The sequence below is a fragment of the Cricetulus griseus genome, chromosome 2, assembly GCF_003668045.3.
Source record: "Cricetulus griseus strain 17A/GY chromosome 2, alternate assembly CriGri-PICRH-1.0, whole genome shotgun sequence".
NCBI lineage: Eukaryota > Metazoa > Chordata > Mammalia > Rodentia > Cricetidae > Cricetulus > Cricetulus griseus.
Genome location: NC_048595.1, coordinates 403,125,688 through 403,269,866, shown reverse-complemented (window position 1 = coordinate 403,269,866; position 144,179 = coordinate 403,125,688). Strand labels below are relative to the sequence as shown.

At 42.1% G+C, this 144,179-nt stretch overlaps 2 protein-coding genes across 4 annotated transcripts; one reads left to right on the top strand and one right to left on the bottom strand.

Moving 5' to 3' along the window:
* Window positions 1–18,043: 18,043 nt before the first annotated feature.
* Window positions 18,044–39,317, top strand: Nemp2 (nuclear envelope integral membrane protein 2). The gene is made up of 9 exons (XM_027396851.2): window positions 18,044–18,183; window positions 25,669–25,784; window positions 28,022–28,253; window positions 28,355–28,427; window positions 29,439–29,532; window positions 30,257–30,371; window positions 32,139–32,364; window positions 36,186–36,362; window positions 36,824–39,317. Exons 1-9 carry the CDS (start codon window positions 18,090–18,092, stop codon window positions 36,960–36,962), a joined length of 1,266 nt encoding a protein of 421 aa, XP_027252652.1. The 5' UTR covers window positions 18,044–18,089; the 3' UTR covers window positions 36,963–39,317.
* A 2,658-nt stretch (window positions 39,318–41,975) lies between these two features.
* On the bottom strand, window positions 41,976–108,009 carry Mfsd6 (major facilitator superfamily domain containing 6). 3 transcript variants are annotated; one of them, XM_027396849.2, is made up of 8 exons: window positions 107,872–108,002; window positions 102,265–102,332; window positions 86,845–88,433; window positions 58,716–58,813; window positions 48,385–48,546; window positions 47,679–47,777; window positions 46,203–46,483; window positions 41,976–44,157 (listed from the first exon to the last, which is right to left on the bottom strand). In XM_027396849.2, exons 3-8 carry the CDS (start codon window positions 88,380–88,382, stop codon window positions 43,954–43,956), a joined length of 2,382 nt encoding a protein of 793 aa, XP_027252650.1. In that variant the 5' UTR covers window positions 88,383–88,433; window positions 102,265–102,332; window positions 107,872–108,002; the 3' UTR covers window positions 41,976–43,953. The 3 variants fall into 3 exon arrangements, with proteins under 3 accessions (XP_027252650.1, XP_027252649.1, XP_027252651.1); XM_027396848.2 differs by lacking the exon at window positions 102,265–102,332 and having other exon boundaries at window positions 107,872–108,009; XM_027396850.2 differs by lacking the exons at window positions 102,265–102,332; window positions 107,872–108,002 and adding an exon at window positions 107,557–107,709.
* Between the last annotated feature and the right edge of the window lie 36,170 nt (window positions 108,010–144,179).

Here is a 144,179-nt window from a genome sequence, read left to right as displayed (position 1 = left end):
CACAGATTTCTTGTCTTTCCATCTCCTTTACCTTTAAAATCAATCTTCTAGTGACTGTTTTCTATGTATTGAGGACATGAAGTTAATGGCAAAGTGGAACAGTGGTGCAATGCACAGTAAAGTTGAACAATGGTCCTCTTATTTAAAACAAAACCAAGTGGGCTGGGGAGGTGGCTCAGTTAGTAAAGGATTCTGAGTTAGGATGTGAAATACAGGGACTGTAATGAATGCCTGTAACCCTAGCATTGGAGAGCTAGAGATGGGCAGACCCTGGATGCTCTGTGAGCAGCCAGCCTGGTTGAACAAGCTCCAGGTTCAGCAAGAAACCATTTCTCACAGAAGTGGAGCACAGTTGAGGAAAGCCATCTGAGGTTGACCTTGGGCCTCCATAAACATGTGCACACATGCATACACATATATGCACACACCAACACTAACAAATAATACACTGCACACATAACACAGTACACATACCAAGAAATAGAAAATGAAAATAAAATAGAAACATTGTTATGTTGGATCCCCGGAAAGCTCAGGACTCCGGGGTCTCAGGCCAGGACCTCAGTCACTCCAATCACCAGGCAGATTCGAAAGCTTGATGCAAACTGCATGAGGCTTTATTGTTGTTTAACAAGCTAACCCCATGTTAGCTCGGGTCTTTCACCCGCCCGCCATGGCAGATGGCTAGCAAAGACAGCTTGAACCAGCTGCATAGAGATCTTGTAGGGCAGCATAAGGGGAGTGTCTAGGGGTATGCACAGGCTCAGGATTGGTGTGCCTCCAGGCTTGGAGGGCTTGCCCTGTGTTGATTGGCCAACTGGTTGTTATGGCCCATAGGCCCTCCCAGGGTGATTGCTATGCTCTGCATGTTATTGCTGTACACTTGTCCGTAAAGCACACCTAGAGCCATAAAGCATAGCGCCACCAGCTAACTTCTGATTGGTTCCTTGCCACGAGGCAGGCATCTGACTTCTTAGTGACTAGGACAAGGTCATGGCAAGCACATGTTACTGTCATGGCTGCCGAAATGGGGAGCTGGTCCCTTCAGTTAGACTCTAAGATGTTTCAGGAATCGCTAAAATACAAAATTTACCTGTCCATGGGGCAACAAAGGGGCTCAATCTAATGTATTATAATGATAGTGTACTGCTAATAGCAACACTTGTTTTGGTAGTTTGATAGGAAAGGCCCCCATCAACTCATAGATTTAAATGTGTGGTCATTAGGGAGTAGCACTACTTAATTGGGATTAGGAGGTGTGGCCTTCTTGAAGTAGGTGTGGTCTTAGAGGAAGTGTGTCACTGAGGGTTAGCTTTAGTGTTTCAAAAGCTCAAGCCAGGCCCAGTGTCTCTTCCTGCTGCCTGCCAATCCAGATGTAGAACTCTCAGCTACCTCTCCAGCACTATGTTTGCCTGCATGGCACCATGATCCCTGCTCTGATGACAGGGGACTAAACCTCCGAACTGTAAGCCAGCCCCAGATAAATGTTTTCCTCTACAAGAGTTGATGTGGCCATGGTGTCTCTTCACAGCAATAGAACATTAACTAACACACTTGTATTTTGTCACTTACTTTGTATACTGTGTCACTGTATTTGATTTTAAAAACGTAGACCTATTTGGTGTCAGTGGCTGACTATAATCTCTACATTCATATGTTGAAATCCTGATCTCCCTCCCCCTTCCCCAATGTGGCTGTAAACAGACACAGCCTTCCCAGAGGTGAGCATAAGTGAGGCTGATAGGGGCCTCATCCACCATGGCAGTTCCTTGAAGAAGAGGCTAGTGTACAGATTTGCACAGAAGAAGATGACTGGCTGCTGTAAGAAAGCAGGCTGAGCAAGCCTGGGAGAGCAAGCCAGTGAGCAGCTTGGCCTCCACGGCCTCTGCTTCAGCTCCTGAACTGTTCTAGGTTCCTGCACCAAGTTCCTGCCCTGGCTTCTCTTAGTGATAGCCTGAGACTTGTAAAATGAAACAATCGCTTTTCTCCTTCCTCTTTTGCTTATGGTGTGTTATCATAGCACTGAAAACCCTCAGACAACATTTAATCTATATGTTCAATTTTTAAGAAGGAGGCATCAATCCGGGCATTCGTGGCACATGCCTTTAATTCCAGCACTTGGGAGGCAGAGGCAGGTGGATCTCTGTGAGTTTGAGGCCAGCCTGGTCTCCAGAGCAAGTGCCAGGATAGGCTCCAAAGCTACACAGAGAAACCCTGTCTCGAAAAACAAAACAAAAAAAGAAGAAGAAGGAGGAGGAGGAGGAGGAGGAGGAGGAGGAGGAGGAGGAGGAGGCATCAATGGTTAGAGAAAATACTGTATTTTCTTTGATTTGGAATTACTATCAGTATACTATTAGACTATTAGAGTATATTTTCAAAGAAATAAAATCAGTCACGAGTAGAAACAAAATGTCTGGTGGTTTGAATGAGAATACTCCCCATAAGTTTGTATGTTTCAATACTTTAAAAGGCGTGGCCTTGGAGGTGTGTCTCTGGAGATAGACTTTGAAATTTCAAAAGACTCATGTTATTCCATCCTGCCTGCAAGATGTGAGCTCTTAGCTGCTGCTCCAACTGTCTGCTGCCATGCCTAGCTCTACCATAATAGACTATAACCCTTTGAAATGTTAAGCACAACTAAACAATTTCATCTGTTGTCTTAGTCATGGTGCTTTATCGTCGCAGCAACCCCTCAGTAACTAATAAAAGAATGAGTTAAGATTGTACTCAACACAATAAAAACAGGGTGGTGGTAAGATGTTCAGAGCACTTGCGGTTCTCAGGGAACCTCTGAGAAGCCGGGAGCACAAACAGCTTCCTAAGGAACTGAGGAGCGTGATCTGGTGGTGGCTGCCGACACCTGAGCTGACCTCTGCCTGCTGCCCTCAGCCCCCTACTGTAGTTTCTGCTAGTGCTGCCAGCAGAAACCACCCTTTTTCTTTTCTTTTTTTTCTTTTTTTTTTCTTTTGGTTTTTCGAGACAGGGTTTCTCTGTGCAGCTTTGGAGCCTATCCTGGCACTGCCTCTGCCTCTGCTGGGATTAAAGGCGTGCGCCACCAACGGCCGGCGCAGAAACCACTCTTACGTAAAGACTGATAGTCCACAATTGACTGAGCTGCCTCCTCATCTTGCCCTGTCCATGTGGGTCTGTAAGAACAAGTGGCTTTCTGCTTGGTGTCCTGAGCCATCACCCATCTTTGACAGACTAGTGCGGAACTGCAGAGCCAAGTTCTAAGTCTTATAAAACACTGCAGGCTTCCTGTGTGCTGGCTCCCTCCGTGGAAACAGCAGACTTTGTCTTCTTAGACCTGCCATCTTCCTCTTCTCCCACCTCTAGGGACACACCTGAAGGTTGATGTCCCCTCCCCCACTATTGCTCTTTAAGCCACCCTTCTTCCTTTTGTAACTAACTCCCAGTTTCTTGTAACTTCCCCTCACTGAATTTTCTCTTACTGGGCCTTCCTTTCTGCAGCGTTCCCTCCCCAGGAAGTTCCCCCTTGTGACTTCTGTGTCAGTCTCTCCTGTCCTGCTCCGCTTCTCGGTTTCTGTTGTGGGCTTTTCTGTCTCTGCCTCCTCTCAGATGCAGACGTCTTTGAGTGTTTCTCCCGGGTTTCTGATTGCCCCCTCTGCACTCGGCCCCTATGCTCTTGGCTTCAGTTAGCAAGCAGACACTCAACAGTTCCACATCTTCTCTCTTGGACCTTCTTGAACTCCGGCCCTCCTGTGCTGTCACTATTAGTTCCCTAACAGTCTGCAAAGCATCTTCCAAACTGAGTCTGTTTCCACACTTACTTTTGTCTCCTCCTTCTATCAGTGATACAGTAGTCACTAACTCAAGTCAGAAACCCAAATCCCCCTCATGGGATACTTGTAGACAATTTCCAGTGGATTTTAGTCTTACCCTACTGCCACTGCCCTGCTTGGAATGCTAGTTGGTCGGACTTATCTGCACTTCAAATGGTTTTACACCCTTTCTACTGTCTTCCCTCCATATTGCCCCAATAGGAGTGTGCAAGCAGTTTAACGGACTGCATTAACTTTTCCAGATAAAATTAATTAGAATGGAAAAATATAAGGTGTTCTGCCTAGTTTTGTGTCAATTTGACACAAGCTAGAGTCATTTGGGAAGAGATAGTCTCATTTGAGAAAATACCTCTACCAGACTGGCCTGTGGGCAAACGTGAGGGACATTTCTTGATTGATGATTAATGGGGGAGGGCCCAGTTCATTGTCTTCGGTGCCATCCCTGGACTAGAAGTCCTGGGTGCTATAAGTAAACAGGTTGAGCAAGCCTTGGAGAGCAAGCAAGTAAACAGCACTCCTCCATGGTTTCCACCAGTTCCTGCCTTCAGGTTCCTGCCCTGTTTAAGTTCCTGACATGAATTTTTTGATGATGAACTGTGATATGGAAATGTGAGTGAAATAAACCCTCCCCTCCCCCCAAGTTTCTTATGGTTATGGTGTTTTGTCATAGCAATAGAAACCCTGACCAAGATATAAGGGTAAGTAAAGTTTTATCATATTTTCATTATATAATATATATATACATATATATATATATGTATATTCCCATGAATAAATGTATCACAAGCAGGCACATGCAGAGGCCAGAGACTGATGTTGGCATGTCTTTCCTCTATCTATTCTTCACCTTATTTTTTGAGACAAATTCTCTCACCAAAACTGAAGCTTGCCATTTCAGCTAGACTGGGTAGCCAGCAAATTCCCAGGATCTGCCTGTCTCCATAGTCACCTGAACTCTTGAGTTACAGGTGTGCACCACCACACCTGGCTTTGCATGGATGCTGGTGACCCAAACTCAGGTCCCCACTCTTGCATGTCAAATCCTAAAGACAATCATCTTTGTAGCCCAGTTTATGTGAATTTTGAGGCAAAATATTAGAATGCATTAGAAGTCTCTGTGGAGATAACATCAAGGTCCGAGTGTCTGTTTCTCGGAGCCTTCTCGGGGAAACAGAACCCCGCTCACTGGAAAATCTCTGGCCCTGTGTTCTCCATCCCAACACAAAGGAAAGGATACATGTCCTATAACTCACTGGTGCAGTGATGTGCCCCAGAGCTGCTCAATATTTATGGTGATACTTGGTTTCCCAGCATCCACACAAGCTGTAAAGTACACATCAGTGAGTGAAAGCCACTGTGCAGTCATGAAACTGGAATCCTGTCAGCCCCTAAGTAGAAAAGGGCAGAGACGCAAGGAAGCTTGATAGAGTGACAGAAGGGTACAAAATAAGCCCCAAATAGCAATCTTTTTAAAATCAAAGCAAGTGGGTTGTGCCTAACTCATAGTTTGTGGGTGCAAGGGATCTGTTGTGAAGACTGAAGGGATTTAAACAGTCTAGACACAATGAGACCATCTTAGCAACTGGCTCCCAGAGTTCCCTTCTAGAAGAATGCCAGGTGAAGAGAAGTGGTCAACGATACGGTAAATGAACCACACAACAATAGGTAAACACCACTAGATGAAGCCCAGATTTGAATAAGAGAGGTAGCTAGAGATACACCTCAGGGGTAGATCATAGAATCAGGACATCTCATAAAGGAAGCAGGGAATAAAAGAGACTAGGTGGCTAGTCTCTGACCCTCTGCACATTTCCAAGTAGAAGCCGGAAGAACCATTTTCACATAACAATGAGAAAAGTTAGAGCTGAGAGCAGACTTCTTACAAATGTTTCTGCTGTGGGGTGGTGTGGTCTGTTGTTTTCTGAGATAGAGATGGAACCTTTGGCTTCAGTGTGTTCCTTCTGGGCAACTGCTCTCTCTAAGCTACATTCCCCCACTTCTGGGTTTGGGGTACTTTTTTGGTTGTTTGTTGTTTTGAGACAGGGTTGCTCTGTGTAGCCTAGGCAGGCTCTGAACCTGCAATCTTTCTGCTTCTTGAGAACTGACTTTTCAGGCGTGGACCAGCACATACAACAAAGTTATTGCTAAGGAAAAATAAAGTGGCCAATAACCCATCGTATACCAGGAAGCCAAGTCCACAGAACAAATCAAAACTGTAATTTTCTATTTCAAAATAAGCTCAAGTGCAATACAAAAAGGATTTACACTGTGGTAACATTAATATAAAATTTAAAAACTCGGTAATAAAGAACTAGGAGATAATTAAAAGCAAAAGAGAAATCATTTCAGAAATGAATCTAAACTTGAAGAAAGGGGACAACAAACAAAATGAAACAGATGTTGGTTTAAGAGAAATATAGGATCTAAAGAGGTCAGTTTTAATTTTTTAAAAATTTAATGGGGAAAAATGAAATAAATAAGAGTGAACCATAGTTAACTAATGTGACCAATGAAGACAGGCAGAAGGGACAACACAGACAGACAGCAAATATATATATATATATGGAAAAATAAATATGAATCCATGTGTTAGAAAAGCACAGCATGTAGCTGAGAGTATTGACCCAGAACAGCAAACACCAACATTTCATTCCGGAGCCAGACATGGTGACACACCTATAAATCCTGTTGCCTATAAATCCTAGCACTCAGGATTCTGAGGCAGGAGGATTGTATGGTTAAAGCAGAAGACCGGATTGACAGTAAACGAGCAAGCTTTACAGAAAAAGAAAAGATTCTGTTGGGAATCAATACAAATTCAGCAAGTGATTTAGAAGGGTTAGAAAAGTAGGTTATCATTAGATTCGACAAGATTTTAGAAGAAAATGGAAGAATACAGCTGAGAGACACAAGGGCTAAAAAAATGTGAGCCAACATCACAGAACAATAGTTATCAATATTCAAAAGAGCAGAGAGTATTGTTCTTATTAGGTCTTCATGAAGAATTGGTTACAGGATGAGTTTCAGGTATTTAAGATGCTCAGAAAGACCTCAATATAATGACTGGTATATACAGTAAAGAAAAAGTTTACCCAAAGTATCAATAGTAATCATAGTCAAAAGTGAACATGATGGGTGACATTGTTACAGGAGCATCCCCGACCCAAGACAGCAATGTCCATGGGTCCATAAAGGGCATTTGCGTGTTGTTACTCTGGTCCTTTTGTATGAATAATATACCATAAAGTAAAGGAATCATTATGAGATATTCCATCAACTATGATTTGAGTGTTTGTGTTTCCACCAAATTTGTATGTTAACATAGTAACCTATCACAAAATGTCAGAAAGGAGCTTCTTTGTGTGGGTGATTACAGCTTGAGGGTAGAATATTTAAGAACAGGACTAATGCCCTCATCAGAGAAGCCCAAGGGGTCTTGCTCATTCCTCAGCCACATGAGGACACAGAAGAATCCTCTGTGAACAAACAGAGGAACCCTTGACATATGCCGAATCTATTGGCACACCCTTCTTGGACTTGTCTTCAGAACTGTGAACAACAAATTTCAATTTACTCTAATCATTAGATTATGTTATTATCCTAATCCAAACTGATTAAAATACTGATCTACGGTGTCCTGTTTAAGGAGGAATTTTCATATAGAGGCAAAGAGATTCAGGTTTTAAAAGCACACACACACACACACACACACACACACACACACACACACACACACACACACACGCACACACACACACACACACACCACACACACACACCATACACAGTCCTGAATTTTAATTAGAAATATGAGTCTATCACCTATAAAATTTTATCTACATCCACTAGGCAACAGGTAGAGTCTCAGGAAAGTAACCAATCTAGCAGGGCTAAGAATTAGCATGTGGACTGTGGGCTTGGAACTGTATGAATATTTCTTACTACAGAAAGCAGTAAGCTTGAAACACCTGATATCAAAGAATCTAGCAAAAATTACTAGGCCATGCCAAAAGGGACTAGAAACCAACTCAAAAATAGCCCTATGGCCCAAAGATAGGGTGTTTGAGCTTTAAGAAACAGCTGTTATTGAGACCTTATAAAATGAGCCATAGTTGTGATTTTAAGAAACAAAGAATTATTCAGTTTCTGTGGAGAAATGTTATTACCTGAAAAATCAGCATATATAGGAAAAGCAACATTTGGCCTTTGGATTGTATCACTAGGCAGTCAAGTGGCAGAAGAAGAGCTGTCTCTTTATAGAATGTTTTCAGCCCACAAGTGGAAAAGAGACTGGGATTTTAATATCACAATTTTGCAACCCCCAGTAAATTAATGGATCAGATCACAGAAAGAAGGTTGGCCTGGTGCAGTTGTCTCCTGATCAAAGAACAAACTTTGAGGGTTCATCTTGATTGTCAACTTGATGGGACTTAGAATTATTAGGGTCCACAAGTTGTCCCTCAAAAGACCACCAGTCACATATGCAATCATCAAGGGTGTTTATTTGTGATACCAGCATATTCTGGGGGTTTCACCTGTACAAAATGGTCATGACCCTGAGTAGATCATGCAGGCACCTTTTAAACACAGCCAAGGGGCGTTTTAGGGACAGGACAGTTAGGTTATCCTATCTATGATTGGCTAAGCAAGAAGTTACATTAGTACATTTCTGATTGGCTAGGGCTAACATGGGCTGGTTAGGGCTACAATTCTTCCATCTTTGGGCATATTTGGACAATTCCCAGAATCTGTCCCTATTTGGTCATTGCCTGGTGACACTGCAGGAGGCTGGCTCAAGTTTAGTACATGCAGTCACCCTTGTCCCTCCTGTCAGGGGTATTGTTGATTGTTTGTTATTTGTTTGTGACTTCCTTAGAAACTGCTTGTATAGTTTTAGGAAACTAGAACTGAAGCCTAGCTTTTTAACCAGGTTATTAGGGGCCTGTCATGGCGTTTGCTTGGCTATCTCAAGAATCACCAAGAGAATGAATATCAGGGCAACTGAAGTGGGAAGACATATCCACCCCAAATCTAGGTAGTACCATTCCCTGATCTGGGATCCCAGACTGAATAAAGTGAAGAAAGTGAATTGAACACCAGCATTCACCTCGTTCTGCTTCCTGGTTGTGGATGTCATGTGATCAGCAGCCTCCTGCCACCACATCTCCCCCACCATGTTGGACTGTCTCCTGAAAACTATGAGCCAAAATAAGATTTTTTTCTTTAAGTTGTTTTGCCTAATACTTCACCTGTAGTTTCAAAAGATGTAAACCCTTGTCTGACGGTGAGTTCAACCTCCAGTTAGCAGGAGGACACTGCATGTGTAGCCTGCCCCAGGAAGATGGGATTCAATTACCAGGAAAATGCATATCTGGTGGCTGCAGACCTTCAAACTATAAAAGAAAATGAAATGGTGGGAGGGTGGATATAGAGTGTGAAATGATTATAAGCCATACAAGTGTTTAATGCACAAAATGTAGTGTTTATGGATGGGCTGGGGTCAACTAACTCTAAAGAAATGCATAGAGGTGATGCCTAATTTCATCAGGAGGCCATTGTGCATGACTGTGGAGTAAGGAAAGGCTTGCCATTCAGCTCGAGGCATTTGTGGGGCTTCCGGAGGAGCTGGAATTCTCTCATGTGTAGAAAGTAGAAAGTAGTGGAAATGGGTGTGTAGCTCACTTGCAGAGCACTTGTCTACCCTCCACAGAGACCTTGGTTCCATACCATGAGCCACTCACAAACACACAAGATCCAACCAACCAGCAATCAGACAGACAGACACCAGTACTGGGAAGGCCCGTGAAGGAGGGTCTTAATTTTCCCATTAGCCTGGGTAATAGTCAAGCCACCCTGCCTCAAAACAAATCAGACAATTCCTTGACCTCTTATAACCTTCTGTAATAGTTGCTGAGAAAAAAATAGAGTCTTAAATATTTATATAGCTTATTAGGCAAATTATCTTTAGTGTGTGTGTGGGGGGGGGGCAGGGAGAAGGAGTGCCACCAGAATCTACCATCAAGCTGCGTGAGCATGTGTTTCCAGGACACACCTGCCCTGTGGTTAGGAGGGACAGATTCTAACATGCAAAATGCCTGTTTCCTTGATCCTTCCTCTGTCTCTCCAGTGTCTTAAGGGCTTATCGTCAATACCATGTCAAGTGGCAAGTGACCTAGTTAGATGAATTCACTCACATTAGACAATCCAAATAAGTCACTATCCCTTCTGCCCTGAGTCTCCCTCCATTTTTCCTGCCTTTTCTTTTCTTTCTTTTTTGTCTCCACAAATTCTATTTTCACTTACTTTCCTCTTTATAACTTACCATCCTTGGCCTGTTTTTTCTTCTCTTCATTGTGAGAATATAAAATATCCACTACCTGCCAAATGAGATGATCAAAAATAAAGGTGTTATGCTGATGTAGGAAAGCAGAGCAATTGAAGGAAAATAACTGATCTAGAGGCAACTCTTAATTTTGATTCAGTTTGTTAATTTGAAAATAGAGAATGCATCTGTTAAAGAAGGGTACAACTCACCTGTGAGCACCAGAAAATTTCAGATGACTTTTTCTCACATTTATGCAAGGTTTTGGGAGCTAGCAAAAAAAAAAAAAATCAGCATAGTGACCTCCCCCTCTCTCCTACTATTCCAGCTTTTGTCTCATATAAAATTACTTGCCATCATGTTCCTAGTGACTGTCTCCATAATTGTTTGCAAGGATAAGGGCTGGTAACTTGCCAATTGGAGTAGCATAGGGAGATAGCCTGCTTAGATCAAGATGGAAGTTTCTTATTCAAGAGATAGACCAGGAGATATTCCATTTATCCCACATCTGGCCACAACTGTTTGATAGCCCAGTAGCGTTCCCCATGGAAGCCTTTTGCAATTATAAAGACAAAATCTTAAGTAAAAAGTCCAACAAACTCAGAGTGGTGGAGGACAAAACTGGAAAGAGACTGTCCTTAACGGAACTTAAAGTGAAAAAGTCACCTTGCCTTGGACTGAGCACATGTGGCAGAGTAATTTTCATTGTTTAAGATACTTTGGTGAAAAGTATTCTTGGTAGCTAGCAATATCCCCAGTAATAAGTACCCTCAGGATGGGGTAGACATGGCTGACAGGTCAGGGCCTGTAAGTCGCACCAGAGGACTGAAGACAATCAAAATGTATCAAATGATAGTAACTATTATTCTTTATGTAAATTTCACAGACTTCGATGAATGCTACACTTGTTTAATTTCAAGGATGTAAGCATCATGGGGCAATTACAAGTGTATTAGGGAGCTGAAGAGATGGTTCAGAGGTTAAGAGCACTGGATGCTCTTCCAGAGGTCCTGAGTTCAATTCCCAGCAACCACATGGCGGTTCACCACCTTCTATAATGAGATCAGATGCCCTCTTCTGGTGTGCAGGCATACATGCAGGTAGAACACTGTATACATAATAAATACCACAAGGACACTTGCCTAACTATGTTCATAGCAACTTGAATCATAAAAGCCAGAACCTGAAAACAACCTACATGTCCCTCAGTCGAGGAATGAATATAGAAAATGTGGTACATTTACTCAGCTGTTGAAAAACAACGATGTCATGAAATTTGAAGGCAAATGGATGGAACTAGAAAAAAATCATTCAGACCCAGAAAGACAAACATGGTATGTTCTCATTCATAAGTGGACATTAGCTGTAAAGTAAAGGATAACTAGACTACAATTCACAGACCCAGAGAGATTAGGTAATAAGGAGGGTCCAAAGGCCGATGCACAAAACTCCCTGGGAAGGGGAATAGAAGAGATTTCATGAGTGGACTGTGAGGGGGGATATGGGAACATGAGAAATCAGGCTGGGGGTGTATGGAAGGACAGAGTACTGAGAGAGACTACTGGAAAGAAGGAGCATTTCAGGGTCAGTGAGGGAATCTCCCAGGAACCTATAAGGATGACCCCAGCTAAGACTCCTAGCAATAGTAGATACATGTAGCTTAATTGGCCATCTCCTGTGACCAGGCAAGACTTCAAGTGGATGGAGTGGGAAACCAACCCACCCACATAACCTTCAACCTACAGTCTGTAAATGGAGTTCTTAACTGGTCTAAATAATAAAACCCGGAGTCAGATATTGAGGAAAATGCTGAGAGATCAGAAAGAGCAAGCCACAGCCACACCTTACCTCCTTATCGTCTCAGCAGACAAGAGAGTGAGTTCCTGTTTCTGTCCACTCATATCCTCTCTCTTCCCAGCCATCTGCTTCCTGTCTCTACAGACTTATAGAGCTCTATGGTTAGCTAGCTGCAAGCTCCATTCTTTGACCTTCAGACTTTATTTGTACAAGCAAGATATCACCATGACAGTCTGTCCTGCCCATGGGTGTGCTAGGGTAAGAGTGACCTAGATATTTGGTCTAGCCTAAAACCTATGACAGGAGAGTAAGCCCACCCCTGACACTACCCAGAGCACCAGGAACCACAGGTTGGATGATCACCCAGAGACCTAAGATAGAACCAAACATGACTGGAGGAAAAAAATGGCAATGAAATGATGCCTAACAATTTTCTTCTCTACTCATAGATTGGTGCCCGGCCCAATTGTCATCAGAGAGGCTTTATCCAGCAACTGATGGGAACAGCCAAACTTTAGGTGGAGCTTTGGTAATCCTGCAGAAGAAGGGGTAAAAAAGATTGTAGGAGCCAGAGAAGTCAAGGACACCACAAGAAATCCCACAGAATCAACTAACCTGGGCTCATAAGAGCTCACAGAGACTGATCCAACCATCAGGGAGCCTGTATGGGACTGACCTAGGCACTCAGCATGTATGTTACAGATGTGTAACTTGGTCCTCTTGTGGAACTTCCAACAGTGGGAACAGAGGCTATCTCTGACTCTTTTACTAGTTTTTGGGACCCCCTACTCCTCATACTGGGTTGCCCTTCCCCGTCTTAATACAAGACAAAATGCTTAGTCATACTACAGCTTGATATGCCATGTTTTGTTGATATCCAAGGGAGGCCTGCCCTTTTCCGAGCAGAAACAGAGAAGTGGATTGAGGGGTTAGAAACAAAGGGTGGGGAGGGACTTAGAGGAAAGGAGTGAGGGGAAACTTAGGCCAGGATGTAAAATAATTAATTAAAAAAGAACTGTACTAGGAAAATTATTTACTCTCTCTACTTCCCAGGAGTTCTTTTGAAACATGTTTAATCTAAAAATTATTACTTTGTTACTAGAACAGCTAGAATAGATGGACTGATTCCAGTTTTCCTTATTGAAGACTGGGAACATTCTTAAGTATAAATTTTTCCCAGGAGCTAACTAATGCTTTCTTTGACATTCCTCTTCTATGATCAACAACACTAAGACTAGAGAAATACAAGAGTAAAAATCTCTTTGTAACAACTCCGGGAACTAGCTCCATGCAGCATAAAAAGTGACAGCAATATTGCAAGTAGTGGTTGTTGATGTCAGAGCTTAAGAAAGGGGAAGGGGAGGGAAAAAAAGCACAGGGCATCAAAGGGACACAATCTGAACTTGAGCACTGATCCCTCCCAGTCTCCACCCACCCCTCTTTAAAAAGTTATTTCCAAATACACAGGAAAGGAAACAAAAATTTCTGGATAGATTGCAAGCACCGGCAATTTTCTAAAGTGAAGATTCAGTAACTGAAAGCCAGGACAGAAAACTCCAGGATTTCAATTAATTTGAAAGGTTTTTGAATTATACACAATGATTTTCTTTTCAATGGAATGTCTAAGAAAGGCAGTTAAGAGGGGAAATTAAAGAATATCTGCTGTTTCTAGCTGCCTTTAAAGGAAAACACTTTAGAAACATAATTCACATAAATCATTTGAATGGAAGTTACCCAGTGGGAATACACTAAATTGTAGAGAAGGACTGGTTAAAAAAAAAAAAAAAGTTTCCTAATGGGATGTTGGTTGCAAAGAAAACTAGCCAAGTCTCCTTTGAGGTTAAGCAAAGTCGAAGAGGATTGAGTGGTGCCCAGGTAAAATACAATCTAGGACCTGAATCCCAAGGAAAAAATGCATTATGTGTAGTGCAATCGTAAACTTACTGCCATTTACCCATCTCTTAGTCCAAAAAATGACTGGTGGACCATTTTCTGTTTCCTAATTCCTTAACTGTGTGGTGATCTATTGTTTATGATTTATTAAAGCCACTGGAGATCAAAAGAGCAAAGCAGCCATACAAGTTAGCCATAGAAGACAAGTAGCGGTGGTATCTCTAATCCCAGGACTCAAGATTAAGAGATAGACAGTTCTCTATTAGTTCAGGGCCACACTGACTACACAAAATTGATCCAGTCCTAAAAGAAACAGCTCACACAAAGGTGATCTCAGAACCTGGGCTCACAAGTCTTTAATCCCAGCACTAGAGAGGTGGAGATAGGAGGCTATGGCTGGGCGGAGAAAGGAGTAAAAGGAGGAAGAGACAGGAACTGAGAGCTTTTTCCTTTGAGTATTTATGGGGACAGGATTGCCATTTCAGCTTGGTAGAGATATACTGGCCTGGCTGCTTTCCTTCTCCCATCTTCAGCTTGGCTTTAGTAAATCATAAACAATATATCAGCACATAACTGTACTCACAAAATAGTAACCACTCAATCTTTCTAATTTGTTGCAGATTACCAAATTGTACTTTTCCCATAGACACCAGTTTCTGGTGATCAATCAGTAATCAGCAATCACTTTTGCCCCAGTAATTAAGGACTAGTTCCTCAGAACCTTAAATGTAGACTGCTAGGCAATGCCAGTGAGGAAGAGTTAGCACTCCCCCAAACCTTCAAATTGAGAGGCAATGCTTTGAATACCCCCCTCCCCTGGGGCTACATACATGCACATGGTTAGTAGTAAAGCATTTGCTTTGATCACACAAGGTAAGCCTGCATTTACCTATATACAGGAACTTTGATTAGTCATTATTTTTTACAAAGGGCTTTAGCAAGTTAGTGTAGAAGACATATTACCCACATCTTAATAAATCAGTCATTTAATCATACTGAAATGTCTACCTTTTAGTTTTGATATAACTTATTTGTTACTAAAATTATCAAACACTTAATTTCAAAGTATTTCTTAAGTGAAATATACTATGAAAAGCATCCAATGAGTCAATGCCTTTTGTTCTTTCGTTTTCTTTCGGAACCTTGGACATCCCCTCCCCCCCTTGATGTGTGGTTTCTAAACATTGGAGTTTTTTTTACAATAAATTATGGCATGTGACCTCGGCAACCTCACATCAGTAAACACACACAAAGGCCTGAGCCTTTCTTTGTGGAAGAACACAGTAGGACTTTTCCTGTTTTCCTCTAGTTTACTCAGCTAAACATTCATCAGAAGCCAGTTGAAGTCTTCCTAAACAATTTCTGACATGAGCTGAAATTTTCTTCTGATTCATGGTGATTGGTTATAACCCTAAGACTGTTCTGGAAAATCAATTAGTTATAAAGAGCAAGAACTCTAGAAATAAAAATGCAGAGGCTGGAAATTGTATTATCATCTTTTATATGCCCATGAGAAAGTCTAATAGAATTAAAGAACTTGGGTCTTTATTACACATTGCTCTTATCAATACTTACGCTGTGTCATGTTTAAGCAGCATACATCACACAATGTGTCTATCTAATGGTTTAGTCATGGTTGCTAACTTGTCCAAAAGCTCCCAATGTGGTTTGGAGATTAAAAGTTCCCTGCTGGGCTGTGTGTTGAAGACTTGACTCCTGATGCACCAGTGCCCAGAGGTGGAACTTTGGGGAAGGGGCCAATGGGCCTTTAACTTATTCATTTGATGAATTCATAATGGAAGGTGTTATTGGCTAGTGGATACTGTGGAAGGCAGGTCCTAGTTAGAGGAAGTGGATCACTAGACAAGGTTAAGCCTTGTCTACCTTGTCTCCAGTCCTTTCCTGTTGGTCTCTTTGGGCTTCTGGGCTGCCATGAGATTGTCACCAGCCTCTGCCACACATTCCCACCTCTATGGTATTCTGCCTCGTTTCTGGTGAAAAGCAGTGGAGCTAGCTGACCACAGATCTTTGAACTGTGATCCTTTTCCATTGTTCCTCTCAGGTACTTGTCACGGTGACAAAATGTCTAACACGGTTACTTATTGTCATGCATGATACTTGCAAGCCTTAAAGGTAGTTTATGATTTCGAATTACTTGGGGACTCAGTCATAATCACTGGCCATGAGAATCTGCTGGAGCTTATTATCATACCAACATTGTTATTACCAGAAGCATTCTGAGAAAGATGCCAATTTCATTTATGGAATTCGGGTCCTCTAAGGTGCTCTCTTTCATCGTAGCTTCCAGGGGGGCAGAAAGTCACAGGTAGAATCCAAACACACAAGCAGCTGCTTCTAAGAGGGTGCACACCATCCCTTCAAGGAAACCTCCTTTGTAGACATTCCAGGGCTGGTGATAACATCTAGTGACAATGGTCTTATATGTCTGCATCTTCAGAGTTTTCACCTTCTCCAATGGGCAGACCTTTTCTGTTTTCTAATGCAAGCTTGTTCTACACCACAAGACTTTGACCAGAAGATGCTGCCATGCCCAGGTTTTGATTTTATTTTGTTTTTTGGTTAAACAATATAGCTCAGCTCCTAGAAAAAGTTTTAAACTATTGACAGGAACAATTAGTTTGTTGATCCCATTTAGTTCTTTTGAGAAGAAAGAATTACACATGATGGTGCCAATAGACCTCAGTGTCTCCAAGTCTAACAGCACTGGAGAGTCTCTCTCTCCCTCCTTCCCCCCCCCTCTCACTCCTCCTCCTCCTCTCTCTTTCTCTCTCCCTTTCCCTCCCTCCCTCTCTCTCTCTTTCTGGTACATTACCATTATCAGCTCCAGGAAAGATTATTTTGGAAACAGTGTAGCATTTATAGAAGACTAGGAAATCTTTGGGTACCAAAACAGGTAGAGCTAATTAAGTCAGTTGTTGGGGTTTGTTGTTGTCATTTTGTTTTATTTTATTTTGGTTTTTCGAGACAGTTTTTCTCTATGAAACAGCTCTGGCTGTAGACCTGGCTGTTCTTGAACTCACAGAGATCCAGCTGCCTCTGCCTCCCAAGTTCTGTGATTAAAGACTTGGGACACCACTGCCCAGCTAAATTAGTTTTGCCTACTTCCTATTATCTAAAAAATAACTCTAAATCTTGGCATGTAGAAATAACAGCTTTTTATTCTACTTTTGCATGTGTGGTGAGGCAGGGAAGGGGATTGGGGGGAAGTTGAAACAAGGACTCATGTAGCCGTGCTAGCCTTGGCTTCCCTAAATTACTGAAGTTCACCGTGATTATGATGGGATCACAGTCCACCACCATGCCCTTCTGGTATATGAAATACCGTATATGGAATGCCATGCATGGAATACACTGAAAGGTTTCCAGAGACCAAAGAACGCTTGTTCTTTACACAGAACTAAGCTAATTGTCAATATTCTGCGGATCTCTCTCTAGGAGGGCACATTCCCCTGCAGCTGGCACTGGCTTTAGGCTTTCCCTTCTCTCAGTGTGGTATTCCTGGGGGGATTCAAGTTTCTTGGGGTTTCAGTAGGCTGACTCTTTGCCAGGCAGGTTATGTTTAGAACACTTTTTCTTTTTCACAATCTCAGTTCTTCAAGAAGTTTTACTTACTTTAAGCTTATGGGTATTTTACTTGTGTGCGTATTGGTGTACATTATGCCTGCAGAAGCCGGAAGAGGGCACTGGATTCCCTGAAACTGGAGTTGCAGACAGTGTGGGCTGCTGCCATGTGGGTGCTAGGAACTGAACGGGGATCCTCTGGAAGAGCAGTAAGTGCTCTTAACCATCTCTCCAGCCTCCAAACCTCTTAAAGAGACGCTATATTAATAGTGAGCTTTTATCATCCTTCGGTTTTTTTTTTTTTTTTTTTTTGGAAAGGTGCTGAGTTCATGAGCTTAGACATGGCCGTTATTTAAGCATCGAAAGTTCCAATTTGTTGTTGCCTTTTTCAGAAAAGGAAGAGAGAGGAGGAAGGCAGGAACGGAACGAAAGGGAACAGGGTTTTAGTTAAGTGGGGCTTGCTGGTATTATTTCCGAGAGGCGGCTCGTGAAGAGCTTGCCCTTCCTAAGTGGCTGTTCTGGTCCACGCAGAGCCAGGAAGCCTGGAGGCGGGTGAGCGCCCCCTGGAGGCCACGGGGCGGCTGCGCAACCGACCGCGGAAGGGCGGGACCACGGATGGCCACGCCCCCTCCATCTTGGCCTTCGATTTCCCGGCCGAGGGAGGTTGCGCCATTTCCGCTGCTCTGGCCGCGATGCTGCCGTGGTCCTGGTGGCTGGTTCTCTGGCTGCCGCCCCTGGCTACGCTGCCCGCGGTCGCGGTGCGCGAGGAGGAGGCGGCGATGTCAGGTAACCCCGGCTCCGGGCGGGAGGCCTCCCTTCTGGGCGTCAGGGTCACGCGTGGGCGCGGCCAGGCCCCGCCCCTGTCTGCGAGCATCCGGATGCTTCACATTTTGATTTGTTCAGGATCAAACCGCTGGGCCCGACACAGCTGGCCCCTTGTCACCAGTTTATGTCTGAAACTTTATTTTATCCGTCTCCACAAATCTCATGAAACTCAAAACTAGAGGAGGGTAAAAGCTTCATAATGAAACCGGAATTCTGTCCCAGATTGACTGCTGTGCCCCGGGTGGCTGATCATAGGCAAAACATTGCTGATGCCCCGCCTTGAACCCGGCGCCTAGGACGCAGCTAGGTTGGGGTGCTTAAGATGCTGACTTGGGAAGTTGTAGTTGCAAAACTCAGCAATTCTCCGTGAGCTTAATTTAACATTTATTTTTCAGCATCCCATAACATCCTTCGAAAGATTGCTTGTTTGCATTCTTCATTGCATTGGTCACCCATGAACTCCAGGGAGGCTGTCAAGGGTGGACTTTTAGTTGGATAATCTCCCCACACCAGCAAAGTCAGTAGGATGTCTATGGCTGAAAGAGAATGGATGCTAAGTAAGCAGCTACTAGCTTCAGACATAACTTGTGCCTCAGTTGTCCTTGTCCTTTTTATATAGACCAGGCTGGCCTTGAATGTCTTGCTGCCACCTCCCAAGTGAAGGGTTTACAAAGCTGTCACACCTGGATTACAGATTTGGTATCACCTAGTGGTAATGGTCACTCCAGATATTCTTTGAATGCATGTAGGAGGTGACCACTGTCCTGAAGTGTTCAATGATACTGTGAGAACCCCTTGCCTGGCTAGCCCTAAGAACTGCTGCTACTTTAAAAGCTGTGGTTTTACAAGGAACCCTGGGATGAGACAGCTAGACAATAAATGCCCTCACCCACAGGAAATGTGTTTTTTAAAAACACACCCTAAATGGCTGCCTGAAACCTCAGATAGTATTCAACCTTACATATACTTTTTCTCCTGTATATGCATACTTGTCATCAAGTTTAACTATAAGTCAGGTAGAGCAAGAGAAAGATAATTATTAAAAATGCAGTTATAATGGATGTTATGGAAAAGGTTATTTGAACTTACATTTTATTACTTTGAGAAGTTTCCCATCTAATATTTTCAGACCTTGGTAGAACACAGAAAACTGGAGCTTTGGCAAGTGAAACTGAGTGTGATGGAAGACTGTTGGTCCTTCCTACCATAAAGTAGTAGCTATCCAAAACACAGGAGGCTTGCCTTTGATTATGCCAAAGGCCTTTTCCAGCTCTGAGATCCTGCCTTGAGCACATACCCGCTGCCATGGCATGAAGAACTCTAAGGCCAGCCCTCTGTCACCCTCTTTGTAGAAAAGGCAGACACTTGTCACAGGAGTTGTCCGAGGAAGAGAAACGTCAAGCCAATAACTCTTAATTTGAAACCAATAGGTCAGGTCCATAGAAGCTGCTTCCCTTCAGCTGGGTTTCCAGAAATGGCTTCCCAGGTTTCCACTCAGATTCACAGCCTGAAATTCTTCTGTGGCAAGGGGAAAATGTCTCCTGAAGTTAGAATCAGACTGTGTGTTGGGATGTGCCAATTTCAGTTCTGTTCTCATGTCATTGGAGGAATAAAAAAGCAAGATTTATATTCGGGTTAAAAGCAACGTACTGGAATTAGTACAAGAGAGACGTTACTTATGTGGCTTACACCTTTGAAAAATGTGAATTTGCCAAAAATATCAAGAAGATCTTCACTCCATCTGGAGCCATTTGATTGCATTTGAGCTCCCACAAGGACAGTTTGTTGGCTTTTTGTATTTTTATTTTTCCTGCTTATCCCCATCCCAGAAGAGGCAAGTCTAGGTTTAATGAAGAGAATAGCACTGCGTTTAAGTGTCTGCTGTTCTGGTTTCATTAGAGGATCATTTTTTCCATGTGAAAACTATGGAAGACTAGGTTCCCAGGAGGAATGCTGATGAATTATTTTTTTGTATGGGAAATGGTTTAACATCTGCTAGCGCTTGAGAAGTTTTCATTCTTCATTTTTAGAAAAATCTATAAGTAGGTTTAAGTACTACCTGCTCCTGACGTTTTGACGGAATATTTTTGCCATATGTATGACTAAACTCTTTTAAGTTAAACATACTTAGACAGTTAGGAAACTAATAACAACAAAAAAGCATTGGAGGAGTCATTTGCTTTTGACTTAGTAACAAAGCAGGTGATGGATGTGAGTCTTTTTTGTGTGTTCAGTAATGCTCCCTTTCCCCCAGGGACTCGTTCTGAGCCCCTGAGTAGATAAATGAAATTCCAGAGCTCTGAGCATGAGTGCCACTCCTCCACCACTGAAGGAGTCACAATGACTAGTAATACAACAACACTAACAGCAGTTGCTTCAAACTTATGAATTGTTTATTTCTGGAAATTTTCATTTAATTCTTTTGCTTCATGGTTGACCCAAGTAGAAAGTGAAGCCACAGAAGCAGGGGGACCACTGCAGTCCCACACCACATTAGCTGAATATTACAAGCTTCGTGATATTTAAACCAAATGGAGACATTTGTCCCATCGGTTCACATAAACCCTATTGAGGCCTTTGATAATGTGATTAATTCCATCTGCATGTTCCTTAATCTGTTGAACACAGAGGGGAAATCCAGAGCAAGTTCTAACCAGGAAGTCCTTTATATAGCATACACTGAGGTCAAAACCAAGCTTCCTTGGCCTCCTCTGTCTGAGGAGGAGCAAGATATATATATATATATATATATATATATATATATATATATTATATATATATTCAGGTCAGCTGTCTCTGTGGGTTTCACCAGCCTGGTCTTGTCCACTTTGCTCATCACTCCTCCTTCTCTGCAACTGGATTCCAGTTCAGCCCAGTGTTTAGCTGTGGGTGTCTGCTTCTACTTCCATTAGCTGCTGGATGAAGGCTCTAGGATGGCATATAAAGTAGTCATCAATCTCATTACCAGGGGAAGGTGTTTTAAGGTAGCCTCTCCACTGTTGTTTAAATGGTTAGTTGGTGTCATCCTTGTAGATCTCTGAACATTTCCCTAGTGCCTGATTTCTCTTTAAACCTATAATGGCTCCCTCTCTGATGGTATCTCTTATTTTGCTCTCCTCTATTCTTCCCCCAACTCAACCTTCCTGCTCCCTCATGTCCTCCTCACTCCTCCTCTTCTCCCCTTCTCATTCTCCTAGTTCCCTCTCCCCTCCCTTCATGCTCCCAATTAGCTCAGGAGATTGTCCCTTTCTGCTTCTCTTAGCGTCCTCTTTGTTGCCTAACTTCCCTAGTGGTGTGGATTGTAGACTGGTAATCCTTTGCTCTATGTGTAAAATTCATATATGAGTGAGTACATACCATGTTTGTCTTTTTGTGACTGGATTATCTCACTCAGAATGGTTTCTTCTAGTTCCATCCATTTGCCTGTGAATTTCAATATTCCATTGTTTTTTTTTTCCCACTGAATAGTACTCCATTGTGTAAATGTACCACATTTTCTCTATTCATTCTTCAGTTGAGGGGCATCTAGGCTGCTTCCAGTTTCTGGCTTTTACAAATAATGCTGCTATGAACATCGTTGAACAGATGTCCTTGTTGTATGAATGTGCTTCTCTTGAGTATATGCCTAAGAGTGGAATTGCTGGATCATATGGTAGACTGATTCCCATTTTCCTGAGGAATCACCATAGTGATTTCCAAAGTGGCTGTACAAGTTTGCACTCCCACCAGCAGTGGAGGAGTGTTCCCCTTTCTTCACATCCTCTCCAGCATAAGTTATCATTGGTGTTTTTGATTTTAGCTATTCTGACTGGAGTAACAGTCAGCAAGACAAAACAGCAGCCCACAGAATGGGAAAAGATATTCACCAACCCCATATCTGACGGAGGGCTGATCTCCAAAATTTACAAAGAACTCAAGAAGCTAGCTTCCAAAACACCAACTAATCCAATTAAAAAGTGGGGTACAGAACTAAATAGAGAATTCTCAACAGAGGAATCTAAAATGTCTGAAAGACACATAAGAAATTGCTCAACATCCTTAGTCATCAGGGAAATGCAAATCAAAACAACTCTGAGATACCATCTTACTCCAGTAAGCAAGGTGGTCCTTAGCCAGAGGCTGTTAGGTGTGACCAACCTTGCCCTCTAGTTCAGGGTATACTGGTGACTTCTCACTTGCCTTCCTTGCTGCATGGGCCCAGGAATGGGTGGCATGGAGACTGAATACAGGAGTAATACTGCAAGGGAGGTTTTAGGAGGAGGGCTCAGTGCACCTCCTCTGGTCCTGGCCATTCTTCACAGAAATTGGTTCTGTTTTCACTGGCTAGGTAATGCTCGCTCCGGTAATCCTCTAATCCCTCAGATTGCAACACATGTGCAAATGACAAGTTCCTGAATGTTGCAGGATTCAGTAACTCCATAGAAAGAGTAAGACAAGAAGTATACGTGTAAGATGAAGACGGCAGTCAGTGAAAGTAAGTGAGCATAGTTGTCTGTGCATGCTTAGACATGACTCAGAGAAGGTGGCATGAGGGCAAACATACCAGCTATTGACAGGTAAGCCCTGCCAGGATCTAGGGGAAGAAAGTTGCAGTCCAAGGAGACCTGAGGCAGGAATAAGCTGGTAATTTGAGGAGGGTCGGTGGACTGATACAGGTGGAACCCTCAAGCAAGAGGTAGAGGAAGAGGAGGCCATTAGAGGTACTTGGGCCTTTGTGAAGGAGAGTAGATGTTAGCAGGAGTAGTTAGAGGATGTAATGGCTTGAGTGATGCTCTATTTATAAAAGATCTGTATGCTTTATTGGAAGAAAGGTTGTGGGGAATCATGGAGTTAATTCTGGGAGTAGGGAAACCAAGTAGAAGGCTGTTGGAGTAATCTTAAGCACAAAAGAATGTTGCTTGCATAATGGAAGTATCTGCTCCCACATCCATGCTATGGCACTATACTTGTACATATCATCTTGTTCTTAAGAGCTACAGGTATGCAGTAATTTAGAGAACAGTCTTCGGGCCCAATGGGAAACCTTCATGATGGGAGCCTTTGTTTATAAGCCCAGTCTCTGGAGATACTTCTGTAGACCTTGGACACAAAGTTTTCTGTGGGAGTAAATTCAGCCCTTAAATAATGGAACTCACTAAGAGAGGAGTTACAGGGATTGGTGGAGGCATCTCTAACCACTGCCCCCCATACCCTGCCCACGTAGCATGAAGCACACCTAGTGACGAAATGTCAGACTGTGAATGAACATTTGTGTAAAGTTCTGGGACACTAGGGCTGTGGACTCACAACTCCATGCCTTTCACGTTCTCTGCTTCTGGGTCGTGCTCTTTCCCAGTGATAAATGAATTCCTTATCAAGGTTTCAGTGTACAAATTTTTCAGTTCTAGATGCCCAATTTAGCTCTGGTTCCTGTTCAGAGACCCTGCAGGAGGTAGAGGGTGTGTGATGTGGGATGGCCAGCCTGAGACCTTCCATTCCATCCTCTGGCTCAATAGGTAGTGGGGCTTCCAAGGTGTGCTGTTGTATTCTCACAGATGCTCAAGCACATCCTAGTTTTAAATCACATTTTTTTGGACATCCTTCTTTTCTATAGCTAATTGTCAGCATTAGATGTCCTAAGGCTTCTCCTTTGGGCATGCTGCCCCTGAGCTGTGTGTATCTCAGTTGTATCCAAGAAGGCCTCCACCTTGGCTGTCTTATGTGTTCATAGCACTGGTTCTGCTCTTTTCATTGGGATCTTATGTATAGGCATACAGTACATTTTTAATTTTTGGTGTCCTGTCCTTGGCAGAGTCTCTCAAGTGTCCTTACTGCTTTGGAGCCTGCCTCTTGACCTAGATTCTTATATTTTCAGCTGAGGCTCTGTTGATGAATTCAAAAGTACATGCATTTTATCACTATGCTAAGAGGAAAAATGAAAGGATTCATCTGTCACAATAGAATATCCTGGGCTGTCACTTTGGTAAAGCTGTTTTAGGAGGTGGGACTGTGCCTGTCCTCACTTCAGCCTGTCACAAAGGATATTTCAGGCCAAGACAGGAACCTATTAAGCTTTTTCTACATTATTCTCCATGTGGCTTTGATGACCAACTAGTAGCTGCTGGTTACCTAGTCCTTACCCAGCTTTTGTATAACAGTTTGTTCTAACTTCTTTTCAGGTTTGTCTACAGATTTCCTTAGCTGTACTTGAGTAGGGCAAAGGGCTCATTTCTCCGGGTAACCACAAGTACTCCCTGCTCCTGTTTCCTTTTCCTGAGAGGCATTTCCTGTTCGACACAGTGTCTTGGACTCCAAAGACCTTACTTGGTTCAAATTTAAGCACAGCAGTGGTCCCAGAAGAAAAGGAACTGTTTCTAACTCTTCTGTAGCATTTATCACATGAAATCTACAGTAGAAGGCCTGCCCCCTCTCTCAGATTGCTTTGCTAAATGCTGCATTAATGTTCTGTGTGTGCTCACACTCATACTTATCATCTATATTCAGCTCCAGCCAAAGATCTTCTGGGCTATAGAACTGTCTATCTTCTTTTAGAACCAGTGAAAACTGACCCTATGTCTTTCTGTCCAGAATTGAGCTCATCTTCTGTTCTTCTCATACATCTACCTCTGCATCAGCGCTTCCGAGCTGAGAAAATGCTCACCATCTCTCCATCCACTAGAAACCTTCACATCGTCATCTCCTTCATCCACTGACTCTGCAAAGTGTGTTGGTTTCTCTCCCAAGAGCTCTGAAATCTGTTCTTGCACCCTCCTCAATTCATACCCTAAGTAATTGGGTCCTCTCCTCCCTATGGGGCCTGGAGGTGATAGATGCCTCATCCTGTTGTGGGCACCTCTGTCTGATAATTGGTGACTATCCTGCCCAGACCTAAGTAGACAGTTGAGTTGAAACCTTTTTTAATGTCATCTGTTTCCTGTATGTCTTTGATACTTACCTGGAGTTCTTTTGTGCTTTGTTTTCAGGGTGAAATGTAGATTTCTTATGTTTACCTCCAGCTGAGGTGTTCAGATGGCTCCTTGCATCTGCTGACTCCATCCTTGCTTGCTTCTCCCAGAGCTGACCCACCATGACTTCGCTCATTTGATAATGCTCACATTTGTCATCTCTCTGTCCTGATACTGTTTTATTGCTTGCCACTTATTCTTGAGTCTTCTGCTCACATTTCTTTTCTAAGAAGCTTCTCCAAAACTCTCGCCATCTACTCTAGGACCAAAGACATGCTATTCTGTGTGTGTGTGCAATGCTCACATATGACCTAAGAGTGTTGATTCTGGATGTGACACTTTCAGACAGACACTTGCTAGACTGAGAAAAGTGAAGGCCTCTAATCACCACGTAGAAGAATTTTTGGTCATAGAATACTACAAACTATGACAGTCTCCCTTTGAACATATTAAATTAATTAAATACTTAGGAAACCCATTCATTTTATTTTTTATCTTTCAGTTCCCAGATGTAAGTCTCTGAAGGAAACAGACTTAATTAAAACGACGGTGTCAGACTGTTACTGCTACAATCAAAATTGGCAAATAGAGTGGACATATATGTGGTCGACTGTGCAGGTTAGGGCCTACTTTTATATCACGTCTTAAGAGTGTGGAATTAAAATGCATCCCCTTGGGGTTTAAACATTTATTTTGTATGACACACAGGTGATGTAAAAGGATGAGAGATAGCTTAAGGGGCATATGGGGGCTCAAGGAGGTGTTATGTGGGAGAGGACATTAACTCCTTTTACATCTATGCAGGCTTTCCCCCGACCATTTCTAATAAATACGACATCAAGTCAGTGGTTCTCAACCTGTGGGTCACAACCCTATGTGGGGTGGGTCAAACAACCCTTTCACAAGACCATTAGAAAGCACTGATATTTATATTATGATTAATAACAATAGCAAAATTACAGTTATAAAGTAGCAACAAAACAATTTTATGGTTGGGGGTCACCACAACACGAGGAACTGTATCAAAGGATCACAGCATTAGGACAGTTGAGAACCCCTGCTCTAAGTGAACACAAAGAGGCAGTAATAATAAAAAGTGATGAGAGCACACATTGAGAATGTGACATTTCAGAGGGGCTTGGGTCAAGAGAATTGCCTGTGGGTTGACTGGGGAAGGAGTGCTGTAGGCTGAGGGATAGTCTGCCCTTGTCCCAGGACATGGTGGCGACTTGTACCCTTTCTGGGAGAAGAAGATGTTTGAGGCTCATGTGCTTTCTTGTGCCACTGTGCCCAGAATCTTGTACATTTTTCCAGCGAGCTTTTGGGACAGGAAAGCTGCGGTAATCCATACCGCACACCCTCTTCATTCATTCTGCTCTTTTCACCAAATGACTGACTTCACAACTCCAACACCTCCTCCCCGTCTTCATTCTCGGCTGATGATTCTTCTACTTCATTAAAAATGGGGAGAAATCCTCTGTGGGACAGGAGTTGGAAAGATTGTAAGAGCCAGAGAGGGTGAAAAATGTCAAGGAAACAAGGCCTTCTAGACATGACAGGACTGATGCTCATATGAACTCACGGAGACTCTGGCAGCATGCACAGGGCCTGTACAGGTCTAAGCCAGATGGGGTTCCGACATCGAGAGGGGAAGTAGACGCATGCCCCCATATCCACCTGAGAAGCTAGCTGCAATTGACAACTGCGTAAAGAAAAGTTAATTTTCTCCACTGGGGTTTCACTGGGTATACAAACCACACATAAGGGCAGGCCCCATGTCCAGCAGTAGAAGGGCAACACCAAATGAATTCAATGATTTTTTTATGGGGTTTTAAAAAAATTATTATTCTTATAGGTCTTTTACTTATGTATCCTGTTTTCCAATTATGGGTTTTTATGGCATTTGTGTCTGTGAATATGTGTCTCTAGATGGGTTTCTTGTGCATTTTTATTATTTATTCATTTATTTTTAGATGACTGCTTATTTTCTAATCAGAGGGAAAAAGGGTGTGGATTTGGGTGGGTGGGTGGGTGAGGAGGATCTGGGAGAAGTTGTGGGGAGGGGAAGCCATGATGACAGTGTGTTGGATGAGAAAAAAATTATTTTCAGTTTTAAAAAAATGTAAAGATTGAGGTCTTGATGGGAAAGAAAAAGAAAAATGGCCATAATCAGAAACGATTGTACGCTAGCTTTTTTCTCACTGTCCACCCACCTGTGCGCACCCGCCAGCACATGCTCTCTCCCCTCCCTGCCTGTGGGGACAAAATGTCAGCCATGGAGGAGATGTGTATGTTTGAGCCCTTGACGGGTACACTGGGTCATACCCCCATCCTTGCCTGCTCACGTCATCCCCAAAGCACTTCCCTCTCCACTGCATGATTCTCACAAAGAGGTGACAGTAGTACTTTTCCATTTGGAAAACGTCACAGTTCTGTAGACTCCATTTTTTGCTCTAACTCTTTTTATTTCTCTACTTCTCACTGTAATACAATCCTTTTTAAAGTTGATGCCTGCAGCCTACAGTTCTCCCATTCTCTAAACACTTCAGTCAGTTCGACCTTCACACCAAGGTCCCTAGCACCTCCATGCTGCTAACTTCAGTGTGACCTCAAACTTGTGACCTATTGTCTCCAAGTCCCAAGTGGTGGGACTACAGCCACATATGCACTGTCACACCTGGTAAAACATTCACTCCCCAAGGCATCTGTAAGCTAAATGCAAGTGTATGATGGTCTAGCTGCTCAGGACCAGAACCCTAGCCTGTGCATCAGAGCCGTCTTCCCTCAGCGATTCCTGAGTTCTCACCCTCTGTTAGAGCTATGGGGAAGGTTGTGATTCTGTTCTTGTTTTGTAGGTGACAGTTACCAGTCGAGGCCTGCTCAGATTTGTCTATATCACAGGAAATCATAATTGCCAGCATCCAGAAGGCATTCTGTCATTCATCAGATGTGTTATTCATAACTTTTGGGCACCAGAGGAGTCTAACAAAATGACCATGCTCATCACTCCATACGGAGAAACCGTATGCTTCTCTGTGAAGCCCATCGGGAGGGTGTTTACCTACACAGTAAGCATGGATCGAAACAGTAAGTCTGTTGTCATCATAGTTGACTGGACTTTCATTAAGTTGACAACTTTATATGCTGACACAAAACATCTTTGGTGTTTGTATCTTTTTATTTTCCAGTTGTGGATTTCAAACTCCTCCTTGTGTTTATGGCAGGCATTTTCCTCTTCATTTATGCAAAGACTTTGAGCCAGTAAGTGTCCATTTTTGTAACTGTAGTGTTCTGATTCAAAGGCATATACATTGTTTCTGAATCTGTGTTGAATATTTGCACACCACTGCACATTTTTGTTTGTGGTTCTTCTGGGTTTACAGATGATGAGCTGAAGGCAGCATATAATCATCTGCTTGCATGGCAGATACGTACATGGTGCAAAGTACATCATGTTAGTACTTCTCTTCTTATTTTGTCAATTATAGAACTCACATCCATTATCACTGGACTTGTTCTTAGGAGTGCCAAGTTTATGCTCAGTTTTTTTGATGCCAGGTGCTTGCTGTCTTACTGCATTAGATTTGTCTCCTGGATTGGTGGGTCTGACTTTGGATATTAGATGTGACAAATACTTGCTTCTTGGATGCATGTGGTACCCTGATGTTTTGTTTCTTGTAACTTAGCTTATAAAAACCACTCTCTTGTCAATATTTACTTATTAACCTGCCCAGCCTGATTTGTACCAGTATTTCTCCCCCATTCTTACTATTGCTCACTTTTGAGCTCTTCTTTAGGGTGTGGTCAGGTGGTCAGGTAGTATTGTCTGCCAGCTTTTCTGACTGGATGATGGGTCTGTAGCAGGAAAAGGAAAGCCTAGATGCTGATGAGCCAGGCTGATGTCCTGAATCCTCTAGCAGCTGACTCACTTGGAAAAGTGTTTTAACTTCTTGATATATCAGTTTTGCCCTCTGTAAGATTTAGCTGTGGGTATCTGGAAATTCTCAGGCAAGTGCTTGCTATGTGACAGGTGCATATATTGTTGGATCACATTCTGAATATAGAAGATAACTCACACATTTAGCAGCAGTCTATTTACTGAAACTCTCAGATTGCAATTTCAATGTTAGCTATAAGAAATGTGGCTAGTTTTTCTTTCTTAATATTCCTTACTGGCAGCTATTGCCACATTGAACATTATGATATTTTTTCAGTTTTTATTACTGAAAATGCTGCTTGGTGTTGATGTGGCCTTTTTCTCTGTCTTGACAGAAGTCCTGCTTTCTATTACTCTTCGGGTACCGTGTTAGGTGTTCTAATGACACCAGTCTTTGTCCTTCTGATGGCTAAGAGATACATTCCAAAGGTAGGTATCTTATATGCAAGTGAGTAAAAAATGGGAACCAAGCTTTTAGAGATATTAAAAAGTTAATCAAAATTAATTCATATTGTGACACTTCCTAATTCAACTGTGCCCCACTGCTGTACACATTGACCTTAGAATGTGTCTGTTTCTGGACTTTGTGTTTATTAGTAATATGTAAGATTATACTGTTTGGTGATGTTTTTGGTGCCCTTTTTGAAATGTATCTTGGGAGAGTGATCCTGAGTCTTTGGGGCTTTATATAATGGTGGTACTTCATCTGGCTTCTTTGTTCTCCTTGTTTCTCCTCTATGCCTTCAATAAAATAATGTCCCAAAGAAATAAGTATTGATTCATGATTATAATTTTTGTGTTAACTGTGGTTAAAGCTCTAAATACCAGCATTGTCTTGATATAATTTTTACTTTTTAGTAATGCTCTTCAACTTTAATGTACATGTTAGCCAACTGAGAGGCTTGTTAAAATGTAGATTGTAGTCTAGCAGTGGGACCTAAATCTACATGCCAGTAAGCTCCTATGTGAAATGACTCTCCTCTGATGACCATGCCTTGAACAGTGAGACTCAGAGAGTAGTAGATAAGTACTTAACTTTGACTTGACCTAGACATTTCTAGAACAAAGAATCTGTTTGTTTGCTTCTATTTTTATGAGAGTGAATGAGCCAATATACATATATATTGTGTCATTTATTTTCTTCCGCACACAGTATAGCACGTTTGGGGCGCTAATGATTGGTTGTTGGTTTGCTTCAGTTTATGTTGTGTGCCAGTTGATGGAAGATCTGAAGTGGCTGTGGTATGGAAACAGAATATATGTATTAGGTAGGTAAATACACAAAAGAACCGTCTATCATTGGTCAGGTTGAAAAGTGCAAGCAGAGGACTTCTGACATGTTTTTCTCTCCATATAAATCTTCATTTGATTTAAGGAGAGGTGCAATTAAAAATAATATTTTATTTCATTCCCATAGTTAGTGTTTTAGTTCATTTAGATCCCATTCTAAACTACTTTCCTTTCTAATCATCCTTAGTTTTTTTGTACAAATCCTCAAAAGAGTAAAAATACTTCAGAAATGTGGCCAAACTCTAGCCACATCCAAGCTAAGCTGTAAATGCCTTTAAAGGTGGCTTTCCCTTCACCTCTCAGTTCTCTTTCTTTAGGGATCCCGTATAAAAGGTGGGAAGGATAACTAATGGAAACTTGACTTTTCAGAAACCAAGAAGAATGTTACCACTTCATCCCCTTGTTCTGTGTTACAAGATTCTTTGATTTTGTTGGGAAATAATGGGAACTGGAACCTCATTGGCATCAGATTTCACACATAAGGACAATGTTGCTAAAACAAAAACAATTCATCTTAAACACTTTGTTTTTAGCCTACTTTCCTATTATATTAATATAGTTGTGATTTACCTGTAATATGGAATACCCCTCGAAGTTCTTTACTCTTTGTCTCCAAAAAACAAGAGCATTTTATATATAACCAAATAACTATTAATTACTGTTGTTAGTGCTAGGGATGGTACCCAGGATGGCATGTAAATTCGGCATCTGTTCTGCCACTGAGTTATATCCTTAACCTCACTCGTAAATATTAAAGATTAATAATTGCATAGAATCACCTATTTCCTGGGTCATATTATGATTTCCAGTTACCCTTGCTACCTGGCTGAATAACCTGGATGCCATGCTGAGCCTCTGAGGCATTGGGTAGACCCGATAACTCTTGGTCCATTATGGTTCCTTTGGTCACAGAGGTGTGCTGGAGAAGCCGAGTGAGGCAGCCTGTGCCTGTTTTGTGGCATCATTTAACATTTCTCTTCTGCATCTACTGCAAATAAGAAATTGAACCTCAAGGGTTGCTTAGAAACAGATTAAGCATGTGGTGGGAATCATTAGAAGTGATGTAGCTTCCCATCTAATGGCACTGGAACCTTCAGTGTCACACCATTGGTAACGATGTATTGCGTGTGACTAGCAGAGAGTGGCTACCTGCTCCTCTATAAAATAACATTCACCTTTAGTGACTAGAAGATAAAAATTAAAAGTAGGGTTTATAGCAGTGTGCGAAATCCACTGGCTTACTTTTGACCAAAGCAACCATGAACCATTTGTCCACCCAGGTTATTGGACTTAAAAAGACTTGACTATGCAATATTGTAATTATCAGTATATATCTTAAATTATTACATGTCAGCCTATTGGGCTGGAAGGACCACTCAGTGGTTTAGAGTACTTGCTGCTCTTCTAGGCCTCGAGTTTATTTCCAGCACATAGATTGGTTAGATTACAGCTGCCCATAGTCCAGTTCCAGGGCATTGGCGTCTTCTTCTGGCCCTTGTGGGTACCAAGCACATGTAAACATACAGACAGATAATTTTAATACACCTTGAAAAGGCAGCCTGTGCACTTCAGTACAAGGGCGTTTTTTTCAACCTTCATTAGGAAAAGGAAATATTTCTTGTTTTCTTCATTTTTTAAATTGAGGTTTTCTAATAGATGTTATTTTTCAATCAAGGCTCTGCCAGATATTCCACATAGGTTCTCAATTTCAGGTTTAAATTATTGCCCTTCTTCTGTATCTCCAGGCTACATCTTGGTTGTTGGGCTTTGTAGCTTTGCCGCCTGTTACAGGCATGGGCCTCTCGCTGACGAGTGGAGCAGAGGCCTTCTGATGTGGACACTGCGGTTCCTCTCCCTGGTCCTGGTCTACACCGGTGTGGCCGTGCCTCTGTTTGCCTATGCTGTCATGGTCCTCCTCCTGTTTTCCTGGAGCCTGCGCTATCCACTGAGAGCATTCAGCTATCTGAGGTGGTGGGTATCTTTTCTATGACATTTTGAGCTCTGGTTTTATTTATTGGTTTAAGAGATACTTTGGTTACATCTTACAAGTAATCATGTTTAGTTTGGAAGCTTCACTCTCAAATAACAGGAGGAAAAAGAGCTCTAAGCTTTACTCCCATCTCCATTGAATTCAAACACCAATTACTAAGTAGTTAGAGCTCACTAAAACCAGTGGCAAAATTGCTTGGGCTCCGAGTTGCCTAAATTTCTACCTTTATCATACATTTCTTTTCATTAGAACCAAGATTGCTATGGTGATATTAATTGTGCTCATGAGATAAGAATTGGGAGAAAATGTATCATAAATTATTAGTAGGAGTTATTCAAATCATTTTATTAAGGGCTGGCTTTGTTTTAGGTTTTAAATTAAGGCTTAGGCTTTGTGAAGATACAAAAGGAAAAATGAGGTAACTTCTGCTGACACAATATGTTCCTTAGTATATAGATCTGTGTCAGGAGCACAGATGGAGATGGCACTGAGATGTGGGCATACATTTATATATCTTCTGCCTTTCAAAAGAGGTGTGTGTGTGTGTGTGTGTGTGTGTGTGTGTGTGTGTGTGTGTGGTGTTTGGTATGTGGTGTGTATGTGTGTCTGTGTGTGTTATGGTGTGTGCTATGTGTGTGTGGTGTGTGGTGAATTTGGTGTGTGTGTCTGTATATGGTGTGTGTATAGTGTGTGTCAGTGTGTGGTATATGTAATGTGGTGTGTATGTGTGTGGTGTGGTGTGTATAGTGTGTGGTGTGGTGTGTGTGCTGTATGTGTGGTGTGTGTGTGTGTGTGTGTGTGTGTGTGTGTGTGTGTGTGTGTCAGGAGTGGTGTGTGTGTGTGTGTGTGTGTGTGTGCTATGTTTGTGGGTATCCAGAATGGCCAGAAGAGGGCATCAAGTCCTGTGTAACAGGCAGTTGCAAGCCACCCGATGTGTGTGCTGGTAACCATACTACAGTCCTCTGGAGGAGCAGTTGGCATTCTTAGCCACTGAGCTGCCCCTTCAGACCCCACACTTAAGTACCCTGTAAGTATGAAAATAATGCTTGCTCAGGGACTAAAGTGGTGTGAATCTATAAATGACTTCCTGGAAAGATATCATCGAGTTGACTCTTTAGTAATGACCCATAATGACCCTTGGACAAATGCTTTCCAGACAAAGACCCACATACTGCCATCATCAGGTACCAGTGCTGTCAGTACAGTGAATGAGGTGTGCTATGACCAGACAGGGGAGGTGTGGAATCTAGTCTGGTGCTGTATACAGGGGTGGTGGGTGGTGGGGTGGGGACAGTGGTCAGGGGCTAACCAGTATGTATTTCCATTAGTTCTCTCTGATGCCTGCCTACACAGAATACATAAATCCAAATGCTTTGGCCAGGACAGGAGTGAGGCAGTGGGAAATTCTGCACTGCACCCCCATCGAAAAGGCAGTAGTTAAAACCAGCAGGAGCTGATTGTCGCTATGTGTATACGTGGATCCTGCTTTCAATCTGATATTCCAGGAAAATTGCAAATGTAGACTGGAATTCAAATGTAATTCTTACGGTACAATTGGCAGTTAATCTAATGAAAAATAAAAAATACACCTGACAAATGAAAATTAAACTTGAGGCAATGAGCAATTGTTGGCTGGTGGGATAGACCCATCTGCTTTCTGGCATAGAGGGTTGGGAATCGGGGAGGCTCCTACAGTAGAAGACATTCTTCGACATTGCTGTGGTTCAGGCAGACACTGATAGAGACTTGTAGCAGAAGAGTCAGATTAAGGCTGGTAAAGGGAGTTAATAGATGTTTAGTAAATGGTAATGAGGAAGGAGACTCCATGGTGACGGGTAGTTTATGGACCTGGTGGCTACCTGTGTGGCAGTGTCATTGGAGTAAAAGCATCAGTGACAGTACAGGGTGCCCATGTAGAGGGAAGTGACAGGCTAAAAGATAGCAGCAGTACAAGTGGGAGACATTGAGACCAAGGGGCTTGGATCTTTGCCCTGATCTGGGATTATTAGAGACCCCTCCACCAGGAGGAGCCTGCAGGCCATCATCTTTGCCAGTCTGTGGCCCAAGGAACCCAAGGTAGAGTTCCTTTCTCCTTCCCTTAGCCACCCAGCTGTCTTGCCAGTAGCAAGTATGTCTCATTGATGAGGGATGTCCTTCTCTAAGCTGTGAATATGTGTTTCTTATTGGTTGATGCATAAAGCTGTTCAACCAATAGACAGGCAGGATTTAGCCAGGCAGCAAATGTAGACAGGGCTACCAGACTAGGAGAATTCTTGGAAGAGGAACACACAGAGTGATTATACAGGGAGACGCCATGTAGCTACTGGGAAGATAGGTTGCCTGGGCATTTCTGGTAAGCCAGGACTACGTGGAAATACATAGAATAATAGAAATGGGTTAATAATTTAGAGAGAACTAGCCAGTAAGAAGCCTGAGCCATAGGCCAAACAGTTTATAATTACTTTGTATGTTTATTTGGGACTGAACAGCAGCAGGACCAGGCCAGACAGAAACTTCTGTCTACACCTCATCATTTGCATAATGGCTCCATTATGGATCAGTGGGGCATTCTGTAACAATCCATATGTACTGTTATGCTGTCTGCTTTAAATTTTGCTAAAGTGTAGTTATATGAAAACATAGGGAATAAAGTAGGAACTTATAAGTTAAACAATAGACCAGACAAAGAATGTCTGGACATTTGCATCAGACTTTCTCATTTGCATAAAGCTGTTTACATATTACATATATGTTCCTGATTCTTTGGATTAGCTGATGAGCAATTTGCATAAATGTCCCATTTCATCTGTACAGTGACTAAGAGACAGTGATACTGCATTCCTTCCTTTCATGTGACACAGTGAGGTAGAGCTGAGAAAGGATTGGCCCATTCAGGCTGTGAGTGCACCCTTAAGCTGGGTTGTGCCGGGTATTCAGAGCCTGGTTCTTCTTGTAGGAAATCTGGCCAGGTATTCAGAAGAGGAGAAAGAAACAATGTCACTGGTTCTGCAGTCCAGTTCATCAACCCTTAGACAAACCTTAAGAGGGAAGAGATCTTTATGGTCTCAGCCCTCAAGAAAAAAAATGTGTGTTTTTAAGCCCTGGGAAATCTCTACTAAGTTATATCTGAAGTCACCTGCAAACATTTTTAAGACTTCCCCAATGTGGCACAACTGTTATCAGGAACATGTCCTTATTAGCCTTTTGAAGTCCTAAAGTACATATTGTTACGTTATTATGCTATTTATAACTTTTCTGATTGGAAAAGAAAATCTAGTCCCTGGCTTCTTAGTGTGTATGTAACCAAAGAACTAATAATGTAAGTTCTTTTCCATACAGGATCTTTATGGTGCTTCCTCTCCTTGTCGGGTTAGTCAGAGATTCCACCACTAGGTGGAAGTGATAGCCCACAGATCAGTTTCTTGTAGTAAGCTGTGCATGTCCCCGTTGGTCTCCATAAAAGGATATACTGAAAGCTTGTTTCTGTTTGTGACAAAGACAATCAGGAGAGTAAGGAAGCCAGAATTTTTGTCTAGTTGTGTGATTAGAACTCACTAAATATTTAAAATCAACATCTCAATCAGAAATAGATTCTTAAAGGCCTTAAGACGTTACTATGATGGTCAGGTAAGCAGGGAAACACAGTAAGCCAGTGCTGCCTGTTTTCTCTCCTCAGTCATAGGACAATGGAAAGCACAGGGTGATGTACAGGAGTTCATGGATATTATTGTTGATATTTAAGATACGTATTCTTGTATGCCATAAGGATTGGAGTCTGGCAACCAGATATCATGTGTTTTAGGAAAATGAGGTCTTGGTTCGCAACAGAACCTCTGGTGGTGAGGTTTCTCACAGACGATGAGTACAGGGAACAAGCTGAGGCTGCAACAGCCAGCGCTCTTGAGGAACTGCGCCGTGCCTGCTGCAGGCCCGACTTCCCCTCCTGGCTGGCTGTCTCCAGACTCCAGGCTCCTAAAAAGTAAGTCCTCCTCTGGCCACAGCTCATGTTCTGATTGATTTGAAAATCACACAGTATTTTTGAGCACACATTGCCGCTTAGAAGCAACCATTTCTCTTGATTACATCTATACCAAAGTTGTGGGAGAGCTGCTAAGGTGTGAGAAAATATGCAACTTGTATGGCATGTAGGTGGAGCCAGGCATTGACACTGAGACTTGAGCAATACGCCTCGCTCACAAGGTACAGGGAAGAGATGAGTAAGTGACTGGATGCCCCTGGCATGCTGGAGCTTCATAAACCTGCACGCATTTACACCTTCCCCTGCGTAGCTGCCTTCGGAAGACTGCATAAGCCAGGCTCTGTGCTGGGTGTAAATGCCTCCCTCAGCTGACACAGTCAGACTTAATTAAAAGGGATAATCATTGAGGCACACTTTCAGATAAACCTCTGTGACAACAGTAACTATTTAAAATTTCTTAGATTTGCAGACTTTGTTCTTGGAGAGAGCCACTTGTCACCTGAAGAAGTCAGCACACATGAAACACAGTATGGCCTTGGGGGTGCCTTCTTGGAAGAGCAGCTCTTTAGCCTTCATACTGACAGTCTACCAGCAAGTTGACTATCAAACAAGAGATCCGGGAGAAGGCAAAGATCCTATTCCAGTGGGCAGAACCATCGATGGACACTGGGAAAAGTATTCGCTGCAGAGCAAAAGAAGCCATATGATAAGGAAAAGCACACATGTTGAGAACTTACTCTTGGCAGCTCACTTACTGTGCAGTCAGTGTCATGGAGACTCTAAGAATCATTGCCACTTGTCCTGAATGAAGACCTCTGTTAGAACAGTGGCATCTGTTCATTAGGACCAGTAAGCAAGGTCAGATAATGTCCCTGCACCAGGCACTAACGTCTTGATGCCTTGAGGCTGGGTTAAAGGTTGCACTGCTCTCCCTCCATTTCTTATTATCAGTGTTTTCTTTTTTTTTCCTTTTCTTTTCTTTTTTTTTTTTTTCTTTTTCGAGACAGGGTTTCTCTGTGGCTTTGGAGGTTGTCCTGGAACTAGCTCTTGTAGACCAGGATGGTCTCGAACTCAGAGATCCGCCAGCCTCTGCCTCCCGAGTGCTGGGATTAAAGGCATATGCCACCACCACCTGGCTCTTACCAGTATTTTCTAAAGTGCAGTCCACATGATACTGGTCATGGCTGGTAAAGGGTTCTTCTCATGCCAGCCGTGATTGACTCAGAGTCACACATACTGCAGGTTTCTCAGAGTCACACATACTGCAGGTTTCTCAGTCTTCAGTGGTATGATGGCTTTGTGGGGCTTCTGAAAGGCTTTGAACCTATTGACCATAAACCATTTTTTTCAGGAGACTGATAGCTTCAGAACACGTTTAGAAAATGCTACTGATGTGTAATTTAGGTTTGAGAGGTGTGTCCTCAGTGGTCTTGGCAGCATTCCAGCCCTGTGCATCCTGAAACTCAGGTAGAAGATGCATTCTTCAGATGTAGGTTCAAGGCTGGCACCCTACAGCCCTGGTCTTACTGGGTTGGTGCCTCCTTTTTGTTTTGTTGTACTTGTTTTTTAAATAATCGCCAATTAGCTACAATAACGATGAAAGAGAAACATTTCTTGGGATTGTATTTAATGTTTTGACAAATTTTTATATGCAGATTAAAGCTACAATTACTATTTGTACTTTTTATATATTGAAATTGACATTTGTGACATTTTGAGTTTTATTTCTTTAAACTGCTTTTATATGTTTGTAATTATTTCTCACAAAATAGACTTTTGATACTTTATTTTGTAGAAAGCAAATGTTTCTTGATCCATGATAAACTCCAGCATGCAATGAGCCACTAACTGTGCTTTGACCTCAGGGAGAGGAGCAGAAACACAGGTCTAAGGGTTGAATATGGCTAATGTCTGTGAACATGTCACTGGCTTAATTCTCTGAAAATAAAATGCAGAGTTGTTTTGTTTATAAAAAAATGATTAAAAATGAGAAATCATCCTATATAAAGAAAGGCACTGTGAGGGAGGAATATACAGTAGTTGTCACTGTCATTCCTTGAGAACAATGCTGCGTGGAACTTTCTAGATTGATTCTCAAATGATCTCTCTTTGAGACAGTCTTTCAGTGTTTCTAGGTCTGATTTTGACAGACATATTTAATATTAGGAGTCTTGTTCCTTTCCTTAGAAGCTTCACTCATTTCAGTGTGTGCCTTTACATAGATCTTGATTTTTAAAAGTCAAAGAATGTGGTCTAGAGAGATGGCTCAGTACTGGGTTAAGGAGCACTTGCTGCCTTGCAGAGGACCAGCATTCATTCCCCACCAACCACCTGGCATGGTAGCTTGAAGTCATCTGTAATTCCAGTTCCAGGGGATCTGATACCTTCTGACTCTTCAGGCATCAGGCATTCATGTGTTGCACATACGTGCATGCAGCCAAAACACTCATGCAGAAAATAAGACCTTTAAATCTAAGAATAAAATTTATATACAAAACTGTCAAATGAGGTGCTTCTGTTCATCTTGGCAACTATTTTGCAGGCATAGACAAGAGCTCTACCATGATTTGGCTACAGCTTAACTTGGTTTTCACTTTCTGTAATTTTATTGGTGGTATACTGTAACATGTTAGGTGTATCAGTGCTTGTGCATAGCCATGTTCATTCACCCCTCACTAAGCAGCTTGTCTAGCATAGATTGTGTTTGTGTGCACCTGCTGGTCCACCAGGCAGCCCAGCCTTCCTGAGCCATTAGAGGCTGCACTGTGGGACTGACACAGGAGCAAGCACCTGCTGATCCACCAGCAGCAAGCTAGAGTAACCATAATGAAGACAGAGGCATTCTTTTGGAATGCTGTTTTTCATACTTATTTTCAGAAGGAATCATGGATCTGTCAGATTGTTACATGAAAACTGTGAGATGCTGAACAATTAAAGTATTTCTGGTGAAATGTGTGGTGGGATTGTATCATTGGCCTCTGATTCAGCATTTATTACAATACTAATTACAATTCTAATCCCATCAAGCAATGCACAGTTCTTCCCTCCTGACGATCCTCCATCCCAGTTCCCTTCTCCCTCCCTCCTCTTTCTGAAGGTCTTAAATAGTGTGATGACCACTCAGCCCATGGCTGTGTCCTTCAGAAGAAGGTGGCAACTGGTTTTGTGTTTCACACCTTCACAGGTGTGCACTTACACACCACAGACCCCCGTAGTGTGCCCTCACTAACAGTTATCACCTCACAAAGGCTTCCTGTCACAAGCAAGTTGGACTGTTTGACACCGAATGTGTGGAGGAGGAACATAGGTGGCCATGCTTAAAATCAGATCTTCAGTTAATTTTAAAACACATTTTACAAGCACACAAAAAAAAATTGCTTTGTGAATTTTTCGGGCAACAGTTAGGGCTGAATTATAGGAGAGTGTCCACATAACAGGAAAAATATTTGAATTTATGATTTTTTTTAATTTGGAAATATGAGATTAAAATTTCTGGAATAGCTGATGGATTATGGCAGTATATATGAATGTCTACATAGTTTAAGGTCCAGAGATGATGTTGAGAAATAACAGCCCAAATAGGATCTTACACTATCGTCTATTTGATGATTCCCGAGGTGAGATATGTAACCTTTTGGATTAGCCTTTCTGTCTGACTGAAGTTGGGATCCTGTGCATAGGTAAGTTGGATATCTCTGGATGACCCTGGAGCAAGCTGCCTTCCCAGACTCCCCACTGGGTGGCCCTGCACAGACAGGTGAGGTACCATTTTAGTCTCTCACACCCAGTGTTCATTCTCTAGAAGACCTGCCTCCTATTAGCCAATCTGCAGTCCATTTAGTGTTTCACATCTGGCACAACATAGAGACACAGAGACTGACATGATGACACATTCTGCCTCCAAAGGCATATTTACCTGAGTCTGTACTGTCAGGTCTCTCATTTAAACCTCGGTTTTACAGAGGTGGGCCCGAGGCCCCTAAATTGTTACTGACAAACTGGCATTTCAATCCAGACTTCTGGCCCCTGAGCCCACATTCTTAATCTGAGTCACCATGTTAAAACTGAGACTTGTGTTGTTCCATGATGGGGCAAGTGTGATCGCCGCCCAGACCAGATGGGAATTGGGAAGACGCTCACCAGCACTGGCTCACCCTTTCCCAGACAGCATCGAGTTACTCCCTTTTCTAAGACGCAGCTGCTCCTGCATAAACCGTGTAGCTTCTGATTTGAGAAGAGTTTCCTCCACCCCTCATCCTGTCCTCATAGACGTGCTACATGTTACTTTCCAGCCTCCCAATTGTTTTGGAGCCTCACATCAGGGAGTTTTTAGAACTTTGGGGAAACAGTACATGAGTGATCTAGAGTTTCAGTGTAGCCTGTGTCTTGTCTCAGTCCAGCAAAGGCCAAAGCATTTCTGGGTGGAAGTTACCATTTTCCTTTCCTGTAAGCGTCTCTCATAGCCACACCCTCATCTCCCTCATCTTCAGAGTAACTTGGATCCAAGTGCTTTTTTTTTTTTTTTTTTTTTTTTTTTTTGGTTTTTCGAGACAGGGTTTCTCTGTGTAGCTTTAGAGCCTATCCTGGCACTCACTCTGGAGACCAGGCTGGCCTGGAAATCACAGAGATCCGCCTGCCTCTGCCTCCCAAGTGCTGGGATTAAAGGCGTGTGCCACCAACGCCAGGCTCCAAGTGCTCTTGCAGAAGTTGGGGAAGTGGAGGCCCTGAAACTTCCCACAGATAATGTCTTCCCGTATGCTGTGTGCCATCTAGTATGGTAGTTTGCACCACAGGAAGAGGTTTAAAATTAGAAATCCAATTCTTCAGAGACTAGCCACATGTCAAATATAAGAGGGACAGGCAGCTCCTGACACTCACCTGGGATAGCAAAAGTAGAGTCTACAGTCTTTTCTGGAAGTTCTATTAGGCAAGGCTATTTTTGGGATGCTGAGATGAAAGTTTTAGGGAAGTCTAGAAATCCAGAATAGAAACAAAGAGGCATGGGTTTCAGAGAAGGTGGCCCCTCCCACGAGGACTGCAAGGTGGTCAGCAAAGCAGGGCTTCTGTTAGCAAGATTCAAGTTTGAATCCTGGCTCTGTGACCATGATCCCGTAACAGGCCGTTAGCTTCAGAATCTCATCTTTTGAATGAGGATGGTGCTGTGTCCACATAGGGACACATTTAAAGACAAATGATTATCCTAGCACACAGCAAGCATGAACCATGGATGAGCTTCCATTGCTTCAGGTTCTCCACTTAACTAATATGCTGGGAGGCCTATTGCTTCAGCAGTGGTCCCAGTAACAGCTGCAAATGCCCAGGTCCTGCTACCATAGCCAGGTAACCAGGAAAATAAACTGACACTGTCCCTGAGGCTAGCTTTTCAGGTGTGCTGCCCTTTGGAATGTATTATTATTCTGTTTAAGGCCTTAAAGAATAGTCTAGTAAATAGCAGTGAGCCAATTTGGGTCCACATGGAACTCTAGGGTAATACTGTTCCTGCAGGCTAGGGGAACAGGACATGTCATTATAGCAGTGATTACCAGCCTGGGCTTTGACACCCCTGAGTATTTCCAGGGATCTTCAGAGGGGTTATAAAATTCTCAAATCAAGTTTAATTCGAAGAACTTTAATATTGTAAGTGGTATATGGCACTTTAAGGACAGGAAGGAAAAGTCACAAAGTCTACAAACTCATGAAGGTGTCAGCTCAAAAGGCTGGAAATGACTGCATTGTTTGGATCAACGCTCACAGTAAACATTTTGTAACAAAGGCATGTTGAATTTGGTGTCATTCATCACAGAGCAGTGGATTTTCACTTGTTTGGTCACATGTTTTTCATTTAGGAAATATTTAAAAGTGGTATTTACTTTTTATTCCAACACGTCCACTGTGCATGTCCAAAACAGCAGGGCTTTTCAAAGGAATCGATCAGGACTGTAAACACAAGACACAAGGTTCTGGCTCCCTACAGTCAGTTACAAATCCACATGCTTACATTCATAGGTGGGGCTCAGCCTGGCTCCCACTTCACTTCTGTAACTACTCGAGCATAATAAATACATCTGAGTTGAAAGGTCACTTAAAATGAGTCATAGTGATTGACAGTACAGTACCACTCAAGTGCAAAATAACCTCTGCTTAACTGTTTCCATCACTTTTAAGCTGTGTTTTGTGGTGAAGCTAGACATCCAGGTGTAGATGTCTCCTCCCAGATGCAGGGGCAGGCAGAGCTGTCACAGGGAAGCTGTCACCAGTCACCACATTCCAGCTGATCCTGTCACTCAGGGTCAGTGAGCTCCCAGTTCTAACTGCTCTCTTGCTCACCCTCAATGTCTACCCACAATATGACTGCCCTGCGTTCAGCCACAGCAGCATTCCCCTTCCAGGGGTCTCCCAGACAGCCTCGGCTTTCCTTCCAGGAGCAAGTTCTATGTGAGATCACCCAGACTCCTGTGTCTGTGGTGGTAAAAGGTACAGTTATAGCCCAAAGCTAAAGGTTCCAGTGTGTGACTATGGTTTAGGGAAGAAGAACATACTAAGATTTGTTTATTAAGTCATTAGGCAATCTTTCTTGTTCCCAAAATTCCCATTTCTGGCTTCCTATTTACTACCTCACAAAACAGACATAATATGTCATTTTTAAACACTGTGTCCCTCCCCAGGCACTTTAATCTTATCCTGCTCTTTGCAAATAGCACTTTTACCTTAAGGAATGCTTAGGAACCCAGTGAGTTGTTTTATTCCAAGTCACCACTTGACAGTGATGGGGTTTTTGCAGTAGGATCTGCATTGTAAAACCTAGCCCATCAAGTCTTAGGATAATGACTTGGTCAGATTCTTTGAAATATGCCCTCATTTCTGCTCATTCTCACAGCCCGTTGAGACAACGGTATTTTAAAGCTCAACTCAGTGTTCAGTAGTCAGTAACAGTTTTGCTGCTCCAAGAACTAATTTAACTATATACCATATGCATATAAAAATATATTTGCTAGAGATGTGCAAAGTTCAGTGAAACTTTGAACTTTTAAACAACAAAGAAGCATATGTTCTACTAACTTCCATCTGGTCCCCTTTTAAATATGTCTTATAATTTTTAAAATGCTTTCTTCAAGACAAATAAATCTATAGATACTCTTTTCCACCTCGCTTTGCACTGAGAACCCAATATTTAGAATAAATAATCAGAAGAAGGAGATGATATCATGGTTCACCTTGAGACCCGTTCATTGGCCTGACTTGGTGTGAGTTCTGCTTCCTACCCTTAGACCCTGGCAAAGGAGTTAGCTCAGACCTAACCAACCAAGAACAGGAAGTCCTCACCCAACACTGATCTGCATCCCTACATGACCGTGGAGGTTTCCCTTTTGCTGCCAACAAGTACTGTAGCTCGTGTGTATGTGTGTGTGTGTGTGTGTGTGTGTGTGTGTGTGTGTGTGTGTGTGTCTCCACAGTAATGAGTTTAGATATTTAGAAGCATATGCAGTGCGGTTCTCCCCTTGGGGAGGCATGTCCAGGGTGAAGGCCTGGCCCTCTGTGTCCTGGCTGAGGTGCCTGGTGCCATGCAGGGTGTGAGATGATCAGGAGCCCATCAGTGTTCTCCAGTGGAGGGCTGAGCCTGCTGCTTCCCACTCTCCTCTACACGTGGGGTAGCACTGGGGTGAGCGGGGCTGGCCTGCGTTTGAGATGCTGCTGTGTCAGGGAATGGCTGGTTTCTAGGTGGGTCAGAGTGACTCTCACAGGGGACATGATGGGCTGCACCAGCTGCAGAGATTTCCCGATTCTCACTGGTCCCCTGGAAGGAAAAAAAACAAAACAGATGTTCCATGGTGTATGAGAAAGAATATAGCCAATCCATTATACATAGTTTCAAGTAAGAATGTATGGCAATCTCTTGAAAAGCCCACCTCAGGAACCAATTCATGAAGGAAAAGGATAGATGTCTTACCTTTCATTTCCTTTCCTATGTGTAACTGCCAGAGCCGCATGAAAAACACAAACACTATAAGCAGACATATCTTATGGCTAAAGGAACATTTTTATCAGTGTTCTTATCACTGCCAGGCAAACAACTTATATTCATAAATTTTTACTGAGTACCCCAGTTCTGTGGCAAGTCACAGGCCATAGGGAAGACCACAATAGTGAAGAGCCACTGACTCACTGTCCAGTAGTGAATAAACAGGGTCCTCACCCAAAGATAGCCAGGTGAAGAATGTCCGTGATATAGAGTTCTAACATACACATGGGATTTCAAAGTACACAAGGGAAGTTAAGTAGGACAGAGCAGGGAATATGAAGACACTGCGTGAGGCCAATGGGGAGTGACCTGTTATTTATTATTAGCTTTAACTCATGCCAGAGGAGAGAAAAAGCCAACTTTAATGCCACAGAGGTACTGGGTATCATCTGTGAAAATGAAGATGAGTTCACAGAGTCCTGGACACTGTCTCTCAGTAGCAGGGCATCCTTTCCCTGTATCACCCTCCTGCTCTATGGTATAGAGCCTCCATGGGTCCCTCCATCCCTCATGTCCAGTTCTGGCTCGATACCTGGGTTAGGATTATGCACAGAATGGCATACATATGGCTATCAGTGAGGTGTCAGTTTTGGTAAAACCATGCAGAGTTTACAGTTAGTTTTAAAGGCAAGATTAATTAAGGTAGTTGACATATTTGCTTTTTCTCATATGAAGACTTGCTTTTATTTTGAATTATGTATATGCATGTGTGATTGTGTATGGGTTCCTGCACATGAGTGCACGTGTCCATGGAAGCCATTAGATTGCTTGAAGCTCGAGTCATACACAGCTGTGAACCACATGTCATGGATACTGGGAACCAAACTTGCGTCCTTTACAAGGGCAACAGACAGTCTTAACTGCTGAGTCATCTCTTTGGTCACCAGTAGTTTGTCAGATTTTTTAAAAAAGATATTACTCTTTATTTTCCCTTTTACTTTTTCTTTCTGGGTCAGTTTTCAAATATCACATTTATTTATTTATTTATTTGCTTGCTTGTTTGTTTTATAGTGTGTGTAAGTATGCCATGGAGTGGGTATGGAAGTCTGAGGACAACTTATAGAAGTTGGTTTTCTCCTTCTTCCATGTGGATTCCAGGGATCATAAGGCATAGTGCATTTACCCACTGAGCCATCTGGCTTGCCCTCCTCTGGGTCCTTTAAGCTACTGTAAATAGAGAGCTGGCATTACTTATGAAGAAAAGGGAAAGATTAATATAGCAAGGGGGTAGTAGAGCTACTGCTTTGACAAAACTGTTTGCAGAGGCCACATTCCTTCTGCAAAGTCAGGATGCAGCTTTGGTGATGCAGTTGCTGATTTTATCAATACCATTCGACATTTCTCAGGAGAGACCGCCCCTTTAGGGACAAAGAGACCATGCCTTTACCTTTAGTGGGGCCTCTCAGAACCACACATTACTGAGTTGGGAGCCATGCCAAGCAGATGTTAGTGGGTTAATTTAGCAGCTGATATGTGCAATGATCTCCCTGGAATTCTGAAATTATGGAGATATAAGCTCTTCCAAAAGTAAGAGAGCTATATATTCTGGTTGCAAATTGTATTTTGTACTATTGAAACATAAGAGAAGTAAGCAAAGCTGGAATATGAATATATATATGAGAATCATCAACTCCTCTGTGAAGCCTTTCTGGGCCCCACAAAGCAAATTCTCTCTGTAGGAGGGACCTGGTGAGCACTTCTGTGACAGTTACCCCTGCCAACTAAAATCCTCTGTGTGCATGTGTGTTTCCCACCAGGCTTCCCATATGTTTTGATGAGCAAGGAGGGAGTGACAGTGTACAAGGCCAGCAGAGGGTTACCTGTAAAGGCTGTATCTCAGATGCACGGCTATCTCTTGTCAGTTGCATCATCTCTTTAACCTGGTAGAGTGCATACACAAGGGTCACCCAGGGAGAAGAGCTGACCCCCCAGGCTGGTTTGTTCACATCTTCCTGTTCTTCCTGGTGCTTGGTTTTCTTGGGCGGAAGTCTGGGCTCAATGCGTGGCATGACATCTTCTGTCTGTTGCTGTACCAGGTCGATGGTTGCTATGGGAACAGGACTAGAGGGAACAGGAATCCTTTCTGCCAGCATTGTCTTGTCTAGAGAGAAAAACAACATTAAAATTATTTTCAGAGTTTTCTATACATTTAAAACAAAGGGAAAGAGAAAATAACCCTGACACTGTGGTGCCCACCTAGAATGCTGTGCTCATGGCCGGAGATAAGAAGAACCCCCACTGGCCTTTCTCCTGAGAAGCTCAGTGAGACTGAAACGCTCCTCTGAGGTTCTATAACAGGCAATATTTTCTCTAACTAGAAGTAGCACGGCCCCAGGGCCAGTGCTGTGGGAAGGATGGAGGCTCCAAGATGACCAGCTCTGTGCTGGGCCATGGAGTGATAAAAGAAAGTGTGCATTCTATTGTTGACCTTTTCACCAAAAGCTCCACACTACTTGTTCACTTCATCTACATTTGATATAGCTTTCCTCACAACTAAGATATCAAAAATTGATTTTTTAAGAAATTTATTTGTGTGTGTGTGTGTGTGTGTGTGTGTGTGTGTGTGTGTGTGTGTGTGTGTTATTTGTAGGCACAAGAGTGCCACAGAACACACGTGAAGGCCAGAGAGGACACTTGAAGGAGTAGATTCTTTCCTTCTACTCTGTGGGTCCCTGGGATGAAACTCAGGTTTTCAGGCTTGGGAGCAGGTTCCTTTACCTGCTAAGCCATCTCACCAGCCCCTCCTTTCCTTTTTGTATGATGATTTTAATAAAGGCCATGCCTTCTAGGAGAAGCATCAACAGACATATTTTTAATGGAGGTAAAGACATAGAGATTAATAACAGCACTCCTATCCCTAGTAGGAAATTATCATATGGCCTTACATGCATTTGCCTTAAATCTGAAATCTCTTAAGAGTTCCGGGGAGTATTGAAACTCATGCTTCCATGGCACCTTGTACTGTTACATAAAATAAAACCAAGAAAGCCCCAATTGGCTCAGCATCCAGTATTCCCCTCACAGGGGTGTCTGCTCTACCATGAGTTCACCAGGACACCACTGAGACTATGTCTCCTGCAGGCCAGTGTTTACCATACAGCCAGTGTTCTCAGAGAACTACTAAGAAAGAATGGAGCCAAGGCTGGGTCACACCTGTAATCCCAGCACTTAGAGACTGAGGCAGGATTGCAGACTCAAGGCCACTCTGGGCTGCACACAGAAGGCCAGTTTCAAACCCTTAACCCTCCACCCTCGCACACCACCCCCCCCCCTCAAAAGAAAGAGAACACCTTTACCTTCTTCCTCATCTGGCACTGCCAGCCACTGGATCAGAGCAAACAGCAGGAGGATCACCAGGCAGGCCATGCCAATCCCTCTGAAGGTTGCAGCAGCCCCTTGAAAACAAGAAGAGCAGACCTAGTAATTCCAGGAAATGCAACAACCTTCCACCTTTAACAGTCTGACATTCAGGGCAAAGGAAGCACAGCTTCACTGAGCAGAGTCAGTGCCCTTCTGTTACTAGGAGAGCCCAGGGTGGCATCAGGAGTCCCTGGTGCTGGTTCTGCTCAGTGAAGGACCATCTCTGAGTGACTCCATCCAGACATGATAATCATGTGTTCATGTGCAGTTGGAACAGCAGAACTTAAATAGTGCTGTAAAGTCCCACAGCTCTGGGCGCTTGCACAGAAGACCAAGCAATCAAACTGAGGGAACAGAGTAACCGGACTTCTGTCCTAGCCCTCGGATTTCCAACAAGAGGTCTGGTGACCATAATGTATAGATTATGTACATCAGTGATTAGTTAAGGGTTTTTTTTTTGAGTAACTATGGATTCTGTTTGCTTTTTTGTCATTGGCAGCAGGTACAGGGTACCTGACTCATCCAAAAGCATATGTGCTTATTCATTTGTGTAGGGTACCTGACTCAACCAAAAGTTGAATTCTGGGATGGCTGAAAAACCCTTTTTTTTCCTCAAAGGAACAGAAGAAAAGTTATTCTTACCAAAGTAATTGACTAACACTCCTCCGATCATGGCACCACATCCTCTCCCTAGACCCAGATGAAGGCCTTGCAGGATGCCCTGGGCAGAGGTCCTCAGCTCGGGAGGAACGGCTGCACTGAGGTAAGAGATGCATGCTGCCCAGATGGCTGCATGTGTGACTCCTACAGAAGAAGAGTGAGTGGCAGTGAGTATCTGCTCAGCATCCCTTCAATCACACTTTTTCACAATGTGAATGATTTATTAAACCTGGGGCCTATTACGCACATGAATAAACACATATACATGTTTTATAATGAAACATACATAACAAATGTATCACTTAAGCTATTTCAATATAATATTTTTATGCTGTGAGAATTTCATACAAGCATACAATGTATTTTTGATGGTCATTTTAATTGTTTTTAAACATACAGTTTGGTAACATTAGGTATACTCACGGTGTCATATATACATTGCTAACTTCTTATTATCTTAACAAAAACATCACACCCTTTACCCCTCAGGCCATTCCCTAGCAAGCACAGTTCTTCCCATCCCCATGGATGTGAATATTTTGGTCTTGTGAGTAGAGTCATAACAGTCATAACTTTTTGTGTCTGGCTTATTTTACTTAGCGTAAGTCTCTAAGGTTTGTCCACAATGTAGCACAATGTAGCATCTCCTATCCTTCATCACACATCTTGAATGCATGTATAGAGAAATCAAGCTGGGATGGAATTGAAAAACCTCTTCCATGCCTTTTCAGGTCCCAGGAGGTGCTACACAAGCTGCTAGGGGAGAAAATATCAACAGTTGTACTCAGCTGTGAACTCTACAAGTCTAATCTTTCAAGAAAGATATGCCCACTTGTACAATAGTCGGACGACTATTATGAGGGTAACCAATTGCTCTTGGTTTGGATTTGGGCCTGATCCACAAGGGGAACCCGGTGCTATAAACATGGTTTAAAAAACATGGTTGGGAAGATCCTAGATCCTAGGAGGCAACTGAACACTATTGCTTAGCTAAACTGACACAGTGTCAAGCTGCCTCAATAAATATTTATGTTTATACCCAAAGAGAAATGCTACTATCATCCATAATCAGAGAAACCTCTTTCCAGTGAATGGCAGTGAATGCAGACTATGGCTGTACAAAGTGCTGAGAATAAGTGATAGGTAATAAGCCCCAAATAGGACCTTTATAGCACCCCTGCTGAGGCTCAGGAGCACTGCAGAAGAGGGAGGAGAAAGAATGTAGAGACAGATGACAGGGAGCAGGGCTGCAGAGTGCTATCTTCTGCACAAGACACACCTCTGGTGAGCATGATCTCACAGTTGCTATGACCACAATGGTTCTGCACAGGAATGAGCCCCCAATAGTCAGGAATAGAAGGGGAAGGGCTCAGGGGGCCCTACCCTTACTTCTGAATGTCTGCTACTGGTAAGAGTCAGGCAGAGGGAATCCTTGCCTGCAGCTTTGCACCCACGATGATCCCTCCCAGCTCCAACAGCACACAAATGGCCCTGAGTAAGTTCAGTGTGTCACAAAACCAACCCAAAAGTCATGGACCTGGGAAAGGGAACTGTAGAGATGAGGTTTGGTGGTTTGGCAGTGATAGGAGGGGGTGAGAGGGCACAGGGTGGAGAGCAGCACCAGAATATATTATATACATGTGTGAAATTGTCAAAACAAAAATTAATATAAAAAGAATGTCTGTCCTGTTGAGGGAATCTGAGTTGTTTCCACCTTTTGACTATTATGAATAATATTGTTTAAATATTGATATTTAAGTGTCTTCAAGTAGATACATGTACACTGGTCTTTGCATAGGTAGAAGTGGACTGTCCAGTCCAGGTGGAGCTCCTTGTGTTTAACATTTGGAAAAACAGCAGTTTTCCACAGCAGCTGTATCATCAACATCCTCTCACTTCCGCCCCAGAAACCCACAGGTTTGCCAGCTTCTCTGCCTCCTGGCCAGAACTTTAAAAAAATGTCTTCTAATAGTAGCAGTCCTAATCAGTGCCCCACTGTGCTTTGGCTTGCATCCCTGGCCAGCAGTGCGGAGCACCTTCAGGTGTTTACTGGCCACTCACAAATCTTTGGAGAAACGTTGAGCCTTCTGCTTGGCCCTGGGATTAGAAGAAAGGGAAGCAGAGGGGTTTATAGGGTCATGATCTGGCCTCTCCTCAGCCACCTCAAAAGTAAAACCCGGCAGGACTGTACAATTTCCAAGCAACTTAGCCATATCTCAGAAACAAATCTGTATTTACAGGAATATAAATACATTCGTCACTGAAATGGTGAAAATCCTATTTCACAATGTGTGGCATGCAGTAAAAAGTCATGTGGGCTGACCATGCTTAAGGAGATCCAGAAAGAAATAAAGAGATAAACTCTATTTTTACTGTGCATGCTGGATTATAATTTAGAAACATTAAAATCATTTTCCTGTTTCTCATATATGCTTCAGTCATCATTTCAAGGAATCAGGTTTGTAAGGGTTTTTTGTTTTGTTTTTTTTTTTTTGTTTTGCTCTGGTTTTGGTGGTACGCAGGTTAAATCCAGCCTTCTTACATACCAGGCAAGCATTACTGAGCTATATTCTCAAACCCATCTAGGTAATTTATTAAACTAGAAATGTAAACTGAATAGTTATTGATGGTATGCACATTTAATTTCCACAGATGTTTAAAAGAGTATTCGCTTTGTCTAGTTAAACAACTGCAACACTGTGGATACTGTCAGTCTTTTCAGAATTAAATAATGGCCTTGACAGGGTCTCAATTATGAATGCTGACAGTAGCAGCATACAGTGGGGACATTTTCATTTATGTTAATAAAGATGGTGTTGACTTCTTTTTCAGATACCTATATTGTTCCTATGACTAACAATACAATGGAATTCAGAAGTATGCTGAGAAAGAAAACTAATTAGATTCAATAGTAGAATGCAAATTGATTCATCTTTAAGAAATGTTTTTCAATGACCCAAAACCACATCAAATTGTTGTAGGTTAACTTTATTGATGAGTATTTCTAAGTCATCAGTTGTGAGGCTTATAAGTAGAGGTAGAAAATATGCCTGGCTATGTATGTGACCACAACATTAAATTAAATTTTTGGTTGTAATTTTAGATGAAATATAAGTTTTGAATTATTCTATGTATAAGAGCTTGGTTATACACAAAAATACTTGAGTGATAATGTACACACTTATCTCTCACTGTCACCTGCTCCCATCTTTCCTTCTTCTCTTCCCTCTCTTTCTCCATTTGTCCCTATCCTCTCACAAGTTCCTCCTTCAGAATTGTGTTTTCTAATAGTTTGTTTAAAGCATCTTCCAGTGGTATAACTTCAGACCCAGCTGCAGATTGCCCTCTTCGGTGCCCTATCTTCACAGCTTTCAGTATCCAAGGAAAGAGGGGTGATTGCATGTGGAAGTCTTATGGGCTGGGTGTAGGGGTAATATTTCGTTTTGTAATGGCCAGACATAACTAACTGTAAGGCATACTGGAAAAGCTGTAGGTCCATGAGGAAAAGAAAACAGAGGTGAATAGCAAGTCTGCCAGAGTTAGAGCCACCACCAACAGACTTTGCAAAATAAAAATGAGGATGATGAGGAAATTATAAACACACTATTGTTAGGGGTCCATGTCTCCACATATGCCAATGTATATCACTCCAGAATCTCTTTGGTGTATCCACTCAGCATTATCTTACTGTGTGTCTCAGAACCGGTTTCATCTGACAAATGACAAGAAATGGCTCCACCCACCACAGAACTTGTGGTATACCATACAGCAACAGCTGAAAGGGAATGGATTTATCTGCAAGAAGAGCCCACTAATGCCCTTAAGAACCCAGCACCCAGAACCTAGCACCCAGCACCTAGCACCCAGCACCCAGCACCCAGCACAGGGCTTCATACCTAGTAAGAGGGCAATGACCTGAAACTAGGCAGCCATGCTGGAGGGTGAGGATATGGGTAGAGCTGGAGAAAATTTCCCCAAAACAAAAGTGGACAGAAAAAAATAAAACACTAGATGTATCACATTTATATACTTTGGCTCACAAATGTAAACAAGAGTTTCACAAAACCTTATGCGACATTTGAGAGCATCATGAATCCTGCATTTTGCCTTCTGCCTATCTTAAAGCAGGTTTTAGGAGTGTCAATGAAAACTGAATGTATTTAATGTCAAGTCTTGGCAACACTATATTTTACACACACTGTGTTTTTCCATGCAACCATAAAAATGAATTTTATATCAATTTATGTAAAAATGCCCCATCCTCAAAGGCAATTTGAAGACTGGTGTGCACACCAGTCATGATTCCCACATACTTTGGTAATGAGGCCTCAGAACCAGTTTATGGCCAGGTTGTCATGCGTAATCTCTTGGAAGAGAGTCTTTTTTAAAAGTATATTTATTTTATTATTTTAAATAATGTATGTGCATATGGGTCGCTCTGTGGTTGTGCTAGGCTATCAGAAGACAGAGGCATCAGAAGCTCTGAAGCTGGAGTTACAGGTGGTTGTGAGCCACTAGACATGGGCACTGAGAATTGAACTTTGGTCCTCTGGAAGAACAGTACTTAGTCTTAGCCACTAAGCCATTTCTACAGCTCCTATCAGGGAAATCTTCTATAGTATATTCTCCTTGACATTGATCTCTATCTATTGATTATCTTTGTATGACCGTATTACCTAACAGCTACTGGATGATAACCATGGCATACACCGTGTTAATACTTTGCACTGGTTGGCTGATTTATACTTACACTCTCAGCTCAGGGTGGTGAGGCTCTTGCCTGAGGATACAGGGTTTACTGGCAGGGAACTGGCATGCAGAGCAAACAGCACTTTATGACTTCCTCAATTAACAAAGTTTCATGAGCAAAGCACACTGGTATCTCACAGATGTGCCAGGGGTAGTAAGGCATTGTCCAAGGAAGAGAAGTGACAGCGTCTCAGGCTTCAGAATTTCCTTTCTACTTACACATTTTAAAGATAGAGCTATTTTAACTATTAATTTGGGTGTTGGAAAACACCAACTACAGTACAGGATACAGAGGACAATGAAACTGGCATCTTTCTATGTATGCCCATCTTCAGAAAATTCAGTAGAGGCATGAATTTTATTCAAGGGGTTACACTAAGGAAATAAAACTAGTATTTGGAAATTAATTAGAAAGCAGTGAAGTCCTAAAGTATGTAACAGTCCATGTGTTTGAAAATATTTTAGAAAAAGCTAAATGTGGGGTACAACTGCCACCACAGGCATTTCAGGTGACACAAACGGACAAGAGGGTTTGAAGGAAACATTTTAAAAGAACTTTTAGTGATTGTGAAAGATGTACTTGACTTTCATATGACGGTTTACTGACTCAATTTGTTTTCCATTCTTTTTATTTATTCTTTGTGTCTTCCACATTGTGCCTCCTGATCCCACCCATCTCCCTCCCTCCAAAATGAAACAAAATAAAATTTAAGAGACAAAAATAAAAGGAAAAAGGGGAAAAATCTTGCCATGGAACCTGCAGTGTGACACAGTGAGTCACACAGTAAACGCCTTTATCCATACATTTTTACATGCAGGTGTTTTACTACATGTGCTTCAAGGATAAGCCAGGAAGAAATTTATCGTCCAATATGGATGATAACAGATGGGATCATGTCTAGAATTTCTGCTGTCAGATAAGGCCTGGATGCTAATCATTTCATAGTGTTCCTCTGTGCTCTTCCAGAACATTATGAGAGGAAACAGGGCTCAAACTCACTTGACTAGTATGCTGCATGAAACAGGGTGAGGCCAGAAAGGTCAGCTCAAGTGCCTGATGACGTAAAAGCCACTTTTTATCAGTCTCAACACTGCTCTACTTACAGAGCAGCCCACCAATGGTGTGTGGGGGGGGGTGGCCAACCCAGTTTTCCACTGGAACCAGTAACCGAAGTAACTCAAAAGGAACTGGGGAGGTGGCTCGGGGCTGGGAGATAACTCGGCAGTGGGCAGTGAAGAACTCTGGCTGCTCTTCCACAGGTCAGCATTGGTGTGTCAATCTAGTTCTGGAGCATCTGATGCCCTCTTCTAGCCTCTGTAGGCACCTACAAACTCATATAGACACTACACATACATAAATAAAAATAAATTGTCAAAAGAAGCTCTTCAGACATAGCAGCCTGTCTGGCTTCATTTTCCTTAAATACATTTTTCTTTGTTTGTGTGTGTGGGTGTTTCTCCTGGATGTATCTCTGTGCACCATGTGCATGCCTGGTGCCTGTGGAAGACAGAAGAAAGCAATGGGTCCCGTAGGGTTGCAGTTAAAGATGGTTATGTGTCCCCATCAGTTCTAGAAATCAAATCTGGGTGTTCTGGAAGAACAGACAATGCTCCTAACTGCTGAACCTCCTTTAGAACCAACAAACACATTTATTTGTTTACTTTGTGTGGTAGTCAGGGTGCATGCTTGTGACAGTGTGGAAGTCAAAGGACAACTCACAAGAATTAGCTCTCTCCTTCCACCTTGCAAGCCCTGGAGTTGAACTCACATCATCAATACATGTTAATACCAAGAATAATTTTGATCACATTCCCTGATGAATTTTTCTGTGGTCTACTAAAACTAACACTCACACAGGAAAGGGACAGGACAAACTTGATCTTGACTTTTATCAAATGTTTATATTCAGGAGCACAATCCTGAGTGTCTAAATGCTTCTTGTGTAAACACCAGGGTGAAAACTGAAAACACCATCTCAGCAGTATTCCTACCATCCAGCAGAGCCACTGGCACTCAGATCCACTCTCGAAACAAACTGCAGACTCACTGAGAGTGGAAAGCCTGATTCTTTAGATGGTACTGCAAGTTGCCTGCTGAAATGGTAGCTGGCCTTCCAGAAGGATGGGCTGCAAGGGAACACTGACCACCACACAGGGAAAGAACTGAGTTCTTAAATCAGCTCCACTGGCCATGTCTTAACCCTAGTAGATGCCTGGATAGCCCCTTGCTACCTCTTAGCAAGGAGTAAATCTGCTGGTGGCTAACTGTCACCATACTAGCCTGAGAAGGAAGCCGAGAGAGTGATTGGCAGCTCCAAGAAAGAGAAGTGGAGTTGTTCTTGGTCATTATACGCCACTCTATGGGGGAAGCAAAGGTGAGCTGTAATGGGGAACACAGCAAGCACCTTTGTGCCCTCCTGCCACTGCATTAGCTTTCCTGGTGTGTAGGGGATGAGCAAAGCGACAAAATGATGAAGAGATAGACTTCACCTACGTCTTTTTTAAGAAGCTGCTCTTGGGCCAGTGGATGACTCAGCAAGTAAAAGTGCTTGCCACCAAAGCCTAGGGGCAAGTGTTTGATTACTGCAACCCACAGTGGAAGGAGAGAATCAACTCCTGGAGTTGCACTCTAACTTTTCAACATTTGCTTCTAGTGCACCCAGATAATACGTTCTCTCTCCCCCCTCTCCTCTCTCTCTCCTCTCTCTCTCTCTCCTCTCTCTCTCTCTCTCTCTCTCTCTCTCTCTCTCTCTCTCACACACACACACACACACACACACACACACACACACAAGATAATTTTTAAAAGAAGACCAGTGTCTCCTCATGTTGCACTGATTAAGAATGAAAAAGTGAAAGTGATGACTGCTCAATGTCCAGATGGTCATTGATGAGTATTATCGCCCAGCCTCAGCTTCCCCACTTCCTGAGACCTTGGTTCTGATTAAGTAACAGTCCCAGTGAGGGGTAGCTTTCTTTTCCTGTGGTACTGGAACTCAAGCCCAGGACTTTGTCCTGTTATCAGTATTTCCTTACAATGATTTTCTGTCCTAACTATATCCTAAGCACCGTCTCCTTTAAGGTCAAAGACTGTAAGTCACTTGGACAAGCCTGTACAGGCAGCAGAATCAAAGATGCCCGGACAATGCTGTTCAGTAATGCGATGTAGATTGCTTTCATCCAGATAAGTCACTGCCTTCTAGGGACGGCACATATCAAAGACAGGGACTCTATGCAGCCAGAACACCGGCACTCACAATGTCCTCCAGCCTAGAAACAGTGAGTACAGGGAAGCTGGCTGTAGAATCCTCTGCTGGGCCAGGAGGCATGCCATTTACAGACCTTTCTCACTTGTGTCAGATCAGCACTGAGCTTCCATGGGCACAGAGGAGATTATGATGAAGCACAGAAGGGCAAGCCATAGCTGGCCCCGGGAAGAAGAATTCTGTTAGATTCAGAACATGCCTAGCTCCCATATGGCACACCTGGAGGTGAATACCACATGAAAGTATGGCCAGTCAGTTTATGATGATGACGTCATCCAGCCCTGGGCAAAACACAGCATTTGTGACCCTGAAGGTGCCGTGTGGCTTCTGCCACCTACTCTTTCAGCATATGTCCCTTACTATAGATCACATAGTGGCCCTTCAGATTCCAGCTAGACCAGAGCTTAAAGAGTTTCTCAATAAAATGTTCAGGCTTCTAGATGCTTCCACAAAGCTAATCAGTCCCTCTGCTGAGCTTCTCACTGCAAGTACACACCTCCCTGTCCATTTCACATGCTGCAGTAGTGACATGCTACACATCTGGCTTCCAGAACAGCGGTGAGACCTCACACCTGAGCTCACTTTTAAAGGTTGTCTCTCGCTCTCATTTCACCTTCTATATCTCTGAAAAATAGCAGGGAAGGATTTCTAAATTCACAACACAGAACATTTGTTTTCCTCCCTGATGGAACTCTTCTGTTGTCCCTCATGAAAGAATGTCTTTGTTATTGTTGTTTGGTTGTTTTGGTTTTTAGAGACAGGATCTCACACTGTATTCTGAGCTGGCTTCAAACTCACAACAGTCTAACCGCTCAAGGACCAGGACTACAGGTATGAGCCAGCATGCCCCAATTCACAGATGCTCTTTTTTCTTGAGTCTCTTATGCAAACTGTCCTTTTCTATCACGAAGGAAAGGAAAACATAGCATATTAGTGTATATATAATATGCACTTTGTATTTTTATAGCAACATGCATTTTTAGTAAGGACACAGATCTTTTTATGGAGTCTTAATACCCTTATATATCAACAGACAATGCTATTAAGCAAGACAAGGAGAGAACAGGCCCTTGAAGTGGGAAATCCTTATCATGTGAGACTCCGTCACTACTCATGTTTACTGCTTTTTTTGATTCTCAAGTGACACAATGCTGAGACATGTGCTTCACTGCAAAACCCTCCCAGGGTTCTAATTATTACAGACAATAGCTTACTTTGTGACAAACAATAAGTTGCCATTATATACCCAATTTTGTATACATAGTTATAAACAGTTTCTCTTACCAATCATACACTATATCTGATCTGAGAGAGTACCTTTAAATTGTGTGTATTTTTGAATTATATAATTATGTGACTATAAATGACACATGTCCTTTAGTTTAGGATGTATTTTTTTTTTTACGTTGTGATGAGGCACTATGGTAAATGAGCATGAGTTTTATACAATCTACTTAGATGGGTACCTATGACCGTGAGTCAAGACAGGCCATTATCCTGGCTTAAGTGTGCTCACATCCTTTGGGTTAGGAAATGATTACAGTAACATCTAATAAAGCTAATGAAATACTACAATGTTTTGTTCAGAGATTTGGGAGCTGAGGCTGTCACAGTCAACTCAGCTCCAGTGATCTTGTCCTGATGATCACAATCCCAGTGCCAATCACTAAATAGGCAAGCAGCTTTTTAGAATCTAAAGGGGGACATGTACACCAAAGAAAGAAGCTTTGAACACAGATCCATCTTTCAGTGTTCTTAATTCACATGCTAACAGCCTCCCAGGAAATATTTCAGATTTATGTCTTGGCAGACAACAGTGCACGGAAGCAACAGGAGGAACTCAGGCCAGCGTGTCTGAGTAAAGATTTAGAGGGTTCACGGAAAAACAGTAACATGACTCTTGAGCTTTAGCTATAAGCCATAAGATGCAATAAAAATAAGAGCTAAAATGTTAGAGCCATATTTTCCCATATGTATAGTTAATCTGAAAAACCAGAAGAACCTGAGCCTTTGAAAGATATATCCTTTTATATTTTAAAACCACCTTTGGAGGCCTGTGCCGAACAGTATAGCAGAACAGTTTATTCTAGAGTTCTTTCTTTCTTTCTTTAAAAGAAATACAAGGGTGGGGGAAAAAAACCAGCTTTGTTTGGCTCAACACAAGACAGCACACAGGGCGGCTAATGAACCAGCACCTGCCATCTGAGCTGTGGACTCTCCCTTTCTGGGGAAGGTCAGGGCCAGGGCAGTCACTGCTGAGCAGCAAAGAGATAGTTCTCCTGCCAGCCTTCAGCTCACCTTGCAGCACTTCCATAGGGAGGACAGTCCAGGCATTTTCCAGGTAGGAAATGTAAATATAGCGAGCTGTATTGCAGGCCAGGCCAATGTACAAAACCCTAGAAAAGAAAAGAAAAAAAAAAAAAAACGTTCAGGAAAATAAGTTGAGACACCAGTGTGAAACACAGATCATAAATATTACTTACAATTTCTCTATCCAAACCATTCATGATTAAACAGGCACGTTCCAAACTTAGGAACAGGAAAGCTTGAGGACAAACTTAACCACCAGTGTAGGAAGGAGACAGCCCCTACCATATCTGCTCACTGCCTTCCCCAAATGCTTAATGTAAAAGCCAGCATCACCCTTCCTGAAACTTCATTAGGGGCAGAACTGATGCTTTTTCAGATAGTCTGGGCACACGGCCAGCTATAATGACGTCGCTGGCTTCCTTCCAGGTGGATGTAGCCTAAATATGCCTGCGACTGTAGCCACTTCACAAAGATGGATGGGGAGGTTAAGGTGGATTGGGGGGGTATAAAAATGGGAACCTTAGCCTCGATTATATACGCAGGTTACCAAAGGGTTTCATCATTGAAAGCCAACCATGAATGATAAACAATAAATCAAAGGTTTTCTCAGCAGTTCAAATAATTCATGTTCATTATTTCTAAAACTCCGTATGATATCACAATCATACAAAACAGATAAATATACAGCAACCTCTAATATCACTACTACCTAACATGTAAGGACAAACCAAAGTAAGTAAAGACCAAAGCAGCACAGCAAGCTTAGACCAGCTGGTGGCTGCTTCTCAGCACACACTGGTGACAATAGGCATCTCCCTCCCCTCCTCCTCTCATTTTCCAATAATTTTCTTAACTTCAAGGCTCTTATTTTCTTTCCTTTATTTTCATGTGATAGATGGGGAGGGAGATAGAGAGAGAAGGAGGGCATGGGGGAGTGTGTCCAAGTACCCTTAGAATCCAGAAGAGAGGCCTGGACTTGTAGCTACAGGCTGTTGGAAGCTGTCTGATATGATTTCTGGGAACCAAACATGGGTCCTATATAAGCACAGGAAGTGCTCTCAATCACTGAGCATCTCTCCAGCCCCACTTTTCATGTTTTCTAAATCTAAGTGGACGAAGACCAGAAAGTGAAAGAAAGCCCACACGACAACCAGAGTGGCTGTCCTCATCTTGCTCAACTGTGTTTTTACATTTTTCTAAGCACTGTTCTTTTTCTTCCAACTTTGTTCTTGAGTCCCTGACTGGAAGTGATCCTAAATATGGAACAAAAGGATGGATAAAAGAAAAGGTGAAGGGTGGGAGGAACAGGGACACACGACTGGAAGGAACTTAGAAGGTCCTCAAGGAAGTTCCTTTGATGGAGCGCCTGAGTCATCTAGCTCTATGAATACTGTATTCTTCATACTTATATGGCTTGGTGAATAAAAGCATCTATTTCAAACTTGTTTGATGAAAATTATTTTTACTTAACTTGCTACTAGTCTTTCAGTTTCTCTCTGTTACAAAAATGACACAAAAATTAAAATGCAAACCCCACTATAGAAACACAAAACATATTACACAAGGCCTTTTGACTTCATTTTTAAGTTTGGAAGCACCCCCATGTATGGCCTCCACTTGGCCTAACTTAGAGATCAGGATTAGGGGCCATGAAGTAGATAGTTTAGGCTTCTGAGCCACAGTCTATTGCCATTCATCTCCACTGTGGTGGAGTGGTGGCAGCCACAAGTGATACACAACATTCCAGCGAGAAGCACCAGAATTTGAATTTCACAAAACATTATGCTTCTTGGGCATTGTTTTAGACCATTTTCAAAATGTAGCAATTATCCTTAGTTCATGGAATATATAAAAAATAGGAGGTAGGGCAGTTTGGCCCTTGAGCTACATACGACCTTGACTGCTGGCCTAACCTACTAATTGCTAACCTTAGCTATATCAAATTTCCTCTGATAGCTTCAAAACACAGATATCAAGATCCATCTCAATAAAGAGTACTCTGGCTAAAACCCAGGTGTGTGCTTTAGAAACTTCCAAGAATATTCTGATATTCAGTCAGGATGGAGAACCTCGGCTATGCTCATCACAAGCTGTCTCCAGGAATATCTCCCATAAGCCTATCATAAACAAATTGATAATCCACCTTTCTCTAAAGCTCTTGGCCTATGTCAAGCAGTCGAGATTAAAGGGTATGTTATATTGTGGCCTCCAGGTTCTCCACATGTGGGGACTCAGTCACTAGAGTTACTTCTGTGTAGCTTCGGGGACTCTTAGGCTTTCACTGCAACCAACAAGCTGAATCCCTATGAATTTAATTTAACCTTTACTTCATCCCTGTGGTTCTAAAGTCATATCAGATATTCTGTTAGATCAAAAAAGGATCCCATAAAAATGAAGAAAAACAAGAATAGCCAGAACAAGCTACTCTAGTCTGTCTCTCCAAAACAGAATCTTCACATGTCAAATAGTCAAATAACATATCCACAAGTTTGTGAAGAAGTCACAACACAACTAATCACCCAAATAAATACTTGATGAGTGGTGGCATTACCATTATTTTAAAAAGTGTCCAAGGAATTTTTTATTCTCTGATAAAAACACTCTCCCAGGATTCCCAAGGGGGCCTGTTAGTTTTTGGATTTCAAATGCCCCCACAATCTACCTGTGGCAGTTTTGGTCCCCATTTGGTGGCACTTTTGGGAAGCAGAGGAGACTTTACAAGATCAGTGTAGGTCATGGCTAGTGGCATTGTCTTGGGAGGTTGTGGGGCTTGGCTGGTGGAGATGAGCTATTGGTGGTAGGTCCCTGAAGGTTGTACCTGGCCCTGCTTCCAGTCCCATTCTCTGATTCTCAGTTCACCAATATGGGAACGAGCTCCAGCATAAAGTTCTTGTCACATTGACAAGCCACTCCGTCCACCACACCTCCCCTGCCATGATGGACTATATAGCCCTGGAACTCTGAGTTCCTCCTTCCCTTAAGATGCTACTGTGAGGTATTTTGTCATAGCCTTGAGAAAACTAATACAGAAGACATGCACTTGAAGGGGATATTGGGGTTCTACCAGTTTCCTTGTTCTCTGCTTCTTGGCCACCATGAGGCTGCAAGTTTTCCTTTATCAAACATTCCACACCACAATGTCCTCCCTGACCACAAGCCCAAAGTGACAAGTCCAAGTGAACATGGAGTGAAATCATAGCCCAAACATGCCTTACCTCCTTTCAAATTTTTTCTTTAGTATTTTGTTACAGCAATAAAAAGCTGACTAACACTGAACCTTGTTGTGGGATATTTGATCACACTGTGAACCCCGAGATTGTATTATTTAAATAAAATCAACCATAGGTCAAGAGGCAGAGCAAGTAACTAGTTGACTAGAAGTAACCATAGAGAGAGCAGAAGTCCGGAGGTCCGAAAGAATGCACAGGAAGTAGAAGGGAGGGACATCTGGCTGGAGGAGTTTTTGTTTCAGATAGCACAAGAGTAAACCCTCTTTCTGAGATGGTGGTAGAGGAAGGTCAGCCAGCTGCTTCCTCTGTCACTCTGAGCTAGCAGGCTTTCACCCCAGCATCTGACTCCTGAGTCTTTATTGATAAAATAAAATGTTAGAGAGTTGGTTAAAACATTTGCCTTCGTATGTGGAGGTGGCAAAGGTGGAGGTGGGACACGAAGGCTTTCCCGGACTGCAGCTTTCCGCAGCAAGGCTGTGGCAGCTGCTGAGGTGCAGTCAACAACGAAGGCAGCAACTGGATCAGGTGCAGTCCCTGTGCTGCAAGTGCAAAACAATAGAAGCCGAGCATTTTTTTCCCTGACCAACCATTTTGGGGAACAATAGTTTCAAGAAATCCATAAAGGTTGAATTAGGAACAGAAAGAAAAGTGGTATCTGGGTTTATGAAAAGGCCTGGGCATAGACGTACTTACTGACCTGGCACTAAAGAGGTGTTTCAGCAGTCTAAGGACCCTCAAGTTTCTGAATGGGATTTGAACTATAATGTGTTCCCTTTTATAGAATGGACTGTGCCCAAAAGTAAAGGCCTAATTGCTAAGCCCCAGTACCCTGGATGGTGACTGCATTTGGTGATATACGTGGTCATATGGCTGTGTCCTAAACCAATGTGGCTGGTCTGGCATCTTCAGAAGAGGAGAGAAGAGAATGAAGGGACAAACACTGGAGGAGGACAAACCAAGGAGAGGCCCTCAGAAAAGCTAACCCTGTTGGCACTTTCATCTTGTGCTGTCAGCTTCGAGAACTGTGAAGAAATAATTGTGTTCTAAGCTGCCCTGTCTAAAGTATTTCATCAGGGCGTCTCTCACAAATGCATTCACTCAGATGAGATTACAGGTTTGTTGATGAAGAGGTTATTGTGTGTTTAACTACACCCTCTTCTGGACAGGCCCATTCTTAAAACTGAACATAGAGTTATGTTCAGAGCCTTAGACTACTCCTGGGTACCAGTGTCCTAGAATAATTCTCAGGGAGCTTAGATGGAAATCTGTGAACCACTGGTTTGATGATAGCAACAACCTTCACAACTTTCCTATTTCATAGCAGGAGTCAGTAATAAAAGCAGATGAGAAGTAGGCCATTTTGGAACAGTTGTTTGATGTAAATGAAGCTACCCACTAAGAGGTGTAAACGTAATGAAAAGCCAAATAATTTGTCAGATTATCTAGCCTAAACTGGAGCAAAATGTGAATGTCAAAGAAAAGTGTTTATGAGACTCTAGTTTCTTATACAACCACAGTTCATTGTTGTATATTCAGCAGTTTTGGAGTGATTGGCAGTCATGATAAAGCTAGTATTATTTTCAACAGGTAGTACTGAAGAAAGGGACACAATTGTGAAGACATTCAGGGTTCTTGGCACAGTGTATATGAGCAGTTTATTAGTATATATTTCCTAGGATACCACTGGGTACTCTATACACTGTTCTGGGTTCAAGGAGAATAAAAATAAACAGAAAATATTCTTTGCATTCAAAAACCTGACAACCCAGTGGGAAGTTCAATGCCATAAATAAACAAGTTAAATAAAATACATTAAGGACATACACACAGGAGCCACAGGGACACTAGCTACCCATACAGACCCATACCTGTGTTAGAAGGAGCTGACAAACTGGGAGAAAGCATTATACACAGGATCAGAGTGACCAGAAATTACCCAGGAAACTGAAAGATTCACAGACTGTGTTGAAAAGATACAAAAGGGTAAACAATAGAGGTGAATGGGAATAAGTAAAATTTTCTAGTCCAGAGACAGGTGTGGACAGGTGTGGACAGGAAGCCTAAATAGGCGTGTCATGCGATGCTCATCTGATTGTCTGCACAGCAAATCTGCACCTCAAGGTCCTGTGTTTAGAGAAGTAACAGAAGATACTGGACTCCTCCAATCTCAGAGGATGTGATCTGGGTTTCTGTTTCAGTTTAAAATAATGGCAAGATGGCTCAGTTGTTAAGAGCACAGGCTATTCTCCCAGAGGACTCAAGTTCAACTCCTAGTACCCATGACAAGCAACACAAACTGCTTGAAACTCTACCTCTGGCTAAACTGACACCCTCTTCTGGCCACCACAAAAACCCACAGACCCATGGCAGATACACACACATGTAAACCTAAACAAAAATAATAAAAATAAAATAATTAAAAGAAATAACAGGGACCTGGCTGAAATACTATTGGATATTTCTCCTATATTTTAATCTGTTAAGAGTCTGTATGTTGAGTGTAAATAAACCATATAGTTGCCTAAACAGTTGAAAAGTTCACAATCATCTTATTTGTGAAAAAAAAATGATGGTTTGTGGAGACAGACTTAAGGAAACTGCTTGTATGCTTCAAGAGTCACATCATCAGAAAGCATATGAAATACAGTGGGAATATTCACATCAAAACAATATTCTATTAGAAAACATTTTGCATTCAGCCTACCTGGTACAAGACTATATCCTTCAGCCCATATACAGGCCAAAGGGACAACTGGTCTACCATCTATCTCACCCATTCCTGTGCCCTCATATTGCTCCTTCAGATCCTCTATCTCATGCTAGGGCCACTCCCATTTTGTACATGATCACAGCACTATGTGACTCTGCACTGCACTTAGCTTAGTAGTAACCATACATTATAGGCTGACCATATTCTCCATGGGAGGTGAGGTCTTTGACATTATGATCACTCATTTTTATCCTTACTGCCTGATCTAATGGGTATTCAATAAATATTTATAAACTGGTGGGAATTATGAATACCTTAGATCAAATACCAATTGATAAATATTTAATAAATACATTTTGTGCTGCATAATAAGGACACAATAGCAAATGTGATAGAAATATTCATTATGCATATATTGTGTTTATAAATGTGTGCGTATTTTCAGATAGCTAGTTATAGCATAGGAATAAGTGAAGAGTTTGTGAAGAAAGAAACTAACTTCTTAGAAACAAAAAGGTTAAAAAAGATGTCCATATTTGGCAACATTTTTGACAATGTTAGTGATTAAGTTTGAAGATAAACATTGTCATTTCTGCAAACATATAAATACTTCAATGCATAGAGGCAAGAAGTGGCTGGGGGCACCCTGAAGCACTGTGCAATGTGAGCCAGCATGTGTGCTAAAGCAGATAGCAAGACTTTTCTCAACACAGGCCTGTCCCAATAAAAGATAGGACTGTTAACATGCAAGCCACAGAGCTCAAAAAGTCTGTGGCATTCCAATAGCAAAGCTGAAGGGATAACCCAGAATGCCTGGAGACCACCAGGCAGGTATCCTGGGCTACTGACCTATCCTTGGAGGATGGGGCATAAGAACCATACTGCATCGGAATGGAAGATAAGGGAGAAACAGTGGTCATTTTAGGTGTGTGTTTGTGTATGTGGGGGGGGGAGGGTGGGTGGGTGTTGTGTGGCTGCCACTAAAGGTGACAGTAAGTCTGAGGTCTCTGCTGGACAAAAGTTATTCTGTGCTACTGTCAGATCCTCATCCTCTTAGATGACTAAGAAGTCAATAGGACAATAACAGCCACCATCAGCAAGGTCACTGTAGTGCCAATCCCTGACCATATGTACATCTCTTTATTGTTCTTTTATCCATCTATATATATCCAGGAAGAAAATGTTCAAAACTGAATAGGACTGTTATTAGCGGGATCCATCACTTCTGCTTTGTTGTTATATTTTCCAACTAGGTAAAAGTCCAGTGAACACACACACATAATTTTATTCGGTTTTTTTCTGATAGGGCTGAGGTAATCACATGGTATAAATTCTGTAATCCCCAGTGCATAATCACTGGCATTTGATACATATGTTAATTTGGAAAAGGCATCAAAAGTTTAGTTGACTCTAGGCAACATTTGATGAAGCTATAAAAGTTAACTAAAATTCAAGCTGAAGCAGAATCGTGAACAATTCCCAAGTGGTCTCAATGCTGCTCCTGCTTGTGGGTTTTAGCCGGATTAGGCAAGAATGGAAGCTATTAAAGACACATTTGAAGAGACCACTTACAGAGCAAATAGTCAACAATTAAAGATGCAGAAAATAAAATGGAAAGCCCCAAGTAAGGTGATGTAGAAAAAGTAGCTGAGGGAACTAGAAGCAAAGCTGTGGGTCCCCTTCTTTAGAAGAGGGAGTGCAAGGCAGATGAGGGTGCAACCAGTACAGTACTGGCTTCTAGCTGGACTTGACCCTGGGGGTGCCTGGGACCTCTAGCAACAGTCTGGGTCAGCCTGCCCCCAAAGAACTGGTAGAAGGGAGAACACAGGTTCTGATGACATGCTTAAAACCACACCTAAGGCCAATGGCTTGGCTTTTCAGTTATACGATATATCCCCCTTGCTTAAGTCTCTCTGCCACTTCAAATGAGACTCCCATGTGACACAAAATCTTAGCTGCCTTGTAAGCTAGCAAGCTCTACATCACTACAGATGCCCAAGCCAACGCTAGGTAATGTTCTATTAGGGACTAGAGACCATAGTGGGATGGAGTCAGGCCTGAGGGACTACCCCAAGACCACTCCCAGTACATCCCACAGAGCATTTGAGTAGATTAAATAGACAGTTACTGTCTTAGAATTCTTGGGGCTTGGAGTTTAAGAAGTGTGGGTTTTGTCATATGCCTTCCACCTTGACTTGTTGGTGGCTGTCTTGTCCTATGTCATTGTGAAGTATGTCTTCCCTCTGTGCTTGTCTGTGTCCTGATCGCTTCTCATAAAGACATCAGTTGTGATGGATTAGAGCCCACACAAATGGCTTCATGTTAACTTAACCACCTCTTTAAAAATGCTCATTCTACATACAGTCACTAAAATCCTGCAGGTTAGCACTTCAACATAGGAATTTTCAGAGGACACAAAATAGCCTAGCAAAATGCCTCCTCCCATGTCGGACATTTGCAACTGAAATGTGAAGAGACTCTGGCCAGCTTGATTGTAGCGAACATATGGCTCTAACAGGCCTTGCTCTTCTCTCCCATTCCCCCTGCCTTGCTAGAAACCATTAGATTACATTCCTAAAGCTAGGCACCAAGGTCTATTCCCTTTTTTGTCCATTTCCTCCTCCTAAGGCTAACTACCAAGGTCCAGCTACCAAAGTCTAGCAATCAAAAGTCCCCTTTGGCTCACCTAATTAGCATGCTTAATTAAAATTAAACTCCTCATCCTAACATGGGGTTACCCTTTTACACTTCATAAACTGCCATTTTCCTATGTGCCAAGTCTCTCTCCTCTCTATCCAGAGGCGGCCCTTTGTCCCTCCAGGACAAACCCTACCCCCTCTTCCTTGTTCCCTTCCCCTTCTCCCTTGTCCTCTATCCCCTGTCTTTGTCTCTTATTTCCTAACCTCTGTCCCTTTGCAGCAAATAAATCACTTTTGCACTGAGAACTTGGTCTTGGGTGTCCTGAGGCTATACATTTCCTAACAAAACATGTAGAAAAACTTCATGGAAAACAGTTAGTCTCTGCAGACTAGCTATAGATGATGACACAATATTGGTGTCCCGGACTTGGCAGCTGGGCTGAAACTGTGTCTGTGAGAAGGACTATTAGCACGTTGTATGGCTTAATCCAGATATGTTTACTCATTTACTTTATCTGGGGGACTGGGGTTTACTTTTCCACTGGTTAATATGAAATGAAAGGCTTCTGCCAACAGTACTAATTAACATACTTCACCAGCACAGTACTGGCATACTTGAAGAAGCCTTTTCTACGAGGCCACCTTTAACAAGTCAAATAGCCTGTAAAGAATTAGTGTGGGGCTAGAGGAGTGGCTCAGTTGGTACAGGTGCCTGCTACCCAGCCTGACAACAGATGTTCAACCCCAGACCCTGCATGGTGGGAGGAGAGAACTGACTCTGTTAAATTGTCCTCTGACCTCCACATGTGTGCTTAGGCACCCCTTTCTCCTCACCACACATACCCGTGGAACAGAAAAAAAAAAGAGTGTGAGCTAGCAGTAGGTAGAATGGAAAGCATTCTGCAAGAATATCCATACCATGACAATTCTGCCTGACCCCTTACATGGAGAGGCACATAGGATTTTGGGTCTCAAACTCCACTGAAGTCAGCTAGCTCTGGAGAAGGTTAATAGGTCTCAGCACTGCTACCAGAAGTCACACACTCACATCCTCATCACTGGCTAGACTGACAGTTAAGTTTGCCTGAATGGCTCTCTGCATAGTTCTTATTTATCAGCAAAAACTACTTACATCTGAGCATTGTGGAAAATAAAGAATAAGTGCAGCCAGGGAGAGGTCTGGTGTGATCTTCCAAAATCAAAGCATAAAGTTAGACACAGTGTGAACTAAGAGAAGCACAGTGTCTACTCCAGCAACCCATTTCACAGATGAGCAAAGACCTCTCTTTGCTCAGGGGAATCCTGCCACAAAGCCAAGACTGTACTTAATAGCTAGGTGCTGTTTTCCTACTGCAAGGTGGGTCCCTGAACAAAAGACTGGCATGTTAATGTGTTTTCTCAGGACACAGCTGTGCATTTAGATTAAGGAAGCTGGGTGTATATTTGTGTTGGCTTTGGAAAATGGTTGACATTTTAAACTTTCACAAATGATTGAGAAGACCAGGTAGGAGGAAAGCAGAAAAGCAAATGCCACCAGGCAGTGGTCTGATATTCTGGATCATCGATGCAAAAGCAAATAGTGTTTGAGAGGAAATGAGCCCAGAGGCCATCTCTACTGAGGAACCTGCAGACATCACAGGCATCCAACTGAGGCACAATGAGGTGAGGGGGGTAGGTAAGGAAGGATTCCCTGCTACCTAAGGGCCAAGAGGAGGCTGCCTCCAGCTGATTGACTTTGAGAGAAAGTGCTCAGAAGTTCACTGTTGAGCTGTGTAAGGAACAGAAACCAGGAAAAGGCTCCATGAATGCAGTCAACATGGTGGGAGAAGACAGGAGGTAGGGACAAGCCACAGAGAGCCAGGCAGAGCACTCAGACTGCTCTTAGGTCTAATCCCGCCTCATCAACCTTTAGGGAAGCTTTTCCCTCTCCCACTCTCCCTCCCCCACTCTCTCATATACACACACACACACACACACACACACACACACACACACACACACTTCTACCTTAAAATCTCATAAACATGTTATAATGTCCCACCTACATTTAAAACAGATTGCTAACAAAATCTCATGTAGTTCAAGAATAATATAATTAATAGTAATAACTTAGTAAGAAAATGGTCATAGTAGCTATCAGTCATTTGAATAACCATAATGAAATCATGATGCCATCTATTATGGTTACACTGTATAAATGTCCAGAGGACTCACTCGCCTCCCCCCAAAAAAGGAGATTTGGGACAAATCTGTTTTTTGTTTGTTTGTTTGTTTGTTTGTTTAGGCTTGCACAGTAGGTTTGCCAAACTAATGAACATGTCACCAAGAATGCAAACAAATGCAGAATAAAAGTTTGTCACTGTTAGACTCATTCCATGGCCACTTCACCATGCTGAGCCATGAGTTCCTTTACAGTGTCCCCTAACTGTGAGAGTGTTTGGAAACTCTCTACCACAGTCTAGGTTTTCCTTCCCGACTCTGTTTAGAGGCATGGGTAAGTTTTCTCAGGCTGCCATAAGAAGGTAGCTGGGTGGCTTAAAGAGCAGGCATTCACTTCTCAGTTCTGGGGCCTGGAGACCCATGGTTGTGTTTGGTGACAACTCTCTTACTAGCTTGGAGGTGGCTGCCATACCTATTTATAGTCTCCTTACATTCCAGGGAATGTGGCAGGGAAAGAAGGGGGCAGGAGGAAGAGATAGGGAAGAGAAGGGAAGGGTGAAAATGGGCAGAAATGTAAGAGGATGAGAAGGGAAGGAAGGTGGACAGAGAGTGGAGGGAGAGAAGAGAGAGGGAGGCAGGGAGGGAACCAATAAATGTGGAAAACGAGCACAAGCTCCCGCTACCATATCTGATAAGCATTAATCCCGTACTCTCATGACCTCACCTAAGCCTAACAACCTGGCAGAGGCTTCATCTCCAGACACCATCCCATTGATAGATCGAGTGTCAGCAGGTAAGTTCAGGGGAGGACACACTTGAGTCCACAGCAGCACAACTCTGCATCAGGAAGGTGCCTGAAATTGAAGTTGTACCAGACATTGCTCAGTCCAAGAAGAAAAGAAAGTGACTAAGAAAGGGTTACATAAAAGAACAAAATTCCTGCCATGCTAACTTGTAAATTGAGAGCTGCAAATGAGGCTTTGAAGCCTAATGGTTTTCAGGCATGTGTAACCAACAGTCCACCAGCCACACACACCCAGGGTCACTAGAATGCCTCAACACCAAGTCAGAAAGCCACAGACTTACTGAGAGTGTTATGAGGTTTCTTCACAAGTTTTTCTTATATAATTTAATTGTGAAGTTCTTCAACATAGATGAGAAGGTGCTATCACAAAGTCAAAGACTGGAGACACACACATATTGTACATCTATTGGTTGCAAGTTGTGCCACCATGGGTCTTTAACCATGATAATTCTTGTCTTAAAAAGGACATCTACCTCAAGGGACTTTTGGGATTAAGTAAGAGAAAGCTAGTAATGCATTTAGCACATGTTTCTGCAAAGCACTTTATATGTATTAAGCACACAAATGGTAGTATAAGCACCATTATTCTTATAGATTTAACCTATAGTTATATTGTATTGCAATGAGAGATTGATTCTTACTATATTTTTATATTTTACTTATGTTCTGGATTATAAAGCAATTCAAAAATCTTGATGCTGTTAAAAACAAAACAAAAAACTTTCAACTGAATTAAGAGAACATGAAGTATCAACTTGTAGTTCACTAAAAAAAGAAAACTTCAGAATTTTTCTGAAATTCAAAGAATGTAGTAAAATGAACCTTGCTAGAAGTATGGCAACATAAATACACAAAACTATCAACCAAGTAATTGTTTTCTAAAAATCAAGAAAAGGAGCTGGAGAGATGGGCACATGAGCATGAGTTCAGATCCCTGGTACCCATGTAAATGCCAAGAATGGTCTGTGCATCTGTAATTCTAGAGCACAGGGCTAGATAGAGACGAGAGAACCCTTGATGCTCACTGGCCAGTCATTCAGTCAATCGGTGAGTATTGGGATCAGTGAGAGACCCTGATTCAAAATATAAGATGGAGAGAAACAGTAGAAGACATCAGAAGTCAACCCCTGGTCTCCAAATGCACACTGGCACACATGCACACACACACACACACACACACACACACACACACACACACACACACACACACGCATGCCCAGACACAGACCTATACACCAACATGTACACATATATACTGGCCCCCATAAACATTTTTTTTAAAAAAAGAAAAGTAAGTTTGTCACCCCTGCTCAAATTTAACTCCTTTTAGAAGAGCATTATTACTGTTATTGAGACACTCTGGCCTTGTAGGACTCCAGCCCACTTTGCGGACTTCCTGTTCTTTACCACCCTCAAAGCCATTCACACTCCTGGATTTTCTTCTGTCCCCTAAATCTTCATGTACAGAACTCAGTTCAATTGTCATTTCTTTGGAGAAAGCTCCCCATCTACCCACAATAAAGCCATTTCCCTCCCTTTGCTTCACGCTGCTTTATTTTGCTTTATGTCACACATCATCAGATTAAAATAATATGCTTATTCTTTATTGCCCACCTTAAGAGAACATTAGTCCCATGAAGCCTGTTTGTCTGTCTTATTATACACTGCACATATGCCCACAGCTAAGAAATTGCCTTACAGAGACTGTGTGTTTAATAAATATTTGCTCAATAAGTGAACTTATAACAATAATGATACTGTTTTACTTTCCTAGCTGAGCCTTAGCAAATGTTATGCATTATCTTACTGGCTCTCAAAAATGCAATAAAGTTAGGTACAGCTGTTGCCCCAGTTTCACCAACAAAGAACTTGAAACTTCACAAAACAAGAAAATTAAAAGCAAATGTGATGCCTGCCATGCTATCTGACAACCTAGGGCTTAAGGGTGGCAGCCTAAGCTGATTTGTTTTACTCTTTCTTGGTCTCCTAAATGGAATGAAATGCCTGTTCATGGTGGCAACCCAGGACTATGGCCCAGTACAATACCAATGAGCACTCTGAACCTCTAGGGAAATCACAAAACACAGTAGCATGATCCAAAGACCTGAAACCCAGGGGAATGTAATCATATGTTCATCTTCCATTGATAATGCCAGAGCTTCATTCTCTATGCTCCTTCCAAAGAAAAGCAAAGATCTACTTACCTTTTATAGACTCTTGCAAGCATGTTTTCAATAGAAAGATAACAAAGAATAGCTCTTAACGTCTCAGAAATAAGAGTGGAATGTTTTTTTTTTTTCTCTTTAAGTTAGAAAGGCTGTAGAGAGGTGCTACAAAATAACCTTCTAGAGAATTTCTTCTGAGTTACATAATTGAAGCTCACTAAATATTTCCATAGATATGTGAAAATATAATTATCTAAATGTCTTGGGCTTTTGGTTGGTCTAATAAAAAAGGCAGTAAGTTGACACTGAATGAATGGAGATACCCCAACAGACACTGTATAGTGATTGGTGGAGTAATAATGCATGGATGTCAGTTGGCTTTTTCAGATCCTCATTGTGAGTTTGACCCCCTCCTTCCTGCTCTGCCTCACCCCTGTGCTAGAGACCAAACCCAGGTCCTCACACGTTCTAAATGGCTCCATTATAGCTCCAGCCCCCCTTTATAAATAAGTACTATTATTACTACCCAAATCAGAATTGTTGGACACAGTAGAACATGAATTGTTAATTATTATAAATATGACTAGATCTCATTGGTAAACAAAAGGAAATAGAACCATAGGCTATGATAATTATATAAAGCACATTTTTAATCATTTATGCTTATGGTATTTAGGGAAAACACATAGCCATTAACATAGCAAGCCTAAAAACTTCTTAGTGGTTATATGATATATTTGGATGGCTATGTTTCTTTAAAAGACAGCTATAATGACTTAGACACACACATATATTTAGGTCTTAAATGATAGGATGGTTGTATCAATCCACTATAAGAAGACAAGAGATTCAAAATAAATAGGAAATGCAAACAAAAGAAAATGCAGAAAACACTGAGCCCAAGCAATGGAAACTTACGACGTGTTTCCCTCTTTCCTTAGAAAGGACACTGTCATACAGCATGGGTTTTCTCTGCTCCTTTTTTATGTCTTGTCAAAAAAAATCCAAATCTCAAAGAAGGCATTCTCTCCTAATTCAATATTTTTTAAATATATTGGTATACCCAAAAGATGTTTCATTTTTAATATTTATTGTTAAACCCTTCATAAATGTATGAAAGCACATATCATTCAGACATTTACCCATTTAATTTTGTATTTTGAGAGCCTTCTATGCTGACATATTTAGTCTATTTAACTCTTGCATGCAAGTCCTTATGACTTCACTGTTTGGAATGTCACTTTTCTGTTTTTCACTGTAGGGAAAGTACAGTAAACATATATACATGATTACATGTTTCTTTTGCATATGGGTAAACATTCCCTTTATCTTAAGATGTAATTTTTAGGCCACTGGGAACGTCACTTAAGATTACCACAGAGCATTCTATCCAACAGAAGCAAGGCAAGAAGCACCTACTGTGTCCAATCCTGCAGCTTCACTTGTCACCGTCCTCTCAAGTTCCTGAAATGCTAGTCCATAGAAAGGTAGTTTTAACCAATCGACAGCAATCATATCACTCATAGAATCTGCCATAGAGGCAGCTCACCAGGGTCTGACTTTGAAAGAAAAGTTGGGAATGACAATGATATTTCTAAAACTGAGAGGGGAATGGGGATGTATTCCACTTATAAAGAAGCCCGTGATCCACAGAGCAGGAATTCCACACTGACCAAAGACAGACAATCTGTAGCAGCTGGGACATTAATGATACTGGAACTGCACAGCTGGGAATAGGTGCTGGGGGACATCAGGGAGTCATTACTTGATTCCTGGGATCAAAGTGTCCCTGGCTCTTCAGCATCAATGGCTGTTTCTAAGGTTGAGCTGCATTGTTAAACAACAGAGTACCTTGGAAGACTGTATTGATTCTAATCTTAAAGGAACCAGAATTTCGAGGGTCCAGGTATAGGAAGCAGGGATTTTAGGGCGTGGGGAGATGGTGACTCCCATTACCTTGCTGGCTTATGGGAGCCACTAAGGAAGTTCATATACCTTTACTCCCTTTGCCAAGAGACCCATGTTTAACACAGTCCTGTTAGAAACCAAACAAAACTCCACCCCTCACCCCCACTCGTGTGTGTGTGTGTGTGTGTGTGTGTGTGTGTGTGTGTGTGTGTGTGTGTGTGACTTACAGACACATAAAAATTAACAGGGTATTTTTACTTATAAAGTATTAACATATTAGTGCAATTGGGTGTGTCTGAGATGGAATTATTAGTAGGTTAATAAAAAGGACCATTGAGTGGAGCCAATAGAGCTTTTCTAATTAGAAAACCCAAGGTTAGTGACTTCAGGTCTTTCGTTTTGTTTTATCTGAGCAGCTGGGAGAGAATGGGAAGCAGGTCCGGACAGGGCCATCACCAGTGGGTCTTGTTTGTTAGCTGTGCAAATGGGAGAGTTTTGAGATGAAAATAAGAACAACACTTGTCTACATTTTTCTCTCCAAGCTCAATTAGTACATGAAGCCACATAAACCCCCTTTTGTAAGTATATTCCACATGATAGGCCTCAAAAAGGAGAGAAAATACAAAGCAAATTGTTTATATTCTCTTTAGTGCCATTTCTCTCTCTCTCTCTCTCTCTCTCTCTCTCTCTCTCTCTCTCTCTCTCTCTCTCTCTGTGTGTGTGTGTGTGTGTGTGTGTGTGTGTGTGTGTGTGTGTGTGTGTGTGTGCACATGCATACTTGAATGTAGGTCAGAGGACACCCTCTGCTGCTGGTCTTTGGTTGCTGTCCAGTTTCTTTGCGATAGACTCTCATGGGTCTGGATCCTACCGATTAGGCTAGGCTTGCTGGCGAGTGACATATAGTCTCCCTAGTACTGGGATTACAAGTGGAAGGGAGTGCTATCACTCCTAATGTTGTGTTTTGAACTGAGGTATTAACTCAGGTCATGCTCTCAAGGCAAGCATTTTACCAATCAAGCTATCTACCTGGTTCCCTTGGTGCCATTTCTTACGGCCTTGTGAAATAAGCATCCAACTCTGCATTGCCTTTCATACAGAATAATTGTAACTATAGTTATTATTATTTTGTGGGGGTTGATTTCTATTTTTTCAATTCCTTTCCAATTCAGCTTTCAAAAGAAATCAATACCCACACATACAGGAAAAGCATCTTAAGAGTTATTTCAAGTTTAGAATATTATTACTAAACTGTAAGGAGTCTCAAAAATAGAAAAATTTGTGATTAGGAACTGAAAGGGAGTAATCTGGTTTTTATATCCTTTGAAAGAGCATCTCTGCAAAGAAATAAATCTTTATATTGTATCTCAGCCACCAGGCTGACCTATTAACAAAAGTGCACTTGGAACTGAACTATTCATAGCTCAGAACAAAAGGCCACTGTTTCAAGAAGGAAAACGAGCCCAGGGTTTTCAGTTAGCTTTGTTTTCTCTTCCATCTTCAGCAGCTGGGTTGGTTGAGGCAACTCAGAGGTTTAAAGAGAGCAGAACTGGCTTGCCACACTTCTGCAAGGTTGTGACTGTAGCTCCAGACCCTAGGGTGGCAGCAGGGTGTGCACTGGACAAGAGTAAAGACTGTCCATGCTCACTGCTAAGACAATCATGGTGGAGACAGACTCAAGAAGCAATGAAAGAAGATAGACAGAAAGAAAGAAAAGTAAAAAGCCGGGAGGCAAAAGGTAGATAAAGAAAAGCAGGTTAAGTTAAAACAGCTGGTCAGAAACAAGCCTAAGCTAGGCCAAGCATTCATAACTAATAATGAGTCTCTGTGTCATGATTTGGGAGCTAGTTGGTTACCCAAAAAGAAAAAGTCTGGTACACAGTTAGGTAAGGCGTTGACAAAGGATGGAAGCCAAGGCAGGCTCTAAGGCCAAATCTACAGAGCAGAAGTCTTTAAATCAGGGATTTGAACTATTTTATCTCTAAATCTATTTCATCCTAGCATGTGAGCTAATTTATCTAAATCTAGTATGAAAGGAGGAAACAATAATGTCACTGACATCCACTATTTGATTTTAAACATTTAATAGATTTATTTGACTGATGAACCCGTTTTAAGAATTAGATTATAACTTCACATTCCCCTCCCTGTGCTGGCACTTCACCACAAATTTTCATGGCCTAAATGACAAATGTGACAAGCAAACACAAAAGCGAATTATGGGGAATGGAGGCTTCTAGGGTGGTAGTGTCCTTTACACAGAGGGCAAAGAACATGGCCATTTTGACTACAGTCCACCTTCCTCAGATCTTGGGAGGAAACCCCTAATCCCTGCAACAGAACACTCATCCACTTCAAAGTCTCGGCACTTATGCTTACATCACGGTGAGACTGAGGCTAGACTATAAGCATGCCTTCTGTGTGATGATGATGAACAGTCAACTACACAGACTGCTCTGGCCAAGAAAGCAGAGCATCGCTTCACCATTGCTAAGTTAGTATACTTCATTTCACTAACTAGAACACATCCAATTACCAAAGGCAAAAGTACTTTATCGTTTGAGAGTAATTAACTTTAACTAGACTAGACTGATCTCTAAGATCATCTCATGATTTATAAAAATTACAAATTATGGGCTGGGAGATAGTTCAGTAGGTAATATGCTTGCTGAGTTTGATCCACAAAACCCACATAAGGTGTGATGGCATGTACTTGTAACCCTGGTGCTGGAGACGGGGAGATAGGCAGCACCCTGGGGCTCATAGTCAGCCAGTCTAGCCTACTGGCAAGGTCTAGGTTAGTAAAAGAACCTATCTTCCCCATAAGGTGAATGGCATTTGAGGAAGGAGATTCCAAGTTATTCTCTACATACCTGTGCATACACACCAGCAAACACAAACACAGGCATGTACATGCAATGTACATATAGCGCACGCTCTCGCGTGCACACACACACACACACACACACACAATACAAAGGCTATGTCAGTCACTGCTATACCAGTTCAATATAATTCCATTTCGTCTGGCAATCCACAGTCACCATGAATTGGTAGGAAAAGAAAATCTTGATTTGACGGAGATGTCTGAGGAGGATTCAAGCTGTTTCAGAAACTCTGTCCACTTTGACTTGGCTGACTCCTTGATCTGCACACTATTGATATTATATTTCTATCTGCATTTTTATTAGAGCCAATGGGTCATGCAGTTAGGAGAAACTTATCAAAAGATGGTCAAATAAATGATTAAAAATTAGCTGAACTCCTTGAATGTAGCAGTCACTGCAATGAGAAACTGCCATGTTCCATCTAGCCTTCACAAAACATTCTCAACAGACAGACACTAACTCCATGCTCATTGGTAGAGGACACAACAGATACAAAAACTCCCTAACTTGCCAAATATTGTCAGGGTCAAGTGGCAACTCCAGGCTGAACTGGATCTGACTCAGCTTGTACTAGCATCTGCTATGAATTGACCTTTCATAAACAAGGCCACTGGCTTTCAGAGTGGCATTGGAGGATGCTGAAAGGTCAACTCCTTCTGAAGCCAGATGAGGAAACAAGCTACATAAAGTCCACAGCACATTCCCAAACATATTCTCAGCATACAGGTACTTACTGGAAGCCTGAAGTCACAGACCAACATTTCACACCATCAGAAACTTGTAATGCTGTCTTGGAATGAACTGTGATTGATTTTCCACAGCCCACTGCTTTTTGTAGCCCAGAAGACATCTTTAGTGATCTTATCTATGTATATGGTTTAAAGTGTCCCAAATCTGCAAGCCTGGGATTGCAGTAGTCAATTTTGTGCTGGACATCCCCCTGTAGCAGATTCTAACTTCAAATTAAGCCCAACACTAAATTCATATCATTAGGTATCACCTTTTCCTCAACTCTCTCTCTCTTTTCTGAATTTCCTATTGCAGAGCTACCACACCCTACCTGGACACATCAGGGTCTGTAACCTCCTACTTACTGATCCAGTCCATAAGCTCCACCTTCACAAAGTGTGCCTCTCAATTTCTGCTGCTATTTCTGCAGTTCACACAGTTACTGCCTCTCACATAGACTCTTTAAGAATTGTCTCAACAGGCTCTTGGCTTCAGAGTTAGCTGAAAGCCACATAAGTCAGTGGTCAGCCCATGTGAAAACTGAGACCTTGCTTGCCTTCAACCCTGCTGTGATTCCTGTCTGCCTCAAAGAAAGTTCACATTGCTCATGGCAGCATCAGTTTGACCTTTAATAGCCTCTGTCTTTCCCAGTCCATTTAGCACACATCCTGGCATCCAATTAATCAGATTCTCAAGGCCTGGTAATTATTCAACTAAATTGCACAATTACACTGATTATTTTAAATACTACATAGTAATACTTGATCCTCCAGAGCAAATCAACACAATTTCAATCTTAATTATGTCTTTTAAAACATCTTACTGTGATCAAATAGTTTAATCTTGGGGAGGTGACATGCACATGCAACTGTGTGTGTGGAGGGCAGAGGACAATTTCTAGGAACCGCTTCTCCCCTAAAATAGGAGTTCAGGTGCTTGAACTTGGGTTGTCAGGTTTGGTGGCAGACACTTGCCTGCTGAGCCATCTTCTGAACCCACAAGTTTTTTGTCTTTGTTTTTAAAGCACTTCTCCTTTAAATTAGAAGAGAAGTGGAAGTTGTTTAAGGTCCACAGCTGTCTTGCTTTTTAATCAGAAGCGAGTTAGTTAGGCAGTGGCACACATCTTTAAACCCAGCACTCAGGAGGCAGAGGCACCAGATCTCTGTGAGTCTGAGGTCAGCCTGGTGTACATACAGAGTTCCAGGCCAGCCAGGGCTATACAGTGAAGCCTTGTTGGGTGGGGAAAAAAATAGGAAGTTTGTTGACTTTCATTCTATTTTGTCACCAGAGTTCTACCTGGACAGTGAAACTGCTGTTTGAGTTAGCATCTAATCCTGGTAACCGGCAATAATCTGTCTTAATCCCAGTACTTAGGGAGCTAAAGGAAGAAAATGGAGAAGCCTGAAAACAACGTGGCTTCTTCGAGCAGCCTCTACATGGCCAGGCAAAGTAGGGAAGGAAATGGCCCATGCATCAGATGGCCAGGTCAGACACAGAAGCACGAGAACTCTTGAATTGAAAAGACCCCTAGGGCTCAGAGGACAACAGTGAGATGACTCAGTACAGGACAAGTTTCTACCAATTACTACAAGCATGTCTGACAAGTACTGCGGGCTAGGAGAGGACCACCAGGAAGGATTAAGAAACAGTCTCCAAAGGTTTTACTACCACGCTGCATAAGGTGGGAAGGCAGGAAAATGTCCCGATCTTTCCTGGTCTCCCTGTCATCCATGCATCCCACTAACCCAGCATTTCTTAACCTTGGCCACACAGGAAAACCCTCTAGGGACTTTGGAAAGTATACACACGAGAGCTCAATGCCACTGATACCGGTGTAGTCTGGGTACAGGGAGCTCTAAATGCCCTCTTGGTGAGTCTGCTGGTGGAGAACCAATACATAACTGAACTACGCAGAAGGCAGGGTACTAGATCCCAGGAAGCATTGCCTGGGAAATCAGTGCCCCTCAGAGGGAGCAGGTCCAGGAGCAAGAAATGGAACAAAGAGATGGGTAGAAACAAGGGAAAATATGAGAAGCAAACAAACATCTAGACTCACACACAGAGAGGTCATGTCTCTTCTATTGTTCCTACAATGAGCACAATACACTGTATGTCCTTTCCAGTGTCCCCAGCCAGGTGCAGCCTTGCACTTTCCCACCTGTCCTGGGTCTTTGTGTAGTGTTCCCTTCAGGAAGTCTGGAACTCCATAAGTGATGAACAGACATTGAGTAACAATGGTTTATAAATTTACAATGATAAACTGATTTTTTTGGTCATCAATGTTCAAATATTCATCAAGGTAACATTCTCTTAAGATGTGTTATAGCTCCAGTAAACCTTCCTTACATAAGCGGATTAGAAACATGCTCACAGTAAATTCCAAAGTCTTATGATTTTGGATAAAAAAAAAAAAACCTGACTTTTTAGTGCAAATATTAAGAGTCATCCTTTTTGCCTAACAGTTACCTTTCAAGAAGGATGAAATCCAAGGTCACAGAAATTATTTATTCTGTGCCTGTGTGCATGTTAGACTGTTGAATTTTCCCTTGAAGCACTGTGCACAATTGTGGAACTGTTTAATTATTAAGTGGTTCAAAAGTAGGTAGTGTTTAAAAAAATACTTTTTTGTGTGACTTCTCCTTTATTATGAAACTATATAAATAATTTGTGAAAACAAGGAACTAGTGAGACAGATGAGCCGGTGGTGAATACTTGCCTTGCAAGCATGAGGACCTGTATCCCATCCCCAGAACCTAGTGAAAAATCATGTGCTTGTAATTCTAGAAATGGGGAGGCAAACACAGTTAGATCCCTGGGCTCTCTGGTCAACCACTCTAATTAGTGAATTTCAGGCCAGAGACACGCCCTATTTTAAGAAAAACAGGGTGATGCAGGCATGGTAGCATACTCCTATGATCCTAGCACTCAGGAGGGAGAGACCGGTAGATTTATGTGAGTTTGAGGCTAGCCTGGTCTACATAAAGAGTTCCAGGCCAGCTTCACAGTGAGATCTTTTGCCCCCACCACCCAAAAAAAGGTAAAGAGGAAAACAAAGAAAAAGAAAAACAATGTAGATGTCAGCTAAAATAGTCTTCATCTGTATGCATACACACTTACATATAGACCACATACACACAAAAAATTATGAAAACACAGTTGAAATTATGTTAGGTATTTTTGAATTTTTACAACAGTAGTGTTAACTCCAAAAACTCCCAATAGGAACCAAACAAGTACAAAATGCACAGAAATATACCAGGAACATAGATTTATGATTCTATATTAAGTCTTGGAGAGATCATTTCCTAGGCTTTTTCATGGATGATATTTTCAATGGGAAGTTGAAGTGGTCATCCCCACATATTTCAAGTCCCACATCTGGGTTCTCACCATCATGACCAACAGAAACAGCCCTGTCTCTGAGGCCTAGTGTGAATTTTTCATCAGTAATGTGTTTTGTGTACTTGGGTTTGATGTGTGTGGGTGTGTGAACAACGTTCATGTTTGTGGATATACAGGTCAGAGGACAGCCTTAGGTGCATGTCCATCATCCACCTGGTTTGAGACAGGGTCTCTGTTGTTTCTATGCTGCACACTCCAGGCCAGATGGCCTGTCATTCCAAGGATCATTCTCTCTTCCCCTCCTCCCATCTCCCTGTAAGAGTGCTGGGATTACAGACACACGACAGCATCCAGAATACTTGTGGGTTCTAGGAATTCAAACTGGTGCTTGCATGGAAAGCACTTTTACTGTTGTGTGATATTTTGATTACATTCTGACAATAAAGTTTGCTTTGAATCAGAGGGTAGAGCTGGCTACTAGCTGACCAAAATTAACCATAGATGTTTTTGGAGGACTGAGGACAGATAGAGAGACAGGAAGCAGTAGGGCAGGGCTTAAAGAGGGTCTTGGCCTTTTGGATAAAGGAATAACAAGAGGTCACAGGTTGTTTTTCCGCTGTTTCTCTGATCATTCGGGTTCTTTTGTTTTGTTTTTTCAAGACAGGGTTTCTCTGTGTAGCTTTGTAGACCAGGCTGGCCTCAGAGATCTGCCTGCCTCTGCCTCCTGAGTGCTGGGATTAAAGGTGTGCACCACCACCACACTGCTCGTTCAGGTTCTTATTCCGTACTTGACTCCCAAGTTTTTATTGATAAAGAATAATTAGATAAATGTACCATTTACACACTGAGCTATCCCTCAAGACTCTAATTAATATTTTAATGGATAGAATTTAAAAACAAAATGGGGGAATGACTTCATATAAACGGAATCCTCAAAGCTCTTGAGAGATACTACTACCCTTTATGAGCCATCTTCTTTACCTCATTAAGCAAGAAAAGGAAGATGTTCTCTGTACATAAAACCATAAAATTGTGCCGGGCAGTGGTGGCGCACTTTAATCCCAGCACTTGGGAGTCAGAGGCAGGCAGATCTCTGTGAGTTCGAGACCAGCCTGGTCTACAAGAGCTAGTTCCAGGACAGCCTCCAAAGCCACAGAGAAACCCTGTCTCAAAAAAACCAAAAACAAAACAAAACAACAACAACAACAACAACAAAACAATAAAATTAAGGTTATGTGAATTCTAAGCTTCTAAGTAGTTACTAACACTCCTTAGAAAGGGAGAATACAAGCATAAGTTCATTTAATTACCAGAAATAGTAGTGAAATGACTAGGGGTTTTGTTATAGGAGTATGTATCTAAGGCCTGGGATGATAGCTCAGTAGTAAAGTGCCTACCCTGCAAGCATGGGGCCCTGGGTTCAATCCCCAATACTAGAAAATAAACAAACAAATTACTCTAAAAAGAATATATATATATATATATATATATATATATATATATCATATAGGCAGAAGGGAAATGTATTTTTCTAGGTGTAAGAAGGGTCTAGTATAACTATTTGGAAATGTATGTATGCTTTACACTGTTTTCAACTACATTACTGGCTGATTCTGTTTGGGAATTCCACTCATTGTTGACAGCCAACTAGAAATGCCTTAGGAATAAAATGCTGATTCAAGAGATACTTTGAGAGTGAGGCCCACTCCCACATCCAGGCTGCAGAGAACAGATTCATCAAGAGCAATATGTTAGGCATGGCTTGCACACAATAGAGAGGTGGTCTCATCCCAATATTTAAGTTCTTTTCTGAATGTTTCTGCTACTTAAGCCACAGAGACTCTAGGACTGGGAGCCGTCTTCACAGTGCCTGACTTTTAGTGACAATAAAAAGTCAAAGACATGAGAAAGAAAAGGAGCAGGACGAATAGCCAAAACAACATTGTACAATAAAGAAACTTCTGGAGGCATCACCATCCCTGACTTCAAGCTCTTCTAAAGAGCTATAATAATGAAGACAGCTTGGTGTTGGCTCAAAAACAGATAGACCAATGGAATTGAATTGAAGACCCTGATATTAATGCATACACCTGTGAACAAATGATCTTTGACAAAGAAGCCAAAATTATACAATGGAAAAAGAAAGCATCTTCAACAAATGGTGCTGGCATAACTGGATGCTGAAATGTAGAAGACTGCAGATAGATCCATTATCTACCACCATGCATAAAACTTAAGTCAAATAGATCAAACACCTCAACATAAATTCAGCCACTCTGAACCTCTTAGAAGAGAAAGTGGGAAGTACCCTTGAATGCACTGGCACAGGAGACGACTTCCTGAACATAACACCAGTAGCACAGACACTGAGATGAACAATTAATAAATGGGACTTCCTGAAACGGAGAAGCTTCTGTAAGGCAAAGGACATAGTCAACAAGACAAAACGGCAGCCTGCAGAATAGGAAAAGATCTGACAGAGGGATGTTCTCCAAAATATATAAAGAACTCAAAAAGCTAGTCACCAAAACACCAAATAATCCAATTTAAAAATGGGGTGCAGGTCTAAATAGAGAATTCTCAATCAAGGAATCACAAATGACCAAAAGACACTTAAGAAATTTCTCAAAAAAAAAAAATTGCTCAACATCCTTAGCAATCAGGGAAATGCAAATCAAAACAACTTTGAGATACCATCTTACACCTGTCAGAATGTCTAAAATCAAAAACTCCAATGACAAGTCTATGCTGGAGAAGATGTGGAGAAAGGGAAACACTCCTCCATTGCTGGTGGGAATGCCAACTTGTATGGTCACTTTGGAAAACAGTATGGCGGTTTCGCAGGAAAATAGGAATCAGTCTACCTCAAGATCCAGCAATTCCACTCTTAGGCATATACCCAAAGGATGCACATTCATACCACAAGGACATCAGTTCAACTATGTTCATAGATAGCATCATTATTTGTAATAGCCAGAACCTGGAAGCTACCTAGATGCCCCTCAACTGAAGAATGGATAAAGAAAATGTGGTACATTTACACATTGGAGTACTACTCAGAGGGGGAAAAATCAGTGAAATCTTGAAATTCACAGGCAACTGGATGGGACTTTAAGAAACCATCCTGAGTGATGTAACCCAGCATACAAAGACAAACATGGTATGTACTCACTTATAAGTGGATATTAGACATAGGGCAAAGGATAACCAGCCTAAAATCCACAATCCCAGAGACGTTAGGAAACAAGGAAGACCCTAAGAGAGACATACAAGGACTCCCCCGAGAAGGGGAAAGAGACAAGATCTCCTGAGTAAATTGGGAGGAGGAAGGGAAGAGGGAGTTAGGAGAAAGAGGAGGAGAGAAGGTCATAGGGAAGGAGAACAGGGGGGATCAGAGAGGTCAAGTTGGGGGAAAAACAGAGGAGAGCAAGGAAAGAGATATGGTAATAGTGGGAGCCATTATGTGAAGGCATAGGCATAATGATTCACTAGACCCAAAATAAATGATAAGTGGGTGTTTATTGGGGTACACTTACACAGATAATATTAAAGAACTGAGGCAGCGCTTCTCTGCCCTTCCTATTGGATCGGCTGACCCAGGAAAAAAGAAAGCCAAAACGAAGCCACACTTCAAGCTTCCCTCTTTCTGCTTTTGTCCACCTGAAGCCATGCCCAAAGGGGTATGGCCACCATTACAAGTTCACCAGCAAGACCACTACAGTTATAGGCTGAATGAGAAACCTGGCACTAGGGAAATTACCAGGAATCCACAAGGATGGCCCCAACTAAGAATCTAAGCAATAATGAAGAGGCTACCTTAGATGCCCTTCCCCTAAGATATTGATGACTAAATGCCATCCTAGAGCCTTCATCCAGTAGCTGATGGAAGCAGAAGCAGAGATTCACAGCTAAGCACTGAGCTGAATTTCTGGAAGACTGATGAGCAAAGGGGTCAAGACCATGCTGGGGAAACCCAAAGAAACAGCTGACCTGAGCAAGTGGGAGCTCACAGACCCCAGACTGACAGCTGGGGAACCTGCATAAGACCAAACCAGGTCCCCTAAACATGGGTGTCAGCTGGGGATCTTGGGCAGTCTATGGGACCTCTGGCAGTGGAACCTGTTTTTAACCCTAGAGCATGAACTGGCTTTCTGGAGCACATTCAGGATACTCTCTCAGCCTAGATACAGGGGGAGCGTCCTGGTCCTGCCCCAAATGATGTGACAGACTCTGATGATCCCCCATGGGAGGTCTCACTCTCCCTGAGGAATGGGATGGGGAGATGGTGGGGGGGATGGGAGGATGGGAGTGAGAGGAAACTGGGACTGGTATATAAAATAAGATTGTTTTTAATTCAAATAAAAATTAATTCAAAAAAAAAGGAGCAGGACACAACCTCACAAAGACTACCAAACAGGGAAAAATATTCACAATGACTTGGGGGAAATTAGGTTTCTCACTGAAACTTTAAATTAGAAAATACTTTCTTCAGTTCGAAATGAATAAACATCATTGTTTTCCAAGACTTCCCACTGTCTACTCCTTTGTAACTTCATATTATTTTAATAGCATATTTGATATTGCATTTTGCAGTATTTTCATATTTTGTAATTTCATATTGCAACATCAGATTTGAAGATTATCACAGGCACACAACACATAGGTGTTTTTAGTGAGGTCAATCTAGTAGTTTATGGACAGACCCGTCACACCTTTCAACAGGCTAAGTGTTATGTGTAGCTCAGACCATAATTTTTGAGTAGGGAAGACTATAGAGAGAGGTACTACTATTCAGTCTGCTTTATAGAGATGTTAGTGGTAAGAAGCACTGTACTGCAGAAAAAGTAGCCGTTGTCTATTTCATTTTAACTAAAATAGTAACATAAGAAATTTTAGGAAAAAGGGGGCTCTTTAAATAACATGTCTTTGAGGCACATAAAGCTTGATGTAATTAGGGGGAAATGTTATATAAAAATCTCTTCCATGTAGTATCATGGATTAGAGGGCTATGGTTTGTTTTTATCACAGTTTTATTAAATATTACAGTTGTTTTTCTCTTCTTTTTCCCCCTTTATTTTCCTGGCAGTTCTCAGGATCAACACCTACATTCACAAGGGCTCTATCACCAAACTACATGTCTAGCCCCTAGTCTTCTTTATATGCCATATTCTCTCACTCTATACCAGTAAGTACCTGAGAATATACAAAAGCTGAAGAAAGTCGATCTCTTAAAAAAAAAAAAAAATCCTTTGTAAGTGCCACAGACAACAGGCCCTCGAGGTAAACAGAGTTCACTAAGTTGTTGCTCCCATGGAGCCTGTAGTATGTAGCTGCATAGCCTTTATGTCTTTTCCGGGCAGGGATTGTAGCCTCCCTTTTGTTTCTCTTAGATAATCCAACTAAATCTGGGCGTTGGTTCCTTTTACTTCCGTTTGAAGGAGGAGGAGGAGCAGAAGGCTCCACCCCTACCCTAGCCCCACTTAAGGAGCTAAACAATGAGAAAGTCAATCACCGAGGAGCAGCCAATAGGAAGCACTCTCTTACCTGATGTGGCCAATCAGCTCAATAAGCTTGTGGCTGAAGAAGTAAGCCGTCAACTCAGACACGTGACTCAGGACAGAGCAGACCCCAAAGAGAGTTGTGGTTCCATTCAGATCTTCCAGATGCCAGTAGAGAAAGGTGAACACGAAGCCGTATCCAAAACCCATGAACCAGGCCACAAACAGCACCGAGCCGTACTGCACACTGCACAGCAGCTTGATCAAGTCCCAGAAGTTGAAGGCCTGTGAGTGACTCGCCGCAGTCGGGGTCTCCTCGGAGGACTCCGTGGAGTTGTCCCTTTCCACCTGTGGGATCTCCACCTCTTTCCCTTTACTGTCACTGTTTTTGAAGTGGTTGTAGCGGAACCGGAACTGAGTGGCAACGATCAGGGCCATGGTCATAAGAACTCCAAAGACGATGAAGACGATCTGGTAGTTCCGGTACTCGGGGGGCTTGCACCCCTTCCCATCAATGAGCACGTCTATGTGGGTGTAGTCGATGCCGATGCCCACAGACAGCATGGCCAGGCCCCAGCCCAGGGAACCCCACATGCGCTGCAGCCCATAGCGGTCTCGGTGTTTCCCCAGGTACTGGAGGGTTACTGTATCTACGATCGTGACAGAGGAGGCACTGAAAAATTCCCCTATTATGACAACCACCAAGATAACCAAGAATATCGCCTCAACTTCTTGTTGGTCATAAACGAGGGTGACTTGGTCAGATGGTAAAGATTTGGTGATGGTGACAACGGCAGTGGTTGTCTCTGTGACATTTCCTGCGGGGGTAGGAGTCACTGTGCTTGTGTTTAAAATCAAGTCCGTAACACGGCGGGTAGTTTCCTCTGTCTGGGGCTGGAGCGTGGGTTCACTGGTCAAAGTCAAGGCTGTTGAGAAGAGGGCTGTGTCTGACACATTGGGCTCTGTTTCAGGCAGAAACAGCAGGTTCCTTTTCTCACGTGATTTTGGTGGCGTGGTAAAGAAAGTGATGGAGGAATTCATTGGCAGGATAGTCGCTGGGTGACTTACATTGGTGGGGTGAGCTGTGGGGGGAATCTTTGGTATGCATCTCAAGGTAGCGGGTTTGACAAATCCAATGCCCAGGTTGAACAAAACCCAACACAAAAGTGAAAAGAGGAGGACAATTTTGCCCTTTTTGAAACGATCTGCAACTACACCCCAAAAGGGGGCGCTGCAGAATTCAATGAAGTATCGAATGCCTACCAACAGTCCACTCTGGCTGGGTGACATTCCCAGCTGTTTATAATACACAGGCAGGAGCGGGTAAAGAGAGCCATAGGCAGAATAGAAGAAAAAATAAAACACCTTGGAAATGAGAAGGTCATTGTTTATTTTCACACAATGTTTCTCTATCCAGTCTATTTCCTCCTCGGGAATGGCGGAAGTCTCCGTGGAGGAGGGGGTTTCGTTGGAAGGCGGCTCTGGTTCCCTGCAGATGCCGTTGAAGGGATCAGCAAGCACATATTTCCTCTTCTGCTCTTCTTCATCATCCGTCAGGATAGCAACTTTATCATCTGCAGCCATGGCTTACCACGCCCATCAGGGTCCGGGACCTTCGGAGTCCTGACTGGTGATCTGTAAAGTACCATATAAGACAGTGAGGAAAATCATTAAAACGTCCCCTTGCATAGATGAGGAATTTCAAGCTGCAGCTAAAATCACTACCGGGGAGCAAGTTCTTATCACTTAAAATCCTGGCAAAGGAAAGAAGCTTTAAAATTTTTCTTTTAAATACGAGGATGGAAAAATGGCTCAGTGGTTAAACACACTTTCTGTTCTTAGAGAGGACCCAAGTTCAGTTCTCAGCACCCAGGTCATGTGGCTCACAACCCTTCCAATTGTAACTCCAGCTCCAGGACTCTGCCGCCCTCTTTTGGACTCCATAGACACAGATGACAAATACATACATCTACATATACACCCAGACATATGCACACTAGAGAGACACATACATACACATAAATAAAGATAAAATAAGTCTTTTTTTAAAATTAAGTACCCGTATTGCCATGGATTGGAGCTGGTTGCTGGCAAGGCATCAGGTATGGAAGTAGCCTTGCCATCACCTACACTACACACCATGCTCTCAGGAGTCATTTAGGGATTAATTTAAGAGTTAGAACCAAAACCAGGTAACATCTCTTGAGGGCCACCATATAGCTCTGTGGTAGGGCATTTGACTACTCCATGTGAGGCCTTGGGTTTAGTCTCCAGCAAGATATAAATATAGAAATAGATGTGGATTCACCCGGGTATTGGTGGTGCACGCTTTTAATCCCAGCACTTGGGAGGCAGAGGCAGGCAGATCTCTGTGAGTTCAAGACCAGCCTGGTCTACAGAGCGAGTTCCAGGACAGGCTCCAAAACAATACAGAGAAACCCCATCTCAAAAAAATGAAAGAAAGAAAAGAAAGAAAGGAAGGAAGGAAGGAAGGAAGGAAGGAAGGAAGGAGAGAAAGGAAGAAAGAAAGAAAGAAAGAAAGAAAGAAAGAAAGAAAGAAAGAAAGAAAGAGATGTGGATTCAATCTCTTAGCAGTTTACAAAAGACAAAAAAATCATTTGTTGAGCTCTTCCTACATCGGGCTAAAGACTTTACATGCTTTAATTCACATTCATCACCACATGCTTACTACCTTGTCCACTTTCCAGATAAGAAATGAGGCCTGGCAGAGCCTGGATTTGAGCCTTGTTTTATATAGTCAGTACACATAATCTAATACTGGCATACAGAGACTGCAGCCTACGGGCTGCATGTGTCCTGGATGGCTATGAATTCAACCCAGCACATTTGTAAAAAAACAACATCATGCTGAGGTCTCAAAAGCTTGGACATTTCCAGTAAAATGTGAAATGCCACATGCTCCATAAAAAACTGAAAGAGAAGTCCTATGAAAGACTAGCAATACATTGATAGTATAAATTTATAGGAACCATGCCTCATTCCATCATTTTTTCTTATTCTTATTACAGAAATTACATTTTATTACAGAAATGATTGAGGAGTCAAAAGGTTGTGTTTACATCCAACTTTGTCCCCTCAAGTTGCAGTGTCATAGTCCGATGCTAAAAGGGGTGCTCATTACCATAAATTTCAAATCCTTTAACTTTCTCTAGCAGAAGGAAATCAACTCCACTTGCCAGCCCAAGCAATGATCTTACCTCTTTTTTCCCCCAATATGAATTGACATTCAGAAAAATTCCAGAATCATGCATGTAAAAAAAAAAAAAAAAAAAAAAAAAAACCCTACAAAGATCCTAGACAAGCAATAGAAACATTTTTTAGGACATCATCTCACTATGTAGAACTTGCTCTGGAGACCAAGCTGGAACTCTGGATTAAAGGCACAGGCCATCGTGTGCAGCGCCATCATATGAGGCTAGAATCACAATGGACTGAGACCTGTGTAGTAAGCTGATTTATCTTGTAGCCCCAAAATGAAGTAGCTCGAAGCCACTAACTTCTAACTTGAGAATATTTAGGTTAAAAATGGTTTATAAATTGATGTAAGATTCATGAGTCATTTTAAAATAAATACCCTACTGGCACTTCCTATATTTATAGTATTGGAGAGCATCCCCCGATCTTGTTTCCAACTTTCTAAATATGAAAATGTCTTACCCTCACTGAAATGTATGAGCTTGATCTTTCCTTATTGCCTTTCTTCAGAGCCAAATGAGATGCACTGGCTATTTTAATAACCTTACATTGGACTCCAGAAGTTATCACCAACTGTAAGACCTTTCTTGACCAAACCAACCAACCAGAACTTCACTTCATTGTTTTTCTCAATGAAGCATAAGCAACTATCTGGGCACCAGGCTCTGATTTTCTTGCTGTTCTTGATCAGCTGGACCCTGACACACTTCCTGATAGCAGAGTTTAACTCCAAACCCTGATTTTTCCATCACAGTTCCCTTTGCAGGAGAAATGCCTCCAAAATAGTTGTCCTTCACTACTGTGCCCAAATGGGCTTTCTGGTATTGCTTAGCAAGACACACCTGGTCCCATCAGTGACTATGAAGCTTCCCAGCATTGTGAAGACCCAATCCTGCCAGCTTCACAAACCTAAGCAAAAGAGTTCATTTCTGAGTCTTGCTTTTCCTAGCCTGCCTCTACCCTGCCCTTTTGTGGTGCTGGGGACAGAATCTGGGGCCTTGTGCATTCTTGGCAAGCACTCTTCCACTGGGCTATATTCCCAGTCCTAAACCTTATTCATCTTAGTAACAAAAGAAAAAGTTATGCTTTTTCCCCAGACGAAGAGTTCTAATTGCCTAGTTATGATAGACTTTCTTCAATGCACTGTTATTTTTCTTTGGTTATTAAACTCTTCTTCTGTTCAACTTGGCATCTTCCATTACACTTCACCACATGAAAAGCACAAGTAATCCCCCTTTCCTCAGTTCAAATAGGAAAGAAATGCTTGATGTGCTTAAAATGGATAAAGTTATAGGACACTGGTGGTTGAACAGGCCAGATTAAACATAGGTAGTTGGGCTCCCTCCTGACTCTCCTTTAAAATGACAGTAAACATGCAGAGAAATATGCACAGGGACACTCAGCAGTCACAATCTAAGCTAGGGGATCTAAAGGGTGCATGATAGAGATGAAATAAAGGGAACTGACATACATAATATCACAAAAATTTCATCTCATATCATCCCCTTTCTTGGGCTGTGGTCTGCCATGGCAAGGATATTAATCAAGAGAGAGCAGGGCATTCAATACAGGAAATAAGTGATCTCATATGAGAGGCAAGCAAAAGGGACACAAGAGGAAGTGACAAGATGGCCCAGGACCACTGGTCAATCAAGATTGATGGGAAGCTTCATGGGCAACCCTGCCAGCCAAAGGGACATTGGTCAAACACCAATACAATTCAATAAGTCCTAAGAGGAAATATAGGTAAGTGGGCAAGAGTCCAGAGATAAACTGGTGATAAGTACAGAGAAAACAAAGGATGCACGGAATGGGGGAAGAATCATAGTTCACTACATGTTGCCATAGTGACAAGTCATACTAACAGACAAGCAAAAGAATAACTCGCAGCACAGACAGCAATGGGCAGGGGAGGAGTCAGCTCCATACCTTCCACAGTAGAAGACAGACCTACAGTCAAAAGTCCAGAAATCAAGAATCAGAGGATCCAAAGAATCACCTAAAACTTGGGATGGGGATTGGGGTGTGGGCTGTGTCCCAGAGGAGACGCCAGAAAGAAAACAAAAGTTCAAGCAGTTTTGGTTTTGTTGTCTACTTTAAAAACACAAAACAAGCAATCCTGTAAATGTTCACTTCTAAACTTTGTACATATACAACTTTCTTTTAAAAGATAAAAATCAATGGATTTTTTTCCATTCAGAAAATCCAAAGACAGTATATCAAATGTTTTCACCATGAAGAAATGATAAATATTCGAAAAGATAAAAAGCATTACAAAATATCTAAGAGAGAGGAAACCACTGCAGGGTGTCCACACAGTAGGCTTACTAGCTATAACTTTAGAAGAAGAGAAGACAAGTGAAACCTAGAATTACATCAGAGGTTCTGCCCAGCAGAGTGACCACTCTACTCCGTCACCTATGGAATAAATGTGTTAGTTTGAAATAAAAGGGCCCCATTAACTCATATATTTGAATACTTGGTCCCCATTTGGTGGACCTGTTTGGGAAGGATTAAGGGGTATGACTTTGCTGAGGAGGTGTGTCACTGGGGGGCAGGCTTGATGTTTTTGTATCATTCTCATCGTGATCTCTGCCTCCTGCTTGTGGCTGAGATGTGAGCTCTCAGCTCTTCCTGTCTCCATGCCTTTTTTTTTTTTTTTCACTCTTGTGAACTCTACCTAACCCTCTGGAACTATAAACCCAATTAAATGACTTCTTTTATTAAAAACTTAAAAAATATACACATCTGTCAAAATACAACCCCATCCATGGGTACAGTGTTTATACTATTATGGATAAATTAAAATATAATATTGATTTTAAGAAGAAAAAAATGTAGAGTCATGTAAATTTAGGCTTCTCAAGAGATGTTAAGTATAGTACCTCTATCACCCACCAAACATTATTTCTTCAAACTTGTATAAAATGTTTGATTGCTTGACTACTAATGTCAGTGGTCTTTAGTTAATCACCCTACATAAAGACAGCTATGATGAGAGCACCAAGTCCTCGTAAGGAAAGCTGTGAGGAACTAATGCTCAGTTGCAAATGCTTCTGTCAGGGTACAGACTCAGCCCTGGTGAGTGACTGCCCAGCCACTCTTTCCCCTTGATTCTAGCGACTGTTTATTATGAGCTCTGTAAGGTTTCCTTCACTAGGAAAGTCCGTGTGTAACTTGTCCCCAAGCATTAACAAATGGAGAAGGTATCGACAAATACAAGTAACTAAAGAAATGTCCTCTTAATATTCACCTTCTTCCATATGAAAGACACACTCAGAAATATTTATATGAATTTCAATCTAAAAATATAAGCAATAAACTATTTTAAATTCAGGACATTAGTTTTATTTTATGCTATTTTTTTTTTGAGACAGGGTCTCCTGGTGTAGCCCTGGGAATCCTGGAACTCATTGTGTAGAGCCGGCTAGCCTAAAGCTCACAGAGATTTGCCTGGCTCTGCCTTGGAAGTGCTGGGGTTGAAGCCATGCAGCACTAGGCCCAACCCAGGACATTTGTTTTTAGATAATATTTTCATGTCCTACTTGGATTTGGGGGAAACAGAAGCCAGGCATGGAGAAACTGTTGTGACAACAATAAAACAAGGTAGAAATAGTCTGTCTCTAGGACCTTGGGATCAAGGGCCAGAAACAATATCTGCTTTTTAATAAGATCAAGATTTGCTCGAGGCAATGTGCCTTTGTTGAATTGGATTTATTTGACTGTTGCAGTACAGATGAGACAAATATGCCAACTGCTAGAAACTAGAGGTTTAGTGTGTTCAGAATGGGGGTGACTGTTATTCAGAGCCTAAGATGGCAGTTGTTTGCACCTCCCTGCCAAATTCCCAGACTGAAGCCCTAGGCAACACTGTGATGTCTCAGGACAAGGGTCCTGAGGGAAGGACTTTTGCAATAGGATCACATCTCTAGTGAACAACAAAACAGGTTTCTCTCTGAAACGTACCTGCTGAGAAAAGACCATGCAAGAATACAGTGAAAAGGCAGGTGATGGAAGCCAGTAGTCAATCTTCACTGAACACTTTGACCTGTGAGATCCCAGACTCCAGAACCATGAGAAATTAACCTGGCTGCTGGTCCATGTATGGAGTTTTGTTACAGCAGTGTATGAATATTGAGACAGAGGTCAGCCAACATAGATCCATCCAACTCTTCTGTGAGCCAGACAGCTTTTCTTGTTACTGCTTCACTGGAAATTACACACAGAAATGGATGACCTTCCCAAGGACAGGACTGCAGCCAGAGCAAACTGTGTAAGATTGGCTTTTGTTTATTTTTTTTGAAAGCCAAAAGTTTGCTCCCAGTAGACTCTGATGTTAGTAATCAACCCCACACTGTGAAAGTCTAATACAGCCCTAAAAGGCCTCCTACCAGTACCTACACCAAGTCATCCCTACAGCAGGGAGGGATTTCTGATTGACTGGTATGAGGCAATTAAATCATTCTTGCTAAAATAGATAGCTTTTCTCATTTCTTATTTACATTAAAATGACTTAGCTGTATATAGTCCATAAATATATGCTAAGAGTATGGAAAGTAATGGAAACTCTAGGGGTGGGGTAGAATCAGCTTCATATCCAAGGCATTATTTGGCATAACGATTGCAAGGTCAGGCTCATGAACATGATGACAAAGTGTATTTTGGTGTAGCACTGGCATATCTGTCAATGAGTAGTAAACAACCTCTGGTTAATACAGGAGAGAATTGTTCCTTGTGCCATTGCTACTATAACTCAATGTTGCTCAGAAACCTAGCTGAAGCCGGGAAACAGGGACATCTATTTCCTGGCCCCTGGAAGCCTGCTCTACCCTAGTGAACTGTCACTGGCCATTCAAAATATCCTTAAGCAATTCGAGTCCTAGAACAGAACTCAGCTGCCACTGACTTCTGCAATTTATTGCAGCAGACAAGGCAAGTGGAAAGTACTGCAAACCAGCCTGAGTCTTGATGTTTATACATGACACTCCTGGGCAGTCAATTCAAACTCTAGCACTTTCCAGGAGAGCTGGGTTCACAAACATACATGCAATGTCAATCCAATAGATCTTTTAAGATCAGAGTTGCTTTAGTCTCTGCTATCCATCCATCCAGTGTCATGAAAAACAAATACAAAAAAGAGGGAAAAAAGCAGCCCACAGTATACAAGCACTGAAGCATACCACAGAGAACAACTGTTTGGGGATCTTCGTTTTCTTTCTAAAGTGCTGTGATATTGAGGGCTAAGACAAGCTTAGAGGCAATGCCCATCCTCACCCTGTTAATCCAGTTTCCAGCTGGGCCTTCCAGGTTCTCAGCACCATGTCCTGGCTCCCAGAGCTGCCCACAGCACTGCATGGGGATTGAGCCTCCTCCCAGAACCTGCTACCCTATCATTCTTGGAAAGTCCTTCCCAGACCCCTGACAACATCAGTCTGTGAGAAGACAATCTGTAACCTGTGGTTGCTCCATCACTAATTAGCAGCACAGTGCTTTGTTGCCATCATTCTCACTAACTTCAACTGACACAGCATGACACACCTATCATGGCTTCCTAAGGATTAACTCACTCAATCTCTACAAGTCTCCTAGAGTACACATGACTACTTTCCCACTGTGTATGGGAAACTGAACCACAGCAGACACCCATGGCCAGTTCACACCCAGAATACACTGAAGAGAGGGATTCGACTTCAGATAGTCTGTGCTCTTAGCAGGTACTACTTCTGCATGTACTGTGCAGCTATGAAATAAGATGCCAAATGCAAGGTCTTGCCTCAAAACTCATTAAATACCATAAAAGAGTTAAGTGGCAATAGAGAACAGTAGTAAAATAGAAGCTACATCAAACTACATAATAAATGAGCAATAACAAAGTACAGACCATTGGAGTTCTTAGTAAAGAGTTCATGCTTCAGACAGGAGTTTACAAGAAAATGGAGGATTTGCAAGTACTCATAATTGCAGATTCTATGATTCTATATACCAGTGACCCTAAGACACCACCAGAAAACTCTTAGGTTTGACAAATAGTGACAGGAGACAAAAATCAACATTCAAATACCAGCAGATTTCCTATATACCAATAACAAACATACAGAGAAAGATATCAGGGAGTAGTGAAATGGCTCAGTGGGTAAGATTCTACAAGCCTGATGACTTGTTTGATCCCTGGAACCCATGTAAAGAAAGAAGAAAAGAGCATACTCCAAAGAGTTGTCCTCTGACCTCCATTTGTATCAGTGGTATGCATGGTCCACCCCTGACATCACACATCAAGCACACACACAATTTTTTAAGTACATTTTTAAGCTCTCATTTATTTTTATTTTATGAGCACAAGTGTCTGCCTGGATGTATGCACATGCATTCAGTGCCCATCAAAGGCAGAAAAGGGAATCAGATCCCCTGGGATTGGAGTTAAAGTGGGTGTGGGCAGTGATAGTAGTGCTGGGAACTGAACTCTGGTCCTCTGGAAGAGCACCCATTGCTCTTAACTGCTGAGCCAGCTCTCCAGATCCTTAAATAAATGTTTTAAGAATTAAAAGAAAGAAAATAGGAAAGCAACCCCATTTACAACTGCTTTTTAAAAATCTTAGAATAAACCTAACCAGAGAAATGAAAGACTTCTTCAGTGAAAACTTTGAAACACTGGAGGAAGAAACTAAAGATCCTGTAAGATAAAGACCTCTCATGATTATGGATTGGATGAATTAACATTGTGAAGGCACTGAAGCTATGTAAAGCAATGTAGATATTCAGTGCAATCCCCACAAAAATCCTAAGGCCATTCTTCACAGAAATAGGAAAAAAACTTAAAATCTAATATGGAATCACCAAAGAGCTCAGAAACGAAAGCAATCCTGGACTAAAAGAATAATGCTGGAGGCATCACCTTACCTAATTTCTTATACTGCAGAATTATAGTATTAAAAACAGCATGGTGCACATACACACACACACACACACACACACACACATACACACACACCAATGGAATGGAATGCAGGACTCAGGTACAACCCACACAACTACAGCCACCCAAGTGTTGATAAAGACAGCAGCATAGTGCTAGGAAAACTGAATATCTACACTCAGAAGAATCAAAGGGATCCTTCCCTCACCCTAAACAAACATCAACTACAAAGACCTTAATGTAGGACCTGAAACCCCGAACTGCTGGAGGGAAAACACCTTAAGATATAGGTACAAAAGAGAACTTTCTGAGTAGGATCATAGTTACTCCCACCAATTAATTAACATATGGAGTCTTGTGGAATTACAAAGCTTCTGCGCAAAGAAAAGTAATAATGGGGTGTAAAAAGGCTGCCTAAAGAGTGGGACAGTCTTCTCCACTAACTATACATATGTCTGACAGACTGAAACCTGGATATGGAAACAACCCAAAATCCCAAACAAGAAATCCAAAAACCCAATCAATAAACAGGAAAATGAAAAGAGCCCACAGTTAAAAGATGAAGTGCAAATGACCAATAAATAATGAAAAATATTTAGTGAGCAGATAATATGTAAATTAAAGCCACATTCTGAGTCCATCTTACCTTAGCCAGCACTAAGAAAACAGATAAGAGAGATGAGAGGTGGTAGCACACACCTTTAATTCCACCACACAGAAGGCAGATGCAGGTGAACTTCTTTGAGTTCAAGGCCAGCCTGCTCTGCATATCCAGTTTCAGGACAGCCATGACTACACAGAGTCACCCTGCTTCAAAAAACAAACAGCAAATGGTGGGAAGGATATGGGTAAAGGGGAACCTGTATATACCACTGGTGGGAATATAAACTGGTCCAGCTACAGTGGAAATCAGTATGGAGGTTTGTCTTAAAACTTGAGATAGAACTACCACATGACCTAACTATACCAAAGGACTCCAAGTCAACCATCATAGACACACCTGCACATCAGTGTTTACTGCAGCATCGTTTGCAATAGCTAAGCTGGAACCAACTGGGGCATGCATCATGGAGGAAGGGATGAAGGAGGTGTGGGATAAATACACAAGGAAAAGGTTTTCAGCCAGATAGAAGGATGGAGTTACATCATTTGCAGGAAAATGGGCTCAGCAGAGATAATCATATTAAGTAAATTAAGTCAGTGTCTGAGAGACCAATACCAAGTTTTCTCTTTGTGGCTCCTACATTTTATATAGATACATAAAATCATATTATACATATGACATAAAAGCATTAACAGCACTGTCAAGGGGAACAGAGTAGCATGTGGGAAGGGAAGAGATGACAATAGGGGTGTAGGAGGGGCATGATCAAAATATATCATGTATAATATTTACATAAAATAGCCCATGTGATAACAATACTGTGCTCAATGGCTACACACACATGCACACACATATGCACACAAACATACACATGCACACATAAAAATACACACACACACACACACACACACACACACACACACACACACACACACAGAAACAGAGGAGTCGACCAGATGGAGAAAAAGAAAACGAGGGACTTAACTTGAACCTTGAAAGACAGGGATTACCTCAGGCAAAGATGAGACTTAAGTTGAACTTTGAACAATAGTTAAGATTTATCTCAGGCAAAGGTGAGAGAGAAAAGTCTTCTAAGATAGAAAATAAAAGGAGAGCCATGGCTCCTCACAGTTTGCAGCAGGGATATGGAGGCTACCAAACAGAACAGATTACAGAATACTCGAATACCACACTGAAGGACAATTTGACACAAAACACAATGCGAAGGACTAAAAATACATTCTCTTTTTAAATCTAACCAGTATAAACTTAGCACCAACCAATAGATGGACAGGTAGACAGGCACTTTGTGACCCGTGGTTTACACAATGGAAATCATATAGTCCCTGCTTTCTAGTTCAGGGGTGAGAGACACTAGCACTCCCTGCCCCAGCCAGCTGCTTCAAATGCTAAAACAGGTGCAAGCCTGGAGATGAAGGCTGTGTGGGAGCTTCTTCTTCTTTTTGTTTGTTTGGTTTTTTGGTTTTTCAAGACAGGGTTTTTCTGTGTAGCTTTGGAGCCTATCCTGGCACTTGCTCTGTAGACCAGGCTGGCCTCAAACTCACAGAGATCTGCCTGTCTTTGCCTCCCGAGTGCTGGGAATAAAGGTGTTTGCCATCAATGCCCAGCTATGAAGGAGCTTCTTAAGAGAGGGAGCTGAAAGAGGTGTGGAGCCCTTCAGGAGAGGGGTTAGGATTCTTATCCTGGGGGCCTGAGACCAGCAGGGACTGGAACCATAGCTGCCAAAGCTGTGGTTCCAGTTTTCACTTGTCAAAGTCTTTGTCTCCTCAGCTACAAAGGTACAAGGGGCTTCCCACCAGGGGAGCTGTGGGAGTGAAACAGTGCATGTCAGACCTTACCAGAACACTGGGTATGCACAAGACCATGTGGGCATTATTTATGCTGACAGCAATGGTGAGCCTCTGTTGGAATGAGGCAGGGAGTAGGATGCACATGTTGTATTTTGCAAATATCCTACCATCTGAACTTTATTTCAGTGTAGTCTTATCACTGAGTATGATATAAAGGATATGCTAGTAGGTTTTACGACAAAGGGCACTTTGTAAACTGTATCTGATGCAGCCGTTCTTAGCACCTGGAAACCGGTTCATCTTGTGACCCTGTCTCACACTTTCCTCCATTTCCCTTTCACACACAGTTCTCACACCTGTGCTATGACATGATTTATAGGTAATCCTATTTGTTATCTTTTCCTAGATCTCTCCTCCCTACCCACACACTACAGATCCAGTGAGAACAGGATCTCCTACATCACACATTGTCCTTTACTTCTACCACTTGGCTCTTCCCAGAGGGTTTTCAGACCTAACTGAAATAATGCACGAAAAACAGCAATTCTTCATTCAAAAGCAACATGTGAACATTTAGTGGTGGTAGAGTGGCAGCTGTAATCTTATGCGATATTCTTCTTATTTGTGCAATTATTTTAAAAGTATTCTTCTCAAGTGTGTGTTCTAGAACTATCTGGCATCCCCCTGAACTTGGCTGGTATTTTACCCATGAAACTCACAGACTGTTATGTCAGCTTCCTAGTCCACTGCCCGAGGAGGGTGGGATTGGGTCCTGGCTCTCAGAGAACACCCTTGAGTTTCAGACTGGAACAATAAGACGTGTCTCCAGGCCAAAAATAGCTACTCGTTTTAAAAGAAGCTGCTGGCATATGTGTAACGTCATAAATCTGAAAGGCAGGGTTTGAAATCTGTAACAGTTCTAGCCAATCCACTAAGAGGGCAAGAGGAGCAGATTACTTTCATTTCTTTAAAATGGAGAAATAGCTCTAGCTTGAACAAAAAGACAGAGGGTTCAGCATTACTGCTTTATGGGGAGAGATATATATCAACTAAAAAGAATTACAGACCATGCCAATCATCATCAACCTGCCCCTGAGTGTGCATTTTTTAGGTGTCTGAGTCTACGTGTAGGTATCTTAGAACAATTTGGGATGTAAGTTTGAAGCTGGAATCTCATCACCTTCTTTCAAATAAATATCCCATCTTAAAACAAGCCTGGCAGGAAGGACAAGTAACGATTACACTAGAGCAAGAGAAGACTTTTCAAGGAAACATATTTTTAATTTTTCCATTTCTCCAATGAAAAAAATTGATAGATGCTCAAGGGAAACCATGTGTCCCCTGAGCCTGTGTGTTTATTTGTTAAGAAGAAATACAATACAGGACTTAAGGGGGTTCCAGCGCTTTTGTAAAGCAGAAGCAAATTTTATTGACCTCTTCCTCAACCACAATCACTAGCCAGGTGGCAATGACATTGTTTGTGTAGGACAACCTAAGTGAATAGGCATGGGTGGTTGTATCCACTGTGCTTCAATTGCTGAAGCTGAGAAACTATTTCCTGGAGGAAATAACATTACAAGTAGGAGTGCCCAGATTACTCAGCTAACATCACTAAGGGCCAAGATTATAGAGTATGCAGTGTTTAAGGGAAAATCTTTTCTACTTTATAACCCAGAATGCCAGTAACACATCTCACCAAGGCACCCTCACATACTCAGCATTCCATTTATCTCCTCAGCAGGGACCTGGGAACTCCACCACTGGCCTCCTCCAAGCAACAGGGTTCTGACCAGGGGTCTCTGAAAGCCTTAGAAGTGTTACACACCGGTGGTCATGGAGAAGGGGTGAGAGCTGGGAATTTGGTGGTTTTGCTCCCCCTCCCAATTCCTCACAGGCAACAGAACTGGAAGAAGGGAGGGAAGGACATTGAGGATGGAGTTTGGTCACCACCTCTAGTCACAAGCCAACTGACCATTTGACAACTGTCTCCACTATCACACCACTGTTCCAGTGACTGACTATAAAGTGGCAATAAAAAATGATTTTTAAAATCTCATAGGAATAAAACAAAGGATTTTTAAGAATTGGAATTGAAAGCAATCATTTGTTAAAGTTCTATAGAAGACTGTCCTTTAGTAAATAATTGTTTATTATACCTCTGAGATAATTTATATAAAATAAAAATCAGTTTTTAAAACAACAAAATGCATACAGTGGCTGAGAGGTTGCTCTTGAAAACCAGCTAAATGAATTCTTTCAGCCAGAGTTACACAAGGAGTTCCCTCCCCAACATCTTAGGAAAGGAGTAAGTTTGGTCAATATAATTATGGAAAAAATATGGGTCCAAGAACACACAAAAAAAACAGGAACATTGGAAATTAAAACCATAACTTCAGTATGGTAATGGTAATATAACCATTCATAGCACTATCTTGGATATGGATGAGCAGTATATTAAAATGGATCCTTAATAAATGATTGTTCAATAAAATGCTGGTATTATCATGTGTCTATGCTGGTATCAGACACAAGGAAGTGAAGGGGTTAAAGAAAGCAAGTCTCTCCACAGGAAGAGGCATTATACTCAAAGCACTTCCTTTGGACACACCTTTCAGTACATTTATAATCTAACCATAATATAGATATCAAGATTTAAAATGCATTTTTCTATAGTCATGAACTTATTAGCAATCCTTTTTAGTTGATTCTATTAAATACACTATAGTCTAAAAAAAAGTTTGTGTGCCCTTAGCCAATTCCACCTGTTATTTAAAATGTTTCAGCTGTTTCTTGTGTTGTTAAGGTTCTGATAATTGAGAATTATCGAGTGCTATCAATTCTAATGATATAATTACCTTCAGTAAAAGCGTATTACTTAGCATGCTAAGGAAAAGAAGTTTGAGTTTATAATCCTAGCAGTACCTTGTAAAATGCTGGTGAAGACGAAGATGGACAAGTACTCTCATCCACCGAAAGCAGAGGTAGACTTTCTGGAAAGCAAGGATTTAAATGTAGACAATGAAATGGTTCTCACAGTAAGAAATGGCTTAAAGCAGGAATAATATGGGCAGTTAAATAAATTATGATAGATCTTTATAAAAGAAAAGGTAGAATCATATACCCATATCATGGGAAAACGTAACTTAAAGTATAACATATACAAACAAACAAAAAACAGGACAAACCTACGTATTGCGTCAGTTTTTTCTGTAAATTTCTACTCTTCTCATGAAAAGTATTTTAGAATAAGACTTGAAGAAGAAACACTAAACTGTTATCAGGGATTATCTGTGGGCAATGGAATTAGGACTCAAAAGGATGTTTCCCCCCTTATACATGGCTAGATTTTTTTTCTTTGATGAACATTTATCACTTCAAATATATTTGCTTTAAACACAAGGCATGTAAGTGACACCCAGGGCACCCCTGATCCTGGAGATGGTGAACAATTGTAGGGACTTAATGGCGATGATCATAAGGACTTGATGGTGGAGGACCAAAAGGACTTGCCAAACTGATGTCTACTACTCAGAGATGCCTATTCCACCTGAAGAAACTATTCAAAGGACCCATCCCCAAGGGCTTTTCACTTGGAGAAGATTTTACACCTTTAATAAGGAGCATATTGCATGGAAAAGAGTAAAATGAGAGTCTTTTTTTTTTCTTTTTTCAAGCATGAAAATAAAGTCTTTCAGTTAAACTCCCTTAACACATCTGTCCACTAGTGCAGTACAGAAGTCATTTCAAAAGAACCAAGGAGGTACTTTACAGCAGCTGGAGGAGCTTGAGTCTTCAGGATCAAGCCATGTTTGCCAAGAACAGTGAACCTTTTAAGAGTCATAAACAGTAGGGTTGCCACTATTCACTCTGGATTTCTGTGTTAGTGTAGGGAATTTGTGTTTTGCTGTGTGTGAGCAACCTTGTCTGTCTTGGGCCCAATCAAGGGTTCTGAGTTGAACACATGGAGAGCAGGAGGAACCCGACTGAAAAGTGGAGGCTTCCCACACAGGAGGGAACTACCAGTCCAGACTCGTCACTCACTTTCCCTTGGCATGGTTAACCCACAAATCAGGCTTGGCCAGGCAGCAACAGTTCCTCTTTCTAGTTCTCATTTGTCTCCTCTTCAAAGCCACAGCAGGCCTCCCTCTAGCCACAGCTGACTCATGGGATTCCCATCCTCCCTTTCATTCTCCTTTCTCACTCTGCATCTCAGATCAAAATACTTCTATGTATTTCTTCAGCCATTCAAAGTTGGAGTCTCCTGTTTTCTAATTACAGATATTCCTTGAATTATTCTCCCTTCTCAAACATACCCAGAACAAATGGCAAGAAAGACATCCCTGCCACCCAATTTATTCCTTTTCATATCACTTGAATATGGCTTTTCCAGTAGACTGAATCTTCCATCTTTGCTCATTATTTCATTCTACCCTGCCCCATCCTAAAATGCAGGAGAGCCACCAGCTGTAAGCAATATCATACTCTCATTCATATTGCCAAACTTGGACATGCTGTCAGTTCCACCACTCCTACGTTTTACTGAACCAAAGCATAAGGCTATGTGGACAACACACAACAGGTTTTGCATGGTTAGTTCCTTTTGGGCTAAGACACACACACACACTCAGATAGAAAGAGAGAGAGTGTGTGTGTGTGTGTGTGTGTCTGTGTGTGTGTGTGTGTGTGTGAGTGTGTGTGTGTGTGTGTGTTTAGAGATACAAAGTAGCAACTAGGAGTGTAACATCTAGATCAGACACAAACTCAAGGCTTAAATATTTATTTTGGTTTTCTTTTTGGCCTCTGTACCAACAAATCAAACACCAGTTGTCATAGCAAAGGACTCTGGTAGTTTCCAAAAGTTGTCCAATGAATTGAGATTATGCTATTTTATAAAATAATAAACATCTTCCAATAATAGAGACCAAATCAGCTGCAAAGAAAGAGTAGTGTATCAGTGAGTCTAAATACTGGCTAACATGGTATCCAGGAGTCAAGAAAACAAGCATGATGCACACTGAAGACCAGAATAATGAATACTCAGACAGACAATTCTGGGTAACTAAACAAGGAGGAATTACAAAGCCAAAGGGAAAGTCCCAGGTGGACCACTAGAGTGTGTTTACTGCCCCAAATTCACATTATAACTCAAAACTACTGTGCCCTGGGGAAGCACCATGGGCTTTCTTCATAAAGAAGAAAGTTTTACCCATACAGGCCTTAACCATGGTAGTTTTTTGTACTTGGTCATCCCCACATCAGGCAGATTTCTTTATGCCTGAAACATAATAAGAACCTTAAATGAATGTTGCACAATGCCCAAAACTGTCAGAGTATCTCCTCTACAGAATAATGTTGCAATGACCTCTTCTGCGGATTGTATTATAGTGACATCACATTCTAATAAACCAAGATTATTCAGATTTTCTTCACTAGAAAACATGACAAGAGTGGTGTGTTTTCTTGTATCTGAAGTCTTAATGTATTTTGCTTTTGGATTTCTAATTCTGAGCAAGAAAATGTATTGAATTTTAAGAATTCTACACATTAATTTTGGTTAAATTAACAGAGGAGTAAGCAGAATTGTGGGGCTGCATTTAGTGCTACCAAATACATATGTGCATCAGACTAAACTTGACCATAACTTTCTGCTCCTGAAATGACATTATGTAAACCTGAAGGCATCTATAATGCCATATTTCCCTGAGATGACACAGCAGGTAAGCTGACTCCTCCTATCAACTTACTCACTCTACAAAGAGAAAAATAAATTGTCTCCCAGCTTGTGGTCACAAGAAAGACACAAGGAATTCTGACATTCCAGTCTGTGGTGCACCAAACATTCTCCTTGCAGGAAAACGAGAGCTGTAGACTATGCCACAGCTGCTGTGGAAAGGGACAGGTGGCTCTTTGAGACTCTTGACTCTGCCCCTACAGCCCTTGGGACATCTCTACCCCTGACGTCATCTGACTTTCCTGAAAACACTGATGTGATAGTTAGGTACATTCAGTCTTCTCTTAAGTGAATGATGTCCTTTCTTCTTTTCCTTTTTTTTTTTTTGTTTTTGTTTATATAACAAAAGAACATATGCTTTCCCAACTTTAACTCATATCTAATTTTCTAAGTTCAAAAGAAAAATTAACACTGTATCTCTACCCCACCCACCCACTTTAAGGGTGCTACGTTTAACAGCTTGAGGACAAAGAATTACATATGTGCCCATATTGATGTTTAATGAATATAAATCTGGTCTGCAACCTGCCTTTTCACTTAATATACTTTGAGTTTTCATAAGCCAACATACCAGTGCAGCTAGCAGACACAGGTGCTGCATCCTCTAATTCCCTGCTGTGAGAATGCTAAAGATTTACTGAAGATCAGAAGTAAACTATAAGAACCTATTGGTCTAATACTCAATTCATCTTTGGCAATAAGGTTTACATTCCTTGTAAGTTCAAAAGTGGTAAGATGAAATGGGTAAAAATATTATGCATTCACTAATCTCTATACATTATCAATATGTATATTATTCTGTACTGGTAAATGTCACAGGTAATGTGCATGTATTGAAACAAAGTTTATTCTCAAAGGCAAGAAACAAAGGCAAGCATCTATGTAGACTGTGAGACTTAATAGATCCTAAGCAGGAAGGAATGTCATGTGGAAATTTCCTACACTTTGGGGCCAGAGGCATGGGTCAAATCTAACTCCACCTCTTACTGAGTATGTGGTTGGTCTAAGTTGCATAACTTCTCTAAGCTTCCCTTTCATGGTGTATAAAATTAGGGGACAGACATTGGTACAGAGATTTGAAAATAAATTCTTCAGGGTGGCACCTTTAAAAAGAATTTCCCAAGTGCCACATTACTATTGATAATGCATATATAACATATATATATATATATATGATCCATATATATATATGATCCAATATCCACACTACCAAACAAGTGATGTTTGGATTTGTCTCTGTTTTAATCTGTCTTCTTGTTTTATAGAGAGACAGCCTTGGAAATAAGTTACTGTAAAATACTTAATAGGTTTTTTTTCTTTTTCTTTTTTCGAGACAGGGTTTCTCTGTGTAGCTTTGGAGCCTATCCTGGCACTCACTCTGGAGACCAGGCTGGCCTCGAACTCACAGAGATCCACGTGCCTCTACCTCCCGAGTGCTGGGATTAAAGGTGTGTGCCACCAACGCCCAGCAAATACTTAATAGTTTTAATTTATTATAGAAATAAGATCCTCTTTACTCCCCAAGTGTGTCTTTCACTGAGCTCATTAACAATGTTTCAACTTTTTCCTAAGAAATGTGAATTTCTACTTATAACCTGTGAAAGGGGCCATTCATCCTTACTCATCACTAAGTAGCTGAAAAATCCTCCACATATACTAATGACAAGAAGCCTTGAGTGTCAGAGCCAAGCTTCCCAATACAGAGGATTCTTTTCTCCCCCTTTTCTTCATAAGACCATCAATAATGCATACACCTTCAGCTGGCTAGCTCTGGGTCTCGGGCAAGTGATGCTCTGCACAGTACAGGGACCTACCAAATGTTCGACTCCTTTACTGTGTTGCTAGTAACACATAAACTGTATGTTGCCTTTTTTCAAATACACCTAATATCACACATTATCGTCAACTTTCAGAAAGGTCAAAGGAAATTTGGCTTCTATATTATCCATCCATCTTCTTCCTATATGTGAGCAAAACTGCAGCCCGGGATGATGTAACAACCCAAGAACACAAAACTATTTAGACAACTATTCATTTGGGAGTTGAACTTAAACTCTGCAAGGTTATTACTGCGACGGATCGGCAGGTATATGTTCCAGTGGGTGTAGGAGTGCTTATTAAATGTTTTAGGAGGAAAGGAAATGTTTGTGGTTTCAAAGGAGTGCGTTAGCAGCAAAAACATGTAGGGAGGAGTGTGGGGAAGAGGAGGGGCTATACCTGAAATCTTCACCCTCCTATGGAAATGTACCTGGCAATCTCCCTTTAGGAAAGGACCTAAACCCGAGCTGAAGCTAGGCTGCACGCACGACGCAGGGCATTTCTCCTAGGAAGGTAGAAGCCTGGAGGGAGGGAGAGTTGTGAGCCCCCGTGTCTGTTCCTGTGGGTGGCAGACAATTTCAGTTTCCTCCTGTCACACAGGGGCCACGTCCCTGTCACCGGTGGTGCGGACACTGTCGCCTCCCCCCTCTCCCGGGGATGTTTACCTCCAGGGCGACAGTGGGGGCTGTGCTGTGACGAGCCTAGACCGGAGAGGCCCACCCGCGCCCCCACCTTCTGCAGCAGCTGGGGCGGCGGGCGAGGGCTCCCGGGCAGCGCCTTTGTTTTCCCGACTCCAATTACGTTTGCGGAAGTGCTGCCAGCGCGGGGGACGCCGTGCCTCTGCCCTGCACCCCGAGGATGACAGGCGGCGCCCGGGAGAGCGGGCGGGGTGGGCGCGGAGGCTCGGGACCGGGGCGGCGCCCACCCGGCAGCAGGTGCACCGCGGAGGCTCGGGAGCCGAGCGGCGCCGACCTACTCACCTGGCGGCGCTCAGCTGCGCGGGACGCGGGGAGCCCTAACCCCGGGGTGCCGGGTGGCGGCTCGGATCGCCAGGGCGGCGGTGGGCGGGCCAGAGCGCAGCATGTCGGTCGGGTGGCTCGCTCCTCTCCCGGGGCTGCGGCGGGCACGGCGGCTGGATGCGAGGCGGGTGGGGCGAGCGACGGCGGTGGCCTGGCGCAGCCGCCGCGCGACCTTCTGTCCGCTCCTCCTCCCCGCTCTGGTCCTGGGCCTGCCCTCGCCGCCACTGCCTTCGCTCACGACCGGCTGGACCCGTTTCAGGGCTGAGCTGGAGGACCCGCCGCCAGGTGCAGCGCTCCGCCTCCTGCGGCGGCGGATGCGTCGACCGCCTCCTCCCGGACTCCCGCCCTCTGGGGCCGCCCCGGGGGACCCAGGATCCAGCCCCGCTAGGGTGACACGTCCTGAAAGGGAAAGAGAAAACTGGGCGATGTTCCATCCTCCCCATCCCCATTCCACCACACCAGACACGATCTTGCGGAGCCGTGCTCTGCTCGCCAATCATTGTAGTAGTCACTAGATAGGCGAGGGATGTTGGAGGGGGCTTGAGGCCCAAAGTAGATAGGAACCTGTCCTAAGGATGGTGACAGCTGTCAGTTCGCGAGCACTTAAAAGCTGTTCCGCTCAAAGCTAACACTGCCGATGAGATGAGTGGTCCCTCGGTCTAGGCACAGCCTCGGTGGACTGTCTTCGGATGACCCTGAAGAGGAGGACTAGAAAGGGAGGCAGATGATGCTCCTGGAGCCAGGGCACTTAAGGAACCCATAGCCAGCAACTGAACACACAACACCTTGATGAAGAAGGTGACCTGACCGCAGGTGTCACGCTAAGAATTAAGTCGTTTATTGGTTAAACATGGAAAGCGAGTGGAGTGGGTTATATTCAAATACAGGTATCATTTGGCAAGTGTATGTGCCAGCCTGTGGTGGGGTTTAGGAAATTCCAGAGCTGTACTCACAAAGCAGGTAATAATGGCAGCCAGCATTTAGGAACGTTTGTTTCTTGTTGAAGCGTTGTTCACATACCATCTAATTCCTATAGATGTAAGCAATGTTAATCTGATGTAACAACAACAAAGTAAGGCTAAAAGTTAACTGGATTCAAAATTATTAACAAGTAGAAGAAAAATCAAGGCTCTACTGCCCACATCATGAGATGGTACTAAAGAGAAGTTTATAGGGCCTGGATCCCCTCTTTAGGGAAAATGCATAAATACACAGTTGCTGGATGTCCACCCCTAGCTCCAATGTCCAGGGGAAGACAGTTCCTATGGTCAGTACACCAGCCTCATGACAAATCTACTTGAAATGTTGAGACACAGAAGTTAAAGATGGTACCTACTAAAGTTTCAGAGTCAAATTATAAGGTGATTACTGGACTCCGTGCGACAGATCTGCTCTGATGTAGCCTGGAGACAGCTGGGTCCCTCTGCATTCTGTGTTAGTGAATACCATCCAGTACCCAGGTGGGCTGTCACCTGAGACTTATCAGTCTCCTGATCTGTCCAGCCATTAAAGAAGCAACTTGGAAGACAGAAAGGGAGGGAGGGAAGAAGAGCTAGAGAAAGCAAGCAAGTAACCTGGCCACAGATCTGAATGTAGCTGGCGCTTTGCTGTGTGAGAGGAGAGGGAGAGGACCTGGAGAAGGGGCTAGTGCCTGATCTACAAAAACAGCTCCATATTGAAAAGTCAAACCAAGGCATCCTGGGACGGGAGCTGGTATTTCTGTTTCCAGAGGGTGAGTCTTGAGGGCACCACAGGAGAAGGTACTGTTTACCTGGCCTTGTAAGAGCAGGGCTTTTGTTTTTGTTTTTCCTGGCAGCCACGATGTTTTTTTATCAGTTTTTACTGTGTCTTCTGGGTCATGTTTAAATTTCTTGTAGTTTTTTTAATAATATAAAAATCAATTAAAAAAGACAAATATGTATGAAGCAAAGTGATCTGCAACTCCAAACTCTGCCACACACACTTTCTTACTTCCTGTGGGGTAGCCACTCTGTGTGGTGTGAGAAATTAGCTACCAAACATATGGCCAGTTAGGCTGCTGCAGAGACCTTTCCCCAGAAAGACTCCCAAAGATAAGATGTTGAAATCACCTGGCAAAAAGAAAGAGCAAGGGGCTAGGCTGACACAAAGTGCAAACATGTGGAGTGTTTCACACATGGTCTCCCAGTCTGAGCTGCACCACTCTTCCAGCTGGGTAAGTATATTGCTGCTGACCAGAGACCGGTAGATGGGAACCAGATATGGCACGCGCTTGTTCTCCTGGCTCACAGCGGAACCAGTCCCTGGATACTGCTGCAGCTCTCAGGATGGTGTGATGAGTGCTGTGGATTTTATCTACATTCCTCAGACAGGAAAATGCAGCTTTTGTGCATGTCGCCAGTGGGTGATCATTTTAAGACTTCCTGACTGCTGGTGCCTTCTGAATATTTAAGTCATCAAAAATACTTTGTGCTCACTTGGTTCTTCAAGCTTTTCCTTTATGTTCAGCCCGTGTGTACACTACTGACTTTATCTCATGACCTATGTCTTTTATTTTAATTTCATTTGTCTTTCTTCTAATAACTGTGTCTGTTATTTTCTTTGGCAGAATTGTTTGCTCTTAAGTAGTAAGATAAATAAACTGTAATGAATAGCAACAATTAAAGAAAAGTCCTTCACACTCAGGACTTACCATGTGCCATGCTCAATGTGCTTTCAATTTTATTTATTCACATAATCCCTGCAGCAGTCATATGCAGGCAGGGTGGCAATTATCCCATTTTACAAATGAGGAGACTTGTGCATAGAATAATGAAACAACTTGATCAAGGTCACACCACTAGTGAATGACAGTCTGCCCTGAATCTACAGACTGGCTTCCAGCCTTGGCTCTTAATCGCTCATTCTGTCTTGCTTGCTCATTTAAATACTTATAAACATGCATGTTTATATGGGGGGGAGTGAGGATTTTATTCTTGTAAAAGCAGTGTCACTTCTTTATCTATATCAGCAACACTGGCTGCTCCTCCCCCACCCACCCTTTAACTGCTCTCTTTCTCTTCCTCCTCCAAGGCCTATGACTAACAAGGCCTGGGTTTTCCTCTTCCTATTTGGCCATACCGCTTTGCATACCACATTTGTGTTTTATTTCCTAGGATTCTGTAGGCCTGCTTGCTCTTGGTTGTGTTCTCTTGTTAGTTATCATTCTATTTTGCAACCAGAAAGTATTCAAAAATATTTGATCTTCAGGGTTGCAGTCCCTAGAGGTTTTGTAACACTAAGACTGCACCCTTTACGTTTGCATATGCTACCATGAGACTGGTCCTCTTAAAACCCATCAGTGGCCTTCTTTGCTGTAACAAATAGCTATAAAAGTCTATTAGTTAAATGGGCTTGAATAATTTTCTCATATAGGGTAGCTGCCCCCACTCCCACCCTGTAACCCCCATAACAAACACAAAATTTCCCTTTCTTGCCTAGGCTGACACCTTTGGGATCACATTCCCAACACATGGGAAATGGAGACTGTAATTCCCATCCCTTAATGGGAAGCCTCCAATGTGCTCCATTATGTCCATTCATTTCCCATTGGCTGGGACTCAGACACATGGCCACATGTTGGCACTAATGAGGAAAAGCAGCTTTATCAGAGCAGCTGGGTGCCTAGGAGAAGGCTACTGAGACTCAAGAGAGGGAGATGGAATTTGAAGAATCAGACAGAAGTCACAAACAAAGGAAAAACAAACTGGAGGTACACAGGAGGAAATAGAGGAATGTAATTTCGATTTGGGGGAAAAGAAAACTTTCATGAGGAAGTGACATTAGGAAGAGACCTGAAGCAAAGTGGAAGATGACTGGGGGAGTTGGAGTTCTGCAAAGATCTTTCTTCATGAAACAGCCTGGAAGTGAGAAAGTGGGGGCCATGTGACCAACACAGAAGGTAGAGATGAGTTTGAGGGGTACAGGCAGAGGGTGGGCTGAGAAGAATCAGTGCCTCCCACTAAACATTAGAGATTTTTTAATTCAAAGCAATCTAGTGAAGGAGGCTGAGGAGAAAGGTTGCGTTTGAGGAGCTCACAATGGTGGCGGTTGCAGTCAGGGCGCTCACTGGCTGGGGTTCACTTAGAAAATATGCAGTGGTGAGGAGAGAGGTGCACAGACTCGTGGTCTACAGAGCCAGTGGAGGGATGGAAGGGGCTCACAGACATGTGGTCTACAGAGCTAACCAAGGGATGGAGAGCAGAGGTCAGATCTGAAACCTAGTGTCTCAGGAGCCCATGGACAGGCTTGGTGATAAACTGGATGTGGGAGGTGTTACGTATGACTCAGGTTTCTGGCTGAAACAGCTGAGTAGATTATCATAACCTTTACTGTGGGAGGAGCAGGTTGCAGAGAAGAAAGAAAGAATTCACAATTGACATAAGCAGTCTGAAATGAGGGTGGAGCAGGGAAATAGAAAATGAAGGAAGAGTCCAAAGCTCAAAAGAGAGGGCTGGACTTGGCAGTCATGGGTGCTGAGGTGCCATTCATGACTATGAAGAGAAGCGTTTAGAGAGACCATGCATTAAGAGAGCTTTATGAAGGTCAGCATTTGCCAGATGGCACAGGAGGAGAAACCAAAAATAATCAGCCATGAAGTAGGAGGACACTTGGGAGGACATTGTCATGGAAGCCGGGAGAAGAGTGACTCTAAGAGCTGGTGCTTCACACTCCATGCCTGCTTCAGATCCCAGATGATGCTTGTCTGACACCCACTCACCTTGTTGGCCCTCGGTGGCTTCATCTGCCTTATGCTCCCAGGCTCATGTCAAGTACTGTTGTAATGATTTCACTTCCATGTTGAACTGTGAACATTTCAAAATTGTTCAACATTTTCAGAGTTAGCACAGTATAGTCCACAAACAGTTGTTTCATTAGGATGAAAGAGGATTTCTCCCTTTCATGAAATTTTAGGTAAGTAGACGGTGCAATGGTATTAGGAACCAAGGGATTTATGCTGCTTTTGGCAAATCTTTTTTTTTTTTTTTTTTTTTTTTTTTTTTTTTTTGGCTTTTCGAGACAGTTTCTCTGTGGCTTTGGAGGCTGTTCTGGAACTAGCTCTTGTTGACCAGGCTGGTCTCTAATTCCCAGAGATCCGCCTGTCTCTGCCTCCCAAGTGCTGGGATTAAAGTTGTGCACCACCACCGACCCGCTCACTTTCTCGCTTTGACAAATTTTAGTGTAAAACTTCCATCTCAAAATCTACCATGTTATCACCAAAGCCTAGTAGCCAGCGGCTACCATTGTATGCTTAGTCCTGACACTGAGGTGTGGGAAGGGCATGTTCCTTTCTTTTAAAAATGTCAATAAAAGTTGTGTATTGCTGGTTTAAATTCCAATGCTAGGGCATTGTTGTCTGGTCACATCTATCTGCAAGGAAGATTGTGAAATGAAGCTTTTAAGTGAGTAGCCATGAACAGGGATAAAACTTCTTACCGTGGAAGGAAGGGGAACAGGTGCTAGGTGTGGTGAGAGCCCTGATGTGCACTGCATTGCGAGCGTGGCTGTGCTCTCTGGCTTCACAGGGTTTGGCCTTCAGAGCCTGAGTGTTGGAGTGCTCCTATAGCTGCCGAGAAGGGTGTGGACAGGTAAACAGCAAACTCCAGAAACTGGTTACGTTAGGAGGGAGGGACTGGGAGAGGCATGGTGGCAGATATATAAACATCTGCTAAGCAATGGGTAAATAAGTCCATAAATCCAATGACACTGGTAACATGAGGCGCCTGAGCATGCTCTGTATCTTGCTCGTCGCTGGCTTCTGGGACTACAACGGATTCTAAAGACTGCCGTGGAAAATTCCTGAACACTGTGTAAATTATGCTCTGATTGGTTTAATCAAGAAGCTGGCTGACCAATAGCCAGGCAGGATAAGGTTAGGTGGAAAAAGCAAACTAATGAGAGGAGGGAGAAGGGAGGAGCCAGCAGAGATGCCAATGAGATGCCCGAGAAGCAAGACGCTGTGAAACAGGTAAAGTCACAAGTCACATAACAGTACATAGATTAATAGAAATGGGTTAATTTAAATATAAGATCTAGTTAGTAGTAAGCCTAAGGTATTGGCTGAGCATTTTGTGATCAATGCAAGCTTTTGTGATTTAATGGTTGGGACAAGAAAACTCCATTTACAAAAGACAATTTTAGGTGTATACAGGAGGAAAGCCTAATTTGTTTAAATCTTTTATTTTGATATATTTTGTTTTGTTGTCTTGAATCTCTGGAAAGATGGTTGTATCACAGTACAAACAATAACTCATTGGTCCTTCTCAATACTTGTGCCCGTTTCAGGAAGTCTTTATTAAATTAACAAAAACCATAGTAAACTCTAGTGATAGTCAACATTTGGCACGTGTACCTTATCATGACTGGTGTATTCTTTACCACTGACTATAAGGTTGGCTATTACTTTGACATAGATATTTTTCACTAGACTAATAAAATATCTTGTGTATAGGCTTAGTAAGTGATTTTAAAATGAATAATAAGTTGTTTGTATAATTCTCTTCATATATTTTCTAGAATATTTTTCTCATTTACTTCTAATCAGTTCCATATCATATAGCACTTATTGTCTTCTAGCCATGGTCTTCTTAAATGATAATTAGACTACTGTTATGGGGTAGAGGGTTAACCTAGAGACAGCAGGAACTATAAAATCATGTTACTTCTGTCAACAGGCTTGTCATTTGCTACTAGGAACATGACAATCAATAAGTCAATTCTAACTAATATGACAGGAGGTGGCATATGTTGTGATTGGTACATACACTCCCTTCTCAAAACAAAGAGTTCCTTTCCTCATTCCTTCCTAAGAAAAGCTATTAGATCCTTGTGGCTAGAACATGAAATATAAAATCTTTAACCATGTTCAATGCTTGCTCTTTCTCATCCACATACACCCAAACTTGCTTCTATCCCACTGCAGGCCCCATTAGACCATCTTCACAATGGCTGCCCTATACCCAGTCTTGCATTCATCCAATGCAAACCAACACAGGCAAAGTAGATCCTTGTTGAAAAGGAAGAAAGAGAAAGGGGGGAAAGAGGGTTTGCAGAGATGCTTCAGCTAGCAGGTTGATAGCTACAAGGACAAGGGCCTGAATTCAAGTCCCCAGAACCCTTGTTAAATGCTGGGCATAATGTCACACAACTATAACCCTATGCTGGGAAAGACAGTGACAGAAGGGCCTCTGAAGCTCAGTGACCAGTCAGCCTAGCTAAGTCAATGAGCTTCAGGTTCAGTGAGAGACACTCAAAAAATTGGGGTTCAGTGATTGAAGAAAGATACTTGGTTTGGGGCTTCTAAGTGCACATGTGTACTTCCATGTATACGCACAGGTGTGCTCTCATGAATGTGCGCAGGTGTACTTCCATGTCAGGTGTGCTCTCATGTATGTACACAGGTGTACTTCCATGTATACGCACAGGTGTACTCTTATGTATATGCACAGGTACACACACAAAACAAAACTTAAGACAACCAGAAATATTTCAGATGTTTTTTTAATATATTGCACACTTAATTTCTCTATTATATATGAATATATTGTCATATGTTCATGTCAGTAGTTCAAAGTCCATATACATCTGTACAGAAGGCAGAATTATATGCAATTCTCATGGTACTTAAGGATTTTACAGAACCTCTTAATATAGTTACTGATTCTCAATATGCAGAGAGAGTCATGTTACACATTGAGACTACAGAATTTGTTCCTGATAATACAGAATTAACTTCTCTGTTTTTACAATCACAGGAAACTATCAGAAACAGAAGTAATCCTATGTATATTACACATATCAGATCCCATACGGGTCTGCCTGGCCCACTAGCACAAGGCAATGATGAGATTGATCGTTTATTAATTGGAAGTGTGCTAGAAGCCTCAGAATTTCATAAGAAACATCATGTAAATAGCAAAGGTTTGAAAAAGGACTTCTCTATCACTTGGCAACAAGCCAAGGAGATAGTGAAAAACTGTCCTACTTGTTCCTTTTATAATCAAACTCCATTGCCAGCAGGTTGTAATCCTAAGGGCATTCGGAGAAATGAGGTTTGGCAGATGGATGTCTTTCACTTTACAGAGTTTGGAAATTTGAAATATGTGCATCATACCATAGACACATTCTCAGGGTTCCAATGGGCTACTGCTCTTAACTCTGAAAAAGCTGATTCTGTTATTATACACCTGCTAGAGGTGATGGCAGTTATGGGTATACCTGCACAAATAAAAACTGACAATGCTCCAGCATATGTCTCTACAAAATTGGAACAATTTTTCAAATATTATAACATAAAGCATGTTACTGGTATACCACACAATCCTACAGGACAAGCAGTGGTTGAGCGATCTAATAGAACACTTAAGGAGATGCTCAACAAACAAGCCTGAAAGACTAAACCCCCCAAGCATAGGTTGCATAATGCTTTATTAACACTAAACTTTCTTAATGCCAATGAAAAAGGACAAACAGCTACAGAAAGACACTGGACTACGGAAAAAACTGCTGAACTCAATCAGCCAGTATACTTCAAAGATGTACTAACCTCTGTATGGAAACCAGGACATGTGTTACGTTGGGGTAGGGGTTTTGAATTGGTTTCTACAGGAGAAGAAAAACTTTGGATACCATCAAAGTTGATCAAGATTCGACTGGAAAAGGAAAAACCTCTCGATGAGGACAAATGACAGGTATTCTACTAAGGTATATCTCATAAACTAAATAAAAACCTCCCAAAGAAAAGGGAAGTGTTTTGCTTTTATCTTCACAGGAAAACTCATCTTCAGAAGACAAAGGACACTGCATGGGTAGATACTTAAGAAGAAAAGGTAGCTATAACCATCAAATAGAAGGAATGTGCCATACGGTAAACTTTACAGCTGTCTCTCAAAAAACTCTATTTCTCTTTATTTCCTAGTCCCTATTCAATTAAACCAATGCTGGATTTAGAGGTGGATTTGGCTTTCCTCCTCTAAAATCCAAGCACATTATTTAACTAAGCTTTAGTGTTTCTGTGTTGTATCAAGAAGCCAATTGATGTAATACAGAATAAAAGAAGAATTTGGGGACTGTCTTTGTCTTTTCTTGGATCTTTCTCTCAAGGTGTACACCCTTCATAATTGTTATGCTCTCATGGTTGCATTCCCTAGCATGTGTACATACACAAACATTTCTCTGCTAACTGTTTATGTTTGAGTCCCACACAGCCAATGAAGACCTGCCTGACAGCAATCCCTGGACACCCTGGAAAGAAAATGGGCCACACCTCCTCGACTACACTGGATCCAACTTGCTCCATTTCAACTGACACTCCGGCCAGAGGTTCGGGTACTGACTTCAATCAAGTTGAGGATTTCAAGCGAGATCTTCAATCAAGTGAATCCCATCTAACATGGACTGGATACTAACATTTTCTTTCTACAGGACCCCACATGACTATCATCGTCCCATTTCAGCAGGAAGTAACTTGGAGAATGCTACGCCCCCTTTCCCCATTGTTGTCACTTAGGATAGTGTATATACCTAGTTAGGAATAGCTTCCTATTGTTTATGGTTCGGTTTGGAAGGAGGTGTTCAGGCTTGGACACCTCTTTCAGATGACTTTAGGGTTTAGTTAAAATAGATAGTTAGGAGGTGACATAAGCAGATTGTTGTATCTTCTTATATTTTACCTTTATACTGTTAAGTTTTAATCCTCTTTTAGACTAAAAGGGGAATTGTAGGGGAAGCTGTAGCCACGCCTTCTTAGGAGCTGGCTACAGGGGTACCTGAGCAGGCTGGTGAGGGCGTGGTCAGAGTGAGTAGGGGGCTGCGTTTCGGTTTCGTTTTCTCTCTCTTTGCTTCTTGCTGTACAGACTACCACCGGCTGGCTGGTTCGCTCTGTTAGTAAGGCTTTTCCCTATTAAATACCCTTATATTTCTACCTGACCCCGTATTGGTAATTTCCTGCTATAATGTATTTTGTATTATTTCTTTAAAATTTTACTAGATTCTAGAAAACATTCAGAAAAGTATATATATAAGAGTACGGTTCAAGGAGCTATAATAAAAATTGCATGTTTGCCACAATATTAAAATATCTAACATCATCAGCATCCAAAAGCATCCCTTTGGGGTCATTCAAAGGTAGTCATCATCCAGGTTTCTAACCTTGCAGATCTGTCCTGCCTGTTTGGCAGCTCTGCATAAATGGGATTAAGCAACATGCAATCTTTTGAGTCTTTGGGTTGTCTTACCCAGAAGTACATCACTCACACTCTCCCCCCAACATGCGTGTGTGCCTGTGTGTGAGCGAGTGTATTTGTGTGTATGTGTCCTTTTAGTTCCCAATACACAATCTTGCACACTGTCAGTTTCTGCTGATGGATGATTAGATTATTTTCATTCTTTGGTAATCACAAACAATACCACTGTGAACCTCTGTATCTTCTGTACCCATGTGTAAATTTGTATCAATTATGCCTGTGAGTATAATTACTAAATTACCAGAGGAGACATGCATGTTTTCACAATTATTAGTAAATACCAAGCACTCTCCAAGCTGTCTTGGAGAATTAATGCAACCCTGAGACAGACCCATTTGGACTACATAGGACTTTCCACCAGCGAGCATGCTTCAACACAGCACTGCAGAGTCTTTAGTCCCCAGTCTGCAGCAGTGACTTTTGTAGCCTTAGTTTTTATAAAGCACACTGAACAGGTGGCCTGTAATGACCCTTAATTCAAGTGAAATGCTGTTTCTCATTGGTAGATTAAGGCCATAGATCTGAGGAGAGTGTCACAAATGAGATGTGCCATTTTCAGGGATATGCACTTCAAGTACTCTCCTGTTTTCAGGGTTAATCTTCATCCCCAGATTAAGCCTCGGTGGCCTAAGTTTGTTCACTGTAGTCACAACCGTGGCTTGAATGTTTGTGCCTCTTCCCAAATTTCGTGTTGAAACAGTCCTCAATACAACAGCATTAAGAGAAGGATTTCTAGGCTGTGACTAAGCAAGCTGGGGCTCCACCCTCTTGAACTTGATTATACCCTACAAGAGGGCTCTTCCCACCACACCTGCTTCTCCCCTGTGAGAAGGCCCTTCGGAAGGTGCAACCAAAGCACTCTCTTGGAGGGAAACATCCCTTGCCATCCCCCATCCCTGGCAATCAACGGCTGGCATTTAGTTTCAGTTGCTCACCTTTTCCAGAAAGACACATAGAGGGAGTCATTTGAAGTGGGTGGGACTGTCTTCATGATTTTTGGCATGGCTGTATGAATTATCATGTGACAATATTGTGGGAATCAGCACTCATTTCTTTTTATTGATTGGTGATGTTCTTTTGTATAAATAGAGTCCATTTCTTCATCCATTCATTTGATGAAGGGCAATTGAAGTGTTTCACTATCTATTAAACTTCTGGAAACATTTGCAATTTAAAAAAACAAGTTTCTATTCACATGAGTATATGCCTAAGGACAGGATTGCTGAAGAAGAAGGTAGATATTAATCTATGTTTAACTTTGTAGAAAACAACTGAAATGTTTTCAAAATGGCTATTTTTGTTCTTTGACTTTTTTGGTTTGGGGAGTTTTGGTTTCTCTCTGTAACAACCTTCGCTATTCTAGAACTGACCTTGAACTCATAGAGATCCACCTGCCTCTACCTCCCAAGTGCTGGGATTAAAGGAGTGTGGCACCACTGTCTAGCAAAATGGTTGTAGCATTTTTATCCTTCCAGGAATCCATGGCAGCTATAGTTCCCACCTTTGGCAGCACTTGTTACACACTGTGTTTGGGCTTTGGCCCTTTGAATGGACAGAGTGGCTTGTCCTTGTGACTTTAATTGCTTTCCCCTTAGGACTAAAAACACTGAGCATCTGTAGCATATATTATCTGACACAATTTCTTTGGTAAAGTGTCTGTTAAGATATTTTTTTCATTTTTATGTGGTTGTTTTATTTTTATTGTTGAGCTTTGAGAGGTCTTTGGACATTCTAGGTGTGATTGTTTACTAGGCACGTAATTTGCCACTCCCACTGCAGCTCCAGAGTTTGTCCCCATCATTCCCATGTTGCCTATGCTGTTCAGGTTGGCCTCAGAGTCACAATTCTCCTGCCTCCACCATTCAGGTATCTGGGAATATGGATCCACATTGCATCTGGCACTTTCATTCTCTTAAAAGAGGCCCTTTTACAAAGAAAGGTTGTTTAATGTTTAGAGTTTTTGTTTTAGGTATATGGGTGCTTTGTCTATACGCACCACATGCAAGCCTGGTGCCTGCAGAGACCAGAAGAGGGAATCAGAGTCTCTGGGACAAGTGTTACAGACATCTGTTGGCTGCCCTGTGGGTGTTCAGAATGGAATTTGGGTCCTCCATGCCAAGTCAATCAAGTTAGAGGCTATATTTTGAAAAGATTAATAAAATTGCAAATGTCTTCTTGGATTAGACAGGGAATAGAGAGGACATCGGTGAAAGTAAAGGAGGATGTCTCTGCAGATCCTTTTAGAAGAACATGAAGTAGTACATGGATGATTTTGTAGAACTAAGTTTATCAAACTAGATGAAACCAAACACATTCTCTCAGAGATGTAAACCACAAGGGAAAGCCACTGTAACAACACAGAGCATCCCAAAAGCAGGTGTGTGTCTTAGTGAGATTGTATATGGGTAAACCTTTGCTCCCCAGGACACTGAGCCCAAGTTCTCTCACTGGCAAGTTCTGCTAAATACTCAAATATGAAATAACACTTCCTGATACTTGAAAAGGAGGGAACGCTTCCCTACTTGGATCTTGCTTCCAGCATCCTTATCCCAGCTCCCAAACCCAATAAAGCTATTCTAAGTAAAGAAAATCTTAAGCCAATATCTACAACACAGATAAAAATTATAAAATATTTTTAAAGAAAATATAATTCACTGATGCACCAAAAAGCACACTTGATGACCTATTGTGTTTGTGTCACGAATGCAAGTTTGGTTTCATATGAAAAATCAGCTGTACATGGTAGTGTATGTATGTATATATATGTAGACTTGGGGTGCAGAATCAGCTGTGCATGGTGGTATATATACCTGTATCGTTAAGTTCCCCAGCACACTCATGAGAAAGCAAGGTTTGGGGCTGGAGAGAGGGCTCAGTGGTTAAGAGCACTTGTCGATTTTGCAGAGAGCCGGGGTTTGATTCTCAGCACCCACACGGTAGTTCACAACTGTCCATAATTCCAGTTCCTGGGCACCTGAAGCTCTCTTCTTATTTCCATGGGCACCAGGCACACTCATGGTGCACATGCGTGAATACATGCAGGTGAAACATTCATACTTGCAAAAAAATAAAATAAATCTTTTTTTTTAAAGTCTGGTGTGCTGGCACACCTATGATTTTAGGGCCAGGGAGGAAGAGAGGAGGCAGAGACAGAATGATCCCCAGGACCTGATGGCCACCCACCCTATCATAGACATTGAATTCCAGACCAGTGAGAGACTCTGTCTCACTAAAAGATAAGGTACCTGAGTAATGACATCCATGATTGACCACTGACCTCCACATGTGTGTCACACACACACACACACACACACACACAGACACACACAGACACACAGACACACACACACACACACACACACACACATACCATTTCCATTTATCTATATAATAGACAATGGATGTCAGGAAATTCAAATTTATAAACACCATTTATACTGTATTAGACATGTAATATTTACAGTTTGGGCATGTCCATGAAAAACTATAAATTTAATGAAAACCAAATAAATAGGAATGACCTATAATGTCAGTACATAAAAGTCTAAAATGCTGTTAAAATGTCATTTCTCCCCTCAGTTAGATGAAACATAATACTGATGGAGTCTTGGCAAATTTTTTACAGTAATTGATAAACTGATTTTAAAATTCATGAAGTAATTGAGAGCCTAGATTACCCAAGGCAACTTGCCAGCATGAGAGGATTTACACTACATGGTTTCAACATTGACCACAAACCTTTGAGAGAGACAGCCATGGAGCTCAATGGCTGTAATACAGGTCCAGAACATACTCACCCACCCACATAACCCACGGTTTTTCAGTAAAGCTAATTTCTCCATCTATTTTCTGATGCTAAAATGAAATCTGATGTTTGAGGCTGGGTACTTCATTCAGAAGAAGTTAATTAAACTCACTATTTTAGGGCTAGAAGTGTAAACAGTACGTACCGGTGCTGGTAAAGACATCACAATGACAGTGTGTGTAGAGAGATTACATGGAAAGACAGGTAGTGACACAAAGCATAGGGACCCATCTTGGTCTTTTATTGCATTCCACAGTCATGGGAACTAACTAGGTTTCCACAAGAATAGCATTCATCCTTCAGAAGGCAATACTCTTAGTGACTGTTACCTCAGATTAGGTCACATCTCTTAAAGGCTACACTTCCCTCAACATTTTACACACTGGGGACCAATTGCCTGATACACAAACCTGTTCTGAAGAGAGAGGAGAAACTTTTCAATACAAATACTGGAGTGATGGACAGCCATATTTAAAGGTGAACATAGGTCCTACCTCATATCATTTACAATTAACTCTAAACTAGTCACAAGTATAAAATTTATAGAAAAAAACATTTTAATTTGATGAATTTTATTTATTTTTGTTTGTTTGTTGAGACAGGGTCTTTCTACGTAGTGCTGGCTGTTCTATGTAGACCAGGCTGGCCTAGAATTCAGAAAGATCCACTTGCCTCCTGCCTCTGCCTCCCAAGTGCTGGGTTCAAAGGCATGCACCACCACACCCAACGTGATAAATTTTCTTAAATAGATTGTAAAAGTACAAACTATAGAAGAAAATAATAAAACAGGCCATTCTAAAAGTAAAAAGTTTTGCTTTGCAAAACAAAATGTTATAAAAAAAATAGAACTGAAAAGGCAAATTGCAAGATTGGAAGAAGGATTTTCAACACAGATCCAACCTATGGCTTGTAGCTAGAATATGTTCAGAACATTTATAAGTCAACAGTAAAAGTAATTCCTGTGTTAGTGTTGTTGAAGCTTGACTGGGATACTAATATTCTTCTATGGAGTAGCACAAAGAGAATATGAAAAAAAAATCCTTATATTGTCTTCAGTCAGCAAGACTGAAGATCAACTTTCTGCTAAATTTAACATTGCCAAAGTAAAATAGAAACAAAGTTTTCCCCCTTAAACACCAAGCCATCTTTTTATAGTCGGCAATGAATAAATGGTGAAATATTAACTGAGTAATTATTCAGGTTACGTTTATTAGTACTGAGAGTTCTAGTTACATCCCTTTTGGAAAGAGTGGGCCCCAAAGGAATTGGCCATGCTGGACTGGCTGTGGTAGTTAGGAGTTTGTGCTTTCCCTATGTAAAGTGTAGTTCAGAAACCTACTGGAAGAGAAGCCGTTGGCCATATTCAAACAGACCTCTTTAAAATAGTGTCCCATGATTTCACATGTAATAAGTCTATAGATAATTAGATATAGAAACAAACTTCAGGTCTTAATGCTTCTGTCAAATACTTTGGGATATTCCCCCCAGTGATGTGCTTCCTCTAAAGCCTGCCCCACAGTGTGTGCTTGCTCCAAAGCCTGCCCCTGCCCCAGTGTGTACTTCCTCCAGCAAGGCTACACCTCCTTTATAGCCTTGAACAGGAACAGTACCACCAGTTGGGGATCAAATGCTCAAATGCCTGAACCTATTGGGGGACCCTTCTTATTCAAACCACCACACTGTTCTAATGTTGGAAACACAGCTGTGTATCAAATAGACAAAGTCTCTAACATATCACGGGAATATGTATAATTTGTAACCCTAATATTATTACATTTTATGAAATGTTTTATAAACATTTCTCTCATGTTACTGCTTTCCCTAGCTATAAGAGTAATTCTTTTTTTAAAAAATGTATTTTATTTTTAATTCTGTATGTACAAACACACACACACACACACTCATAAATGTATATACAGTTTATCTGTGGAGGTTAGAAGATGTTGTATGAATGCACATTCTTTGGGTATATGCCCAAGAGAGTAAGATCCCCTGGAGGTGTAGTTCCAGGTAGTTATGGGTCACCCAATGTAGGTGCTAGGAACCAAACTCACGTCCTCTACAAAGGCAGTATACACCCTTAATTGCCAGTCATCTCTTCAACCCCATAAGAGTGACCTTTGATTTTTGGGAACAAATTACAAAAATGTACATGGTACAAAAATGAAGATACTTGTTTTTATTAGGAAGAAAATTATTTTACATGTCAATCCCAGGTCCCTCTTCCTCCCCTCCTCCCCTGCCCCCAACTAACACCCTACCCATCCTATACCCTTTCTGCTCCCCAGGAAGGATGAGGCTTTCCATAGGGGGTCTTCAAAGTCTGTCATATTTTTTGGGATAGGGCTTAGGCCAACCCCCTTGTGTCTAGGCTCAGGGAGTATCCCTCCATGTGGGATGGGCTCCTAAAGTCCATCCCTATGGTAGCGATAAGTACTGACCCACTACAAGAGACCCGATAGATTTCCAAGGTCTCCTCAATGACACTCACATTTAGGGGGTCTATATCAGTCCCATGCTGCTTTCCCAGCTATCATTATGGGGACCAAGAGTTTTCCCTTGTTCAGGTCAGCTGTTTGTGGGTTTCACCAGCCTGGTCTGGACCCCTTTGCTCATCAGTCCTCCTTCTCTGCATCTGGATTTCAGTTCAGTTCAAGGTTTAGCTGTGGGTGTCTGCTTCTACTTCCACCAGCTGCTGGATGAAGGCTCTGAAAGGTTCAGGCATTATGCTGGCCTGCCCCTGTTACTTGGTGGAACAGGCAGTACCCTGGTCAGCCCAAGGTTCCATGGGAACTAAGTCTGCACGCAGATACAGAGGACCCCTTTAAAAGATAGGCCCCTGCCCAATTATGCTCTCTGTTTACTCTGTTTCCCCGCTCTGCTTTGTCTCTGCTTTCTCTCTACTCTGTCTTCCACCTATGCTCTCGCTCTGTCTCTCTATGGCGACCAGCCATGGCGATCAGCCATTACCCTGTTCCTCTTCTTAGTCTCCCCATTCTGCCGGGCCTTATAATAAACTTATAGTCAATATGTCTGTCTCAGCATTTTTCTTCTTTTTAAACAAAAGAATAATAGGCTCTATGATGTCATATGAATTAGTCATCAATCTCATTATCAGGGGAGGATATTTAAGGCAGCCTCTCCTCTGTTGCTTAGATTGTTAGTTGGTGTCATCTTTGTAGATCTCCAGACATTTCCCTAGTGTTTGATTTCTCTTTAAACTTATGATGTCTCCCTCTATTATATTATCTCTTATGTTGCTCTCTTCTGTGCTTCCCTCAACTCCCTCCCTGTCCCATCATGTCTTCCTCACCTTTCTTCTTCTCCCCTTCTCATTCTCCTAGTTCCCTCCTCCCTCACCCTCCCAATTTGCTCAGGGGTTCTTGTCCCTTTCCCCTTGTTCGAGGGACTATGCAATTTTCTCTTGGGGTCGTCCTCGTTTCCTAGCTCCTCTGGCAGTGTGAATTGTAGACTGGTAATCCTTTGCTCTATGTCTAAAAATCATATATGAGTGAGTACATGCCATGTTTGTCTTTTTGTGACGGGGTTACCTCACTCAGGATGGTTTCTTCTAGTTCCAACCATTTGCCTGTGAATTTCAAGATTCCATTGCCCCCCCCCACTGAGTAGTACTCCATTGTATAAATGTACCACATTTTCTCTATCCATTCCTCAGTTTAGGGGCATCTAGATTGCTTCCAGGTTCTGGCTATTACAAATAATGCTGCTATGAACAAAATTGAACATATGTCCTTGTTGTATGAATGCACATTCTTTGGGTATATGCCCAAGAGAGTAATTGCTGGATCTTGAGATAGACTGATTCCCATTTTCCTGAGAAACCACCATACTGATTTCCAAAGTGGTTGTACAAGTTTGCACTCCAACCAGCAATGGAGGAGTGTTCCTATTTCTCCACATCCTCTCTAGTATAGACTGTCATTAGTGTTTTTGATTTTTTACTTCTGAGGTGGCTCACACTCAGAGGAAAGGCTAAGAACCCTGGCACAGGGCAGGGAAGAGACAAGGGGCTCAAAGTCCAAGCAGGGAGTTTGATGGCTGTACTTGCTTCCTTCATTTCTCATCTTGTAGAGTTATTGGGAAGAGAGCCTTGAATGCCAAACCAAAGCCTGGCTTCTGGTAGAAAGTGTCCCTGGGCTTTTAGGAAGGCAGTGACTGGAGGCTTTTGAGACTGCTGCATCAGCCATAGACTCTGGACTATGCCCACCAATGGTCACATATCCACAGCCACAGAGCCAGAGCCTGGCCACTGGGGGGGTTAGAAGGATGAGTCTAGTGGAAGACAGGAAGTGGGGAGAAGCTAAGGATGAGGACGAAGATCCAGACTCTCCTTCCTTACTTTAGAGACCTCCAACCAGAAAATTATAAATGCTTGTGGAGACTAATGGAGTGGGGGTAGGGGCAGGAGAAGGAAGATGATTCCTTTAGGGTCTGTGCAAGCTTCCAAGTAGACATGGCTTGCAGGCAACTGGGAATTTTCCAGTTTAAAAAAAAAAAAAAAAAAAAACGGAAAAAATCTGATTCACCATGAAAATTAGCTATGATGGCGGGAGCCCGAGAAAGGCCATCTGGGTTCCTTTTGTCTATGGCTATGGGACGGATGCAGTTAGAATGCAATTGTTTCCATATTCAAATATCTCAAATCCTTTGACAGTTTTTGAATGGATTTCAAACTTGCTTCTCTATAACCTTTTGCAATTGATTCTACCATAAAAGCATTTAAACTTCAGTACAATCAAAGCAACACATGGGCCTTCCTACTTACCAATGACCCAGGAGTCTCAGCAGCATGTAACTTGGTCTGAAGAACAATAGAATGCAACAGCAAGCTGGTATTTCTTTGCCACAAATGTAAATGTGTGATGATCTAGCATTGGCAAAAATGTGGGGAATGATGGTTCAGTTTCCTTCTTCTCTTGTTGATGTCACCTAGCACATCTTTTCTGCTGTCAATAAACACTCCAAATTTCCACTTCTAAACACTCAAAGGTATAGAGAAGGATTCAGGAACACATGCATACTTCCCAAGCCCATTCATTACCATATGCCTTTTTAAAAAAAAAAAAAGTTTGCAGGGCTGAGGGTTGAGTCTATGCCAGGTGACACTGCTGTGGGACAGTCTTTGTACACTGTAAATATTCATTGCTCTCATTGTTAATAAAAAGCTGGTTGGCCAATAGCTGGGCAGGAAGAGCTTGGGCAAGATAGCCTGACACAGAGAGAATTCTAGGAGGAAGAAGGGTGAAGTCAGAGAGTCACCAGCAGACACACAGAGAGCAATATGTGCATGCTGTATTGAGAAAAGGTACCAGGCCACAGGGCAAAGCTGACAAAAGAAATATGGGTTAATTTAAATGTAAGAGTTAGCTAGTAACAAGCCTGAGCTATCGGTCTATTGGTCAAGCATTATAGTTAATATAAGCTTCTATGTGGTAATTTGGGAACTGGTGGGTGGGTGAGAAATGTCTACTTACAGAGCACCTCTGAATTATATCCTCAGTATGCCTCCACCCCTTTAACATGTTATCTTAAGAGAGTCTCATTAAGTTGCCTAGACTGGCTTTGATCTTGCAATTCAGCTGCAACCTGCCTCCCAGGAAGCTGAGATGACAAGTCTATATGGCACCAGGCCTGGCTTTATCATGACATTTTTATTGAAAAATAAAACAATGTATGGAAAATACATGAAATTTAAATCACACATCCATTTTTATTAAAGGAACAGTTTACACTTGCCGTCGAGGTGGAGGGAGAAAGTTGCAAACCCTGCTCTGACTTTGCAGATTAGATTCTTAGGGACACTGACTAAGATTACTATGCAACTGAGCCAGCACTTATGACAAGAGAAGGAATCCAGGAGCAAGGAACGCAACTGAGTACTGGCAGGGGCTGGACTGTGTAACCCCACACATCTTGAACTGGTTCTATGGGAATTCTAGAATGGAGTGAGAATGGTAATTCTTAGTCCCTGGATTGGAGTGCAGACTTGGGCTTGCTTGCCTCTTCCACCTAAGAAGGCCTGCATTCCTGGGGCCGAAGAGATGGCTTGGAACTCAAGAGCACTGGCTGCTTTTCCAGAGCACCTGAGTTCATTTCCTGGGCCCCGCATGGCAGTTCATAACCTTCTCTAAATCCAGCCCAGGGGATTTGGCGTCCTCTTCTGGCATCTACGGTATTGCATGCACATGATGCAGACAATGCTCATACACATAAAAATAAAATCTAACAACTTAAAAACTACCTGCATTGTGGACAGGAATACTGATGTTGTATCCTATGGTTTTATTGAATTTTGAATATTACAAAAGTGGTTTGTACTGTGTGTGTTGCTTTCATTTGATATTATGCAGCTGTCAGTCATCCAATTTGCTTCTTTCCATTTCAGCCTACCGTAAAATGTGTTTCCTCACACGACTGCTACTGTGAATAGTGACACAATGGGTATTATCTTCTGGTATATATTTACATGGTATCTTTTAGGAAATAGATCATATAATATGCATATTTTCAGCTTTATTAAATACTGGCTCCCATTTTCCTAAAGTAGTTGCACAAACCTGTACTCCCACCACCAGTATAAACAGATTTAATTTTACTTATTTATAATTCTGTAAGATGAGCTCTCACTCTGTGGCCAGGCTGGCTTGGCACTCACTTTATAGCTCAGGCTAGCCTGGTATTCACAGCAGTTCTTTTGCCTCTGCTTCTTATCTGCTGTGGACAGAGGTGCAAGCTATCATACCTGGCTTGTAGGGGGATTTTAGTTTTTCTCAGTTCTCCTGATACTTGCTATTACTGAATTTTAGCTCATTTGATGAGTGGAGTGATCTCTATGTGGGTTTGGTACAATTTCCTGGTAACTAATGATGTGCTTATTGGTTTTTTTCTTTTTCTTTTTTTTTTTTTTTTTTTTTTTTTTTTTTTTTTTGGTTTTTCGAGACAGGGTTTTAGCCTGTCCTGGAACTACCTCTTGTAGACCAGGCTGGTCTCGAACTCACAGAGATACACCTGCCTCTGCCTCCCAAGTGCTGGGATTAAAGGCTTGCGCCACCACTACCCGGCATATTGGTCATTTAAATAGTTTCTTTTACAAGGACTTACAGGCCCCATTTCACTTGACCTTCTATTTGGTTCTTGTGATTTGATTGTGGAAGGTCTTTGTTGCTTGTACATACCAGTCCATCCTTAGTCCAATATAGCTTGAAAGTCCCCTCTTCGACTTAAATTCCTATTCCCTTATGCAGGGGAGAAACAAACACTACAAATTAACTTCAGTGTTGAGCAGTAGCCAAATCTCCCTATTGGAGTTACCTTTTTCTCTTCCCCATAGTTTCCAGTTCTTAAAGGAGCGCCTACTAAAGGTTTTAAAACACAGTGAAAGATGTGACTTGCTTAAGGAAGGTGGTTCTTTTAAAACACGGTGATGTGCTTACAAAGTAACCATTTGGAAGGAGTTAGCAGAGGCAGGAACTTCGTTCGCCATGATTTGTCTTTACGCTGCTTCTGCTTGCACAAAGATGCTGGTGCCCCCTTGTGGGCAGTGTGAGGTTTACAGCAAGTGCTGAAACCATCATCGTCTCAATTTTCAGGTAACTGAAAAGAACTTTCAGTTGAAGTAAACCTAAACTCCGCTGTGGATTGGGTTTGGGCCAGATTAGCAGGTATAAAGTAATTACAACATCTGTTAAGAGCAGAAGTGGAAAATGGACTGCTAAGAGCTAAATAAATGCCTCTGTGGGGGCAGCACAAGGTGAAATGGGAGTGTGTGTGTGGGGGGGGGGGGTAGCTCCAAAAGCAGGGACAGGTGTCATTGAAGCACAAATGTAAAACGATTTCCTTTTCTTCCACATTTTCTTATTCATCATGGTTTGCTGCTGTTTGTTTTGCTAGCCTCATTCTGGTTAAAGAATAAGTAATTATCAGCCACTCATCTTTATATTGCACTTAACACCAGTTTTCAATGCAGGTGTGAGGTTTAACTCATATATGAAACCATCAAAATGCCTCATTTTTCCCATTTTGAGATACGGTCTTTCTATGTCAACCAGGCTGGCCTTTGAACTCACAGAGAGCTGCCTACTTCTGTCTTTCAAGTGCTGGGCCATGCCCAGCTCTCCTTAACTCATTTTTCATAGCTCATTTTATGTATTTCATTGTTGCTAGAACACCTAAATAGTACAGGATACTAACTCAATGGCTTTTATTTTACTTCTCAATATCCACCCATTCTACCACTTTTCTCTGCACCTGGGCTTACCAGTGAGCAATTGAGGACAAGAAAAAGATCTGAGGGTCCCTGTCTTCCCCTCTTCCTGGAAAGGAAACTATTGGTGACTAGTCAACACAGGAAAATAAAACAAATCATACCGGCTGTGGTAAACTAACCTCCTTGTCCATCTTTCTTAGAACACCATTGTATTCTTCATGTATCTCAAGCAGGCTCTGCTTCCTGAGGGCTGGCAGTAATACTTAGTCATAAATATACACGTGTAAAGTTCTTGCTTAGAGTCTCCTGTGTTCATGGAAGCTGTGACACTGTGAACAGAACAATTAGGAGATATCACACACAGATACTGCACAAGTCTCCTACTTTGTATGGTTACAGAAAGGAGATGATCCAAGGTAATTTCCTAAGTTAAATCAAAAAAAATTTTCTTGCTCAGCATTCAGAAGACAGGAAAACAATGAGTAAAAATCCCACTTGAGAGGGGACGTACATGAGCCACACAGTGACTGATTCTGTCTATCATCCAGTGACAAAATCTGCTTGCTCTGTTACAACACTGGCAACCTCTAAATATAGGACAAAGGTCTCTGACACTATGCAAGGTCACTAGATAGCAACAAACCGTGACTTGTCAGCTGGATTTGGAGAGTAGCTTGCAGCCTTCCATGGCTCAAGCTCTTAGTCAGTGGGTTTGCATGTGTTTGGGATTTGGAAGTGTTTGGAGCCCAGTGGGAGCCCAGTGGTTAAGAGCACTAATTCACTTCTGTGGTCTGATAAGGTGCAATCCACACTCTCACCAGGGGATGCTATGCCCTGTTTTCATCACAGCAGAATGTGTGACCACATGGTGTTTGGAACCATCTAAAAAATTAAACCGCCATCATGCTTATGGCCTCATCAATCTAACATAAAGGTGTCTGAAGGTAAATTTTCTGAGTTTCAACACAGCAGCCACAGAATAGTAAAGCAAGCTTGATGAACTCAGTGAGGAACCTCCTGAAACCTGCATAGGTCCCAGAGTCAGGGCAGGAAGGGCTAGATTCCCATTGAAAATTAAAACGAAAAAGAGGAAAGGGGGAAAAGTTCTTAACGATGTAAACACATCTACCTCAGAGCTCATTTAGGATCAGGGCATCACAAATCTAGTCTAGAAAAAGAAAGACACCATTTAGAATCACAGGGCTTTTAGTATAACCAGAATTCTGGCTCACTTGAATATGAGCAGAAAAAACAAACAAAATCTTTAGAGTGTTGGTGGCACACAGCCATGCCACCAGAATGTCACCTCGCAGGGAATGTTTAAAAACTAAATTTGAAAGGAGGCTAACAAGCCCTGCACTCCAAAGAAAAAAAGACAAAAAGATCCTGCTGAGTGTATGTGTGCATGTGCCTGTGTGTGTATGTGTGCATGTGCCCGTGTGTGTGCCTCTGTGTGTGTGTGTGTGTGTGTGTGTGTGTGTGTGTGTGTGTGTGTGTGTGTGTGAAAACTATGAATGTCCCAGTTCAGTCACCTTAGGACCAAGCTATTGCTTGATTTTTAATTAGTTACCTTTAGTACTAACAAATGGAGCTATAAGGTCTAGGATGACTGAGCCAAAGGTTCTAAAGGACTGTTTCCTAGCAGCCCTAGGCTTTCTGTGGGAAGGGACCACACACCACCATATCATCATCCATGGGTGTATCTGCCTTTTCCAGAGCCATACAGAGAAACCAGCCCTACTCACCCAACTCTGGGCCTGGGGCTGAATCCTGGATTGTGCACAAGAGCCTGCAGCCATTGTTATTTGACTATATCTTGACTATGAAAAGTCACGCATTACTTACAATACAAGAGGTGATGTTAAAAAAAAAAAGAAAAAAAAAGAATGAGAAAGAACACACAGGGCTGGAGAGATGGCTCAGATGTTAAGAGCACTGACTGCTCTTCCAGGGGTCCTGAGTTCAATTCCCAGCAACCACATGGTGCCCTCTTCTGGTGTGCAGATATACATGGAAGCAGAATGTTGTATACATAATAAATAAATAAAATCTTTTTTAAAAAAAGAAAGAAAACACATACAGACACACACACACACACACAGAGAGAGAGAGAGAGAGAGAGAGAGAGAGAGAGAGAGAGAGAGAGACAGAGAGAGAGAGAGAGAGAGAGAGAGAGAGAGAGAGAGAGCACTACCTCACCAGTCTGTTTTCAAGGCTGTTTGTTGTATGTCAGGCTTTGAGTCCACCTGGGAAAACATCTACTGTGGCTTGGGTTTCCTTTATCAGCATGTGTTTCACCCGATCAAACAAGACTCAAGTGGCACTATGAACTATGATGGGAAAGGTTACACTTTTCCTTCCTTCTTTCCTTCCTTCCTCCCTCCCTCCCTCCTTCCTTGCCTCCCTCCCTCCCTCTCTTTCTTTCTTTTCCTCTTTCTGTCTTTTCTTCTTTCTTCTTCCTTCCTTTCTTATATTGAAAATCCATAGAAAACATATGTAGACAAATTTGGGGAAAAGAAAAGTGCTGGAAATGTTTGTTGGAGGCAATGGCAAATTGTATGTCTAGGGTTTATGTCCTTTCTGCCAGGCAGTGCTTTTGGGGAGGCAGTGGGGTGGGAGGGGCTCTGCTTAAGGATGATTATGGTACTCCCTCTAGCCTTAGGATGCTTATGGTACTCCCTCTAGCCTATAGGTACAGGATGCAGACACAGACCAGCTGCAGTGAGTGAGGCCAAGAAGCCAGGCTCCTTAAATGGATTGACTCGGAAAGGTCCCTTAATCAGGGACTGATGACAGTTGTCCACCTTCTGAGCAGGGGAGGCACACCTCAGAAGTCTAGCTTGACACAGGGAGGCAGGAGGCCTCGAAGAGAATCACCAGGGCCAAGAGTCTCAGGGGTGTCTTGGAGTTGCAGTAGAGGAGTCTTGGAGCTTGCCTCTGTCTGTCCACTTTTGTTATTGCTGGAGGAAGTTCTGCTTGTCTACTGTCTTGATACATATGTTTGTAGCACTTTTCATTTGTTGGAGGACAAAGTGGACACGTGTCCTTTAGATTAGTGACTGGGTGTGGCTGAGGATTGGCTTCTGGCTGGGAAGGCCATGAGACCTCCATGATAAGAACAAAGATACGTCAAGCGGTGTCAGGCTGATGCCAAAGCTGGGCAATCAAGTTCCCTGAGGGATAAACAGCAGCCACCCTCCTATACCTGTTTCTAGTCTTACAGATGGCAAGATTTTTGGGTTTGGGCCGCCCAGAAATGAGATTTTCCTTATAGCTGACTGTGGGCATGTGACTGGGTTACAGCCATGAAAAAACACCCTGCTTTGTCTTTGCCTTTATGTGGCTGTGGGAAATGCAGACCCAGTGACATTGTGAGAAAAGGGGCCTTAGTGTAGGGGTGGGGGATGGAAGAAGCGTGAGTCCCTGAAGACATGAGGGCAGGGCCATCCTTCTACTCTGGACTTCTACTCCTTCTACTCTGGACAATACCACTCCCCTTCCCTGACAAATTGCTCCAATCTTATGCAGTTGTTTCGGCATTTCTGCCATTTGCAATTAAAGCTAATGCTTATTGACAAAGTGTTACTTAGACTTCAGACTGGGTGTTCTGTGGACAGGAGGCCCACTGCATAGTCTTAGGTGCAGTGATGTGTTTGTACTTCCAACATCATAAGTCTTCAGAGTCCTGTATAAGCCATTACAGTGCTAAAAGAGCTTTACAGAATTCTCTTCCATTAGCACTTACAGATATCTTATGGAGGAGGTGTGGTGTGCGAGCAAGCACAAGCCATGACAAAGGAGTCCAAACTCAGTAGAAAACACTGACAATATGCAAAGTATATTTTTTAAAAATCTGGACAAGAGGACTAAGGAAATGGTTCACCTGGTAGAGTTCTTGTGAGAAAACGAGGACCTGAGTTCAGATCCCCATAAACCACATAAAAATGTTGGCATGGTTGTCTGCATCTGGAACCCCAGTGCTGGAGACAGAGTTTGGCACACAGAGACAGATCTTGGAAGCTTCTTGCTGGCAAGTCAGTCTGTCTAAATGAGTGAACTCCAGTTTCAGTGAGAAACCTTGTTTCCAAAATTAGAGAAGTGATTGGGAAATAAACCCAATGCTGATGTCAACGTACACAAGCATGCAACACACACACACACACACACACACACACACACACACACACACACACACACACACACGATTAAAGGAAGAAAGAAATGTCCAGAGGTGTGAGGTAGAGGTTGGTAGAACAAGAGGAAATAATGGGGGACAAGAAAGACAAACTGTTGCAATTTTTCTCTTATGTGGAATCTAAACATAACTATATGCATAGAATAGATTAATTTGTGATGGTGAATATATATATATTCCTACAAGTATGCATGGGCTACCAAAGTAGCTCCTTCAGTTCTTTTGTGATAACTAATGCTTACTAGATATTACAGAAGGTGTTTAGTCCATTTTCATTGTGTAACTTACTGTGCATAGTATATAGTCATGAATTTAAAGAAAGGGTTCAGGAAAGAGCATTAACTCACCAAGTGGAGTACATTGTGGAACCTCTCATTCTTTGGGGTTTAATTCTTAAGTACTCTCTGCCAAGGTGAACCTGTGTTCTGCTCAAGAACTTGATTATCTAAGAGATGTGTGTTGAATAGGCATAATTATAGATATCAATACACTTATATGTTTTCACACACATATGCACACACATAAACATGAAAGCAGGAGTAATGTGTAAAGGAAAAGAGACAGGAAGGAAGGAGAGAAAACACAGTTATTGTGGATGAGAATGTCAGGATGAAGACCATTATTTTGTATGATTACTAAAAAAATAATAATAAACCTGGGTCTGGTAGCACAAGCTTTTAATCCCAGAACTCAAAAGACAGAGGTAGGCAGAACTCCATAAGTTGAAGTCCAGACTAGTGTACAGAGTAAGTTCCAGGCTGGGCTACATAGTAATATCTCATCTCATACACACACACACACACACACACACACACACACACACACACACACACAGTAACACATACAGCACATACACACACACTCACACACACACACACACACACTCATATACACACACATACACACATAGTAACACATACAGCACATACACACACGCTCACACACACACACACACACTCATATACACACACACATACACACATAGTAACACATACAGCACATACACACACACTGACACACACACACACACACATACGCACATAGTAACACATACAGCACATACACAATCACTCATATACACAAATACACACACATTCACATACACATACAGCAATACACACATATACACACAGTAACATGCACACATTCAGATGCACACACAGTACACAGAACCTCAAATGCCAATGATTGACAGGCTCCAACTGATGGAAGTGGAACTATTCTTTACTAGTTGGACTAAGAGATAAAGGTGGTGATAAGTGGAAGCTGGTGGCTGGAAAAGAAAATGACAGGTTAAAAGGAGTGGGTAGAAGGTGTATTAAAAAGTGAATATTGGCAGGCAGTGGTGGCATATGCCTTTAATCCCAGCACTCAGGAGACAGAGGCAGGTGAATCTCTGAGAGTTCGAGGCCAGCCTAGTCTACAAACCAAGTTTCAGAACGGTCAGAGATGTTACACAGAGAAACCCTGTCTCCAAAAGAACAAAACAAACAAATAAAAGTGAATATTGATCTCTAATAAACTTTCATAATGGAAGTTGCATGTCCTCTTTGGGGTCATTGCTGGACCTCAGCCAGCAAAATGAAGTTCAAACCCTTTGTGACTTCAAGAACCACAAACTGCATTTCAGCCCATCTTCTCACATTCGGAAGATCATGCCCTCCCCTCCAGAGTGGAGACAGAAGTCTAACTTTCTATCTGTGCCCATTCCATTCAAAGAGATGATGGATTCAGGCTGTCGGAGGACACTACAAAGGCCAGCAGATTGGCAAAGTGGTCCAAGTGTACAGGAAGAAATACGTCATCTACACTGAATGAGTGCAATGAGAAAAGGCTAATTGGCACAACTGTCCATGTGGGCATCCACCCCAGAAAGGTGGTTATTACCAGGCTAAATCTGAACAAAGACCTCAAAAAGATCCAGAAAAGGAAGCCAAGTCTTGACAAATAGGAAAGGATATCATCAAATAAAAGGAAGAAATGACCAAGAAGATGAGGTAGTGGTGGCATCATACACAAATTTCATTAATGACTGCTTCAGTTAAAAAATGAATATTGAAAGGTTAATTAACTTTTTAAATACAAATTAGCAGGGAATGGGACTAATTTGGGCAATTGTTCCACACAAATTACTAATATGTATAATTATTTTGTTGTGTCATATAATATTAACAGCTAACTTTTATGTAGATATGACTTCACATGTCCCTTGAACCCTGATTTTCCTGCTTCCATCTTCCAAATTAACCCCATTCCCTGCTTTTTCAGCTGGGTACCTTAAACATGAACTGAAAGAACAAACGCCTGTATTTTCTTTTAAATTTTATGTGTGTGGATATTTTGCCTAAATGAATGTCTGTGCATTGTGTCAGAAAAGGGCATCAGATCCCCCTGGAACTAAAGTTACAGATGGTTGTGTGGTGCCATGTGGGTGTTAGGAATCAAACCCAGGTCTTCTGGAAGAACAGCCTGTGCAATGTCTTAACCACTGAGCTATGTCTCTAGCTCCCAATTTTATTGCATTAGAAGCACACGTGTGTGTGTGTGTGTGTGTGTGTGTGTGTGTGTGTGTGTGTTTTCTGACAGATGGCACTGATCCTATTAGTGGATAAAGAGATTGGAATCCAAAAGATTGTATAGCTTGGTAGCTGTCATAGTTAGGGTTTCTATCATGACCATGGCAACTCTTATAAAGGAAAAGCATTTCATTGGGGTGGTTTACATTTTTCAGAGGTTATGTCCATTATCATCACTGTAAGTCATAGTGGTGTACATGCAAACATGGTGCTGGAGACAGAGCTGAGAGTCCTACATCTTGACTTTCAAGCAACAGGAAGTGGTCTCCAACACTGGGCAGTATCTTGAGCATAGGAGACCTCAAAGTCCACCCTCACAGTGACACACTTTCTCCAACAAGACCACACCTACTCCAACAAAGCCACACCTAAGAGTACCACTCCCTTTGAGGGGGGTCATTTTCTTACAAATCCTAAAGTACCTAAGAAGATCACCTTGTGTGGTGGTGAATGCAGCTTTGTGCTGCTTACTTAGTATCTCTGATACGAAGGTACACAGAAGAATAGAGTTTGTCAAGGCTTATTAGGGGTTCATGTTGGCATATTGAATCACAAATGCCCATAGAGTTATGCTGTAGATGTTTCTATGAGATTTTAAATCAGCTAGTGACTATGTAATTGGGTATGATTGCATGGTAAGAGGAATAAATTGGTGGCTGTAACATGGGAAATCTGATCAACAAAACAACAATGCTCTATTGGTCCTAAGTGCTAATTGTGTTTATTAGCAAACGAAGTGCTTCTGTTTTGGTAGGCAGCATTCCAGATGAGACAACCTTATTTTAAAGTGGAAAACTATTATTTCATTACAGGCACTGAGGTATGGAAATGACTAACAACAGACAAACAATGCTGAGAGGAAGCAGCTAATTGGCTGAGTACCGTCAGGTTGCTAGGAGACAGTTTCTTTCATGCTTGTTTCCTTCCTTTGTCACTTGTTCTGGGATCTTCTCAGCCCGTGGCTTTGTACTCTTGTTAGCTTGACCCTGACATCAGCTTAGGCATCCAAAGTAGCTCACTGAGTTCTTTTTTTTTTTTTTTTTGGAGAATTCTTACTTGTTGGGAGCAAATGAAGTCCTGGGTCAATATATTTTGTTGGCATGGGCACAGCCATATTAAGGACCGCAATGCTTCAGTCCCATCAGAATGGCAAAGTCTTCTTTGGGTTAGGCTCAGAGGATTGGTAAATCCTTCCTTGGGTCCAGGTGAGAAGGCTGACAGTGTGTGCAGAAAATGTCCACAAGACCTTTTTCCGCCCAACATGTTTACATCTGAAGATTATTCCGGTACAGAGTCTACTCCTACTCAGAGTAACTAAGCCTGTTTCCGTGTTTGGTTTATGCATTAACCCTGACTGCTGTATCTATAAGTGATAGCCCCACTTCCCTGTTCAGCTTCAGGTAATAAGCACCTTGAACTGAAGTGGGGACTGGTCTGTGGTTTCTCTCTCAGCAGCCCAGTCTACCTTATATCCCCCACCTCACCTCCCGTGCGTGAGCATTTGTGTGTGTGTGTGTGTGTGTGTGTGTGTGTGTGTGTGTGTGTGTACTTCTTTTTCATTTACCCTATTTTCATTCTTACATTGTCTCTAGTCAGGGTTCAGGAACCCAAGCTGTGCAGAGATGAGGCACTTGCTAACATCACAAGAAAAATGGCCACTCCTTCCTCTTCACATTTTAAGTCACTATACAGTCAATACCTGGCTAGGTTTTAACCAAACCAAAGAGTTATGAGAAAGCATTCACCTTCATCAAGTGCAATTACCAAGATTCAATTCTTAAATGCACAGTTTCAGATTTCATTATCTAAGCTAGCAAAGTCCTCCTAACAAAACTATAAACCATGTCTGTTGGAAGCAGAGTAATTGCCAAAGAGCAATCCCTAGGTCCGGGGACAGGGACTTGATTTTGATCTGGCAGAGAGATTCCCAAATGTTGTATGAGAAGAAGATACTGTAGAGGACATTTATTAGATGATGTGTGTATACAGAGGTTGTATGTACACATTTGTGTATGCGAAGGTGCTTGCTTATGTGGAAACTGGAGGTCAACATTGTAGTGTCTTCGGCTATTGCTCCTTGTGATGGCTAATACTGGCTGCCAACTTGACTACATCTGAAATTAACCTAAATGCAAGCATCTGAGCATACCTATGAGGATTTTCTTGATTGGATAATTGGAGGTAGGAAGACCCACCCCAAATCTGGGCCACACCATCTGGTGGCAGTCTATGTAAGAGGACTTGGAAGAAGGAAGCTTTTGCTTTCTGCCTGATTGCCCTCATTTGTAGCACGAATTCTAATTGTTCTTAATAATAAAAATTCAGGGACAGATAACCAGAGTTAAAGCTGGAAATCAGAGAAGCAAAATGGCCAGTTCTCATCTCTACCAATGCTCACACCAAAGGGGAGATCCTGCCTTCTGATTGCATCTCCAAACTGACCTGTTTCTTAGACTGCATCTGTCTTCACCAAACCTCAGACTTCCCTGAGCTCTTGTCTCCTCCCACTTTGTATTCCTCTCTAGTGCTGGGATTAACAGTGTGGGGTCCCAGTTGCTGAGATCACCTTTGTATGAGCTCTGTTTCTCTTTTAGACTGGATTGTTTTGGTGGAGCTCAGAGTGGCCTTGAACTAACAAATCTGTCTGCTCTGTCTCTGGAGTCCTGGGATTAAAGGTGTGTACCACCACTGCCTGACCTTGGGTTTCCCCCCTACATCAATTAGCAATCAAGAAAATGTCCCAGGCTGGAGAGATGGTTCAGTAATTAAGAGCACTGGCTGCTCTTCTAGAGGTCCTGAGTTCAATTCCCAGCAACTACATGGTGGCTCACAACCATCTGTAATTAGATCTGGTGCCCTCTTCTGGCCTGCATGCGTGCAAGCTGGTAGAATACTCTCTATGAAAAAAATCAAAAGAAAGAAGGAAGGAAGGAGGGAGGGAGGAAGGGAGGGAGGAGGGAGGGAGGGAGGGAAGGAAGGAAGGAAGGAAGGAAGGAAGGAAGGAAGGAAGGAAGGAAGGTAAGAAAATGTCCCTATGGACATGCCCACAGATCAGTCTCATCAGGGCAGTCCCCCCAATTTAGACTCCCTCAGATAACTCTGGGCTGTCAGTTGATAGATGAAGCTAACTAGGAGACTGAACTTGAACTCTACTGTGTTGGCTAGGCTGTCTGACCAACCTCCACGATCTACCTTGTCCCCCCACCCTTGCACTGGAGTTAGGAGTGTGGTAGCTGCCATGCCTGGCTCTCTGTAGGTGCTGGGGTCCCAAGTTCAGGTTATCATAATTAGTATCCACTGAGCCATCATATGCCCAGCCCTTACTAGACTATTTTAAGGACATATTTAGAATAATTTTTAATAGTGGTGATTATTTGACACCTATAAAAATGTAATTTTAAGAATATATGTACATAAATTATCAGAAATGCTCACAAAATATTCAGTGATTGTGAGCTTTGTTTTCAAAAAAAAATCTCTGCTTCCCCCAGCTCAGCATAGCATTTTAATTTTTGCTTCTGTGATCAAGTATTATATAATTCTACATATCTTCAACTGTTGTTAGTGTTTGGTTTCCCCACTACTGCATATTGAAGCCATTATCCAATATTCATGAATTCATTGTTCATAGCGGCTTTACTCATAACCACCATAGAAAGAAATAAAAGAAACAATGAAAAGATAAAACAAAAATGGCAGAACACATGCCATGGAATAATACTCAGCCTTAACAAAGGAGGAAATGCTGACGCATGTTGTAACATGGATGAAACTCAACTGTAATGTGCTAAATGAGATTAGCTATTCACAAAGTAGACAGGAAGATTTGAGTCCATTTGACTAGAATACTTGATATAGCCCCATTCATAGAGACAGGGAATGGAATTGGAGGGGACAGGTAGTGAATTACACCCGGAAGAATCTCCAGGGCAACCATGAGCTGCTATGCAAGAGAAGCATCCCCTTCCACCATGGCCCATTGTATCCTTTTAGCACAACATCCATGAGGAACCTTATGACATTCCCTTGAAGTCTCATGAGCCTCTCTGTCCCTCCCATGAGGAAATGTCAACAGGTCAGAGTTCATGGGAGTCATGCGTGATCACAGCTCATGCCTAACTTGGAGGGGACACCGCAAACAATGAGAAAGCAGGAATAACGAGTGGAGGTCAGGGCTTCCCGACAATATAGGGTTTGGCTTTAATTTTTTTAAAAACTTCATTATTGTGCCTGATGTGGGTGCACACATGCTTGCACGGAGATCAGAGGACAACTCTGTGGAGTCTGTTCTTTCCTTCCACCTGTAAGTATGTTCCAGGCATTGATGTCAGGTCACTGGGATTAAACTCACATTGTCAGTCTTGCCTTTTAAGTACATTTACTTACTGAGCTGTCTTGACAGCTGGGGTATGGCTGACAGAGGAGCCTCGCAGAGTTTGAACAGAACAGACCTGATCTGACATGCTTAGAAAGAATCACTTTGGTGATCCCCACTGAGAAGTTAGGGCACAGATGAAGAAGGCATGAAGAGGGCACAGAGCAGGGTGAGGGGTAGAAGGAGTGATAAAGAACAGAGAGTCTCAATAAAATGTCAAAGTGTAGCCAAGACAGTTGCTGAGGACTGGATACAGTCAGAGCAAGAGAACTGACTTTGATTTGAGTCTGCAGCAGTGATTCTGGTGTACAGTACAAGTCCCTTTGGCACTGTCTATATAAGTGACCTCGAAGATTAATGTGCCCATTTTCCTGTAAGATACACTGACAAGTGTATAAGCCACCTGACCTATGTGACCAAGAAAAGCCACTCTACAGTACTCCTTCATTGTGCTATGCTGACTCCTGTTTCCATCAAATGAGTTGTCTGATACCAAGAGTTACTAAACCTCTATGTTCTGTTTTTCCTTTTATTAAGCTGAAGAGCTGGAGAGACAGCTCAGGAGGTAAGAACACAAGCATGAGGATTCAAGTTTGAAAACCTGGACTCAGGCCTAGCCGTGCATGCCTATAACTTCATCATTGTGGGGATAAGACAGCCAGGAGAGCTCCCTAGCTAAAATGGTGACCTTCTGATTCAGTGACAAACTGTCTTAAAGTGATGAGAAGAAGGGTGGTAGATGAAGAAGACACCCAGTGTCCTGGCCTCTGTATGTGTGTATGGGCACACATACCTGCACACTGATCTACATTCACCATACACAAAAATACACAGAAAACACACACACACACACACACACACACACACACACACACACACACACACACACACACACACACGTTCATGGATTAAATATAATGTAAAATAATGGAACATGAGTTTGAAAATAAAGGCTTCTGCAGGTATTGATAATGGTGACTCTTAAAAAAGTACTGTTGAGCCGGGCGTTAGTGGTGCACACCTTTAATCCCAGCACTCAGGAGAGGCAGGTGAATCTCTGTGAGTTAGAGGTCAGCCTGGTCTACAGAGTAAGTTCTAGGACAGACTCCAAAGCAATACAAACTCAACAACAAAAAATGTTCTGTTGGATATAAAACAGTTGTAGAAATAGACAAAAATGACAAAAATACAGAATGATTGTGCCTCAGCTTCCTGCAAATATTTTAAACTTCTGCCTACAAAGAATTTAGAAAGCAACCCCCAACCCTACTCAAGTTCACACAGGCTAAAGTCTCTTGTGTAAAATGACAGAGTATTTGCATCTAACCTGTTTAACTTTCTCCTGTGTGTTTCAGTATCCAGATCACTTATACTAAATTCAATGTAAATTGTATATATGTATGTACATATAATAGATTTCTTTTTGGTGTTTTGAGACAGGGTTCCTCTTGTAGCTTTGGAGCCTGTCCTGGAACTCACTCTGTAGACTAGGCTGGTCTCAAACTCACAGAGATCCACCTGCCTCTTCCTCGTGAGTGCTGGGATTAAGGCATGCACAACCAATGCCCAGCTATGGGAATTGTTTGGAAAATATTGACATGGAAAATCCTTACATATTTAGTACAATTTAAACTAAAAGAATGTTTTCCATCTAACATTGCCTAAATGTGGTTACAAAAGCCACAGATGAAGGGCCAGATGTATATAATAAATGTTTACAAAGTGTGTTTGTCTCTTCTCTTTGGATGTTTTCTCTTTTCGTAACTGGGAAACTGTCCATTTTAATCTCTTTGAAAGTGGCTGTTTTCACTGTATATTATTGACTATATACTCTTAAGATATTCACACCAACACACTTGCTTTTTAAAGAACATTCAATTTCTTCATGCTATGGAACCAAGGTTCCTGGTTTCATTTCTGATGTAGTTTTGTGAAATTAACAACATATACAACTTACAGGTATGCAGTCATTGAGTGCAGAGTAGACTTCCTCACGTTCTACCTCCATCACTAAGGATCTGCTGCAGTAGACAATTCTCTAAGTGGCCTTCAGTGTTTGTCACAGGTCCTGAAAGGCTGACTGATTTGAGCTTTGCTATTACAGAGCTGGGTTCTCATTGTAGTTGAAAAAACTCAAACTCAGAAATGAAGAGTAGAATGTTGACTACTTAGGGCTGAGGCAGGAGAGAGTTAGCAAGATCTTGGTAAAAGGAAACAATTTCAGTTAGAAAGAATGTTCAAGAAATCTACTGTCCAACCTGGTGATGACCATAGTTAAAATCAGGGCATATCCTGGAAGATTACTAGCAATAGCTGGTAAGTCTCCTTACCACAAAAGGTGAGACATTAGCTCCATATAGCATGCACACTTCAAAGAATCATACAACACAAATATACATAAAATACTTGTCAGTTCATTTCTTGAATCTAAGAAAAAGAGAAGAAACAAATATGACTTCTTTCTAGTAACTTGCGATTGTAATGATAACTGTAGAAACAACCATTAGAATCCAGAGAGCACGGAAGGGACAGAAGCCAGCTGAAGGTTTGTTTGATCCCTCCAGTTGACACAACCAGGGTTACCTAGGCTGCAAAAGAGCATTGCACAAGTGGTGTATCCCCAGCTCTAAGAGTAGTTACTATGGCAAACAGAAGGTTGTGTTAGAGAGTAAATATGCAAAATGTACAGAGAGTGCTTTGCCTCACTCCTTCTGCTTTACCTACAGTAGGGGACCAACTATCACTTGCTTGCATATACATATATATATAAACACATGAGCACAGACACCCCTATCACACCCTTTCTCTTTCTCAAGTCTCTGTATGTCT

Coding starts and splice junctions, on each gene's coding strand:
- Mfsd6 (XM_027396848.2), bottom strand. CDS start 88,382: ATGGCTGCAGATGATAAAGTTGCTATCCTGACGGATGATGAAGAAGAG. Junction 58,814..86,844: donor GAGCTGATTGGCCACATCAG/GTAAGAGAGTGC, acceptor TTTCTTTTCTAG/GGTTTTGTACATTGGCCTGG. Junction 48,547..58,715: donor CCCTATGGAAGTGCTGCAAG/GTGAGCTGAAGG, acceptor CTTCTTCTGTAG/GAGTCACACATGCAGCCATC.
- Nemp2 (XM_027396851.2), top strand. CDS start 18,090: ATGCTGCCGTGGTCCTGGTGGCTGGTTCTCTGGCTGCCGCCCCTGGCT. Junction 28,428..29,438: donor TATGCAAAGACTTTGAGCCA/GTAAGTGTCCAT, acceptor CTGTCTTGACAG/AAGTCCTGCTTTCTATTACT. Junction 30,372..32,138: donor AAACAGAATATATGTATTAG/GTAGGTAAATAC, acceptor CTGTATCTCCAG/GCTACATCTTGGTTGTTGGG.